General features: G+C 44.7%; 2 protein-coding genes and 1 pseudogene across 4 annotated transcripts; 2 read left to right on the top strand and 1 right to left on the bottom strand.

The window, feature by feature from the left end:
* Positions 1-34,340: 34,340 nt before the first annotated feature.
* ilf2 (interleukin enhancer binding factor 2) lies at positions 34,341-89,816 on the bottom strand. 2 transcript variants are annotated; one of them, XM_072282227.1, is made up of 15 exons: positions 89,692-89,816; positions 80,912-80,968; positions 80,778-80,820; positions 66,899-67,003; positions 63,975-64,052; positions 62,795-62,897; positions 58,958-59,023; positions 58,184-58,300; positions 54,519-54,597; positions 53,498-53,585; positions 45,498-45,559; positions 44,823-44,937; positions 41,317-41,407; positions 36,159-36,331; positions 34,341-34,503 (listed from the first exon to the last, which is right to left on the bottom strand). In XM_072282227.1, exons 1-14 carry the CDS (start codon positions 89,694-89,696, stop codon positions 36,183-36,185), a joined length of 1,158 nt encoding a protein of 385 aa, XP_072138328.1. In that variant the 5' UTR covers positions 89,697-89,816; the 3' UTR covers positions 34,341-34,503; positions 36,159-36,182. The 2 variants fall into 2 exon arrangements, with proteins under 2 accessions (XP_072138328.1, XP_072138338.1); XM_072282237.1 differs by having other exon boundaries at positions 36,177-36,331.
* Positions 89,817-93,383: 3,567 nt separating this feature from the next.
* Positions 93,384-109,548, top strand: pmvk (phosphomevalonate kinase). 2 transcript variants are annotated; one of them, XM_072276183.1, is made up of 5 exons: positions 93,384-93,483; positions 100,716-100,779; positions 107,706-107,858; positions 108,278-108,407; positions 109,197-109,548. In XM_072276183.1, the coding sequence occupies exons 1-5, from the start codon at positions 93,395-93,397 to the stop codon at positions 109,346-109,348; spliced, it is 588 nt and encodes a 195-aa protein (XP_072132284.1). In that variant the 5' UTR covers positions 93,384-93,394; the 3' UTR covers positions 109,349-109,548. The 2 variants fall into 2 exon arrangements, with proteins under 2 accessions (XP_072132284.1, XP_072132291.1); XM_072276190.1 differs by lacking the exon at positions 100,716-100,779 and having other exon boundaries at positions 93,435-93,483.
* On the top strand, positions 97,227-97,376 carry LOC140194324 (U4 spliceosomal RNA; annotated as a pseudogene).
* Positions 109,549-144,179: the final 34,631 nt, after the last annotated feature.

The following is a 144,179-nucleotide window of genomic DNA, read 5'->3' as shown; positions in this document are numbered from 1 at the left end:
TAGTCCCACCAACCTGCACCTGGACTGGATCATAGCCCTCCAACCCTCTCCCATCAAGGTACCTATTGAAACTTCTCTTAAACGCTGAAATCAAAATCGCTAGCACCACTTGCACTGGCAGCTCACTCTACACTCTCACCACCCTCTGAGTGAAGAAGTTTCCCCTCATGTTCCCCTAAAACATTTCACCTTCACCTTAACCATGACCTCCAGTTCTAGTCCCATCCAACCTCAATGGAAAAAGCCTGCTTGCATTTACCCTATCTATACCCCTCATAGTGTTGTATACCTCTATCAAATATCTCCTCAATCTTCTAAATTCTAGAGAATAAAGTTCTGATCTATTCATTCTTTCTTTATAACTTGGGTCCTCAAGTCCCAGCAACATCCTTGTAAATTTTCTCTACACTCTTTCAATCTTATTGACATCTTTCCTGTAGGTAGGTGACCAAAACTGAACACAATGCTCCAGATTAGGCCTCAACTTAACATCCCAACTCCTGTATTCAATACTTTGATCTATGAAGATCAATGTACCAAAAACTTCCTTTACAACCTTATCTATCTGTGATGACATTTTTCCACTTGGTCCAGATCCTGCTGCAAGCTTTGATAGTCTTCCTTGTTGTCCACTACACTCCCAATCTTGGAATCATCATATTATTATCCAGACTGTTGATATAGACGACAAGCAACAACGGACCCAGCACCGATCCCCGCGGCACTCCACAAGTCACGGGTCTTCAGTCAGAGAAGCAACCATCTACTACCACTCTCTGGCTTCTCCCACAAAGCTGTTTAATCCACCTTTCCACCTCATCTCGAATGCCAAGCGACTGAACTTTCTTGAACAACCTCCTACGCGGGACCTGGTCAAATACCTTACCTAAAGTCGACGTAGACAACATCCACTGCCTTGCCTTCATCAACTTTCCTGGTAACTTCCTCCAAAAACACTCTAAGATTGGTAAGACACAACCTACCATGCACAAAGCCATAATCAGTTCCTGTCTATCCAAATAGTCTATTTATCCCTGCCTATCCAAATAATCATATATCTGGTTCCTTAGAATACCTTTCCCTCTACTAATTTCAGGCTCACTAGCCTATGATTTCCTGTTTTTTTCTTGGAGCTTTTCTTCAATAGCTGAACAATATTAGCTATCCTCCAGTCCTCTGGTACCTCACCTGCTGCTAAGGATGATTTAAATGTCTCTGCTAGGGCCCCTGCAATTTCTGCACTTGACTCCCAAGGGTCGAGGGAACAGGTTGTCAGGCCCTGTGTACCTGCCCGCCCTGATTTGCCTCAAGACAGCAAATTGCTCTGTATCGGTACAGGGTCCATGACTTCACTGCTACTTTGCCTCACTTCTGTAGACTCTATGTCCATTTCCCAAGTAAGTACAGATTCAAAAGATCCAATTTGGATCTTTCCCATCACTTTTGGCTCCACTCATACATTACCATTCTGATCTTCCACAGGACTAATTTTGTTCTTTGCAATCCTTTTTCTCTGAACGTATCTGTAGAAAGCCTTAGTATTCCCTTTCACCTTGTCTGCTATAACAACCTTATGCCTTCTTTTAGCCCTCCTGATTTCTTTCTCAAGTATTCTCTTGCATTTCTTATACTCCTCAAGAACCTCAGTTGTTCCTACCTGCCTATTTTTGTTATGTACCTCCTTTTTCTTTTCTTAACCAGAGCCTCAATATTTCTTGAAAACCAAGTTCCCTAAACTTGTTATCCTTGCCTTTAATTCTGACAGGCACATACAAGCTTTGTGCTCTCAATATTTCACTTTTGAAGACCTCCCACTTACCAAGTACACCTTTGCCAGAAAACAGCCTGTCCTTATCCACATGCCAGATCCTTTCTGATATCATCAAAACTGGCCTTTCTCCAATTTTTAATCTCAATCCGAGGACCAGACTTATTCATTTCCAAAGTTATCTTGAGACTAATGACATTATGGTCACTAGATGCAAAATGTTCCCCTACACAAATTTCTGTTATCTGCCCTGTCTCTTTCCCTAGTAGGAGATCAAGTATCACACACTCTTTCATTGGGATTAAGGAAACCTTCCTGAACACATTTGACAAGCTTTATCCCGTCTGGTCCTTATGGGGAAAGTTAAAATCACCTACAATAACCAGCTTATGTTTCTTGCAACAGTCTGTGATCTCTCTACAAATTTGCTTCTCTATATCTTGGGTTTTAGACCACTCTCTAACTGTTGGGTGGTCTATAATTTAGCCCCATTAACCTTTCTTATTCCTCAATTTCACCATAAAGCCTCACTAGACAATTTCACCAGTCTGTCTGACATGAGCACTGCTGTAATATTTTCCCTGACTAGTAATGCACCCATCCCAATAACTCCACCCCTCTATCAGATCAAAAGCAATGGAACCCTAGAATATTGAGCTGCCAGTCCTGACCCTTCTGTAATCAAGTCCCACTAATGCTACAACATCATAATTCCATGTGTTGCTCCATGCCCCTGAGGTCTTCAGTCTTTCCTACAATACTCCTTGCAGTGAAGTATACTCAATTTAGAACATTAGTCCCACCATGATCAACCTTTTGATTCCTGACTTTGTCTGAGGTCTTAACAATGTCTATATAACCATATAACAACTACAGCATGGAAACAGGCCATCTCGGCCCTTCTAGTCCATGTTGAACTCTTACTCTCACCTGGTCCCACCAACCTGCACTCAGCCCATAACCCTCCATACCTTTCCTGTCCATATAGCTGTCCAGTTTAACTTTAAATGACAACATCGAACCTGCCTCAACCACTTCTGCTGGAAACTCGTTCCACACAGCTACCACTCTCTGAGTAAAGAAGTTCCCCCTCATATTACCCCTAAGCTTTTGTCCTCTAATTCTCAACTCAACTATGCACCTCCTTTTTTTTCTTAATAAGAACCTCAATATTTCACAACCTCTCCACTATCTGTTCTGGCAGCTGCAACTCTAGTTTAATGCCCCCCACCCCATCATCTCTGTCCAGTACTAGCAAATCTTCCCACTGGATAGTCCCCCCTCCAGTTTAGGTGCAAATCTGGAATAGATCCCAATGATCCAAAAATCTGACACCCTCCCTTGTAAACCTACTCCTTAGACATGTATAATTATCCTATTTCTGGCCTCACCAGCACATGGCACAGGTAGTAATTTAGATTAGATTAGATTATGAGGACACACAGTCCTCTTTTATTGTCATTTAGTAATGCATGCATTAAGAAATGATACAATATTCCTCTGATGTGATATCACAGAAACACAGGACAGGCCAAGACTGAAAAACTAACAAAACCCACATAATTATAACATATAGTTAAAACAGTGCAACAATACCATAACTTGATGAAGAACAGGCCATGGGCACAGTAAAAAAGTTCAAAGTCTCTCGAAAGTCCCACATCTCACGCAGACGGGAGAAGGAAGAAAACTCTCCCTGCCACGCCCGACCACAGTCTGACTCTGAGTCATCCGAAAACTTCGAGCCTCCAACCAGCCCTCCAACATCGAGTACCGAGCACCATCTCTGCTGAACGCTTCGACCCCAGCCTCGATCACCAGCAGCAGGCAAAGCCGGGAATTTTGGGGCCTTCCCTCTGGAGATTCTTGATCGCACAGTAGCAGTGGCAGCGAACCGGGCATTTCAGAAGTTTCTCCAGACGTTCCTCTGTGCTTCTCACGTCTGTCTCCATCAAATCAGAACTGTGCATGGCATCCTACTTACAAATACGATATCATAATCCTGAGATCATAAGTTTGGAGGTCCTGTCTTTTAACTTAGCACCTAACTCCCTGAACTCACTTTGTAGAACCTCGTCTCTCTTCCTACCCATGTCATTTAAGAGGGATTTAGATATGGCCCTTGTGGCTAAAGGGATCAGGGGGTATGGAGAGAAAGCAGGTACAGGGTTCTGAGTTGGATGATCAGCCATGATCATACTGAATGGCGGTGCAGGCTTGAAGGGCTGAATGGCCTACTCCTGCAACTATTTTCTATGTTTCTATTTGTACTTTAGTGGACCATGGCCTCTAGCTACTCACCCTCCCACTTAAGAATGCTAAGGACTCGCTCTGAGTTGTTCTGGACCCTGGCACCTCGGGGGGGGGGGGAGTAATGGGTGGACGTGTTGGTTCATTCTGTGTAGATGCAAATTTCTCTGGGGGTGGGGGAGCTGGATTTAAGCAGAGTTCAAAGTATTATCAATGTTTGTATGCCAGATTATTTAGCATGGGACAGGCCCTTCCAGCCCAAAAAGCCACACTGCCCAGCAACCCACCTGTTTAACCCGAGCCTAAGCACTGTCATGGTCCAGTCCGTGAGGTCCACATTCCGGTTCACGGTCCGGTCCGTGGACTCAGGACTCCGGGTCTTCCAGCTGTCCCTCATTTGGTTGAGTTAATCATAGGCACCTGATTCCCATCTTGGGGCTTGGAATATAAGTAACCTTGGGGTTGAGTGTGGGCTGCTGGTTTGTCTTGTCAATTCCCCTGGGAGCAACCTGCCGATGGAAGGCTAGAGCAGCCAATTGTCACCTTTAGGCTGCATTAGAAAACCATCACTTCATGGAGCCATGCTGTTGGTAGTCAGAGCTGTCTTTGCAGTATGGTTTCAGCTGTTTCCTGGGCCAGCTGAGTGGCTGCCAGCCACTCCGAGCTAGGTAGAGATCCGGCTGTTTCCATAGCCAGCTGAAGTTGCTGGCTGAACTGCAACTTGGAGCAACAGCGATGCAGAGAAGGAATTATCTGTTGTTCTTTGGCGTTTGTCTCTTCTTGTCCTCGCCTCTGTGGGGTAAGTCAGGCTGTTTTGCTGTTGCCCCGTGCGGGGACTTGTCTTGTCTTTACCTCTGTTGGGTAAGTCTGGCCGTTCTGCCATTACCCAACAGGTGGACATGTTCCACCTTGGTGTGGAGATAAAGTTGAGTCCCAGCTTATTTAAGGATAAGTCCCGGCTCTATGTCTATGTACTGTCCAGTCTCATGTTAGTGTTGTGTTAAAGATGAGTTCCTGCTTTTCGGTGGATAAGTCCTGGCTCTATGTTGATGTACAGTTCCCAGTCTGTCTCTGAGCTCCAGCCTCTGAGTTATCAGCCTCCACATTCCAAGAACACAAGCCTCGAGGGTCCCAAGGCAAGCTCCAAGAACACAAGCCTCGAGGACCCCAAGCCAAGCTCCAAGAACACAAGCCTGAAGTCCCCAGCCTGCAGCCAAGCCCACGACCCAAGGCCCCAGCCTGCAGCCAAGCCCACGACCCAAGGCCCCAGCCTGTGGCCAGGCTCAGGCCTCTAGACCCCAGCCATGTCCTGTCCTGAAGCCATGTCATGTCCTTGCCTGGTTCCGGGGTCCGAGCCCAAGGCAAGACCCAGGTTCTGGGTGCTTGTCCAGTCTCGGGCTCAGAGTTGAAGCCTTGTCTCCTAGTCCATGGTTTCTAGTCCTTGGTCCCACTTTCCCTAGCCCAAGTCTGTGTTCTTGTCCCTGCTCCTGGTCTGAATCCTGTCACGTCCCTACTCTGGTCAAGCCCTGTTCCTTGGACTTCAGTGTCTGTGTCTCGTATTTGGGTCCATTCCCAGCACCTCACTGTGACAAGCACAGGACAATTTACAATGACCAATCAACCTGCTAACCAGTGTGTCTTTGGAATGTGGGAGGAAACTGGAGCACCTGCGGGAGGCCCATGTGGCTCACGGCGAGAACATCCTATACTTAAAGACAGTGCCAGAATTGAACCCTGAACACAGGAACGCCCAGAGCTATAATAGTGTTGTGTTAAACCCCAAAGTATGTATACCACATACAACCACTAGGCTACCAGGGCACCCCAAAATATGTATACCATATATAGCCACTGTATTACTATGGCTCCCCGAAGTATGTATACCATATACAAACACTAGGCTACTGTGGTACCCTGAAGTATGTATACCATATACAACCTTGAGATTCTTTTTCTTACAGGCATCCACAGAAAAACAAAGAAATACGATAGAATCCACAAAAAAGCAAAGATTGACAAACATCCAATGAGCAAAAGAGGACAAATTGTGCAAATAATAAGGGAACAAATAACACTCGGAACATGATCTGCGGAGTCCCCGAAATGTGAAGTCAGTTCAGCGCTGAGCGAACAACTTTGGGACACTGGCAAAGCCAACACACAATTCATCGTCTTTTCTCAATCTTCTGAAGGCGTTGCCTCAAGTAGGCAGCACCTGTCAAGAAGGACTCCCAACATCCAGGACATGCCCCCTTCTCACTGCTACCATCAGGGAGGAGGTACAGCAGCCTGAAGACACACATTGAGTGATTCAGGAATAGCTCCTTCCCCTCCACCATCAGATTTCTGAAGGGACAATGAACCCATGTAGGACGTACTATCTCACTATTTTTCTTTTCTTTTTCAGCTCTCTTTTTGCACTACCTATTCAATATGTTTATTCAAATTTCTTATTGCAGCTTATAGTTTTCCTTTCATTCAGCAATGTACTGCTGCTGCAAAACTACACCTTCCACGACTTAAGCCTGATTTATACTTCTGCGTACGGGCTACACTGTAGCCTACGTCGTGGGCCTGATTTATACTTCTGCGCAGCTCTACGCCGTAATGAGCATGCGCTGTTGTGTCTGCATCGCTCTGCGATTCACTGCCAAAACGCTAGTTGGCGATGGGGTTTCTGTGTCACTGTGTTGAGTTTCTTCGTGAGAGACATTCAAATATTTTTGGATGTCGGCAGGTAGATTTGACGATTTGGTTCATCGTCTCCAACCATTTATTTCGCATCAGTGTACAGGCATGGCAGAGAAAAGCAACCGGAAATGTGTAGGAGGAAATGCGATGCTACCAAGCGGACCAATCACAGTTGTTGCAGTCTGCGTCGCCGCGACGCGTGAGTTACTTTTTTGGGCAGGTGCGCGTCACCCTACAGCGGTACGCGGTACCTACCATGTAGATTTGACGCAGAAGTATAAATCAGGCTTTAGGTATGTGATATATAAACCTGATTGTCTTCATGGTCAGGCACTGGCCTGAGTCACTGCAGTCTATGCTCCCATGACAGTGTTGTGGAGGGAGTTAATTTGAGTGCTTTTTGTGTTCGAGAGGAAGCTAGAGGTGGTGGCACTCACAACACGCTGGAGGAACTCAGCAGATCGGGCAGCATCTGTGGAAAAGATTGGTCGATGTTTCGGGCCGGAACCCTGCATCAGGACTCAAGGCAAGGGCACTACTGGCCTTGTCCTTCGGCAACTATAGCAGTAGTGATCACCGATCGAGGTTCAGTTCAGTAAGGAGCTTGTACGTTTTCCCTGTGACCATGTGGGTTTCCTCCAGGTGCTCCAGTTTCCTCCCACATTCCAAAGATGTACGTTAGGATTAGTAAGTTGTGGACGCCAGAAGCTTGGTGACAATTGCGATCTTCCCTCTGCAAAATCCTTGTACTGTCTTAATCATTGAGACAAGAATGACCCATTTCACAGTATGTTTCAATCTACGTGTGACAAATAAAGCTAACCGTTAATGTTGTTCGTGCAGGTTTTAGGGTGGTTGACTAAGTGCGGCACATTGTGCAGTTGGCACACATTGGAGTGAGGGTGTGTTTGGGGTGATACCAATCAATCCAGTTGCTTTGTCTGGGATGATGTCAGGCTCCTTGGGTGCCATCCAGCAGAGAGTCTTCCAACATGTTCCAACTTGTTCCTCTAGCTTTGAGTAATGAGAATGTGAGTGACTAGGCACAGAATTGCCAGCCTCCTAGGCTGGGTTTGTTTTCTTGGAGTCAGAAAGGCTGCAGAGGCAACCTGATACTGTATTTACTTATTTACTGCCTGTTAGGCTGCTGGCATTTAGGGCAGCAATGAAGGTCCTCCACCTCTATCTGTATAGGGTTCATCATTGTAACAATTGTTTGCTTTGTCCAGTCAGGGTTGTTAGTCCTCAGCTGAAACCCTGAACCTGGAGGACCGGTGGACTACTCTTAGTCTGGTCTCTACCCTTTGACCTGTTTGGCTTGGGTGACCCTACCAAGAGCCAAAGTACAGGGCACTGACTCCAGCCAACCTTTCTGTCTGGGTCATTGAGCCTCCAAACCCCATGACAAGGTTGTAGTCCACTTGGAACTTGACGAAGGCAGAAAAATTGGTGAACCGGTTTATTATTGTCACGCGTACCAAAGTTCAGTGAAAAACCTGTCCTACAGGCTGTCGGAAAAGCATTTTGACTGGCTGCATCACCATCTGGTACGGAGGAGCCAATGCAATGGATCGGAAAAAGCTGCAGAGGGTTGTAAACCCAGGCAGCTCCATCATGGACACTAGCTTCCCCACTATCATGGACATTTTCAATAGGTGATACCTCAAGAAGGTGGCATCCATCATGAAGGACCCTCACCATTCAGGACACGCCCTCTTCTCATCGCTACCATCAGGGAGGAGGTACAGAAACCTGAAGACACACACTCAATGTTTCAAGAACAGCTTCTTCCCCTCTGCCACCAGATTTCTGAATGGATCATGAACACTTCCACAAGTTTTGTTTTCTTTTTGTGCTTTTATTTATTATATATGGAGGTACTTACTTACTGCTCATTACACCGCTGGTGTTTAGGGCAGCAACGAAGGTCCTCCCTCTCTGGCGGTGTTCAGGGCTTCTTTCATCATGTCTGTAGCCTCCGCTCGGTTTTCACCACTGTCAGCCGTGCAAGTCCGAAGTGGAGACTCAGGAATACCGTCATGCTCAGATGTAGAAAGACTCTTCGTTGCCATTTCCATAACAATTTTGTTTTACCAGTCAGGGTTGTTAGCCCTGAGCTGAACCCCCATACCTGGGGGACCCCTGTCCTAGCCAACATAGCTCTCCGGGTCATTGAGGCACGCCAGCCTCCAAACCCAATGACAAGGCTGTGGTCCTCTTAGGGGAGAGAATGGAGGTAACACAAGGGAAAACGATAACAGAATGATCAATGAAGTGATGGTTAGGGAGAAAATGCCGTGCAAGCAAATAATAAAGTCAAGGTTACAACAAAGTAGACTGCGAGGTCGAGAGTCCGTCTAATTTACATACTAGAGAAACAGTCAATTAGGGAGGCAGCATTATGAAGAGAATATCCAGGATACACAGTATATTAAAAAAAAAAAAAAAAAAAAAAAAAAATTTAGAAGGCAAATATTTAGGATGAGAAGTGATCTGAAGAAGAATATTTTCATCCCAAGGTTCGCTGGAATCTAGAATACAATTTGTCGATAAAACTTGGGGCAAGGGTCATTGGGGACGTGCTGAATTTCCTTGACCTCCTGCAGAACTAGAGGAACTGGTGAACTTCCTTGGCCATAGCGTCTATGTGGTTGGACCAGGACAAGGAGTTCCACATGAGTTGATGTTTCTACAGAGAACTGGGTAAGTTTTCAGGCTTATGGATGAAGGGAAGGAGGACTATAATTTCGTTAGCTCCAGAGAAGAGTTGGCATCATCATCATGACTTTCTATAACATTGTTCTGGGATGGAACTGGACTCTCTGACAGCGGTGTCTGAAAAGAGGATGCTGTCCAAGTTGCATGCCATCTTGGACAATGTCTCCCATCCAATACGTAATGTACTGGGTGGGCACAGGAGTACATTCAGCCAGAGACTCATTCCACCGAGATGCAACACAGAGTGTCATAGGAAGTCATTCCTGCCTGTGGCCATCAAACTTTACAACTCCTCCCTTGGAGGGTCAGACACCCAGAGCCAATAGGCTGGTCCTGGACTTATTTCCTGGCATAATTTACATATTACTATTTAACTATTTATGATTCTATTGCTATTTATTATTTATGGTGCAACTGTAATGAAATCCAATTTCCCCCGGGATCAATAAAGTCTGACTATTTATGTCAATAAACCTGAGATGTGATAGGTTGAGAGACACTGCCATCTGGTGGGCTAATGTGATACTGTGAATCCCTCTGATGATTTGAAATTACATCGCAAACAACAGGAATTCTGCAGATGCTGACAAAGGGTCTCGGCCCGAAATGTCGACTGTACCTCTTCCTAGAGATGCTGCCTGGCCTGCTGCGTTCACCAGCAACTTTGATGTGTGTTGCTTGAAATTACATCGCTCTTGTTTACAATTGTCCTGTTCCCAGAGGTTACCAATCACGCAGGAACCTAGAGGGCTGGGCAAGATTGTCCTTCTGGTCACTGCCACGAGGGTGAACTCAGAAGAAGCAAAACAGGACATTAAAAGGATATGTTTCAATGGTGAAGATTTGCCAGCAGTTCAAAGGAGAAGGCAGCTGGGTTGTTGAGGTGGCATGATAGCCTAACACTTTACAGTACCATCTGTAAGATCGGGGTTCAATTCCGGACTGTGTCGAGAGAGTTGGTAGATTCTCCCCGCGACTGCGTGGGTTTCCCCCAGGCGCTCTGGGTTTCTCCCACGTTCTTAGGACACAAGCGGTTAGGGTTAATAAACTGTGCACATGCTATGTTGGCTCTGGAAGTGTGGTGACACTTGTGGGCTGAACCTGGCACATTGTAGGTTCTGTTCGTCACTGACACATTTATTGCATCTTTCAATGTACATGTGACAAACACAGCTCAACGTTCAACACAGTCATACCCTCAGTTGTAATCAACAAGCTCCAAAAGCTGGGCTCTGCATCTGCATCCTTGACTTCCTCACCAGGAGACCACAGTCTGTGTGGATCAGAAATAACATTTCCTCCTCATTGACAATCAAAACTGGCGCACCTGTACACCCACAACTACGTAGCTAGGCACAGCTCTAATGCCGTCTATAAATTTGCAAATGACAGAATTATTGTTGGCAGAATTTCAGATGGTGACAGGAGGCACACAGGAGTGAGATAGATAGAAACATAGAAAATAGATGCAGGAGTAGGCCATTCGGCCCTTCGAGCCTGCACCGCCATTCAGTATGATCATGGCTGATCATCCAACTCAGAACCCTGTACCAGCCTTCCCTCCATACCCACCGATCCCTTTAGCCACAAGGGCCATATCTAACTCCCTCTTAAATATAGCCAATGAACTGGCCTCAACTGTTTCCTGTGGCAGAGAATTCCACAGATTCACCACTCTCTGTGTGAAGAAGCTTTTCCTAATCTCGGTCCTAAAAGGCTTCCCCTTTATCCTCAAACTGTGACCCCTCGTTCTGGACTTCCCCAACATCGGGAACAATCTTCCTGCATCTAGCCTGTCCAATCCCTTTAGAATTTCATACATTTCAGATCAGCTGGTTGAGTTGTGTCACAGCACCAACCTTACACTCAATGTCAGTAAGACCAAGGGAATGATTTGTGGACTTCAGGAAGGACAAGTCAAGGGAACAGACACTAGTCCTCATCCGGGGATCAGAAGCGTAAAGGGTAGAATCACAAACGCTAGAAAATCTACGGATGCTGGAAATCTAGAGCAACCCACACAAAATCTGAAGGAGCTCAGCAGACTGGGCAGCATCGATGGAAAAGTGGAAACAGTCAACATCAAGACTGATGAAGGGTCTCAGCCCAAAACGTCAACTGTTTACTTTTTTCCCCATAGATGCTACCTGACCTGCTGAGTTCCTCCAGCATCTTGTGTGTGTTAAATGGAAAAAGTAAGCAGTTTCAAGTACTTGGGTTTCCACATCTCTGAGGGTCAATCCTGAGCCTAACATATCGATGCAGCTACAAAGAAGGCACAACAGCAGCTATATTTCATTAGGACTTTGAGGACAATTGCTATATCATCAAAGACCCTCACAAATTTCTACAGATGTACCTAGGAGGATACATCGTCTGGATTGGAGGGGCCATTGCACGGGATCAGAAAAAGCTGCAGAAAGTGGTAAACTCAACCAGCTCCATCATGGGCACTAACCTCCCCAGCACCCAGGACATCTTCAAAAGGCGATGCCACAAAAAGGCAGCATCGATCATTAAGGGCTCCCACCACCCTGCACATGCCCTCTTCTCATTGCTACCATCAAGGAAGAGGTGCAGGAGTCTGAAGACCACACTCAACATTTCAGGAACAGCTTCTTCCCCTCCATCATCAAATTTCTGAACGGACAATGAATCGATGAATATTGCCTCAGTATTTTTCCCCTCTGTTTATGCACTAGTTATTTATTTTGTTTTATAAAACTGTACTTATTGTAAATTATAGTTTTTATTACTTATGTATTGTAATGTACTGCTACTGCAAAAACAACACATTTCATGACATATGCTGATGATACTATAATTCTGATTCTAATATTTATCTCTTTTCAAAGTAAATCAAAGTTCAAAGTAAATTTATTATGGAAGTGCTTATACTATATCACCATGTACTGCCCTGAGATTCATTTTCTTGTGGGCTTTCACAGTAAGTACAAAGAAACACAATAGAATCAATGAAAAGCTACACACAACAAAGACAGATAAACTACCAATGTGCAAAAGACAACAAACTGTGCAAATAAAAAAAGAGAATAATAATAATTTTTTTTCGAGTTTTCTGAGGAAGTTACCAGAAGATTTGATGAAGGCAATGCAGTGGATGATGCCTCCATGGACTTCAGCCAGGTTTTTGACAAGGTTGCACATGGGAGATTGGTTGGCGTTCAACAAGAGGTAATAAATTGGATTAGATATTGGCGTCACAGAAGAAGCCAGAGAATGGCAGTGGATGGTTGTCTTTCTGACTGGAGGCCTGTGGCTAGTGGCGCACTGCAGGGATCAGCGCTGGGTTCATTGCTGCTTGTCATCTTTATCAACAATGTGGATGATAATGTGGTAAACTGGATCAGCAAGTTTGTGGATGACACCAAGATTTGGGTGTGAGGAAGATTATCAAACCTTGCAGCAGGATCTAGAGCAACTGGAAAAATTGGCTAAAAGATGGCAGATGGAATTTAACACAGCCAAGTGTGAGGGAAGGCACTGAGGAGTATGGTCAAACAGAGGGAGCTGGGAATACAGATCTATAATTCCTTGAAAGTGGTGTCACAGGTAGATAAGGTTGTAATGGGAGCCTTTGGCACATACAGTAGGCCTTCACAAATGAATGTATTGAGCACAGGAATAGGTGCTATGTTAAGGCCTAACTTGAAGTATTGTGTGCAGCTTGGTCACCTACCTACAGGAAAGATGTAAATAAGATTGAAAGAATGCGGAGAAAATTGACAAGGGTGTTGCCAGGACTGGATGTTCTGAGCTATAGGGAAAGATTGAATATAGGCTCCCATTTTGTCACAATGGTTCTCTCAAGTGATGCTATGTCTTAGTTTGAAAAAAATTATAAGTCGAACCTTTGAACCTATCTTTGATTTTGAGAAAAGATGGGGTTTATTTGCTCGTTACTATCATTTGAGTTAATTGATAGATTTCCTCCACGGTCTAATTGTAAATTTTTGGTACGTTTTTTTTTCTTGCTGGCGGTTTGATGTTTATCTTCAGAAGCTTTTTGTATGATGCATGGCTCCGGGTTGAACACCTAATGGGTTTTTTCCTCACTTCTCTTTGCTTTAGTGGGGGTTTTTCCCCTTTTTTTTAAAAAATTTTTTCAATCTTTAACACAATGTTTTTTTTCTTGAGACATTGTATGTGTTGCCTACTTCGATGTACTCTTGTTAATTTTGGATAATAATAAAAAGATTTAAAAAGAAAGATTGAATAGGTTAGGACTTTATGCCCTGGAACATAGAAGGTTAAGGGTAGATTAGATAGAAGTGTATAAAATTATGAGTGACATAGATAGGGTAAATGCAAGCATGCATTTTCCACTGAGGTTGAATGAGACTACAACTAGAGGCCATGGGTTAAGGGTGAAAGGTGATATGTTTAAGGTGAACACGTGGGGGGCCTTCACTCAAAGAGTGGTGAGGGTGTGATCGAGCTGCTAGAGCAAGTAATGGATGCGGGGTTGACTTCAACATTTAAGAGAAATTTGGATGGGTACATGGATGAGAGTGGTATGGAGGAATGATACTGAGAACATGAGTTGTAGAGTCCTTGAAAGTGAGCCTGTAGGTTTGTGAAATCATTTTCAGTGCTGAGGTGAGTGAAGTTAACCACACTGGTTCAGGAGACTGTTGGTTGTAGGGTAATGTTCCTGAAACTGCTGGTGAGGGATCTAAGGCTCCTTTACCTCCTGCCTGATGGTAAGAGTGAGCGACTGATCAGAGCAGGACCCAGAATGCTGAATCCGCTCCCCGCCTGCACCGAACAGACAGGATGTCACAGACCAGACCCGGTGGAGGTGCAGAGAGAGAAGCCAGCAGTGAACAACGGACTCTGGGAGGGATTCTGTTCACCCGTGAAAGTTAAGACAAGCTGGTGTTGATCTAGTTGTGGAGATGAGCCCACTGGGGAAGTCACAGGCCCGATGTCTGCGAGCCCACAAGTCCACTGGAGGCTTGGAGGAGGTTTTGTATGGAGCATTGGTGCGTGTGTACGTGTATGCGTATACAATGGGGGCGTGCTTTGCTGCTGTTGTTTTTGTTGCTTGTTGTGTTCTGTTCTGCGAAGCATGTGGCCATGCTGTGTTGGTACTGGAACCTGTGGTCACACTTGCAGGCGGCCCCCAACACATCATTAGGTTGTGTAGGTTTCTAACGCAAAAGTCATATTTCTCTGCATGTTTCCATGTACACGAGATAAATTAATGAATCTGAATTTGACATTGGGATGTAGAGAAATCAGCTATGATCTTAGTGAAGGTGAGCTCCTTCTCGTACTGAACCAAAAGACAGCAGCAACCTCAGGGATGTCGTAATCGGGCAAAGACCATGAAGCAATTTCCAATATTATGGTGAACACTTGTAATCTGAAGTTTTGCTGGGCCAAAGTTCAAGGTAAATATATTGTTGAATTAGACACACGAGGGGTGATTGATAAGTTCATGGCCTAAGGTGGAAGGAGTCAATTTTAGAAAACCCAGCACATTTATTTTTCAACATAGTCCCCTCCTATATTTACACACTTAGTCCAGTGGTCGTGGAGCAAACGGATCTTGGACCTCCAGAAAGTGCCCACAGATGGGTGATTGATAAGTTCGTTGCCTAAGGTAGAAGGAGATGAGTTATACAGCTCTCGTTACATGCACATGCAGTTCAACTCTGAGTGATTATGCAGAAAGTCTGAAGTTAATAACTCATCAGTTAATAAATCATCAGGGGTGATTGATAAGTTTGTGGCCTAAGGTAGAAGGAGGTGGACTTCAAACTTTCTGCGTAATCACTCAGAGTTGAACTGCATGTGCATGTAACGAGAGCTGTATAACTCATGTCCTTCTACCTTAGGCAACAAACTTATCAATCACCCATCTGTGGGCACTTTCTGGAGGTCCAAGATCCGTATGCTCCACGACCGCTGGACTGAGTGGGTAAATGGAGGAGGGGACTATGTTGAAAAATAAATATGAAAGGTTTTCTAAAATTGACTCCTTCTACCTTTGGCCATGAACATATCAATCACCCTTCATATATCACCATGTTTTACCCTGAGATTCATTTGCTTCTGGGCACTGACAGTAAATGGGAGAAACCGTAATGGAATGACTGAAAAACCGCGCACAACGGAGATGGACAACTGTGCAAAAAAAACCAACAAACTGTGCAACCACAAAAAGAATAAAATTAATAATAATTAAGCAATATTCAGGACATGAGTTGTCGGCCCTTAAAAGTGAGTCCGTAGGTTATGGATTCAGTTCAGAGTTGTGCTGAGTGAAGTTATTCCCTCTGGTTCAGTAGTCTGATGGTTGAGGGGTTACAACTGTTTGTGGATTTGAGGCTCCGGCACCTCCTTCCTGATGGCAGCAACGAGAAGGGAGCATGGTCTGGATGGTGGGGTTTGTTGATGGTGACTGCTGCTTTCCTGCAACACAGCACTTCTTATAAATGTGCTCGATGTGTGGAGGGCTTTACCTAGGATAGACTGGACTGTATCCACTGCTTTTTGTAGGCTTTTCTACTCAAGGGCTTTGGTGTTTCCATACCAGGCTGTCACACAGTAAGTCAATAGACTCTCAACTACACATCTACAGAAATTTGTCAAAGTTTTGGATGTCATGCCAAATATTTGTACAATCCTAAGGAAGCAGAGGTGCTGCCGTGCTCTCTTCATAAATGCACTGACGCGCTAGACCCAGGACAGATCCGCTGAAATGACAGCACCAAGGAATTTAAAGTTACTGACCCTCTCCACCTCTGTTCCTCTGATGAAGTCTGGCTCACGGAAATCCAGTTTCCTCCTTCTGTTGTCAATAATCAGCTCTTTGGTTTTGCTGACAGAGTGAGAAGTTGTTAATGTGGCACCACTCAGACAGGTTCTCAATCTCTCTCCTATATGATGATTTGCTGCCATCTTTGAGTCAGCCCACAACAGCGGTGCTGTCAACTGTCAGCAAACTTAAGTATGGCATTGGATCTGTGCTTAGCCTCATAGTCGTAAGTATAAAGCGAGTATAGCAGGGGCTAAGCACACAGCCTGTGGTGCATCTGTGCTGTTGGAGATCATGGAGATGTGGTTGCCAATCCAAACTGACTGGGGTCCACAAGTAAGGAAATAGAGGATCTAGTTGCACAAGGAGGCACTGAGACCAAGGTCTTGAGGCTTAGTGGCCTGAGGGAATGATAGTATTGAGCTGTAGTCAATGGAGAATATCCTGACGCACGCATCTTCACTGTCCAGGTGTTTCAGAGCTGAGAGGACAGCCTGTGAAATGGCACCTGCTGTTGGCCTGAGGCCAGGAGCCACTGATGATCAGCAGAATGGCCAATAATGAGGTCTCCTGAAGATCGACAGGACGGCATCTGGGATCCCACTCTGTGGGATAGACGTTGTCCAATAAACGCTGTAGTTTGCACAAACACTGGGAAATGTCCTGTGCTCGTGACCCGAGGTGGTTGCAATCATGTTGAATTTTATGTTCAGTTCGAGAGGGAGAACTACAAAAGTATAAGAACAAGCACTGTTAGGCTGGGTAACATAGAAACATAGAAAATAGGTGGAGTAGGCCATTCGGCCCTTCGAGCCCCCACCGCCTTTCAGTATGATCATGGCTGATCATCCAACTCAGAACCCTGTACCAGCCTTCCCTCCAAACCCCCTGATCCCTTTAGCCACAAGGGCCATATCTAACTCCCTCTTAAATATAGCCAATGAACTGGTCTCAACTGTTTCCTGTGGCAGAGAATTCCACAGATTCACCACTCTCTGTGTGAAGAAGTTTTTCCTCATCTCAGTCCTAAAAGGCTTCCCCCTTATCCTCAAACTGTGACCTCTCGTTCTGGACTTCCCCAACATCGGGAACAATCTTCCTGCATCTAGCCTGTCCAATCCCTTTAGGATTTTATACGTTTCAATAAGATCCCCCCTCAGTCTTCTAAATTCCAACGAGTATAAGCCTCATCATCGTGCCCCAGGCTGTGAGACTTCTAAACACCCTGCTACCACCCAGTACAACAGCATCATTAACAGTCTACTGTTGTATGCTATATGTCATATACAGTATGCGCTTTATCTCAACTTGTACAGCCACAGAATACCTTTTTTTACAATCTTTTAACATTATTGTCTTAATATTATTTTATGTGATATATCTTCTGTGTTTTATACCTCGGTCCCTGAGGAATGTTGTTTCGTTTAGCTGTATACAGCTGTACAGTTGAATGACAATAAACTTGAGTGGTTGATGTTCCAGGCTGAGGTCCTTTATCAAGAGACCTTTTCTGCACCCTTTCCAGTTTAGCCACGTCTTTCCTGTAACAGGCTGTCCAAAACTGTACACAATACTCCAAGTATGGCTTCAGCAGCAACTTGTGCCTATAACTCCAAGGCAGCTTAGTCTCAGAGGAACATTGTTTTGTTTAGCCGTATACATAAATGATAATAAACTTGAACTTTAAGAAACGACCCAAGCTTGGCATTTTGGAAGGATATGGGCCAAAGGTCCTGAGCACATTTCTATAGCTAGGGTGCCTAAAATGTTTGCACAGTAGTGTATGTCCAAAGTTCAAAGTAAATTTATAATTAAAGTACATATATGTCACCAAATAAGATTAATTCTCTTGCGGGCATACTCAATACATCCATAATAGAATAATAACCATAATAGAATTAATAAAAGACTGCACCAATATTGGTAAACCCAAAATGTTTTCCAATATTAACAAATACTTTAAGACTCACAGATATTGCTGTTTCAAGGGCACATAAAGTGAGGATGGAGATGGATGTCTTTCCACCCTTTATGTGAGGAACAAGAAGTCAAATCAAATCAAAATTAACCCACGCAGTAAATATGAGAAGACAGCTTACATTGGACACACATATATATAGCTTGTATGCCTGAGGTGTGCACAGTATTGTGCACGCAACTATGAAGAGCATGGTTAGAGTTATCTGGCAGACATATTGAGGGACATACTGGAGGAACTCAGCCAGTCAGGCGGTATCTGTGGAAAGAGAAACTAGTTAATTGAGAAATGCAGTGATAGGCATTTAGGGGAGGCTTTGAGAACACATGTAATTATGACCAAAAGTATTACCATCCGCTGTTAATTAATATCAAACTTGCACTGAAAAAATTGTCATTGGCAGGTGACAAGAAAAAGAGTGCAGAAAAGATTTATGGGAATTTTAACCAAAACTTGAGGGACTGAACTATATAGACTTAGAGGAAGCTAGAACTTAATTTCTTTAAATGTAGGAGAATGAAAGGTAACCTTACAAAGAAGTATAAAATAAGGAGGGGTATGGACACTGTTTCCCCCCAGGGCTGGGAAATCAAGGCTTAAGGGAGAGATTTAATAGGAACTTCAGCAGCAACCCCCCCCCCCCCCCCAATAACACACAGTCTGAATAAGGAATGAGCTGTCAGAGCAAGTTGTTTCGACAGGTACAAAAAACAGTTGTACGGGTACATTAAGAGGAAATGTTTGGAAGGATATGGGCCAAATGAGCAGCTTGGTTAGCATAGACCAGCTGGGCCAAAGGTTCTGCTTCTGTGCTGAATGACTCTACAAAACAGAGATAGCAAAGGACAATTTAAAGTAGCAATAAGGTAAAACGGAGTACGAGGCAAACCTAACTCTTGATATCAAAGCCCCTTCAACCGTTAGGCTCCTGAGCCAGCTTGAATACCCTCACTCACCTGAACACTGAACTGACTCCACTACCAATGGATTCACTTTCAAGGATTCTACAACTCAGGATCTCAGTATTATTTATCTATCTATTTTTGTATTTGCACGTTTGTCTTTTGCACATTGGTTGTTTGTCAGTATCTGTGTGTAATTTTTCATTGATTCTATTGAATTTCTTTGTTCTACTGTGAATTCCTATTAATCTGTTAATATTATGTTATAGACACTGTGTACATATATCTACTGATGCTTCTGGCCACATCTTCAGTGATGTTCCTGGAATCATCGGGTGTTTCGGGTCTTTCAACATCATACAACCTCCTCCAGGTGACCCAGCCAGGGCTGATCAGACCCTAGCTTGTGTCCAGATGGCTAGCTACTTATGACCCAATGGCTCCCCTCTTTTGAGCCACAGCCATCTTGAGGCCCTCTCTGCCGCATCGGTGGTACTGCGGATGGCTCTCCTCTTCCTCTCTCCCTCGATGCCCAAAATGCTGAAGGCTCTAACTAAGGAACAGGCTGCGAATCTCCTACAACCAACCTCCACTGGGAGACACCTCACTCTCCATCCAGCCTGCTGACAGTTGCTGACCAGTCCTGCGTACTTGGAGAGCTTCCTTTCAAAGGCCTCTTCCAAGCTATCTTCCCATGGGACTGTCAGCTCCAGCAGCACCACTTGCTTAGTAGACTCAGACACTAGGACAATGTCTGGTCACAGGGTGGTGGCTGCGGTATGGTTGGGGAACTTCAGCTGCCCTTCGAGGTCCACCAACAGCTGTCAGACCCTTGCAGAGGTCAGAATGCCTGCAGATGTTCGTTTGGCAGGTATTGGCTGCTCCCCAGCTCTGACAAAGGCAATGGTCTGCTTGGAGGGTCGGGACCACTTCGCCCACTCAACTCCTGCGCTGACGGCTTCAGCGATGGTCTTCAGGACCTGATCATGCCTCCACCTGTACCGTCCCTCACCAAGTGCCCTTGCACAGCCGCTGAGGATGTGCTCCAGGGTTCCTCGCTTGGTGCACAGTGGGCACGCAGATGACTCTGCCTTGCCCCATGTGTGCAGGTTTGATGGGCTTGGAAGCACATCGTACACTGCCTGGATGAGAAATTGGATGTGGTGAAGCATCCAAAAGGAATGATCCTGAAGGAAATTATACTGTCACAGTAGCATTACAAGTGCACAGATATACAGAATTAGAAGAGAAGTAAGAAGAATAAATAAAAATTAAGTTACCTTAAACTGTATAATGGGGGGGAGGGGTCATCACTTCCCTGGCTATAGGTTGACTCAATATAGACCCTTATAGCTAAGTGTAGGAATGACCTCATATAGCGCTCTTTGGAGAAATGCAGTTGTCTTAGCCTACTACTGAAAGTGCTCCTCTGTTCTGCCAAGGTGGCATGCAGAGGGTGAGAAACATTGTCCAGAATTGCCAGGATTTATAATACTAGAAAGCAAATCTCAGGGTAGTATATGGTGACAAACTGGTATACGTACTTTGACAATAAATTTACTTTGAACTCTGAAGAGATATTTTACAGCCATTTTAACAAATGTAGTGACATACTGTAAGAATTGGATAATATGAGTTCATGGAATTAGTAATGGAAAATAAGCATGTAATTTAGATCAGACATCACAGCAACAGATGGTTTATATGTTTTCGCAAAAGAAGGTGTAAATAACACTGCAGGATAGCTGTCAATTGAGATCGGGCTCCACAAATTTATTGGGAATTTCTTTTGAAACAGTTCTGTGCTGTAGATAAAGAAAAAAAGGGGGCGTATATGTTTTAAATTTAGAGTTCCTAAGGAGATGTGTCAAGGTTGAGGAGAGGAAAACCACGATCAGAAATTGGTGTGGTTAGAAGCTGGTATACCAAAAACATTAGGCATAATTTTACTGGCATAGTCATAGAGTGACTGAGGCATTACAACACAGAAATGGGCCATTCACCCCATCTAGTCTGTACCAAACTGTTATTCTGCCTAGTCCCATCAATCTGTATCTGGAACATAGCCCTCCCTACTCCTTCCATCTGTGTATTTATCCAAACCTCTCTTAAATGTGCCAAACAAATCCATTCTTTTGGCAGCTTTTGTGTTACTCTGAGTGAAGTTCCCCATCAGGTTCCCCTTAAATATTTCACCTTTTACACTTAGTCCATGACCTCCAGTGCTAGTGTCACCCAGTCTCAGTGGTAAAAGCCTGTCTGCATTTACTCTATGATTATAACCCTCACAATTTTGTATATCTCTATCAAATCTTGCTTCATTCTCCTACGCTCCAGGGAATAAAATCCTAACCTATTCAACCTTTCCCTATAAATCAGGGAAACCATGAGGTCCCAGCAACATCCTCTGCATACCTTTAACCTTATTAATATCTTCCCTCTATGTAGGTTAGCAGACACATTATCAATTTACGTAAGTGGCTTGAAAGAACTGAAAGACTGGGAAAGTGTGGTTGGTGCTGGATCCCAATTTGCCCTGCAATTTGAGAGGGAGAAGCTGAAGTCAGGTGTATCAGTATTACAATGGAGTAAAGGAAATTGTAGAGACACGAGATGGCTGAAGTTGATTGGGAGGGGACATTATCAGGGATGACAGCAGAACAGGAATGGTTGGAGTTTCTGGGAGAAATTTGAAAGGTGCGGGATAGACATACCCTGAAGAAGTAAGGCAGGATTATGTAACTGGCTGACAAGGAAGTCAAAAAGAACATAAAAGCAAAAGAGAGGGCATATAAAAGAGGAAAAATTAGAGAGAAGTTAGAGGATTGGGAAATTTTTAAAAACCAACATGAACACAACTTTTAAAAAGCCATACGGAGGGAAAAGATGAAATATGCAGGTAAGGTAGCTAATTATATCAAAGAGGACAAGGATACCAAACGTTATTTCAGATACATTAAGGATAAAAGAGAGGTGATAGTTGATATCGGACTGCTGGAAAATGACACTGGAGAGGTGCAATGGGGGGCAAGGAAATAAGTATTTTCCATCCACTGTGGAAGGCACTGGCAATATGCTAGAGATTCAAGTGTGTCAGGGAGCAGAAGTCAATGCAATTGCCATGACTAGGGAGAAGGTGTTTGGAAAGGTCTGAAGATAGATAAGCCACCTGGACCAGATGGACTATACACCAGGTTTCTGAACGAGCAGCAGAAGAGATTGTGGAGGCATTAGTAATGATGTTGTAAGAATCAATTGATTCTGGCATGGTTCTGGAGCACTGGAAAATTGCAGATGTCACTCCACTATTCAAGAAGGGAGGGAAGCATAAGAAAGGAACTACTGGACAGTTGGCCTGACCTCAGTGGTTGGGAAGATGCTGGGAGTGGAGTGTTAAGGATTAGGTCTCAGGGTACTTGAAGCACATCATAAAATAAGCCAAAGTCAGCATGGTTTCCTGAAGGGAAAATCTTGCCTCACAAATCTGTTGGAATTCTTTGAAAAAATAACAATCAGGATAAACAAAGGAGAATCAGTGGATGTTCTGCACTTGGATTTTCAGAAGGCCTTTGACGAGTGCCATACATGAAGCTGCTTAACAAGGTAAGAGCCTACATTATTATACGAAAGATACTTGCATGAATAGAAGATTGCCTGACCGGCAGGAAGTAAAGAACAGGAATAAAGGGAGCCTTTTCTGGTTGGCTGCTGGTGCCTAGTGGTGTTCCACAGGAGTTGATGTTGGGATTGCTTCTTTTTATGTTATATGTCAATAATTTGGAAGATGGAATCGATAGCTTTTTGGCCAAGTCTGCAGACAATACAAAGATAGGTGGAGGGGAAGAGGTAGGAAGACTGCAGGAAGACCTAGACAGAATGGGCAAAGAAGTGGCAGATGGAATACAGTGTTGGGAAGTGTGTGGTCATATACTTTGGTAGAAGAAACAAAAGCTTAGACTATTTTCTAAATGGGCAGAGAATTCAAAAATTGAAGGTGCAAGGGGACTTGGGAGTCCTTGTGCAGGGTTCCCTAATGGTTAACCTGCAGGTTGAGTTGGTGGTGAGGAAGGCAAATGCAATGTTAGCATTCATTTCGAGAGGAATGGAATATACAAGCTAAGGCTTTATAAGGCAGCAGTGAGAAAAATGAGGGGGATCTCATTGAAACCTGTCGATTAATGAGGAATTTCTTTAGCCAGAGGGTGGCGAATCAGTGGACTTTGTTGTCACAGGCAGTTTTGGAGGCCAGGTCACTGGGTGTATTTAAGGCGGAGGCTGTAGGTTCTTGATTAGTCAGAGTGCGAAAGGTTACGGGGAGAAGACAGAATTGTGATGAGAGGGAAAATGGATCAACCATGATAAAATGGTGGAGAAGGCACGAGGGGCTGAAGGCCTAATTCTGCTCTTATCTCTTATGGTTTTATACAGAGTACAGGTGAAAACACGTCTGTAGTATTGTGCACAATACCTGATCTCTTTATTTAAGCAACAAATTAGATGTGCTGGGAACAGTTGAGAAGCAGTTTAATGGGCTAATGGTTGTCTTATCAGGAACATTCGGACAGTGTTTCTACTTGCTGGGCAGTGTAGCTTGTGGGCTGGAAGGGTCTGATACACGCTCTAAATAAAAGATGGATTCAGAGCTGTGAGAGACAGCTTGACAAAATTGTACAAGATTCTGATGCATCCTGCCAGTGTGGTTTTTGTGAATCTAGAACTGAGTTACTGTTTAAAACAGTTCACCCATTTAAGACCAAGATGAGACAAAAGTACTTCCTTGGAGGGTTGAATGTCTTTGGAATTCTAATCCTCAAATGGTGGTGGAAGGAGATCTTTTGGATATTATTAAGGAAAATCTTAGTATTTTTAAGAAAAAAGGCTAGGCAAGAATGTGGAGAAGAGATTACAGTTATGATTTTGAATGTCAGAACAAATTTGAAGGGCTGTGTCAACTCTACCTCCTCCTAAAATGCATGTGTATGGTCAGATTAAGGTGCTCAATATATTAAAAGGAATGTCTAGGACAGAGAGTATCACCTGTTGGGAGAAATCAGGACAAAAAGGCTGTAACCTTAACAAGTACTGTGCTACTACATTGTCCCAATCATATTATTGACGTAAACTGTATGTTCCTGGCCATATTGTTGATCCTCATCGCATACCACACCAAGCTCCTAGACTAGTTCTTTCAAGGTATGACATTTATTATTTTTATTTAGAGATAGAGAATGTGAAACAGGCCCTTCCAGCCCAATGAGCTGCACTTCCCAGTAACCCATCCACTTAACCCTTGCCTAACCATGGGACAATTTACAATGACCAATTAACCTACTAACCTGTATGCTTTTGGATTGTGGGAAGAAACCGCAGCACCTGGAGGAAACTCTCATGTGCACAGGAAGAATGTACAAGCCTCTTACGGACAGAGCTGGAACTGAATTCCAATGCCCGGAGCTGTATTAGCATCACGCTAGCCGCTAAGCTACCATGACAGCCTCAGTAAAATGTATGTATGTATCTGGAGTGTGTGTGTAATTTTATATATTTTGTATTTTTACACATACACACAAACTTTATAGTTGCTGGGGTGTATAGGGTGGCCTCCAGCGAGGGGAACCACCTCTGGTGAAGGGGCTTGTTGTGTCCATTCTGGGGCAGCTCACTCACCTTTGGTCCCCACCGGTCATTCGGCTCTCACCTGTGTCTCCAAGTAGCCGTTTGCTTGTGATGAGGCCACACTCCAGTACATTGCTTCGGCATACGGGCTAAACCGGGTGACAGTAGCCAGCGGTCTCATACCCTGGTGAGATAGCGACATCCCTGTCCTAGCGTGCAAAGTCAGCTCTGGCAGACAGCAGATGAGATCTACAGTGAGATCAGTGGAGCTAGGGCAAGGCACAGAAAACATGATGGTCATCCAGTGTAACCAAGGAAGACCGATTTGTGCCGCTTGTTAATGCCACTGGACCTGGACTTTCGAGAATTGCCCAAGTGGAATGGCTTTTCCACTTTAAAAACTCTCCTCCACAGGTTTGCTGCCATCGTTAGACACAACAGACAGCCACCATTGTTGCTCTGTTTAATGCTTAGCTCGTCAAACAATTGATAATTTCAATTGGAAATGATCAATAATTGTAAGTTGAGTATTACCGTGAGGTGTCTACAGATGTCCAAGAGGAGCAATTCTGAAACACTGAATTCCCAAAAATTCTGCGCTCCCATTCAGTACCACATATCACAGCAGAATCTAATAATTTTTCCAAAAAAAAAAGCACCTGTCTCAGGCAATCTGGAAATAACAATACTCAATCTGGGATCTACTGAGTCTTGTCCAGCAGCTACTTTCATTTAAACTGTACAAAGAGAGAGATGGGTAACTGTTTTACAGATAACCAGCATGAGTTCAGCTCTGCAGAGCATCTAGTGTGGTCCTTTGAATTATCTGTCACCCACAGCTGTTCTGATGCTCTATCGCTGAATCAGATGCATGTAGGTTGAACTTAAAACTTAAAACTCACACAAAACACCCAATTTGCTTTTTTTTTCTTGCAAAGATTTATTAAATGAATCTGTACAGTGAGTTAAGAATGCCATGTTAAAATTACATGCAAGGAATAAACATTCAGTGTTGACTTCAGGAGGGTTGAGAGCTGCAAGTACCCAAGAGTGAATAATCCTGGGTACTTGCAGCTCCTGGTCCTGGTGTGTAAAGAGTTAAATGTGATTCCTGCCTGGTATATGCTAAAGTAAAATGGAAGTCTTTAAGACAAAATAGTGTTAGATTGGAGAAAGATTGTTTTGAGAAAGTACAAGAGAACCAGTCCACAGCAACGTTTAGAGAAAGTCAAGGAAGTACAAGTCTACAGCCGTAACAGTGGAAACTGGTGAAAAACATGATTGTCTGGGCAGAAGATCATAAGAAAAGGGAACAGCTAGTACCACCAAGTATTAAAAAGTAATAAAGGGGATTGGAAGGGTATAAAAAGGGGCAACCAGAGGGGATAAATTAACTTGCCCCATCACTGAACTGTGATGTAAAACAGCTGGAAAACTGATGTAAACCCTTCCATTGAATAATTGGTAGAACCTCTACCAGACATTTTCTGTAGTTGCTGATCAGACTAGCACAACGGTGAGGAGGAAATTTAGACCATCCCTCCATACAAAACTATTTCAGTGCATTAATGTTTCTGGGACACCTTGCATGAAAAGCCCTCTTCAGGTTATGCCACAGCACCTCAATTGGGTTAAGGTCTGGACTCTGACTTGGTCATTCTTTTTAAACTATTCTGTTGTTGGTTTACTCTTGTGTTTCAGATCATTGTCTTGATGCATCAACCAGCTTCTATTAAGCTTCAGGTGACAGATAGCTACCCTGACATTCTGCTGTAAAATGTCTTGATACAATTTTGAATTCATTGTTCCCTCAACGATCGCAAGCTGTCCAGGCCCTGAGACAGCAAAGCAGCCCCAGATCATGATGCTCCTTCCACCATGCTTCACAGCTGGGATGAGGTTTTGGTATTGGTGTGCAGTGTCCTTTTTCCTCCAAACATAGCAATGTGCATTCCATCCATGAACACCATACTTGTTCAATTTTTTTTCTTATAGTGAACACATGAACAGAGACTTTAGCAAGTTCTTAGGATTTCTGAAGGACTTCTTGGGTTCTTTTTCAATTCTTTCAGCATTGCATGTCATGTTCTTGGTGTGATCTTTGCAGGATGCCCACTCCTGGGGAGAGTAGCAACAGTACTGAATTTTCTCCATTTGTAGACAAGTTCTCTTACTGTGGACTGATAAACACTCAGGCCTTTAGAAATGCTTTTCCAGCCTCTTCCAGCTTCATGCATTTCTACAATTCTTCTTCTAAGGTCCTCTGAAAGTTGATTTGATCAAGGCATGGTGTACATACATAGATCTTTTTTCAGAAGAGCAGGCTCTGGGGTAATGCCTTCTACAAAAGCTATTTGGAGTCGGGAGTTCCAGTCAATGAGATAAGATTGGAGTTGTGTGTTGTAGCTGCCCTATGAAAAACCACACACAGTCAGGTTTTCGTACTTTTTTTGAACCTAGACTGTGATTGTTTAAATGATGTACTCAGTTTTGATGAGAAGTGGTACAATTGTTTGTGTGTTATTGGTTTGGGCAGATTGTGTTTGTCTATTGTGATTCAGATGAAGATCAGAACACATTTTATGAGTAATTAATGCAGAAAACCAGGTAACTGCAAAGGGTTCACAAACTTCTTGCAACTGTATGGAGGGGGAGAGAAGGGGGGGGGAAGAAGAGGGGGGAGGGAGGGGAGGGGGAGAAAGGAAAAATAACAGACTACATGTAAGGTAGTTAGATCTGTAGCTCCCCTCTGACATTGCAGATATTGGCTTGTTAGTGGGTGATAAGGGTTTTTTGATTTCTGTACTGCTAATACTGTAGACTTTTGTTTTTCTTTGTTACATTTGTGCACATTCTAATAGTGTTTTCTTGTGACTTGAATACATGTGCAGTGTCTTCTTTGCTTGTGAATGCACATATGAATACACTGAGCTGAATGAGAAAAGAACACTAAAATAATTTTAAAATAATTTTCATTACATGGTCCAGCCATATTGATGCCATGGCCAAGAAAGCTCACCAACACCTCTACTTCCTCAGGAGGCTGAAGGGATTTGGCAAATCCCTTGACACTTACCAATTCTTATCGATGTACCATAGAAAAGCATCCTATCTGGATGCATAATGGCTTGGTACAGCAACTGCTCTGCCCGTAACTACAAGAAACGGTGGAGAGTTGTGGACACAGCTCAGCAAACCACAGGAATCAACCTCCCCTCTCTGGACTCTATATACACTTCTCATTGCCTCAGTAAACCAGCCAGCATTATCAATGAACCCAGGCATCCTTTCTCTTGTCTCTTCTTCCCCTTTCCATCAGGTAAAAGACACAAAAGCCTAAAAGCACAAGGGACAGCTCATTATGATGTTGATTACTTACCTGCACTGTAGCTGTTAACACTTTACTCTGCATTCAGTTAATTTTACCTCGTTCAGTCACAGTGCACTGTTTAATCCTGTGATCTGTATGAACAGTAGGCAAGACAAGCTTTTCACTGTACCTCAGTATATGTGACAGTAGTAAACTAATTTCAGCTCCAGAGGCTTAAAATTCAACTCATGCATTCAGCCACAAAAATCTTACAGCCTACGATCAGGTGTCCCCCCTGAGTATGCCCCATGCATCACTTGCACTCAAGACATGGACATGCCAACCATTTTTAAAAACAAATACATTGTGCTTTCCGGGTCATATTACGATCGAGGAACGTGTTTGCAGACTGGATATTGAACTTTTTACTGTTGGACTTCGGCCACATTCCACCGAGATACAACACTGGGCAGCACGGGAGGTTGTTCCTGCCTGTGGCCATCGAACTTTGCAGCTCCTCCCATGGAGGGTCAGTCACCCTGAGCTAATAGACTGGTCCTGGACTTATTTTCCATCTGGCATAGTTTGCATTTTGTTGTTTGATTGTTTGTGGTTTTTGTATTGCTATATTTATGCTCTATTCTTGGTTGGTGTGGCTGTAATGAAACCCAATTTCCCTCGGGACCAAAAAAGTATATCTATCTATCTCTATCTTTGTTGGGTATAAGTAGACCAAGCTGCTGTCTGGAATCACTGTTGTTTTCATATCCATGGTTTACTGAACGCAACCAGAGAACACTTGCCAAGTAACAATGAAGTAAGTAGCAGCAAGTTGCACCTCTGCTCAGGATAAAGAGAAGCTTGTGAATCATCTGCCTTTTCTAGCTCTTTAGCTTCCCAGTGATCATACCTCACAAGGGCACAGCTGAAGCAATGGTTGCAATGTATTCTGAAATGAGTGTGGTGGGCAGCGAGAGCAATAAAAAATGTGGAGATTCAGGAGATCACAGCAGATGTTACAGCTGCTCTCATTTCACATCTACATTCAGCTGGTGGTTGACCTCCAGAACTACTCTAAGAACAATCTAATCCTTTCTTCCTACACAGCCCTCCATTTTATCCAAGTACATGTCCCTGATAAGGAGGGGAGAAGATGGCAGCGCGATGCAGCTGCTCCAAAATGATATTGTATTTGTAAGTAGGTACCGTGCACAATCCTGATTTGATGGAGACAGACGTGAGAAGCACAGAGGAACATCTGGAGAAACTTCTGAAATGCCCACTTTGCTGCCGCTGCTACTGTGTGGTCGAGAATCTCTGGAGGGGAAGGCCCCAAATCCTCGGCTTTGCCTATCGCCTGTTGCTGGGGCTGGGGTCGAAGCGCTCGGCAGAGACGGTGCTCAGTGTCGGAGGGCTGGTCGGAGGCTCGAAGTTTTCAGACGGACTCAAGAGTCGGCTGTGGTCAGGTGCTTCCAGGGTGCTGCATCGGCAAGTTTGCAGCGCTGGAGGTTCATGGCAGGGAGTTTTTCTTCCTTCTACCATCTGCATGAGATGATGGGACTTTCGAGAGACTTTGAGACTTTTTTTTACCATGCCCATGGTCTGTTCTTTATCAAATTACGGTATTGCTTTGCACTGTTGTAACTATATGTTATAACTATGTCATTTTTGTCAGTTTTTTTAGTCTTGGCTTGTCTTGTGTTTCTGTAATATCATTCTGGAGGAACATTGTATCATTTCTTAATGCATGCATTACTAAATGACAATAAAAGAGGACTGCGTGTCCTCATAATCTAATCACCCTGGCAGTGCATTCCATGCACCCATCACACTCTTTTAAAGATACAGTATTTCTGTTTTTGCACATTTTTAAATTATCTATTCAAGTAACTGATCATCTTGTTTATTTACTATGTTTAATTTAATATATTTTTATTATTTTTCTCTCTGCTAGATTATGTATTGTATTGAACTGCTGCTGCTAAGTTAACAAATTTCACGTCACATGCCGGTGATAATAAACCTGATTCTGATTCCCACTACCCATGACATGTCCCCTATACTTTCCTCCAATCATCTTAAAATTATGCCCCCTCGTATTAGCTGTTTCTGCCCTGAGAAACAGTCTTCGGCTATCTTCTCGATCTATGCCCTCTTATCATCTTGCACACCTCTGTCAAGTCACCTCTCATCCTTCTTCACTCCAAAGAGAAAAGCCTTGGCTCAGTTAACCTATCCTCATAAAAATACTCTTGAATCCAGTCAGCATTCTGGTAAATCTCCTCTGCACCCTTTTCTAAAGCTTCCACATCCTTCCTATAATGAGGCAACCAGAACTGAACACTATATTCAAGTGTGGTCTAACCAGGGTTTTATAGAGCTGCAACGTTACCTCGTGGCTCTTGAACTCAATGCCCTAATGAAGGACATACGCAAAATGTCTTAACAACTTGCGCAACGTTCAACATAGCCCTAGAATTAAAATTTCAGTCCCCTCCTTAGTCTCACTCAAGTCTTATCCAAGCTCCATTTGAGGAAGATAAAATAAAGATCAATCACACATCAAACAGTAATTGTCAGAAGACATTTCTTGATTTCACCAATCTTCTTTACAGACAGGCTTTAGCTTGGTTAACCTATCGTTATAAAACACACTCTCTAATCCAGTCAGCATCCTGGTAAATCTCCTCTGCACCCTTTCTAAAGCTTCCACATCTTTCCTAGAATGAGGTCACATGGGAGGGGGGGCAGCTTTGACATCTTTGCTAATTGAAAGCTCAACTGATCATTTTTTTGCCACACACCAGAGCAATTGATTAACTTCTACAGAGAATGACAGACCAAGTGGCTTTATTTTAATAGGTGCTTGTTGAAGAAGGGTGGAGAGAGAAAAGAAAAAATCTAACAGGCTGCAACAGGAGTAAGGAAGTGGAGTGGAAGAGTAAGAAAGTCATGTTGCAATTGTGCAGGGCTTCATGAAGCATGTCAAGTTCCTTACGCAGGGAAGGATACAAATGCCTTTGACACTGAATTAGTTCCTTGGAGTAGAAGGATGGGCACTGCCTGAGAAGGATGAGCTCTGAGTGTAGTGAATTGTATTAAAATTCTTGATAACATCTTGCAGGATAGATGCTGCATGCTCCTGGCTGGAAGCAGGTTATCAGGTCAGTTATTCAGGACAGACACTTCTTTGGTGAAAGTTCTGACTTCTTTGTGACAGAGGGGTGTTGTTGAGTATGTTTAAAGCTGCACTTATTCGTTCTTCAATACAAAGATTATCAAGGGATATTACAATCAGACAGAAGAGTAGAACCGAATACAGGATCAGGCATCACTTGATAGCCGAGTGGACACAATGACCGCTTCCTGTTTATAATGTAATTTAAGGTCCTGGTATTTACATTTCCTGGCAGGGACTAAGACCACAGTAGCACAGCCAGCACACAATGCCTCCCTGGGGGGAGGGGGGGGGGCTTGGAGGCTGATAGTTGATGAAAACTGAAAAGATAATTAAATATTTTGAGCAACTAAACTGAGGCTGTAAATATTGGAAGAATCAGAAACAGGTTTAATATCACTGACGTAAACCATGAAATTTGTTGTTTTGGGACAACAGTACAAGGCATTACATGAAATATACTTTAATTTTTTTAGATGGACATACTGTGCAGAATAGGCCTTTCCAGCCCTTCAAGCCACCCCACCCACCCCTAGCCTAATCATGGGACAATTTACAATGACAAATTAATCTACCCAGTAAGTCTTTTGGACAATGGGAGGAAACAAGGGCACTTGGGATAAACCCACACATTCCACTGGGAGTTGGGATTATGTACAGAGATGCTGGAATTGAACTTCAACGCCTGAGCTGTGATAGCATTGTGCTGCTACGCTACTGTGGCACCCAATTATAAGAGAGAAAAAAATATACAGTACTGTGCCAAAGTCTTTGACACCCTAGACTTTGTATATAAACTTTATTTTAGATGTTTATTTTTTTGTCTTCTGCATTAGTGTGATAGTAGAAAGAGCAAATTTTAGATTTTCAAACATACATTTTCCAAAAAATTAAATGTTAGGGAAAGTTTTGCATCTCATTAAAATAATATTAAATAAAAGACCACTGAAACTTACTTTGTAGGCATGATTAAACAAAGATAACAAAAAGGATGATAATGATCGATGACATAATGAACCTGATTAACTGAAACAGAAATGGGTGTAGAAGGAACCAAACTAAAAGGTAACAAGGTACAAGGTGGTCATCTTTCATCAGCAAAGTCTCTCCCAAGCAGAAATTTTGCAGTAGACAGGGGTTTCAAGATGTGCTGTATAAGCTCTTCTGAAGAAACTCAAAGAAACAAGCAAAGTTGAGAACCAGAAATGCTCAGCCATGGAAACTGAGTGCAGCAGATGAGAGATACATCAAACTGACGTCCCTTCTAAATCGGAAGAATCCAGCACTGCATTCAGTTCTGAACTTACAAAAACTACTGGAACCCCGGAACACCCTTCCACAGTCCAGAGAAGTCTTGTCAGAAGTGGCCTTCATGGAATAGTTGCTGCCAAAAAGTCATTCCTCCAGTGGAAACAAAGCCAAGAGACTCAACTAGGCACAAAAACACAAAGACTGGGGCACGTACAATGGCAGCAAGTACTCCGGACCAACAAGTCAAAATTCGACATTTTTGGCTCAAACAGGGGCAGTTTGTCTGTAGAAGAGCTGGAGAATGCTACATGGATGAATGTGTGTCGCCAACAGTGAAGCATGGCAGACATTCTTTGCAGGTTGGGGCTGCATTTCTGCAAACGGAGCTAGTCAGAATTAATGGGATCCTCAATGCTGAAAAGTACAAGCAGATTCTCATCCAACGTGCAAAACCACCAGGGACAATGACCCCAAGCACACAGCCAAGGTCATAAAGAACTATCTTCAGTGAAAAGAAGAACAAGTTCTGCCACAGATGGTATGCCCTCCGAGGAGCCCTGATTTCAGGAGTACATTCAGCCAGCGACTCATTCCACCGAGAGGCAACAGAGCATCATAGGAAGTCACTCCTACCTGTGGCCATCAAACTTTACAACTCCTCCCTTGGAGGGTCAGACACCCTGAGCCAATAAGCTTGTCCTGGAGTTATTTCCTGGTATAATTTACATATTACTATTTAATTATTTATGGTGCAACTGTAATGAAAACCAATTTCCCCCGGGATCAATAAAGTATGACTATGACTATAACATCAAGGTTGTCTGGGAGACAGAAGCAACAGAGGCAGCCAAGGTTTGCAGAAGAACTGTTTGCCAGGATGCTTGAAACAGCCTACTAGTCGATTTTCTTATAAAACTGCATGACAGTATACCTAAGAGAATTGATGCAGTTTTAAAGAAGAAAGAAGAAAGTCAGACCAAGTATTGATTTGATTTAGGTTTGTAGTCTTTATAGTTTTTTTTTGATATTTAGAAACTTTTCATCTCATTATTTTCAATAGCATCTTCGCTGTACAGAATTACATGTGCCTAAAAGACTTTTGCACAGTACTGTATGTATTTTATTTATATTTATAAGTAGTGCACAAAAGAGAGCAAAAATAATGAGGTAGTGTTCTTGGGTTCATTGTCCATTCAGAAGTCTGACGGCGGAGGGGAAGAAGCTGGTCCTAAAATGTTGAGTGCTGTGTTTTCGGGCTCTTGTACCTCCTCCCTGATGGATGCAATGGAAAGAGGGCATGTCTTGGATGCTGGGGGTCCTTAATGACGGAGGAACACCTAACAATACTATTTTTTGTCAAGGAGAACAATGCTGGAAAGCTTCTGCAGATATTGTCTGTTCCAGCTCACGAAAGATTTTAGTTCTGCCCATCACTACTTTCCCCAGTCAGAGTAACGTCAGGTCAACAGAAATGCAAACTTAGTTCTGTTTTTACTCCTTCCCCAAAATTAGATTCCTGCCTGATGCCTTCCCAGGAATCTATTAATCTCCATTTAAACCCTACCATAACCCTTGATTAGATTCTAGCTATGAGTCACTCACAGAAATTTGTTCTATCGTGTAATATCTTACTTAGGAGTTCAGCTTACAGTTCCACCCTGTGCATGCACTGTACAGTAACAGGCAAGACAACCTTCCAAGCAGCAGGTCTCCGAAGAAATGATATTCTCAATGAGAGTGCCTTTAAAATTTTCATCATAGCTGCAGATTGTAACAATTGGTAAACAATGCAACAATAACGAACCCTTTCAATGCAGTGATTTAATTCACTGTGACTGTTCACTGCTCCACTACAAAACACTTCCACCATTTCAGTGATAGATCAAAAAACTAAAATTAAAGAAAAACTTTATTGCAATTAAAACAAACTACAAAAATAACACAATAAACTGGGCAAAACATTACAAAAAGGAAAGTTCGGACAGGCAGTCTGATCCAGTGCCAAGTCTGGTGGATGCGTTGTCTGACAGATTTTGCAGTTCCTGGACATTGATCTGAAAAAGAGAACGGGGAACAGAAAAGGAGAAAACAGGAGAAAGCTTTAAGTCTGTGTTCGTGGGGGCATGTGAATCTTAAGTTTGATGCAGGTGGGTAGCAGACATGGCCAGCTATATTTGTCCACAGAAACTAATTTTACCAGTTGGCCAGTATTGTATCTCTATCTTAAGTCAGTCAAATAGCTCCATGTTCAGTGAACAGAAGTTTGTATGAGCCAACATACACAAAATGCTGGAGGAACTCAGCAGGCTGGGCAACATCTTCAGCCCGAAACGTCAACTGTACTTTTTCCAAAGATGCTACCTGGCCTGCTGAGTTCCTCCAATATTTTGTGTGTGTTGCTTGGATCTCCAGCACCTATAGATTTTCTCTTGTTTGTGAGAAGTTTGTATGAGCTTATGTTGAATTCTTCAACCCTGTCCGACCTGAAGAGTGATATTTACATATCAAAATTTATTCAAGGCAGGAATGCTAACCCAGGCACTGGGAAAATTCTCCATTTTTGACAGTGCGGTGAAATCTCTGAAAGATTATGTGAACAGGCAGAAGGGTCAGTTTAATGCTCCCTCTATAAGATACACTGGCGATGTATCCCATCTTTATGTTGTAATATATGATGCCAATTTCTTAAATTTTATTAAGCAATATATATGCCAATCATCAAAGTTAAGGAGAATTCTTCAAACTCCCAAGACCTCATGAGTTTAGCTAAAGATGGTCAAAAAAATACAAAGAGTACTCCTCTTGGTCCACCACTCTCAATTAAAAACGCTATCCTAAATGCATGTGCTATGACTTGTTGCCTTACCATCTTAATCATGTCAACTAGTATAGCTCAACCATTATTCTGCTTTAGATAAAGACAATGGTAATGCGAGTGCTTAAAATATTACTCATGAGTGTTGAAACCACTTTTTTAAATAATACGTTTTATAAGATTTGTACTTTTTAACAAATATGTATTTTCGCACTCACTGGCAGAGAGCGGTATAGCAGGCAAACTAACAGTTTACCACCTTTCTCATTCTTCACTGGCTAAGTATTAGCACATGACCCACGTGATATAATTGTTTTAATTACGTAGCCTATTAACTAATTTATCTCTAAGGAATTTCTTTATCTTATCTGTATTTTCAGGAGTGCCATCTTTATTCTCTTGTCTTAGCGTTAATTCCCCTCTTAGCATTGCTTCTCAGCTCCTTATTTAGTTTGCTTATCATTTGTATGTTGGTTTGTACTCTAAAATAAACTGAAATCTCGGAATGTTTACCATTTTTGACTCCCGGAAGAACCCTAAGGATCAGAAATTAAACAGAGATCCAACATGAACATTTAACAGCAATGAACAAAAAGGCATTCAAGGAACTGGAATGTAATGGGAGGTGTGCAATGCCATTCACTCAACTATGAGAAGCCTTTAGCAATGCAATTCTAACTCAGCACCATGTCCAGACAGGATCTCAAGCTGTATAACACGAGGGTGATGTACCCGTAGCTGCAGTGGGGTACGGGGCTGGGGGTGGGGGGTGGAGGGATGAGATGGGGACACAATCCGGGGATAAACTCAAGCCACTTTCCAGCAAAAATAATTCAATAAATGATCCCGGTGACAAGAGGGCTGATTGCAGAACGAATGTGGGATTACACCTACTACTAATAAATGACCGACATTCCTCTATTCTGTGGTTTCCATGTTCTCCTCCTCCTCCTCTGCTCCTTCCGTTGCCTCTTCCTCTCCCTCCTTCTTTTCAGGCGGCTTCTCGTAGGCCTTCTCCGATGGGGTCACAATCACTCCGTCCCAGGTGGACATTTCAACAGCCAAGTCTGGTGAACAAAAAAAAATGCGATCATCATTTCAATGACTCGTCGCCTTGGGGTCTTGGCCACAGATTGCAGATCCTACAGTGTGCAGTGGACCTGTTTCCATGCCCAATCTCGAAATGGAGGTGGTCAAGACTTGAGAGAATCCGTGTTGAGAGTACCACTCAAGCTAAATATATTGAATCTCTGGCCTCCAATGCTCCTGTCAACACAGCTGAGTGATAGCCAGCGGTTGAATAGGTTAGCACTTTATTACCCTGAGCGTAAGAAAATGAGGGGAGATTTGACACAGGTACATAAAATTATTAGGACTATAGATAGAGAAAAAGGCGGCTTTTTCTACAGGCTGAGACTAGAACTAGAGGTCATAAGCGTAAAAGGTGAAATACTCAAGGGACACCTGAGGGGCAACTTCTAAACTCAGACGGTGGTGAAAGTGGAAAAAGCTGCCAGCAGGAGGTCGTGGATGCGGATTTGATTTCAACGTTTAAGAGAAATTTGGACAGGTACATCAATGGGAGGGGTATGGAAAGCTATGGTCTGGATGTGGGTCGATGGAACAAGGCAGAATAGCTCTGCATGAACTAGATGGGCCAAAGCACCGGTTTCTGTGCTGTGGTGTTCTATGACTGGATAGCTACAACTCCCCTTTTTATAATGTGTCTCCACTATCTCTATGAGGAGACAAATTCAAACATTTGGCCACCTCTGGAGGCAATATTTTGAAGATACTTCACACATACTCGTTATTAATTTGCATAACTTCTCTGAAGGGCTTTCCTACCTACCATCCTGAACATTTGCACTGATTAATGGACCCAAGCTCATACCCTTAAAGTTTCAGAACCAAGTTCAACTGATCTTTGGATAAACAAGCTATTTGGGCGAGCAAGATCATACATTCCAGAATTAGTCTTCTGTAACTTAGAACATGGAAAAGAACGCACAGTACAGGCCCTTCAGCCCACACTGTTGTACCAAAGTTTTAACTTGCATTAAGGTCAATCTAACCCTCCCCTCCCACATAGCCCTCCATTTTTCTTTCAGCCATGTACCTATCTAAGATGTCCCTTACATACCTGCCTCTACCATGACCTCTGGCACCTACCACAGTCTGTGTAAAAAAAAATTCCCTCTGAAATCTCTCCTAAACTTTCTTTCAATCCCCTTAAAAGTACGCCCTGTCATATCAGCCATTTCTGCCCTGGGGAAACTGTCTCAGGCTCTCTGCTTAATCTATGCCTTTTATCATCTTGTCCACCTCTATAAAGTCACCTCTCATCCTCCTTTGCGCCAAAGAGAAATGCCCAGAGCTTGCTTAACCTATCCACATAAGAGATGCTCTCTAATCCAGGCAGCTTCCTGATAAATCTCTCCTGCGCCTTCACAAAAGCTTCCACATCCTTCCTAGAATGAGGCAACCAGAAATGAACCAGACTTGTGTTGAGAAGAAGCATGGCTACCGAGCAGCTTGAGCTTAGCCACTGCACGCTGAACTTAGAAAGCCTTGCACCATTCATTATTCACATTTGAAAAGTGGGCTACTTGAATAAAGTTAGCAATTTCATGGAATTATAAAGGAAGGGGGAAGGAAATGTCAGCATACCAACCCCTGAACATTGTCATCTATTTTAAATATATTCAGACTGAACACACGACGCTGGAAATCCAAAGCAACACACACACAAAATGCTGGAGGAACTCAGCAGGTCAAGCAACATCTATGGGAATGAATGAATAGTCGATGTTTCAGGCACAGACCCTTCTTCAGGACTGGGAAGGACGGGGGAAAGACACCATCATAAAAAAAGTGGGGTGAGGGGAAGGAGGACAAGCTAGGTGATAGGTGAAGCCGCAAGCAACAGAAATTCTGCAGATGCTGGAAATTCAAGCAACACACATCAAAGTTGCTGGTGGAACGCAGCAGGCTAGGCAGCATCTCTAGGAAGAGGTACAGTCGACGTTTCGGGACGAGACCCTTCGTCAGGACTAACTGAAGGAAGAGCTAGTAAGAGATTTGAAAATGGGAGGGGGAGGCGGAGATCCAAAATGATAGGAGAAGACAGGAGGGGGAGGGATGGAGCCAAGAGCTGGACAGGTAATTGGCAAAGGGGATATGAGAGGATCATGGGACAGGAGGTCCGGGGAGAAAGACAAGGTGGGGGGGGGGGGGGGACCCAGAGGATGGGCAAGGGGTATAGTCAGAGGGACAGAGGGAGAAAAAGGAGAGTGAGAGAAAGAATGTGTGTATATAAATAAATAACAGATGGGGTACGAGGCGGGGGTGGCGCTTTAGCGGAAGTTAGAGAAGTCAGTGTTTATGCCATCAGGTTGGAGGCTACCCAGACGGAATATAAAGTGTTGTTTCTCCAACCTGAGTGTGGCTTCATCTTTACAGTAGAGGAGGCCGTGGATAGACATGTCAGAATGGGAATGGGATGTGGAATTAAAATGTGTGGCCACCGGGAGATCCTGCTTTCTCTGGCGGACAGAGCGTAGGTGTTCAGCAAAGCGGTCTCCCAGTCTGCGTCGGGTCTCGCCAATATATAGAAGACCACATTGGGAGCACCGGACGCAGTATATCACCCCAGCCGACTCACAGGTGAAGTGTCGCCTCATCTGGAAGGACTGTTTGGGGCCCTGAATGGTAGTGAGGGAGGAAGTGTAAGGGCATGTTTAGCACTTGTTCCGCTTACAAGGATAAGTGCCAGGAGGGAGATCAGTGGGGAGGGATGGAGGAGACAAATGGACAAGGGAGCGATCCCTGCGGAAAGCAGAGAGGGTGGGGGAGTGAAAGATGTGCTTAGTGGTGGGATCCCGTTGGAGGTGGCGGAAGTTACGGAGAATAATATGTTGGACCCGGAGGCTGGTGGGGTGGTAGGTGAGGACCAGGGGAACCCTATTCCTAGTGGGGTGGTGGGAGGATGGAGTGAAAGCAGATGTGCGTGAAATGGGGGAGATGCGTTTGAGAGCAGAGTCGATGCTGGAGGAAGGGAAGCCCCTTTCTTTAAAAAAGGAAGACATCTCCCTCGTCCTGGAATGAAAAGCCTCATCCTGAGAGCAAATGCGGCGGAGACGGAGGAATAGGTGAAGCCAGGTGATTGGGAAAGGTAAAGTGCTGGAGAAGGAGAAATCGGAAGGGAGAAGAGAGTGGACCATTGGAGAAGGGGCACCGGGGTGGAGGTGACAGGCTGATGAGAAGAGTTAAAATACCAGTGGGGAATAGAAGAGAGAAGGGGGAGAGTAATCTGACAGATTACTCAGAAAGAGCTTTAAAAACCAGGATACAGTCTGAATCCCCAAGAGGGAGGCTGGTGAATTACTGGAATTGGCTAACTTTGCTCTAGATTTGCATTAATCCTGTGCATGTTTCTGTTACAAATCTGCACATCAGTTGAAGCAGACATCCACTGGGAGCAGACCTGCTTGCTGGTGGCTCAATATGTGCTGAAAAACAGCTCATTAAAAGCAGCCTGCCAGCCACTTGCAGTGACATCGCTTAAAAAGTTACACAATGGGAAAAACTCTATCGAAAAGAATTAACCTCCCACTCAAATCTGCTGATGACTGAGATTCCAGCAGGGAGGCCAAAGACACACGTGGAGGCAAGAAAGATTCTCTCATCTCTTCTCCTACGCTACCAATCTTTGAATTGTTTCTCAGTGATAAAGGACTGCGGATGTTGGTAATGTAAGATAAAAACTGAGAATGCAGCAAGTCAGGTAGCAACTGCGGAGAGCATCAATGCTGAGGTTTACAAGGCATTTGGAGAATCGTAAGCAGTCTTGAGCTCCTTATCTAAGGAAGGATGTGCTGGCATTGGAGGGTCCAGAGGAGGTTCACGAGAATTATTCTGGAAACATAAGGGTTAACGTACGAGGAGCGTTTGATGGCTCTGGGCCAGTACTCACTGGAGTTTAGAAGAATGAGGGCGGACTTTATTGAAACCTATTAAATATGGAAAGGCCTGGACAGAGTGGACATAGAGAGGATGTTTCCTACAGTGGGGGAGTCTAGGTCCACTAGCACAGGCTCAGAATAGAAGGTTGTCCCTTTAGATCAGAAATGAGGAGGAAATTCCATCAGCCAGAGGGTGGTGAATCTGTGCAATTCATTAACACAGACAGCTGTAGAGGCCAAGTCATTGGCTGTATTTAAAACGGAGGTCGATAGGTTCTTGAATATTGAGGGCATCAAGTTACTAGGAAAAGGCAGGGGAATGTGGTCGAGAGGGTTAATAAATCTGCCATGATGGAAGGGTAGAGCAGATACAGTGGATTAATTCTGCTCCTTTGTTTTACTAGTCTTATGGAAAGAAACAGATGCTACCTCACCTGCAATGTACAGTTGCAAGAAAAAGTTTCTGAACCTTTTGCAATTACCTAGTTTTCTGCATTAATTACTCAAAAATCTTCATCCAAGTCACAATAATACGCTTCTTATTATCATTTATAGCATTTTATTATGTACTGCAATGTACTGCTGCACAATATCAACAAATCTCAAGACATCTGCCAGTGATTTTCAACCAGATTTTGATTTTGGAATGCAGACAGCCCAGGCAAGAAAGATCTTTGAAGAGCACAGCTTCCTTTTGCATAATATGTTATCAGAACCACTTCAAGAATTTAAAGGAAGTATGCAAAACACACACATCATCCTTTGGGTAAAGAAACACTTCCTCATCTCTGTTCTCAGGGTAAATCCTTGTATTCTGAGGCTGCACTCTCTTGTCCTAGACTCCCACATATTGGAAACATCTTCTCCATGTCCACTCTATCTAAGACAAGATGTTAATACCTTACTGGCTGCATCAGTTACTCCAATACAGTGGCTCATTATTAAAGGAGGAAATGCACTTGCTAAAGAGGCAATTAATCCAAATTACTGGAGGTTTCGTGGAGGAGAACATCAAAAACGCTGCAGGGGGAGTCGAAGGGGAAGGGGGAAGAGGGAATGGAGAAGTAAGCCCATGGCATTAGACTTACTGCTAGCATCTCCTTCAAGTCCCAAGATCTTTCGATAACCTCCGTGTGACAGAATGCGGACCAGGGTCTGTGCTGTGAAACACACCATGTCCTAGAAGGAAAAGAAACAACACTTGGCTATTACAAGAAGTAACACACAAGACAAACTAATCTCACATTTATATCGTGCACTGAACACATATTCCAAATGTACTTACTATTGCTCGTTTTATGTTTGAATATTTAGAGATACAGGACGAGCCCAGGCTGCCCAATCACACCCACGCAACTGATTAGCCTACTAACCCGTACGTCTCTGCAACGTGGGAGGAAACCGGAGCACCCGGAGGAAACCCGGATGGTCACAGAGAGGATGTACAGACAGGGATGAAACTGAACCCCAGATGTTGGCACTAATAGTGTTACACTACTGTGCCAGGCAAAATCTCACCATCTCCTTTGGTTCCACACACTGACAGCCACACTGATCTTTAACTGAACCAATCTTTATTTTTTTCTATCTTACAGATAAAACACAGTTACGGGCCCTTCTGACCAATGAGTCTGTGCCACCCAATTACACCACTGTGACCAATTAACCTATTAACATGTAAGTGCTTTGAAAGCGGGAGGAAACCGGATGAAATTCACGAGTTCACAGGGAGAGTATTCCGTATTCTATTGTAATACAGATAAATGCACTAATATCCCATGAGGAGCAATGAGGTAAATAATTAGGTGACGTCTTGCTTATAAATGTGATGCTGTATGCAGGATCAAATTTGTTCAGGAGTCTAGGAATTTTCTGCCATTCCCCAGAGAAAGGACAAAACTCAAAGCTCTTTATCTGCATGCATATAACATTCATAACAAGTTAGCAGCACAAATAGAGTTAAACTGGTATAACATAACAGCTATTAAACAGATGTGGTTGAAGATTGACCAAAGTTAGTAATTAAATAGTTCTGTGTATTAAACTTTCAGAGAAAGACAAAATGGAAAAGGAGGAGTAAAATGTAAAAGGTGGGGCAAGATCAACTCAAAATTAAGGAAAACTAGCTTGGAGCATTTTGCGGTCTCTGAAAAGATTCCAAGTAGCATTGAGCATGAACTTCGAGGCAAAGAAACAAGACAGGGTCACAAGCTGATGTTCAACTCCATTTCGCCAATTAAAGCTTCCATTATTTGCTGATTAACGTGATGAGGAAGATTGAAGAAGTGAATGAGGAGGGCGAGTGGCAATGGCCTTTTGATTGCTGGTGGGATTGCTCTGCTGCCGAAGAGGAAGCTTGTGTGGCCAACTGCTGTCCCTGAAGTCTCTCTCTTTCGATAGTGCTGGTGAACGTTACCACGATTTCTGCTTATGGATTTTGGACTCTGAACTTTTTTTTCCAGTCTTATGGTTTTAATATTCTGTGTTTTTGCCATTCTTTCTCACTGTTTTGTGTGGGGATTTGGGGGACTGGTGATCGTGTTGGTGGGTTTGCTTTTCCTCCTTGAACTGACTTCTATGCCTTTTCTTGGTTTTGCGGCTACCTGGAGAAGAAGTATCTCAGAGTTGTATACTGCATACATACTTTGATAATAAACGAACCTTTGAGATAACTTCAAGGGGCAGAGAACGTTGGCGGGGACTGAAAGGGTAAGCTTGATCTGAGAGTAGAGCGTGTAGAGATTTAACAAGATGTTACCTGGATTGGAGAGCATGTTATACAAGGCTAGGTTAAGGGAGCTATGGCTTTTCTTTCTGGAACAAAGGAGGATGAGAGGCAATTTGATAGAGGTGTAACAAGATGATACGAGGCATAATTCAAGTAGACAGCCAAAGACTTTTCCCCAGGTTAGAAATGGCTAAGACGAGGAGCAAAATTTTAAGGTAATTGGAGGAGAGTACAGGCAGGATGTCAGAGGTGTTTTGGTTTGCTTGATTTTTTTTTAAAAACAGAGTGGTGGGTGCATGGAACGCCAAATGGCATTCAAGAGACTTCTAGATAGGATGATAGAAAAATGGAGGGTGCGAGAGGGAAGGGTGACATTGATCTTAAGGGTACATGTCAGAAAGTCAGCACAACATCGTGGGCCGAAGGACCTGCACTGCATTGTATGTTCTATGTTGCATGTACTGTAGGCTTACATAGGAATGGTAGAGTAGAACACAGTTTAACTTGGGAAGTTAAAGCGACCTGTAACAATTGTAAAATGGTAGTCATGGATGACTATATACACAATGGAGCCCTAAGAATGTAATAGACTGAGGAGTGATCTTATAGAGGGGTACAAAATCATGAGGGGGCATAGACAGGGAGAACTCTCACAGTCCTTTTCCCAGGTTTGGGGAAATCAAGAGCTAGAAGGCACTGTTCTAAGTTGTGAGGGGAAAAGATTTAACAGGAACCTGAAGCACTACTTTCTGATCCAGGTTGTCTGTATATTGAACACCTGCCTAGTGTGGTGACAGAAGCAGAGACATTACGGACATTAGACAGGCACAGGGTTGATAGAAAAATTGACGATTATGTGGCGGGGGGGGGAGGAAGAGTTAGGTTGATCTTAAGAGTAGATTAAAAGGTCAGCACAACTTGGTGGGGCGAAAGGCCTTACTGTGCTGTAGTGTTCTATGCTTGGACAGGTACTTAAATAGGAAAGGTTTGGGCCGGTGTGTCAAGTGATGGGGAAATGGGGCTGGCTTAGATGGGAAATCTTGGTCAACGTGGAGCAGTTGGACCAAAGGGCCGTTTCTGTGCTGTGTGACACGATAACTAGCATCACTTAGTTAAGCCGTGTACGTGCCTGGTGAAATGGACTCAAAGTTCTGAAGCCACAATTCTTTATCAGTTATCAAAAAAGAGTTACGAATCTGACAATGCAAGTAGCTAGAAGGATGGGAAAGATCAAACTGCATGAAATCATACAGGCACTTGGACGTTCATAAAATATTCATTAAAGATGACTGGCAAGTTGATTAGATGCCTAAAAGGTGCATATGGGGCTACATGATTTTACAGACTTACTCAATGCTGAATGCAAAATAAAAACTGAGTCAAGCCCCAGTAGGAATCAGAATCAGGTTTATTATCAGTTACATCGTGAAGTATGTTGTTTTGCAGCAGCAGTACCATGCAAGACATAAAAAAAATCATTGTTAGTTACAATAAGTAACACAAAAATAAATAAGTAGTGCAGTAAGAGAGCAAAAAGTGAGGTGCAGTAAACATTACAACTGACTGCCAAATGTACTGCCAGTGGAGACTGGAGCGCAGTGTTTAAATGGGCCTTAGTAAAGAGATCAAAGGAAGAAATTTGTAAAGCTGTGAAAAAGCACAGGGGTGGGCCAAGTTAACTTCTCTCATATATTGTGTTAGTGTCGATGATGGGCAGAATAAACTGCCTTCACACTCTGTGATTCTATAAGATGTTAAAAAGCACAAACGTTAGGGATAAGGGAATTTCATTTAAGTTGAAGGAGCAGGCAAAAGGAACGTGCTGAACCTCTGAGGCCATGACCTTCCCAAGTTCTGGTAGCTTACCTGTTGCTCGAGGGTCATCACGGTGTGGACACGGAAGTTTCCACTTTCACATGGATCTGTAATTCCTACCGATCCAGGCAGGAATAAACCTGCTGCCAGGAGCTGTAAGCAGCGTCTGTGGGAATCCGGGAGACAAGTCATTCCTCTGCACACTATCCCCGTGAATGAGGTTACCACTGCCTCCAAGACTAGGACAATTCAGAGCAACCCTATCCAATACTAATTGGAGATTCCAGCCCTGTGGCCTTCATGCACCAATAAAATACAGCACAATACAAGCATCTTGGCCAACTATGTTGTTACGACCTTTTAACCTATTTCAAGATCAATCTAAACCTTCCCTTCTACATAGCCCTCCATTTTTCTTTCATCCATGTAAGTCTCTTAAATGCCCCTAATATAGTTCACCTTTAAATAAATTTTATTAAAGTAATTTCATTAAATTTCTATCCCAGCCACCCCTCATCACATCACTTCACTACCTTTAACACACAGCCACACCACTAAAAAAAATATCGCAGTATAGCTCTTCCCTGAGAACTTTATCCCGCTGGAAACCATCCCCGGAGAATTCAATACACAGCACTGGGCCCTAAATGTTATATTGAAGCGAGTTAAAGATTCTGTATCATCAACCCAACACCACTCCATCCCACAAAATGCCCTTGCGCATACCTGAAGGCGATATTGAGGGCCAACGGCTGTCTGGATGGGTTGTTCATTACAGCAGAGTGACCCTGCAAAAGATTTTGAGTCTCTGATTACAAAACATATCTTAAAACTAAGCATCCCAGCATGCTGGGGTTGGGAGTGCTATGGTGCAGTGGGCTGGTGCTGAAAAATATACAGCCAGTCCCTCGAGTCTCCCCAAAGATAGATGGATGCAAGGACGTCGCTCTCTGACTAAAAGTTAAACATTGATGAAATGTCTCAACACCAAAACCAGTAAACATTTGTATTTATACAAGTGGCACAGTAATGCAACAGTCAACGTAATATTGGTGACCCAGGTTCAGTTCCCTCCACTGTTTGTAAGGAGTTTGTATGTTCTCCCCATGATCACATGGGTTTATTCTGAGTGCTCTGGTTTCCTTCTCCATTCCAAAGACTTGTAGGTTAGTAGGTTAATTGGTCACATGGGTATAATAGGGTGGGGCAGGCTCATTGGGCAGAAGGGCATGTTACGGTGTTGGATAGGTGGATAAATAAATAAGCAAACATAGCACAAACAAATAAGATGAACAGCCAGGACTAAGTCTATCAGAGAACTTAGAAGAAACCTCTCTGCAGAGAGTGGGAAAACTGTGGAACTTGGTAGGGTTGCCTCCAAGGTGAAGCTGGGTAAACAGATGAAAGAAAGGAAAAGAATGACAGTGATGGGGTTTGATGCCAGAATCTCATGTGCAGTACAAACGCCTGCAAGGATCAACAGGAGCAACAAGCCTGTCTCTGCAATTAGACTTGTGTAACTGTGTGTAACATACATTCCCAAGTGGAGTACCGGGAATCACAGCCCCGTCTCACACAATTGTGTTTAAACTGGATATTGCTGACAGGCAGAATAAAACATGATCACAAAAGTCAACAAGATTTAATAGGCACAGACTACTGCAGGGAGTGGGGAGAAACAAATTGGAAATGGGAACTGTGCAAAGAAAACAATAGGTGGAAATTTTGTTGCTCCAAGGGGGAAATATGTGACAGGGAGCACAGTGTAACTGGCAGAATTTGAGAGTGATGGGGAATTTATTTTAATTGTGTCATTTTGGTACCACACTGGAGAATTTCCTTTCTCCCTTCATTCTTCTAGCAATGATTCTGAATCCGTGTATTTCATTTTTAATGAGCAAATCAGATTATCTGCACTCTCACCATTCCCAGATTCCCATTTGACCTTCCAGTGAAACAAAAACGTCCCTTAAAGGGAGTACAGTATTTGATCATCCTTGTCAATGGTTCCAGTAATTTAGACTGTTTTGGCCTAACCCCCCCGCTAAATTTAATGTTACTTGCAAGGGCATGCAGATACACGCTGCTTTCAGCAGCCTGTAAAAAGGCAAATTAGATCCTAGAACGTTGAGGTAACATCACTGGACACACCTGTGGATAGCATTAAATTTAGCCGTTAGTTAGACCAAAACAATACAAATTACTGGAATAATTGAAAAGGATTAGCAGTTACTTCCAGAATACCATTAAAGCAGTGTTTCTGTTTCAAACAATCAGAATCAGGTTTTTTATCTCTTTTGTAATTTTTTGTTGTGCAGCAATACAGAGCAAGAGATAAAAAAAATTAATTTGTTATGATAAAAGAATTAAGTAGTGCAATAGTTCAGAAATCTGAAGGTGGTGGGGAACAAGCTGTTCCTAAAATGTTTAGTGTGTGTTCAGACTTCAGTAGCTCCTCCCTGACGGTAGAATGGGTATTTAGAATGGGAATTGGATGAAAATCCTGAGGGTGCTGATAGTCAAATTTGTTTAGATTTTAAAAATTACATGGATTTAGAATATTACTAAAAAAATGAAGGGAGAAGAGTGAAGTACCTAAATGAAATGGCCATTGATGCAAATGGTGAAGCCACCATCAAGGAAATAGGATTGAAATGTAACTCCGATAATATGAAGGTCAACACCGATGGGCTGATTGACTGGCACTGTATTGATGTGCCATGCCAGGAAGGGCACATCTACTTTTTTATCTTCTTCTTTTATAAGTAAAATTAGCCAGAATTTACACGTCTGATCATGAGCCAAAGGCTCTCTGTTCGAATGTGTGTTTAGGCGCACAAGGCAAGAATCAGACTAGAGATATACCTAACAGATAAAAAGCCTTCTCACTATTGAAACGCCCACACTAAGGTATTTACCATAGTAACATCCTGGATGCAGTCAATAACTACTGAGCAAAATGCAAAACCAGTTCAAATACTGAAAATCTGAAGGCTGTTCCGGGGCTGAATGTGATCATGTGTTGCTTGGCACATGGGAGGGAGTGAAGTGGTTGAGTTCTCTCACCACTCATCTGCACAGTTGTACCTGGATCTCTCAGCAGCACCACTGAGCTCATTATCATGTCAGTATTTACAGTACTTTCTATTTCTCGATGACCAACGGGATTACATTCATTTGCTGGGCATCACAACGCAAGGAAAGGCTGACACAAGGCAGCAAAGTGTCACCTTGCCTGTCACTAAGTGTGATCTGAAATTACTTGGAATTCCGTAAACCTTTCAATCTAAGAACCAGACCAGCATTGGTCTCCCACTAAAAATATTGTCTGCCTGTCCACCCCCACACCCCCAAAACCCACAGGTACCAATGAAAAGGTTCTGCTTAGGGAGTTCAGGGAGTTAGCTGCTAAGCTAAAGGGCAAGACATCCAGGGTTGAGATCTCAGGATTGCTCCCTGTGCCATATGCTAGTGAGGCCAGAACTAGGAAGATTATACAGTTTAATATATGGCTAAGGAGTTGGTGTAGGAGGGAGGGCATCATTGGGCTCTCTTCCAGGGAAAATGGGAGCTGTACAGAAGGGACAGTTTGCATCTGAACTGGGAGAGGGACTAACATCCTAACAGGAAGGTTTGTTAATGTTGCACAGCGGAGTTTAGAGTTGCAGGGGGATGAGAACCAGAGTGTCAGAACAGTTAGTGGAGATGTTGTGAAGGCAGATGTTGGTAAGACCTCAGACAAAGTTGGGAATCAAAAGATTGAGCATGGTGCGACTTGTGTCCTGAACTGCCTATATTTCAATGCAAGCAGTATTGTAGGAAAGGCAGATAATAGTGCTGAACATGAGATAGCTTGGTTTACAAACAGAGACAATGTGTAGGAGGAAAGGCTGTTGATTGGGCAAAATTGCAGTCAACAGGATGAGTTGCAACGTAAGAGGTGGACAAAATCGAAAAGGATGAATACGGGACTGAAGGTGTTATATTTGAATGTGCGCAGTATATGGAATAAGGTAGATGAACTTGCAGCACAGTTGCAGATTGGCAGGTATGATGTTGTAGGCATCGCTGAAACATGGCTGAAAGAAGATTATAGCTGGGAGCTTAGACTGGAAAATTGCAAGGATACACATTGTATTGAAAGGACAGGCAGGAAGACAGAGGGGACAGCGTTGCTATGATGGTAAAAAAAAATGAAATCAAATCATTAGAAAGAGCTGACATAGGGTTGGAAGGTGTTGAATCATTGTGAATTGAGCTAAGGAGCTGCAAGAGTACAAAGACCCTAATGGGATTTGTCTACAGATCCCCAAATAGTAGCAAAGATGTGGCCTACAAATTACAGTGGGAGATAGACAATGCATGCTAAAAGGGCAATGTTACAATGGTCACGGGGGACTTCAATATACAGGTAGATTGGGAAAAACCAGGTTGGTGCTGGATTCCAGAAGGGCAAATTTCTACAGTGCCTACGAAATGGCTTTTTAGAGCAGCTTGTGGTTGAGCTGGGTGTTGTGCAAAGAACCAGGATTGATTGAGAGAGCTTCAGGTAAAAGAATCCTTGGAGCAAGTGATCATAATATGATCAAATCCACCCTGAAATTTGAGGAGGAGGAGCTGAAGTCAACTGTATCAGTATCACAGTGGAGTAAAGGGAATTGCAGAGGCACGAGCGGAGCTGGAAAAGAACACGGACAGAGATGACGTACAGCAGCAATGGCTGGAATTTCTGGAAGAAATTCGGAAAACACAGGATATATACATCTCAAAGAGGAAGAAGTATTCTAAAGAGAAGACGACACAACCGTGGCTAACAAAAAAAGTCAAAGCCAACATAAAAGCCAAAGGGAGGGCATATAATAAATCAAAAATTAGTGGGAAGTTGGAGGATTGAGAAACTTTTAAAAGCCAACAGAAGGCAATTAAAAAAATCATTAAAAAGGTAAAGAGGGAACATGACAGTAAGCTAGCCAATAATATTAAAGAGGATACCAGAAGTTTCTTAACATAAAGTGTAAAAGAGAGGCAAGAGTGGATATCAGACAACTGGAAAACAATGCTGGAGAGATAGTCATGGTGCACAATGAACTGAATAAGTATTTTGTGCCAGTCTTCACTGTGGAAGACACTAACAATATGGTGGAAGTTCCAGAAGTCAGGGGTCATGAGGTGTGTGAAGTTACCATAACGAGAGAGGAGGTTCTTGCGGAAACTGAAAGGTCTGAAGGTAGATAAGTCACCTGGACCAGATGGTGTACCAGGGTTCTGAAAGAGGTGGCTGAAGAGATCGTGGAGGCATTAGAAATGGTCTTTCAAAAAGCACAAGATTCTGAAATGGTTCCAGAAGACTGGAAAATTGCAAATTTCACTCCACTCTTCAAGAAGGAGAAAGGCAGAAGAAAAGAAACTACAGGTCAGTTAGTCTGACCTCGGTGCTTGGAGTCGATTATTAAGGATGAGGTCTCAGGATACTTGAAAGTAGGTGATAAAAATAGGCCGTAGTCAGCATGGTTTCCTCAAGGGAAAATCTTGCCTGACAAATCTGTTGAAATTCTTTGAAGAAATAACAAGCAGGATAGAGAAAGAATAGGTTGGCGTTGTGTATTTGGATTTTCAGAGGGCCTTTGACAAGGTGCCACATGAGGCTGCTTAACAAATTACAGCCCACTGTATTAGAGGAAAGATTCTAGCATGGAAAAAGCAATGGCTGATTGGCAGGAGGCAAAGAGTAAGAATAAGGAGAGCCTTTTCTGATTGACTATGGTGACTAGTGGTGTTCTATAAGGGGCTGAGTTGGGACTGATTCTTTTTATGTTATATGTCAATGATGGAATTGATGGCTTGTTGCAAATTTGCAGATGATAGGTGGAGGGGCAGGAAGTTTTGAGGAAGCGGAGAAGCCACAGAAGGACTCAGACAGATTACACAAATGGGTGAAAAAAATAGCAGATGAAATACAGTGTCGGGTATGCGCTTTGATACAAGAAATGAAAGGGTTGACTATTTGCTAAATGTAAAGACAATACAAAACACTGAGATGCAAATGGACTTGGGAGTCCTTATGCAGGATTCCTTAAAGGTTGAGTCTGTGGTGAGGAAAACAAATGCAATGTTAGGATTCATTTCAAGAGGACTAGAATATAAAAGTAAGGATGTAATGTCGAGACTTTATAAAGCACTGGTGAGGCCTCACTTGGAGTATTGTGAGGAGTTTTGAAACCTCATTGAAACATATTGAATGGTAATAGAATGGATGTGGAAAGGATGCTTCCTGTGGTGGGAGCCTCAGAATAGAGGGGTGTCCTTTCAGAACAGGGACGAAGGGGAATTTCTTTAGCCAGAGAGTGATGAATCTGTGTAATTCTTTGCCACAGGCAGCTGTGGAGGCCAAGTCCCTTTAAAGCAGAGGTTGATGGATTCTTGATTGATCAGGGTATGTAGAGACACAGGGAGAAGGCAGGAGATTGGGCTGAGAAGAAAATTAGATCGGCCATGAAAAGACTCGATGGGCCAAATGGCCTAATTCTGCTCCTCTATCCCATAGTCTTATGGAAAATAAAAGCCCAAGCATCTGAGCATAATTGTGATGGCAGAGAAAAAAAAAATCATGATCTTTGTTGATATGGCCACATCTTTATTCCTGTCAGAGTACGAGGAATTCAAGTTCATTGTCATTTCAACTGTATACATGTATACCTGCAAATAGAACAATATTCCTCCAGACCAAGGTGCACCACACAGTGTATATAACTCACACACAACACAAAGTAATATTAACACAAATAAATTAACAAGTAAGCTATATTCCAGAAGACTGACATTTAGCATAAGGTGCATTTACAACACAGGTCAAAAAGTAAACAGTATAACACTACTGGCGCTTCCTACATGGTGAGACCTGGGTGGTGGCAGTGAGTTCAGTAGACTCTGGGAGAAGAAACTGTTTCCCATCCTAACAGTCCTGTCCTAATGCTATGGTACGTCCTGCCTGACGATAAGGGGCCAAAGAGATTGTTGGACAGATGAGAGAGATCATTGACAATGCTAAGGGCCCTGCATACATGTTGGATGGATTGAAGAGAGACATTGATCCTCTCAGCAGACAGCAACAGTTCTGCAGAGTTACAATACAAGACAGATCATGCAATTGCTTCACCCTAGGGAACAGATTGTTCAGCTCACCATAATGCCAGTTTAAACTAATCCCATCTGTCTGTACATGACCTAGTTCTCTGTTCCTTGTCTAAATGCCTCTTAAATATTGATATAATATCTGTCCAGTGTGTTCCAGTAAAAAAAAATACTTGTTCCACAAATGTTAAAACTGTCCCCTTCTCCCCCTAAACTCACGTCCTCCAGCATTTGACATTTTCACCCTGGGATAAAGTTCTGACTATGCCTCTCAATTTTATATACTTTTGTGAAATATTCCCTCAGCCTCACCAGAGGAAACAATGCAAGTTTGTCCAATGTCTCCCTACAGAAAATACACTCCAATCTAAGCTACATCCTGGTGAACCTATTTTGCCCTCATTCCAAAGACTCCACATCCTTCCTAATGAGCTGATGCACACAGAGATAATAGACGCCACATTCAACCAGACTGTTCATTCCAACCAGACCATGCTAACATCCATGGTCTACTAAGATACATCTTGTCTTTACTCATCTAATTCTATCAGCCCCCTGAGATTAAAGATTAGCTTGATTTCTCACATATACATGGAAACGTACAACAGTGAAATGCAACTTTTTTCATCAACTACCAACGTAGCCCTGGGATATGCTGGGAGCAGCTCGTAAGTGTTGCCATGCTTCCAGCACCAATAAAGCATACCCACAACTAACTCACTCCAACCTGTATGTCTTTGGACTGTGGGAGGAAACTGGGGCACCTGGAAGAAACCACACGGTAATAGAGAGAATGTACAAAGTCCTTACAGTGGCAGGGAACGAACCCCGACTGGTGATCACTGGAACTGTAAAATGGCTGCACTAACCGCTACGCCACTCTTTTCTCTTCTCCATCATATATGGCTCCTGAATTGCACCTGTACAACCTGCTTACTCAATCCCTTTGGTACCAGGTTTCACATTCCCACCACCCTCTGGGCAAGTTCTTTTTGAATTACTTCCAAGAACACAAATTAGTTTACTCAACGGTGGTACCTCTCCCCAGCCAAAGCTCCACTTGATTCCGAAAAACAGACAGTTAACTAAGATTCATGGCACTAACACTATCAGTATGCAGCCTCTACTCCCGAAAGGCACTCACACACACAGCAAACACACAGACAGGTACACAGGACTTACTGAATTACAATCAAGTGAGGTATGCCTACCAACTTTCACTTCCCTAATCCTAAAGTACTGGGGTTAACTATTATGAACACTAGAAATTCTGAGGATGCTAGAAATCCAGAATAATACACACAAAATGCTGGAGGAACTCAGCAGGTCAGGTAGCATCTATGATAATGAATAAACAGTTGACTTTTCAAGCTGAGACCCTTCATCAGGAATGACATTTAAGAACACCATTTAGTTTACTAATTATTGTTATGTATAGTTTACTGGCTATTGTTATGCATAGGCTGCAGTCAACAAACACCTCACTGCACATAGTTAGAATGGAAGAGCAACCTCCCCAGTCCATGTGGCCTCATTCTCTAACTTGATCAGCTCAGTGAGCAGTCACAGTCCTCCTGTGAGGTAATAATACGTACCAGTAGATCAATGATCCAAGGCGTTAAAGGTTCAAATCCAGGAAAGCGACACCTCAGATCTTTCATCAGCCGAATCAGCACCTTAACTCTGAGAACAAAGCGTGAGAAGTGTTATCCTAACCATGTTCAAGTTGTCTGCCTTTGTGAAATGTCATTCAATTCACAGAGCCTCAGGGCTAAATGGATTAAGTTACTTTAATATATCCAATATAAAATAAAGGCAATTTTCATTTCGACAGCAATACTAGTTGTGAAAGAAACTATAACTGAATATTTTTTCCCCTCTGAACACAAACCCTTTAGTTTAAAGTTTAGAGCTCCCAGTAATATTGTTACTGCAAGGACTCACCCACGACCTAATGACAGAGATTGGATTTGTTTGCCAGGATTGAGCAGGGACTTGTAATAAAAAAAACATCTTGTAAATGAGTCACTGGATTGACCTATTGTAAGGAAACTGAGGGCAATGGTCTTTTTTACAAGGACATGCCTAGGTTAGACTCATTGTTCTGGGTGCAGTGTCTGGTTTTAACAAGACAGCAGTCCCAGAGCTAAAACTTGGGAAAGCATTAAAAATAGATACAGCATCAAGTCGCCAGGTACAAAAACAGGGACCAGAAGTTTTCAGTTAAATAACTGTGCAATTTATCTGTCAATGTTCAGCAGGAGTAGAGGGGGCTTGGCTTGACATTTAAAATTGTGCTGCACTCACCCTGGGAGCACTTGTTCAAATAGCATAGGGAGATTTAATCTAGTAAACCTCCTGCTGATTCTTGGGGGGATTTTGAGCTACTGATGTCTGCTCTTCTCTGACTGACTTCTCTTTTTTTCACTGAACAATTAGAAGATAGCATAATTATTTACACCAGTGACAATGTTGAGCTCAAGTTTTCAAAGATCTACAACATTCAGTGAGCTGTTAAGTATCCAGTGCAGATTCAAAGAATGTGATGCAGAGAATACTGGATTAAGTCAGTGCACATAGTCTTTTCCCAAGAGGAGCAAACAAACGGTAACTTACGTGGACTGAGAGGAATTCTCCTCAAACCAACGAGCATGACGGATTGCTGCCAAAGCACTCTGCAGGACTTTGATATCCACTGGAAGGGAGGGGAATGATATCATCAACAGACAACAGAGAACCAGACTTGCATGCTATTCAGAGAAGTGGTTTTTCAAATCCCAATATTAACAGCTCATGCACCACCTTTTGACAGATCAGATTAGCAGACTGTCAACACGATCAACTCTGCCATTTAAAAGTGAATCCGTTTAGTACTTGTAAGGGTACAGACTGAACTGCCTAATCTCTTCTGCATTTCCTCCATAAAATGTCATCAAGCAGTTGGTACAGGAGGCCGAAGACACACATACCATTTTAGGAACCGCTTCTTCCCCTCTGCCATCAGATTTCTGAATGGACAAAAGCCCATGCACACTACCTCACTATTTTTTTTGCATTACTTAGTTAATTTATATATATTTAATTATTGCAATTTATAGTATTTATTATGTATTGTGCTGTACTGCAGCTGCAGAGCAACAAATTTCACAACACATGCCAGTGCTGTTTCTGATTCCAGATCATGGACTGATCCCCTTTTACATTCTGAATGCAGCTAAAAGATTTCCAGTGACAACCACTGGGGCACTCATGTGCCAGCAGTATCCATTAGGGTACCTTACACTATTGGAGGTGGGGCTTGTCATATTTTTTCCCAATTCATAGTCATACTTTATTGATCCTGGGGGAAATTGGTTTTCGTTACAGTTGCACCATAAATAAATAGTAATAAAACCATAATTAGTTAAATAGTAATATAAATTATGCCAGGAAATGAGTCCATGGCCAGCCTATTGGCTCAGGGTGTCTGACCCTCCAAGGGAGGAGTTGTAAAGTTTGATGGCCACAGGCAGGAATGACTTCCTATGACAGTCTGTGTTGCATCTCAGTGGAATGAGTCTCTGGCTGAATGTACTCCTGTGCCCAACCACTCCATTATGTAGTGGATGGGAGACATTGTCCAAGATGGCATGCAACTCAGACAGCATCCTCTTTTCAGACACCACCGTCAGAGGGTCCAGTTCCATCCCCACAACATCACTCACCCAATAACAACGACACAAGGAGGCCAGTCACGATTGTGGGGATGTGTGCTACGAATTAACGGCCAGTTGGGAATGACAACCAGAGCACTGCTACACTGAGGTGCTGATCCAGTTTGGACTATCCACTGCAAGTGACGTCCACTCTGGAAGGCAGCCAAGTTGTCTGAGACTGCAGAGCATGTGGACTATGCAGACTGAAATTCTGTATTTTATTAGGAGTCCGATGAAATTTAATGTCACCAAAGACTCACAAATTTCTACAGGTGTAGCATGGAGATCATTCTGACGGATTGCATCACCAAGGGCATGCTCTCTTCTCATTGCTACTATCAAGGAGGTGATGCAGGAGCCTGAAGACACACACTCCAACATTTCAGGAGCAGCTCCTTCCCTCTACATCAGATTTCTGAATGGACAATGAACCCATGACCACTATCTCAGTAATTTCCTTTCTCTCTTTTTGCACTACTTCTTCAATTTGATTTCATATATACAGTTGCAAGAAAAAGTTTGTGAACCCTAGTTTTCTCCATTAATTACTCATAAAATATGGTCTGATCTTCATCTAAATCACAGTAACAGACGAACACAATCTGCCTAAATAGCACACAAATAATTGTACTTCTCATGACTTTATTGAACATGTTGCTTAGTCATTCACTAAACACATTGTTTAGTTTTCCAGTCCAAGCTGGAAAAAGTATGTGAAACCTTGTATTTAATAACTGGTAGAAACTTCTTTAGCAGCAATAACCTCCACCAAACATTTCCTGCAGCTGCTGATCAGACTTGCACAATGGTGAGGAGGAATCTTAGACCATTCCACTAGACAAAACTGTTTCAGTTCATCAATACTTCTAGGATATCTTAAATGACCAGCCCTCTTCAGGGTCAGGCCACAGCATCTCAATTGGGTTAAGGTCTGGACTCTGACTTGGCCATTCCAAAACAAGATTTTTCTTCTTTTTAAACCATTCTGTTGTTGATTTACTCTTGTGTTTTGGATCATTGTCTTGTTGCAACACCCTTATTAAACTTCAGGTGTTGGACTGCTACCCTGACATTCTCCATAAAATGTCCTGATATGATTTTGAATTCATTGTTCCTTCAACAACTGCAAGCTGCCCAGGCCCTGAAGCAGTAAAGGAGCGCCAAACCACAACGCTCCTTCCACTATGCTTTACAGTTGAGGTGAGCTTTTGGTGTTGGTGTGCAAGTGGTTTTTTGCAAACTTGAGACATGCAGCAATATTTTTTTTTGGAGAGCAGTGTTTTCCTTCCATGAACACCATTCTTGATCAGTGTTTTTCTTAAAGTCTGTGTTCATGTGTCCACTATAAGTTCTAGAGATTTATGCAGTTGTGTTGTTACCCTTGGGTTCTTTTTCACCACCTCCACCATTGCACGTTGTGCTCTTGATGTGGTCTTTGCAGGACATCCACTCCTAGGGAGAGTAGCAAATGTACTGAATTTCCTCCATTTGTAGACAATTTCTCTTACCGTGGACTGATGAACACTCAGGTCTTTAGAAATGCTTTTGTAGCCTTTTTCAGCTTCATGTATCTCTACAATTCTTTTTCTAAGGTCCTTTGAAAGTTGTTTTGATTGAGGCATGGTGCACATAAACAGATCTTTCTTGAGAAGCGCAGGCTCTGTCAATAACCTGACTTTGGGTGTTTTTTTATAGGTCAAAGTACCTCTACAACCCACACCTCCAATCTCATCTCATTGATTGAAACATCTTTTGTAGAAGGCATTACCCTAGAGGTTCACATACTTTTTTGAACTTAGACTGTGATTGCTTAAATGGTGTACTCAGTATTGATAAGGAGTAGTACAATTGTGTATTATTAGTTTAGGCAGACTGTGTTTGTCTATTATTGTGACTTAGATGAAGTTCAGAACACATTTTATGAATAATTAATGCAGAAAACCAGGTTATTACAAAGGGTTCACAAACTTTTTCTTGCAGCTGTGTTGTAATTTATAGCTAGTTTAGTGGTGGCACAACACAAACAACCTTGCACTCAATGTCAGTTAAGACTAGGGAATTTAATGTAAACTTCAGGAGGGGAAAATTGAGGGAACGCAAACTGGTCCTCATCAAGGGGTCAGCAGTGAAAAGGATGAGCAGTTTCAAGTTGCTGGGAATCAACATTTCTGAAGATCTATCCTGTGCCCAACATTTAGACGTGATCACGAAGCAGGCATGCCAGCGGCTATGCTTCATTAGGAGTTTGAGAAGATTTGGTATGTCACCAAGAACTCTTGCAAGTTTCTACAGATGTACCACGGAGAGCATCACCATCTGATACGAAGCAGCCAAAGCACAGAATAAGAAAAGGCTGCAGAGTTGTAAACTAGCCTCTGCACCTTCAAAGACATCTTGGGACTACCATCATTAAGGAGCCTCACCACCTAGGACATGCCCTCTTCTCACTACTACCAGAAGGGAGGAGAAACAGGAGCTGGAAGACACATACATGCAAACCTTCAGGAACAGATTTTTGAACCGTTCATGAACCCATGAATTTCATGACATATCAGTGATAATAAATCTTGATTTTGAAATACTTACAGTGCAGCTCTGGATCCAGTTTGCGCAGGTTGGGTGGTACTGTAGTGATGAGAATTTTAACTGTGGCTTCTGGTGAACTGATCTCAAAACCAGTATCGTTTGTGATCATGGTGAGCGCTAGAAGTGAACAAAGATGTTAGGTTGGATGCAGTAACACCAAGCCCTTCCTACTTAAACAGCTGTCTTCCTGACAACATCTCCTTCTAAAGTTCCCATTATTCACAAGCACCTTTATCCATATTTGTGCACCATAGTAGCAAAGTGATTAGCATAATGCTATTACAGCTCAGGGCGTCAAGAGTTCAGAGTTCAATTCTGGCTTTCCCTATAAGAAGCTTGTACGTTCTCCCTGTGAATGTGTCGGCTTCCTCCAGGTGCCAAAGACATAGTGGTTAGTTGGTTAACTGGTCATTGTAAATTGTCCTTGATTGGCCAGGGTTAAATAGCTGGGTTGCTGGGCAGTGTGGGTTGCTGGGCCGGAAGGGCCTGTCTGCATTGTACCGCTAAATACAAAAAACAAATTAAATAAAAATAAAAAGTTTCATTGATATACATTGGTGATAATCACCTAATTCTGATGATTTAATTGTACAGACGACAGCTGATCTAACGAGGGTGATTACTGGCAGCTCCGGCCACCAACGTTTAAACCTAAAGCATGATTTTTCCTGCCTTTCTGCAGACAAAGTCAATGAACCCCAAAAAGGCATGTAAAGGCCAAAAAAAAAACACAAAAAAGTACTAAGTGCCCAAAGAATTCAGTCTGGCACTCACTTTCAGATGGATCCTGAGTCCGGAGTGTGTCAACCACTTTGTTACCCAAGGCAGCGACAGCTTCCACTGCAAGACGAGAGAGAAACACAAGAATAAATTGGGGCTGAAGCAGAGACTGAAGTACAAATTACAAAGTGAGCAACAAGTTGGACAATCTTTCATCTCAAGATGAAACAAGCGTTAATATTATCGATGCAGATCGATGAGCACCATCTTGTGTTGGATCTTATTTTATTTAGATATAGCAGGGAGTAGGCCCTTCTGGTCCTTTGAGTCACAGTGCCCCAGCAATACCACTCCCCACCCCCCCCCCACCCCAATTTAACCCTAACTTAATCACAGGGCAATTTACAATGCCCAATTAACCTAACCAGTTCATCTCTGGACTGTGGAAGGAAAACCCATGCATTCCATAGGGAGGACAAACAGAGACTCCTTACAGAGGATGCCAGAACTGAATTCTGACAGCCCAAGCTGTTAATAGTGGCGCTCTGACCTCTAGGCTATTCTGCCATCCAGTCCTGGAAGGCTTACATAGAGTCATCAAGAACTACAGCACAAAAAGATCCCTTCAAACAATTCAGTCTATGCCGACTAAGTTTTCTGTCTAGGCCCATCTGTCTGCACCTGGACCATAGCCATCCATGCACCTCTCATTCACAAACCTATCCAAACTTCACTTAAATGGTACAAATGAATCTGCATCCACCACTTTTGCAGGCAGCTCGTTCCACACTCTCACCACCCGCTGAGTGAAAAGCTTCCCTCAGGTTTCCCTTAAATATTTCACCTTTTACCCGAAGCCTACTATCTCTAGTCCAACCTTGAGGGAAAAAAACATGCCTGCATTTACCCCATCTCTATCCCTCATAATTTTGTATACCTCCAAGATCTCCCCTCATTCTCCTACACTCCAGGGAATAATATCATAAGCTATTCAACCTCTCCCCATAACTCAAGTTTCTATAACCAGTTCTACTTACGAAAATTCATATACTTTGCATTGAGCATTGCAAACAGTAATGCTCTCTGTTTGCAAAGAAATCTAGTTTTGGTCAGAAGGTATAACAGCCTCGGAGAGATATCTGGGTGCTATTACAGTTCAGCGTGTTAAGAGTTTGGGATGCAATTTTGTCTTGTCTCTCTTTCTCTTCACCATTTACACCTTGGACTTCAACTACTGCACAGAGTCTTGTCATCTCCAGAAGTTTTCTGATGATTCTGCCATAGTTGGATGCATCAGCAAGGGAGATGAGGCGGAGTACAGGGCTACGGTAGGAAACTTTGTCACATGGTGTGAGCAGAATTATCTGCAGCTTAATGTGAAAAAGACTAAGGTGCTGGTGGTAGACCTGAGGAGAGCCAAGGTACTGGTGACCCCTGTTTCCATCCAGGGGGCCAGTGTGGACATGGTGGAGGATTACAAATACCTGGGGATACGAATTGACAATAAACTGGACTGGTTGAAGAACACTGAGGCTGTCTACAAGAAGGGTCAGAGCCGTCTGTATTTCCTGAGGAGACTGAGGTCCTTGAACATCTGCCAGACGATGCTGAGGATGTTCTATGAGTCTGTGGTGGCCAGTGCGATCATGTTTGCTGTCGAGTGCTGGGGCAGCAGGCTGAGGGTAGCAGACACCAACAGAATCAACAAACTCATTTGTATTCCAGTGATGTTGTGGGGATGGAACTGGACTCTCTGACGGTGGTGTCTGAAAAGAGGATGCTATCTAAGTTGCATGCCATCTTGGACAATGTCTCCCATCCACTACATAATGGACTGGTTGGGCACAGGAGTACATTCAGCCAGAGACTCATTCCACCGAGATGCAACACAGAGTGTCATAGGAAGTCATTCCTGCCTGTGGCCATCAAACTTTACAACTCCTCCCTTGGAGGGTCAGACACCCTGAGCCAATAGGCTGGTCCTGGACTTATTTCCTGGCATAATTTACATATTGCTATTTAACTATTTATGGTTTTATTACTATTTATTATATATGGTGCAACTGTAACAAAAACCAATTTGCCCCGAGATCAATAAAGTATGACTATGACTAATTCCGATGTCATCTATAAGGAGTCTGTACGTCCTCCCTGTGGAACGTGTGGGTTTTCTCCGGGTGCTCCAGTTTCCTCCCACAGTTCAAAGATGTACTGGTTGGTAGGTTAATTGGTCATTGTAAATTGTGCCATGATTAGGCTAGGGTTAAATAGGTGGGTTGCTGGGACGGTACGGTCAAAGGGCTGGAAGGGCCTATTCCAAACTGTACCTCTAGGAAAAAATAAAAGACAGCATGAATGATCCCAAATGTGAGTGAATGAGCCAAGAAGGCAGGCAGTTAATTAAACAGATTGTGCACATCTTGAAGGTTACATGTCACAGATAGATGTGGTAAATGTGAATTACGTCAAATGGGATTAATAACAGAATCAGGGGGCTCAAACACACAATGTATTCGGTGCTTCAAATGTTACACAGAGCAATTAACTTCAGCAAGCAAGGTCAAGAGAACTAAAATTCTGGGGTTATTTTGAAGTTAATTGTCACAACAGCAGAAATATTATGACAGACTGATAGCCCCAAAGCAGTACGTTGTTATTCTCATCCCTGACTGACTTAGATAACATCTCAGCAAGCTGAATTAGATAAGTATATTAAGAGCTTAAACATTTTGCAACCTTTCTACTTTATCAAAGACTATGCCGGAAAATAGACAGAGTCACTGTGACAAAGAAGTCACCTACTTTAATCAGCAGAGTATCAGCGATAGGGGGCAATGTTACGACAAAACACAAAGACTAGTCATCAATTACTTCAGAAATACAAGAAGCTCTGCCAGTGCTGGAAATTCAGAGCAACACACATACAAAGTGCTGGAGAAACTCAGCAGGACAGAGGCAGCATCTATGGAAATGAATAAACAGTCGATATTTCTGACTGAGACCCTTCACCAGGACTAGGAATTATTTCAGTAAGGAACACTGGACCACAAATGAGCATGCAGTTTAAAAGACAAAACAAATATTTCTCCAAATATAGAACACCGTAAGTTCGTTGCTTTGACAGCATCGTCCTCGAAAAAAAGCTTTGAAGGTTTTCAGTATATTTAGAAGGTTTCTTGTTCTCAATATTTATTGTTTATTTATTATCATCATCATCAAGGACCCCGACCACCCAGGACATGCTCTCTTCTTGCTGTTGCCATCAGGAAGAAAGTACAGGAACCTCAGGACTCGCACCACCAGGTTTAGGAACAGTTATTACCCTTCAACCATGAGGTTCCTGGACCAGAGGGGATCACTTCACTCAACTTCACTTGCCCCATCATTGAAATGTTCCCACAACCTATGGGCTCAATTTTAAGAACTCTTCATTTCATGTCCTCGATATTTAATGCTTATTAATTATTAGTTTTTTTTTGTTATCTTTTGTACACTGGCTGAATGCCCAAATTGGTGCAGTCTATCTATTATGGTTATTATCCTATTGGAGATTTACTGAGTATGCCTGCAAGAAAATTAAGTTCAGGATTGTATATGGTTATGTGTTTGTACTTTGATAATAAATTTACTTTGAACTATTATTATATATATTTTCTCTTTCGCATTTGCAGTGTGTTTCCTTTTGCACATTGATTGCCTGTCCTGTTGGGTGCAGTCTTTCACTGATTCTACGGTGTTTCTTGGAGTTACTGTGAATGCCCGCAAGAAACCTAATCTCTGAGTTGAATATGGTGACATGTGCTTTGATAATAAATTTACTTTGAACTCATTTATCTATCAAAGACAGATGGATAATCGGTGAAACCCTCCGGGTTTGCTTACGATACTTACAGGTTGGCAATATCTTTAGAATAACAACAAGGTCAGCGACATTGTGGCCCATCATCATTGTCCCCTTCTTGTACGAGCCAACTTGACGCACTTCCTCAATTTGCTTTGACGAATGGGGGGGAAAAAAGACAAGTTTAAAATTTGTTCACAGCAGAACAGGGGACCTTTTTTTTTTTTTGGAGGCTTGCGTGCCTCAATGACCCGCAGATCTATGTTGTCTGGAGTCAGGGCTTTATGCTTCGGCTCTTGGTATGGTCATTCAATCCAAACAGAACAAAGGTTAGAGGCCAAACTAAGAGTGGTCCACCGCTCCTCCAGGTCCAGGGGTTCAGCTCAGGCCTAGGTCAATCAAAACTGTTATGGAAACAGCAATGAAGAATTCTTTTACATACGAAGGTATTCCTGGGTCTTGCATAACTGACCATAGTGAAAATCAAGAGGAAGCCCTGAGCACCAACTGCCAAGACCAAGACCAAAATTAGTTTTGAACAGACAGATGGAGGACCTTCATTACTACCCTAAAACGTCAGTAGTGTAACAGGCAGGAGGAGGAAGGAGAGGCTCAGCAGAACACAAGGGAAATTGCTCTCTATTCTTTCTCTGTGATCTGTAGGGATTAGGTTCCATTCTGGGTGCAAGGCCCATGGTGACAATTAGCCATTCTTGGATGTGGATCTTGGCATACAAGAGTCTCCAACAAACATTTATGCATTACTGCAGATCTGCCCTGGTTGAAGTTCATGAACTTATAGTGAATCCTACCGTTCGGATCGGGACCCTTGCCTCTAACAATAAATCAATCCATAAAGGATCAACCATAGGCTAAATGAGATAGCTGTCATTCTTAAATGATCCAGCAGGCAGTTTGAAGAGGGAACTGTATTGGCGCCCTTCTCCAAAAAGAAAAATCTATTCAATGCAGACAAACAAAAAAATGACTCTGCCAAGGTAGCCTGACGAAGAAAATCAATCCAGTCATAAATCATTTAATCAATGAACCTCCATACACATTAGGTTAACTATGAGCCCAACATATCTGTTCCAAAAGTATAGTGAGGCTACTGATATCAAAAAACGTGACACATATGAATAGTATAAATCCAAAGTTAACGACGGTAACAACAGCACAAGGTTTGCAGCTCCTCCACAGGAGTTTGTAATTGGACATTGCCAAACCTACCACTTCAAAGTTGCCTGGAGCCACAATCAGATTATCGATGACATTGTTAATCTTTGTAACCAGGGAAAGTATAGAAGCCTAGGGAAAAAAAATATTCTTAGTATTAGTATTACACCATAAAATTAAACAAAGTCTCGGTATACAATTCCCCATTTATAAAGGAGGCAAATTTCCCGTCACAACCCTGACGGCATGGGATTCCGCAATTTCGGTGGGGGGGGGGGGGGAGAGAACAAACAAAAGACACAGAGTTCAGGAGGAAGTCAGCAGCTCAAGCAGAATCTACATATCGAGCCGAGACCCTTCTTCAGGGGTATTCTTGGATTTTCAAAAGGCCTTTGAAAAGGTGCCACACATGAGGCTGCTTAACAAAATAAGAGCCCTTGGTATTACAGGAAAGGTACTAGCATGAACAGACAGACAGACAGACTGGCAGGAGGTAAAGAGTGGGAATAAAAGGGGCTTTTTCTGGTTGGCTGCCAGTGACTACTGGTGCTCCAAAGGGGTCAGTGTTGGGACCGCTTCTTTTCATGTTATATGACAATAATTTGGATGATTGAATTGATGGCTTTGTGGCCAAGTTTGCGGACAATACAAAGATAGGTGGAGGAGCAGATAGTGTTGAGGAAGCATAAAGTCTCCTGAAAGTCTTAGATTGGGAAAGAAGTGGCAGATAGAATATAATGTAGGGAAGTTACATTAAACACGAGGAATTCTGCAGATGCTGGAAATTCAAGCAACATGCATCAAAGTTGCTGGTGAACAACTTTACATTATACACTTTGATAGAAGGAATAAAGACAGAGACCATTTTTTAACAAGGAGAACATTTAAAAAATCAGAGGTGCCTAATGCAGGATTCCCTAAAGGTTAGCCTGCAGGTTCAGTCGATGGCAAGAAAGGCAAATGCAATGTTTGCATTCACTTTGAAAGGACTAGAATACAAGAGCAAGGATGTAATGCTAAGGCTTTATAAAGCATTGGTCAGACCACACTTGGGAGTACTGTGAGCAACTTTGGGCCCCTTATCTAAAAAAAATGTGCTGGCTCTGGAGTGGGTCCGGGTGAAGTTCATGAGAATGATTCTGGGAAGGAGAGGCTTGTTTGCTTAATATATGAGGAGTGTTTGATGGTTCTGGGCCTGTACTCACTGGAATTTAAAAGAATGAGGGGGAAATCCAATTGAAACCTATCGAATACTGAACAGCTCAGATAGAGCAAATGTGGGGAGGGTGTATAGTAGGGGAATCTAGGACCAGAAGGCACAGCTTCAGAATTGAGGGACATCTATTTAGAACAGAGCTGAGAAGGAATTTCTTTAGTCAGACGATAGTGAATCTGTGGAATTCACTACTACAGACAGCATGGAAGCCAAGTCAAGGGTATGCTTAAAAGAGAAGATTGATAGGTTCGTAATTAGTCAGAATGTCAAAGGTTACAGGGTGAAGGAAGGAAATTAGGATTGAGAGGGACAATAAATAAGCCATGATGGAATGGTGGAGCAGACTCGAAGGGCTGAATGGCTTGATTCTGCTCCTCTGTCTTGTGGGCTTATGGGAAAAAATGTTTCTTGACATCAGAAACATATCAGTCAACTCAGTACCATTTGTTCTCAGTCAGTGATTTATTAAAGTGCATGGTATGCGTTGTTCAAGTAATGAGGGACACACACATTGAGTCGCTCTTACTTCATCTTGAAGAGAGCAGGCCCATGAATTTTGCTGCCAAGCTGCTGCTTAAGAAGAGTTGCTACCTCTCTGTGCAGCGTCAGTGTATTAGAGACAAATTCAGCGGTCCCCTTGCACAATGGTGGAGAGAAGTTAGACTCTACTAGAATCAACATGGCTGAATTGCGATTCATACTCAATTAATTCTCTTATGCAGTGGGACAAGAGTTACAGTTAGAATAGGGTGGAGATAGGTTGGTGTTCTGGGGGTTTCAAAGCAGGGTGAGGATAGACTGGGTCAAGTTACCAGCTCTATACTTTCCTCTCATGATCCTAGCTGGGAACAGCACATAAAGCTCAGCTGATAAACACACAGCTGATAAATCTGTCACTGCAATATTTAAACACAGAGATGCAGCAGCTGGGATGGTAAGGAATCATTTGTTACATGCTGTGTTGTATGAAGTGGGCAATCATGGTCTTTGACCATGATTGTTCTTGGTAAGTTTTTCTGCAGAGGTGGTTTGCCATTATGTTCTAGGCAGTGCCTTTACAAGACGGGTGACCCCAACTATTATCAATACTCTTCAGAGACTGTCTGCTTGGTGTTAGCGGTCGCATAACCAAGACTTGTGATATGCACTAGCTGCTCATATGACCATTCACCACATGACCCTGATCTTGGGGGCAGGGGTGCCAAGGAGGTGCTAGACCTTGCTCAGGGGTGACCTGCAGCCTTACACCTCATTTGGTAAGAGACGTATCATGTATCTCCATCCCACCAGGAATACCTGATCTAAAAGAATATAATCAGGGGCATAGAACATAAGCACAATATAGGCCCCTTTAACCTAATCCATGATCAATCCCACATAGACCTCCATTTTTTTCTTTCTTTTGACCATGTGCCTAAGAGTTTCTTAAATGTCCTTAATGTACCTGCCTCTACACAACCCCTGATATTGCATTCCACACACTCACCATTCTGTGTAAAAAAAAGACTACCTCTGTTATCGCCTCCATATTTTCCTCTCGAGAGGTGGTGGATTTGGGAAAGGCAGTGGGGGAGAAAAATGTTTAGTACTACTGTAAATTGCTCAAGTTGACTCTACAAATGTGCAGAGAAGCAGCAAACATGCATCAAATGCAGTGCAGTGGAATTTCTGAACAGGATGAGCGGGGAAAAAAAAGCTGCACGTGGCCGATAAAACAACCCGAAAGCTTTGCACAACTCCTGAAAAGTAATTCAGCGTTTACCTGTTCAGCTGGAGTAGGAGACAGATCCTGGTTTCGCTTCAGTAATGCCTCACTCAGAGCAGTTTCATCAGGAGCTGGTTTCACCCGGGGGAAAGCCATCTCACACTGTGAAGGGATGCAGGATAATGAATTTGAAGAGAAAATCTTAGGCATAAAAATGAAGCAAACAACTATTTTATTCTTCACTGAAAACCATCAAAAATTCCCTAATCAATACCAAAGCAGCACAGTGCAACAATAAAAATCTTTAAAACATTACTAAAAGTTCTCACTGCAAGTAGCATGGCTCTCACAGATGATCGGAATCACCTGTCACATCAAAATTCAACTGAATAAACTGCCTTTGTAAGGAAACTTGAGGCAAGAGAGAAGAGTGAAACTGACACAGAAAATGCCTCTGTTAGAGACAGTGACTGTAACGGGTTGTTAAAAAATGTCAATAAGAACATAAGGTTTTGGAAACACTTAACATTTAGAACAGATGACAGTGCAGCACAATGCAAGGCCTTTCAGCCCGCAGTGTTTACGTATTTATGTATTTATTTTATTTAGGGACAGAGTGCGGTACAAGACCTTCTGGCCCAATGAGCTATACTGCCTAGTAACGCATTGATTAAGCCCTAGCCTAATCACAGAATAATTTACAATAGCCAATTAAACCACTAACCAGTAGGTCTTTGGATTGTGGGACAATCCAGAGGACCCAGAAGAAATCCATGCATACAAGGGAAGAACGTGCAAACTTTCAGCAGAGGATGTTCGAACCCCACTTCCCTACCGTGTGAACCAACCTACACTAGAAACAATCTCACCCTTCCCTCTTACCCAACCATAGCCCTCATTTTCCTCACACCCATCTGATGAGTTACCATTCCAGGTCAAAGACCCTTTGTCAGAAATGATCTACTGAGCATTCCTAATGCTTTCTACTTTTATTTCAGATTTCCATCATCTAAGATTTTTTTTTATTTTCATAAAGATATGACAGATTTACTGAATTAATCATTTGCCTATGTGTCTGCTTTTGTTTCTTCTTGAGGAGAATAAAGGGAGTAAGTTCATGGAGGAAAGAATTTGATTTAATATTAGGGTGTACCAAAACAGAGATTTTCGCAATGTAATAATCAGTGACTTGGATCAGAGTTATGCAAACAAGTACAGACATGAAACCGTAACTAAAACTTGAAGTTTGGAGTTGAATGTCATAAAGGCAGGTGGATTAATGGGATGGAGAAAATCTGGTTGAGTTAACTGTCATGAAATGCAAGTTAATCCACTTTGAATCCAAAGCTAATTAGATGTTTAATAAAAGCTTTAAAACTTTTATGGACAGGAAACTGAAGCTCAGTTACCATGCCGTGCACAGTTGAACAGTCTGTCAATAGAGCATTTAGGATATGCGGGGGGGGGGGGGGGGGGAGAGAGAAAGGGAGAGAAAGGGAGAGAAAGGGAGAAAGAGAGAAAGAGAGAGAGAGAGAAAGAGAGAGAGAGAGAGAGAGAGAGAGAGAGAGAGAGAGAACACAACGAGGCTGATTGGTATCCTTAAATCCATACGTCAAGCAATAAGCATCATCAAAAGTAAAAGAGGTAAAAGAGAAATGATTAAGGAATGGAGTAACCAGCAGTATCAGAATCGGGTTTAATATCACTGACATATGTTGTGACATTTGTTGTTTGCGGTAGCAGTATTGTGCAATACAAAAAACAAAAATACAATATATATTTAAATTAAATAAGCAGTGCAAAAAACTGAAAAGTAGAGAGGTAGTATTCATGGACTGTTCTGTATCTGATGGCAGAGGAGAAGAAGCTGTTCCTAAAACATTGAGTGTGTGTCTTCAAGCTCCTGTATCTCCTTGTATTTGGTAACAATGAGAAGAACGCATGTCCTGGATGCTAGGAAGGCTAGTGCCCATGATAAAGCTGGCTGAGTGTGCAAATTTCTGCAGCTTTTTTTTCCAATCCTGTGCAGTGGCCCCTCCATACTAGATGGTGATACAGCCAGACAGAATACTCTCCATGGTACATCTGTAGAAATTTGCAAGAGTCTTTTGTAATATACTAAATCTCCTCAAACTCTCAATGGAATTTGCAAGATCAGTTACAAGATGGCACTGATAAGTAGACAGGGCTCATCAGCCGTGGTTAGCAGCTCATCTAGAAGGAAAACTCTAATCTCAACCTCCACTGCCTTGTGAGAAAGGTTTCGGGAATAAACTCTGAGGAAAAATCCAGAGCTGGAGTCCCTAAGGTAGTCTTATGTTGAGTTCACTGCTGACTGGCAACTCCTGTGACACTGCTGGTGCCAAACTATCAGTCTCTGCCCTTCCTTTGGATTCATCAGCCACGTAGAGAGTGGGGAGCCCGTCGTATGGGCAACAGCTTGCTCTCCATATTGTAGTGCCCTGTCTTGCGCATCACGCAGACAGCTGGGATACAACATCCACGGTCAATCTCGACCAACGGCAGGCCTCATATATATTCCACCAGATTAGGTTGCCAGGAATTTCTCCATTTCACTTCGTTGATCAATGGGTGGCAAGGTAGAGATATATCTCAACCAAAGGAGGTGTAGGCACTCCTTCCCTCCACTAGCCTACAGGTCACCCTTGGGCAAGGTCTAGCATCTGCTCAGTTTCCCCTCCCCTCTCCCCGATCAGGCTCATGTGAAGCCATTGGAACAGGTGGTGGATGGTTGTACGAGTATCCGCAGTGCATATCACGACTCCCGGTTATGCGACCACTGACGCCAGGCAGATAGTCTCTGAAGAGCATTGATAATGGCTGAGGTCACCTATCTTGTAAAGACACTGCTCAGAAGAAGACAATGGCAAGCAACTCCTGCAGAAAAATTTGCCAAGAACTATCATGGTCAAAGACCATGTCCGCCCACGTCATACGACACAACACATAATGATGATAAGGATGATTCTGTCAAGAAAGATGACAAACAGCCAAGCAGGAATGGCTGGATCACTAGTGAAGAGGTACTGGAAAAACTCTGATAACCCTGGGTCCAGTAATTTGAATGACAGCTGCAAAAAAATACATTCAAATGGCCAACAGAGTGGAGGCCCTTATCTCAGGGAAGCAGGAAAATGTTGAGCTTTCAGTGTACTGAGCTTTGGTCAGTTTCTTTCATTCCTGTGGAAGGACTGACAGCTTTGGCCAACAAATAAAATTCCAATTTGTCACACTGATACCTGGATTAGAACATAAATAGCCCAAATCAGATTGTCTTATTCAAGCTAAACTATCAGAACATAAGCAGACTCTGTACCTCTTTAAGCCAAATGTCATTTAGAAATCCTGGATTAATTTAGGGCAATCACTTAGATTTGATGAGGGAAATGCTGGAATGGGGTTTAGAATTTTTTTTTGATGTTTAAATTTCATATGCTTGCTTGTATTGTTATATATATTTTACACACACATACATATACACACACCTTTGTTCAAGAAGCTTTCCAGTGATTACAGTATAGTTGCTTCTAGAAACTTAGTTTTTTAGTAGCTGGTGGGACGCCATTTGATTATGGCTATTTTATATGTTATTTGTTATCACTGGAATTTGTGTTACCTCTAGTCTGGTATGAGACGACTACAACTACTTTCTAGTCTGGTCTTGTCCTCTCGGTGTTTCTTCTTTGTTCTTAGTAAAACAATCATAAGCAATGAGCTTTATGTCTCATTACTGAAATTCAGAGAACTGTTAATCACAAGAGCACCAGGATCCAACAGAAGTTTGTATCTTACTGAATATCTCTATTTTGGAGAGGGTGGAATTATTTTGATGAAGCTGACATGGATTTTACTAAGCCATTCGACATGATCCCAGACTCATATCAGACAAAGTAAAGGGCAGTACATAAAAAATGTTGAAAATACTCTGCTAGTGAGGGAGTATCTATGGAAAGCCGAAACATTATCTTTCTAAGGACTGTTAACCTAGTCTCTGTCAATGCTGTCAGATCTACTCAGTACTTCCAGCATTTTCTTCTTATATTTCAGATACTATAGAATTCAAAATTGTTTCAGTGGCAGGTAATGGTTGATCAGTATTTTAGTAAAAGAGAGGCCGTTTTCCCCAGTTGGATTTTGAAGGAGTCAGTATTCAGTTGCTTGCTTTTTCTGGCATACATCAATGATTTAGTCTATAGGGAGCATGATTAAAATGGTCACCAGAGGCAAAAACTGCCCGCCTGGTTGCAAGACCATAAACTTAGGAAATTTTTCAGTACAGATGGTTGCATTACATCGACATCAGCCAAAAAACAGCTATCCAAACTAACCTCAAATTAAAGGGGAAAGCTACAGCTTGCTCGATCCTATTAATGAACAGATCAGGTGAGCAGATAAGGAGATGAGAAACTGTATAAAACAGCAGCTAGGTCACAGATAGGATTTTGTATGTAGTCCCATTCATGTCATGGGAAAGATATGATTGAACTGAAAGGGCAGCAGATTACTTTCCCTTTGGCCAAGGGTGACTTGATGCAGGGTGATGGTATTGGTCAGATCATATTTGGAGTATTCTAACAGTCTTGAACATAGAAACCTACAGCACATTACAGGCCCTTCAGACCACAATGTAGTGCCGACCATGTAATCTACTCTAGAAACTGCCTAGAATTACCCTACTGCATGGCCCTCTATTTTTCAAAGCTCCATGTACCTATCTAAGAGGCTCTTAAAAGAGCCTATTGCACCCCCTCCACCACTGTTGCTGGCACTGCATTCCACGCACCTACCACTCTCTGTGTGAAAAACTTAACCCTGGCATCCCTCTATACCTACTTCCAAGCACCTTAAAACTAAGCCCCTTCATGTTAAGCATTTCAGCCCTGGGAAAAAGCCTCTGACTATCTACACGATCAATGCCTCTCATCATCTTACACACCTCCATCAGGTTACCTCTCATCCTCTCTTGTTCCAAGGAGAAAAGGCCAAGTTCACTCAACCTATTCTCATAAGGAACACCCTCTAATCCAGGCAGCATCCTTATAAATCTCCTCTGCACTCTTTCTATAGTATCCACATCCTTCCTGTAGTGAGGTGACTAGAACTGAACACAGCACTCCAAGTGGGCTCTGACCAAGGTCTTATCTCGCTGTAATATTTTCTCACGGCTCTTGAGCTCAATCCCATGATTGATGAATGCCAACATACCTTATGCCTTCTTAACAACACTGTCAATCTGTGCAGCAGCTTTGAGTATCTTATGGACACGGACCACAAGATCTCTCTGATCCTCCACACTGCCAAGAGTCTTACCATTAATACTTTATTATGTCTTCAAATTTGACGTACCAAAATGAACCACCTCACACTTATCAGGGTTGAACTCCATCTGCCACTTCTCAGCCCAGTTCTGCATCCTATCAATGTCCCGCTGTAATCTCTGACAAACCTCCAGACTATCCACAACATCCTCATGCCTTTGTGTCATCTGCAAACTTACTAACCCACCCCTGTACTTCCTCATCCATGTCATTTATAAAAATCACAAAGAGGGGTCCCAGAAGAGACCTAAGAGATCTCTGTGGAACACCACTGGTCACTGTCCTCCATGCAGATTACAAACTATCTACAACCACCCTTTGCCTTCTGTGGGCATGCCAATTCAGGATCCCATGCCTTACTTTCTGAATGAGCCCTGCATGGGGAACCTTATCAAATGCCTTACTGAAATCCATATACGCTATATCCACTGCTTTACCTTCAATGTGTTTTGTTACATCCTCAAAGAATTCAATCAGGCTCGCAAGACACTACCTGCCCTTGACAAAGCCTTACTGAGTGTCCCTGATCATATTATGTCTTATGAGACCTTTATCTAAGCAAAGAGATGCTGACATTGGAGAAGGTCCAGAGGAGGTTCACAAGAATGATCCCAGGAATAAAGGAGCACGTACAAGGAGCATTTGACTGCTCTCGGCCTGTACTTGCAGGGGCTTAGAAGAATAACAGGATGGGGGTGTCTTCGAAACCTAATGAATATTGAAGGATCTGGAGTGGAGAAGATGTCTCCTATAGCAGGAGAGTCTAGGACTTGAGGGCACAGCCTCAGAGTGCAAGGACATTCCTTTAGAAAGGAGATGAGGAGGAATTTCTTTAGCCAGAGGGAGGTGAATATGTGGAATTCACTGCCATAGACAACTGTGGAGGCCAAGTCATTGGGTATATTTAAAGCAGAGGTTGACATGTTTTTGATTAGTCAGGGCGTCAAAGGTTACAAGAAGGCAGGAGAAAGGGGTTGAGAGGGATGATAGTGGTGGAGCAGACTCCACAAATGGCCTTAATTCTACTCCTGTATCTTATATGTTATGAAGAGTCAATGTGCGATTTGCGGGCTCTGCCATATGCACAGCAGGTGCTGACTAACACAGTGGGTGATTTGGGATTCTCTGTGCTCCTTCCACTGTATGCAAATACCCTGTTGTAGAAACCCCAGGCAATTAATGTCTTCCTGAATACTCTGACCAGCGGCCAGGATCAGCAAAGTATGTGCTTCCAAGGTGACTGAGAAGAACTTAGGAGTTTTTTTTCCAAAAGGTCAAAGTTTAAAGATCAAATTAAAATCATTATCAGAGTACATATATGTCACAACATACTACCCTGTGATTTATTTTCTTGTGGGCATTTACAATAGAACAAGGAAATTCAATAGAATCAATGAAAAGGTATACACAAAGGCTGACAAAATCAGTCCTGTATTACTGGCAACTTCTACCCAAGACAAAGCTCAGAGCTGAGTGGAGACTGATGCATTCATTAAAATTGCTTATGATTGAGCGAAGTAATATTAGCCTGAGAAAGGAGGCAGACAATAATTCACCCATGCTCCCAATCAATTTGGAGGATTTAGCAGAGACTATATACAGTCCATATACAGAAGGACAGTATCAGTCATGAGCTTGATGCTGGGTTTGACGTTTTCTTCCTCAGCAGAAGGCTATGCTGCCACAATGGAGGGAGCAACGTGTTTTCTTATCAATGCCAGCCTTTGCTGAGCTTTCCAGACTTAGCTTCTCAGCTTTCTCACTATAAATTGTAATTGCTTTTGGGGGTGGGGGGGCTGGTGGAGGAAGATTTTTGTACCAAGGCCAGCAGGCTGGTAAACTTCAGATACAGTCAGACTGGAGGATTTAGTTATGAGGAATAACTGACTAGGCTGGAAGAGCTTTCTTCAGAAGAGACTGAAAGGGTCCAAGGAGTAACTAGTAACCTTTCAACTTCCCTTTGAAAGGTAGTAGGTAGAGGACATAGATCTAAGGTAATTTGTAGATGGATCAGAGGGAGTTGGAAAAAAAATTATTTTTCACCCAGAAGGTGGCTGCTTCTAAAGAACTTAGTCGACAATAGTGAAGAAGGCAGAAACCCTAATCCTATTTAAATATAGGCAAAGAGCTGGAATGCAGGATTGGGTCAATTTTTTCCTGGCCATCTTGGGCCAATGAACTCAGATTGTATTCAAAATGCATTTGATCATAAAAGATGTCAATGTTCATATTGTACCATTCAATGAGATTGTGGCTGATATGTAACCCAACTCTGGAAACTTGTGTTTTTCCTCAAGCTCTTTACCACCTCAGGATATCAATCTCAGAAAATTAATATCTGACTCAGGACTGATTGCCGCTTAGAGTTCCACCATGCTCTGGAATTAAAAGTGATCTTGAGTGGCCTGTCTATTTTTTTGTTGTTGTGTTTCCCCTCACCCAGGATTCCTAAATCAACAATTCATTAAAATAAAGACTTTGATCACAGACCACATACCCAAAATCCAAGGAAAAGAATTCTACTTTACACAGTCCTTCCTCATACCTTAAGACTTGTAGTCATAGAGTACTGCAGCACAGGAAAAAAAGCCCTTCATCCCATCTAGTCCATGCCAGGCTGTGATTCTGCCTAGTCCCATTGACCTAGACTAAGCTGTCCATAACCCTCCCATCCGTGGACTCATTCAAACTTCTCTTAAATGTTGAGGTCAAACCTACATCATCACTTCCACTGGCAGCTCGTTCCACACTCTCACCACCCTCTGAGTGAAGATATCCCTCATGTCACTGTTTGCCCTTAACCTAGGAGTCCAGATTGTCATTCCTTCCCAAATGAAGAAATTGTTCCTAAGATACACCGTCTTTTAACATAAAAGCCTAACTTTTCATGAGTGATATTAACAGCACTGTGTAATTAAGTTAATTCAATGACAAAATGATTCAACGGAAAATTTATTTCCTTAAAGAATTAGAGCTAGGCCATCAAAGGTTAGATGAATACATGCTTATTCATAAGAACACATAAACAAGGGTAGCTGTTACATCAGCTTTTAAACATACTCCACCACTCTTGGCTCAGCACCAGTTTCTTGCACTCTACCCACACTCCCTGATTCTTTGCCAGAACAGCAGAACTAAGGTTCTCTCACCCAGAATGCAAGACTGAAGTTGATATATTTTTAAATTGGGTTAAGAGGAAGAAATGTTAACAATGGAGATGATGCCTGACAAACAGCGATCCTGATGAATGGAAGAACAGGCACAAGCATCTGAAAGAGATACTCTGTTCCTACACAAAATACTGGAGGAACTCAGCAGGTTATGCATCATCAGTAGAGGGGAATAAACTGTCAACGCTTCGGGCCGAGATCTTTCTGAATCTCAGTCCAGAACATCAACTGTTTATTCCTCTCCGTAGATGCTGTCTGACCTGCTTCCAGCATTTTGTGTGGTAACTCTGGATTTCCTGCATTTGCACACCCCTGTTTTTTTTCTGTTCCTATGCTTGATTTCCTCTGGAAAAGTAAAATGGTGATGCAGATAGAAATCTGTGAAAACTACCAAAGCTCTATATCCTCTCCTTTATCTCTTTGCCCTTCCTCATGTTTCAGACATTTGGTTTCAGATAGGAATAGCATCTCCCAATGCTCTTGTACATCCATGTTCAGACTTCAGGGGTAAATACCCATGAATATTCACCCTTATCTAAGATAATTAAAAAGTAATCATCCACGGGCTGAATGATTTGTTCAAAAAAATAATTTAACCACAAGCAAGCGTAACTCCAACATAAAAGCAGCCTCTATCGCTAATAAAAAAAAGCAAAAGACTGAGCAACAAGATGATTCACCAGGGTCAAGATCTTTTCGATTATCTCACAAGATACATTACCATAGCACATTATAATACATCAAAACATTTCAAATGTGCTTCATGTTAATTATATCAATTTTGAAATTCACTGAACACTGAATGACATAATGGCTTAAACTGTTTATTCACATTAATTGACAGCGCAAAAACTTCCAACCTATTTCCGGATGGGGTCATTAATTTTTCACTGCCTTTCTGAACAATGGAACAGAAAACACAGCCTTGGCTTAGTGTCTCACTGGAGACTTCTTGATCAAAAAGCAGCACCATATTGAAACACCAATCACCACTACTTTATTATTTCTTGTCAGTCACCTTCTATAGACGTGTAGTGGAAAGTGTATTGACTGGCTACAAAAGGTAGTGGATTTGGTCCAGTACATCACAGGTAAAGCTCTTCCAACCATTGAGCACATCTACATGAAATGTTGTCATGGGAGAGAACCCAAAGATCCTCACCACCTAGGCCATGCTCATTTCTCACTGCTGCCATCGGGTAAAAGGTACAAGTACCTCAGGCATTGGACGACCAGGTTCAAGAACAGTTACTACCCCTCGACCATCAAGCTCTTGAACAAAGGGGGACAACTAAATTCTCTATTGTGATATTCCCACAGCCAATGATCTCACTTTAAGAACTCGTTATCTTGTTATTTTGTGCTTTCATTATTTATTGCTATTTATATTTATTTGCATTTGCACAGTTTGTTGTCTTCAATGCTTTACTGGATCTTTCATTGATCCTGCTATAGCTACTAGTCTATATATTTGCTGAGTATGCCCACAGGAAAAAGATTCTCAGGGTTGTATGTGGTGACATACGTGTACTCGGATATATAAAACTTGCTCCTTTGCCTGGTGTCACGTTATGGACATACAATCAATGTATATAAGCGATCTTATGTATTTATATTTATTGTATTTTATTATTGCTTTATCTTACTGAATTTCTTTTGCGCTGCATCAGACCCAGAGTAACAAATATTTTGTCCTCTGTTACACTTGTGTAGTGGAAACAGCATTAAACTACCTTGAACCTTGTGTACAAAGCTCAGAATTATACACATAAAATGCTGGAGGAACTCAGCAGGTCAGACAGCATCTATGGAAATAAATAAACAGTTGACATTTTGGGCCGAGACCCTTCATCAGGACTGGAAAAGAGGGAAGAAACCAGAACAAGAAGGTGAGGGTGGGAAGGGGATGGAATGCCTGCTAGCAGGTGAAAGAAAAGGCCATGGACTGACATGTCGGAAGAATACCACTGCTGCTGGATAAAGCTAATTCCCAATAACATACTACTGTGTTAGCTGCAGCTAAATCAGAATCTGTAGTTTGCAGTTTGCTCTTGACAGACAAGGGGAAAAAAGTCTAAGGCGACAAAGCCCATGCTCTGCCTGAAGTGACATTTTGAAATGAGATATTGAAGTGGACTCTAGTTCAGATTAATTTACTGTCACATGCACCAGAGAATAATAAAATTGTTTGCTAAAGTAAACGATATACAAGGTAATAATAAACACAATACAGCAAGAAGTGCAAAACGGAATAGTGTGAAAATAGCAGTACAAAAGAAACACTTGAGTGTACATGAAATGAAGAATCAATCAAACAGCAGAACAGTCCAATCCAGTAGACACCAAAATCAATATAACACCAAAGCATCACACACATGAAATTACCCTCTACATTTTTACAGAATCCCCACTAACAGTGCCTATGAGAAGTATTCACCACACCCCCTTCCCCCGGAAGTTTTCAAGCTTTATTGTTTTAAAACATTGAATCACAGTGGATTTAATTTGGCATTTTTTTTTACACTGATCAATAGAAAAAGACTCATGTGTGTCTAAAGTGAAAACAAATTTCTACAAAGTGATCTAAATTAATTACTAACATAAACACAAAATAATTGACTATACAAGTATTCATGCCCTTCAAGTCAGTATTTAGTAGATGCACCTTTGGCAGCAGTTATAGCCTCGAGTCTGTGGGGATAGGTCTTCATCAGCTTTGCACATCTCGAAACTGCAATTTTTCCCCTATTCTTCTTTAAAAACTGCTCAAGCTCTGTCAGATTGCATGGGGATCGTGAGTGAACAGCCCTTCAAGTCCAGTCACAAATTCTCAACTGGACTGAAGGTCTGGACTCTGACCTGGCCACTCCAAGACATTCACGGTGCAGCTTTGGCTTTATGCCTGGGGTTATTGTCTTGCTGGTAAACAAATCTTCTCCCAAGATACAGCTCTCTTGCAGACTGCATCAGGTTTTCCTCCGGAATTTTCCTGTATATTGCTGCATTCATTTTACCCTCTACCTTCACAAGCCTCCCAGGGTCCGCTGCAGTAAAGCATCCCCACAGCATGATGCAGCCACCACCATGCTTCCAGGTAGGGATAGTGTGTTTTTGATAATGTGTAGTGTTTGGCTTATGCCAAACCTAGTGTTTAGTCTGATGGCCAAAAAGCTCAATTGTTGTTTCATAAGACCATAGAACCTTCTTCCAGCTGACTTCATGCCCTATGTCAAAATCTAGCCAAGACTTAGAACCATAGAACATTACAGCACAGAAACAGGCCTTTTGGCCCTTCTTGGCTGTGCCGAACCATATTTCTGCCTAGTCCCACTGACCTGCACCTGGACCATATCCTTCCATACACCTCTCATCCACGTACCTGTCCAAGCTTTTCTTAAATGTTAAAAGTGAGCCCACATTTACCACTTTATCTGGCAGCTCATTCCACACTCCCACCACTCTCTGTGCGAAGAAGCACCCCACCCCCCCAATGTTCCCTTTAAGCTTTTCCCCCTTCACCCTTAACCCATGTCCTCTGGTTTTTTTCTCCCCTTGCCTCAGTGGAAAAAGCCTGCTTGCGTTCACTCTATCTATACCCATCATAATTTTATCAAATCTCCCCTCATTCTTCTACACTCCAGGGAATAAAGTCCTAACTTATTCAACCTTTCTCTGTTACTCAGTTTCTCAAGTCCCGGCAACATCCTTGTAAACCTTCTCTGCACTCTTTCAACCTTATTAATATCCTTCCTGTAATTTGGTGACCAAAACTCCACACAATACTCCAAATTCGGCCTCACCAACGCCTTATACAACCTCATCATAACATTCCAACTCTTATACTCAATACTTTGATTTATAAAGGCCAATGTACCAAAAGCTCTCTTTACGACTCTACCTACTTGTGACACCACTTTTAGGGAATTTTGTATCTGTATTTCCAGATCCCTCTGTTCTACTGCACTCCTCAGTGCCCTACCATTTACCTTGTACGTTCTACCTTGGTTTGTCCTTCCAAAGTGCAATACCTCGCACTTGTCTGTATTAAACTCCATCTGCCATTTTTCAGCCCATTTTTTCAGCTGGTCCAAATCCCTCTGCAGGCTTTGAAAACCTTCCTCACTGTCCACTACACCTCCAATCTTTGTATCATCAGCAAATTTGCTGATCCAGCTTACCACATTATCATCCAGATCATTGGTATAGACGACAAACAAAATGAGCCCAGCACTGATCCCTGTGGTGCACCACTAGTCACAGGCCTCCACTCAGAGAAGCAATCCTCCGCTAGTTCAAGTTCAACAGTGCGTGACAGGGAATGAGGAAAGGTGCAGCTGACTCATAGCGTTTCATATCGCCAAATCATAGAGTTTCCGCGCGGCCCGATAACACATGCTCACGGCCCGGTGGTTAGGGACCACTGGTCTAGAGCAGGGGTTCCAAACCTTTTTTTAATGCCATGAACCCTTACCGTTAGCCAAGAGGTCCATGGGCCCCAGGTTAGGAACCCCTAGTCTAGAAAGTGCAAAACCCGCTTCTGATTATTATCTCAGTGGCCTGCTGTTTCCATAAAATGAGAGTACTGAAAGCAAGGCAAGCATCTATTGCTTACCTCGTGACTGTGCACGGTCTGGATGCTGGGCCCCCCACCACCCAGGTCGTGGTCTCTGCTCACTACTGCCATCAGGAAGGTCCTCAGCAGACTTAGGACTCTCACTACCAGGTTCAGGACCAGTTATTACCCAAAACCATCTGGCTCTTGATCACCCCAACACTGAACAGAATACAATCTATGGACTTGCTTTCAGAAACTCTTCATTCATGATCATAATATTTATTGCTAAATTACGTTTTTTTCTTTTTGTATTTGCAGTTTGTTGTCTTTTGCACATTGGTTGCTCGTGTCTGCCAAGTGCAGTTTTTCATTATCTTGTTTCTTTATATTTACTGTGATTGTCCTGAAGAAAATGAATCTCAGGGTTGTATATGGTGACATATATGTACTTTGATAATTAAATTTACTTTGAACTTTGATTGTGCTTGAACTGAGGCGATTTCTGGGTAGCGATGAGTATCATGGGTCTAGGGTACCATGGTAAGAATAACAGATATCTTTTAGAGGTGCATTTTAATTATAATTTAAAACATTAATGATATTAGTTTTTAATTCCAGATTTATTACCCAATCTGTGACTCCTGTGGCGGCACTTGCATTGTAGCATTTTAACTTAACCAGTGTGTTACTACGCCTTGTGGCATACTGAAATAACATGACTGCACTTGTGTGTAATCCATCCAAGATATTAAGCATCAACTCAAAGCAAAAGTACACAGAATGGTAATCAGAATAGGTAATGAAGCAAGATTGTTGCTCATGGAATCCAATGCCCAGTAAAACACTTTCAAGAGAGATGACTTACGACTTACCACATAGAAGTCAAACGGGATGTGAGGGACGAAAGGTCTGAACCTGTTCATGTCAGAGAGAAACAAATTTTCAAATTAATAAAAATCTGGATTTCAATGCAGAGAATCTTGAACTAATTTCTAATGGCACGTACCCCCCAACTGGGCCACCCCTTGCGCCAAAACGTCCACGGCCACGTCCTCTGTCACCTCTGCAATAGAAAGCAAAATGAACGCGTGGTTAAAATAAATACAAGCTCTACGGGACAGCAAAGAAGTAATCATGAGGAAGCAGCATTAAGGTGGTCTGTGAAGTAGGTGGTCCAAGTTCCTGACCCCTTCGATTTCGCCAACACTAAAAATATAAAGCAAGCCAACTCCTGGATTCAAATGCATCTGTTGTTCAGTCACAAATAGAAACATTATGAAGCTACTGTAACCTAGCAGGCAGCAACTATTTGCATAATCAACATAATCCTTCAGTCTCAAATCTTTTGCGATTTAATTCGAGATCAAATAAAACCATTAATAAATCCATACTGTGCTGGGGCTGGCCCTTCCCATCAGTGCTGCTCTCCAGTATTTGTTCCTGTGAAGGCAAGCTGGATTGTCTGGAGCTGACCCAGTTCGAGATGAGGAACTGCTGGGTGCTTGTTCTTACAGAAATGTGGCTCCAGGACAAGATCCCATGCACCATCAGTCTTCAGCCATGCCACTCAGGGACTTGTGCTACTATTATTTTGTGACTGTATGCAATATAGCAACTAGTTTTCTGATGACTCTGCCATAGTTGGATGCATCAGCAAGGGAGATGAGGCTGAGTACAGGGCTACGGTAGGAAACTTTGTCACATGGTGTGGGCAGAATTATCTGCAGCTTAATGTGAAAAAGACTAAGGAGCTGGTGGTAGATGAGGACAGTTAAGGTACCAGTGACCCCTGTTTTCATCCAGGGGGTCAGTGTGGACATGGTGGAGGGTTACAAATACCTGGGGATACGAATTGACAATAAACTGGACTGGTTGAAGAACACTGAGGCTGTCTACAAGAAGGGTCAGAGCCGTCTCTATTTCCTGAGGAGACTGAGGTCCTTTAACATCTGCCGGACGATGCTGAGGATGTTCTACGGGTCTGCGATGGCCAGTGCCATCATGTTTGCTGTTGTGTGCTGGGGCAGCAGGCTGAGGGTAGCAGACACCAACAGAATCAACAAACTCATCTGTCAGGCCAGTGATGTTGTGGGGATGGAACTGGACTCGCTGACGGTGGTGTCTGAAAAGAGAATGCTGTCCAAGTTGCATGCCATCTTGGACAATGTCTCCCATCCACTACATAATGTACTGGGTGGGCACAGGAGTACATTCAGCCAGAGACTCATCCACCGAGATGCAGCACAGAGCGTCATAGGAAGTCATTCCTGCCTGTGGCCATCAAACTTTACAACTCCTCCCTTGGAGGGTCAGACACCCTGAGCCAATAGGCTGGTCCTGGACTTATTTTATAATTTACTGGCATAATTTACATATTACTATTTAATTATTTATGGTTTTATTACTATTTATTATTTATGGAGCAACTGTAACGAAAACCAATTTCTCCCGGGACCAATAAAGTATGACGATGACTACGTGCTGTGTGACTGTATGCACTGTGCTTTGCACCTTGGCCCTGAAGGAACACTGTTTCCTTTAGCTGCATGCGTCAGGTTGAATGACAATTAAACTTAAACATGAATTTGAAGGCAAGATTTGTAAAGTTTGCAGACCAATCTTATTATTCATAATGGTTAAAAAAAAACTGAAGTCAAGGATTTATTGACCAATTTTCTCTACATTTATAACCACAATTCTAGTGTACATTATAACTAATATCTTTTCAGATTAACCTACTCATTTCCTGAAGGCATATTTTCTAAAATAACCTTTTGCATTCACCCAAGTTATTGCAGCACAGCGATTGTCCACAATATTTGACTATGAAAGGCATCACAAATAAATGAGGCATGATATTGGATATGAGCCTGTCCCACTGGGGATCAGAAGATAATGGATGGAAATAGGAATGCAGAGTGATATTAACCCCTCAGCTCCCACTCTACATCCAAACTCCAATTGATCTCGACATTGAATACAGGCTGCAATTAAGAACTGTGAGCTTCTGTTTGAAAGTGGATATCTCAATTTCACACAGTAATTGCTAACTAATCAATTATAGGAATTTTTTAATTCTTACACAAATGCATTTTTAAACAGCAGAGGGATTTATAATCCTCATTACATCCACCTTTCCAATATATCACCGATATTTTGTAAAAATGAACACAGAAATACACTGAATTTTTCAGCTACTTTCTCATTCAGCACCCAGGGAGGGATAGTACTTCTGGTGAAAGGGGCAGCTCACTCACCACAGTTCCCACCTGTGGCTCCAAGTCACTATTTGCATGTGACAGTAGCTATACCCTGGTACACTGCTCCAACAAGAGGTAGGGGTCACTGGCGGGCCTCATACCCTGGTGAGACCCTGTCCTAGCATTTGAAATCAGCTCCAGTGGACTGGGCGGATGAGATCAACAGTGAGATCCAACAGCCAGGAAGGTGGTTCTCCCAACACTTTATAGGGAGCAGAGGGAATGACAAGGTACAGAAATCGTGGTTATTGGCTATAACTAAGGTAACCAAGGAAGATAACCCTTGGCTATTATTCGTACCATTGGACCTAGACTTCCGAGGTCCAAGAGAGTGGAGCTGCCCCAATGCAACAGCTTTTCCACTTTAAAAGCTCTCTCGTACAGGTCTCATTGTCATTGTCGACTACGACAGATGACCACCAAACCAACCACTAGGAAACAATACATGATTTTATTAGGAAGTCATTTTCTTGTTCCTCAATATAACCCATCCTACTCATTTCTGCCAATGTTATAATCCTTTCCCTTTGACCTAGCACAACATCTTACTGTTAGGATTTACATTACATCTTACTGTTAGGATTTTTTTTAAAGATAAAAACTGGGCTTTGTCAGATATATATCAAAACATACGGTGAACTGCGTCATTTGCAAATCAAATCAAGGATTATGCTTCTGGCAGCAACATACCACATCCACAACTCACTAAACCCCACAGTACAGTTGCAAGAAAGTTTGTGAACCCTTTACAATTACCTGGTTTTCTGCATTAACTACTCATAAAATGTGGTCCAATCTTCATCTAAGTCACAATAATAGACAACGTGGGAGGAAACTGGAGCGCAATGTGGTCACGGGGAGAATGTACAAAGTCTGGAATTGACCCCCAATCTTACAGTTGGCACTGTGAGGTGTTGCACTAACCAGTACACTACCGTGCCAGGGCGTTTTTTGCATTAGAGATACATATAATTTTTGTGAACTGTATATTAGCATTAACTCTGTCAGGGACAGTCCTGAGAGTTCCAGCCTGCAAAAAGAAGGGAGTTGAGCATGGGACTAGCAACCACATCCTGTAAAAACCCGGAACTACAGACAATCCAAAGACCTCATCCCTGGGAGAAGATGGGCTACACCTGGGGACAACTTGAAAGACTGGCCCAGGACACAGGACTTTGGCAAGCTGCTGTTGGTAGCCTATGGCACAGTAGGGATTATAGCCTTAAGTAGGGAGTTTATTAACATATCTTCTATCTTTCCCAATCTACCATAGTCAACACAAGTTTCATACCTTCATAAGATTGTTTGTTTAAAAGTTGGATTTCAGATTCAATTAAATTATTTCCACCATAATGCAAAATTCAATAATATTATGGCCATTGCTCCTTTAAAGTGCTTGAAATGCCCAATTATCATTTAATCCTGTCTAGAACAAAACAGCCTGCTTGGTTCCTCAGGAATATGCTTGGTTCCACAGCATATTCGAGACCAGCATTTCTAATGCATTCCATGAATTCATCCATACTTTTAATATTTATTCGGTTCACACATGAAAGTCCCTCAAGTTTATTTATTAACCTTGTTATGTGTACCTCCAAGAGGACCACAACCTTGTTGTTGGGGGCGGGGGGGGGGTGGGGGAGGCTTCTTGTGCCTCAGTGACCCAGAGAGCTATGTTGGCTATAGTCAGAGCTTTATGCTTTGGCTCATGGTAGGGTCACCCATACCAAATATGTCAAAGGGTAGAGGCCAGAGTAAGAGTGGTCCACCAGTCCTCCAGCTTCGGGGCTTCAGTTCAGGGATAACAACCCTGACTGGTCAAACAAAATTATTATGAAAACAGCAATGAAAAATCCTTCTACATCTGAGTGTGATGGTATTCCTGAATCTCCATTCAGGACAGTAGTAAAAACAAGAGAGGAAGCTACTGACATAATGAAGGAAGCCCTGAACAGCACCAGAGATGGAGGGCCTCCATTGCTGTTCTAAGCACCAGTGGCACAGTGGCAATAAGTTGTTATATGTACCTTTATTTTTCTAATTTACATCATTGCCATTACTACCTGAGAGCCTAAACAATTCTACAAATGTTCGCCTTGGTCAAATTGATTCTGCTTTACAATCATCTGAGCAAAGATACTTCTTCCCGTTGTTCAAAGTCAAGACTATTCTACCTCTTTGTCTAATTTGCCCATCAGTTTCACATTGTATCCTGGAATATACTCAGTGATCATTTTATTAGATCCACCTGTACACCTGCTCATTAATTCAAATATCTAATCACCCAATCATGTGGCAGCAACTCAATGAATAAAAGCATGCCAACATAGTTCAGTTGTTGTTTAGACCAAACATCAGAATGGGAAAAAAATGCAAACTAAGTGACTTTGACTGCAATGATAGTTGGTGCCAGATAGGGTGGCTTGAGTATCTCAGAAACTGCTAATCTTTTGGGTTTTTCCATGCACATTTTCCAGAGTTTACAGAGAATAGTGTGGAAAAACAAAAACATCCAGTGAGCAGTGGCAGTTCTGTGGGAGAAAATGTCTCATTATGAGAGGTCAGAGGAGAATGGTTAGACTAGTTCAAGCTGAAAGGAAGGTGACAATAACTCGTATCCACATGTTATAACAGTAGTGTGCAGATGACCATCTGTGAAGGCACATGTCAAATCTTGAAGTGGTTGTGCTATAACAGCAGAATACCACAAACATACACTCAGTGGCCACTGTATTAGGTGTAAGAGTACCTAAAGTAACCAGAGTGTACAGTTTCCAAAAGTGGTCATTTTGCAATCACAGCTTCATAATAGCTACTAGATCAAAACTATTATTTTCTATTTGTGCCATTAATTCCCCTGTAACACACACACAATGCTGGAGGAACTCAGGCAGGTCAGGCAGCATCTATAGAGAGGAATAAACATCAGCGTTTTGGGCCAAGACCCCTCTTCAGGCCTGGAAAGGAAGGTGGAAGATGCCCCGAAAAAAAATGTGGGGAGAACCGAAAGGAGTACAAGCTAGCAGGTGAAGCCATGTGTGTGGGAAAAGTTAAAGGGCTGGAGGAGAAAGAATCTGGTAAGATAGGAGCAAAGTCAAGTTTCCTGGAAGGATATGTAGCTGTGGTAGTGAATCTGGGTGAATACATGGTCAAAGAGTCAGAGGACAGCAGAAATCACAGAGGGGGAGCAGTGAGAGAGGGTTATACTAAATTCCTGTCAAAGAGAAGGTTTATACTTCATCAGGGTAGGCATACCTCGAAGTGACTTCACAATGGAGCAGCAGATCATGAACACAGGGGTTTCTGCAGATGCTGGAAATCCAGAGCAACACACACAAAATGTCGCATGTATCTTATTATAAATGTGTACAATTAGATAAAGATACTCTCAGATATAGGGATGACCAGAGTTGGTCTAAGATCTACTGTATCTTTAAAAGGAGATGGACCATGTAATTTAGGGAAGGAATTCTAGAGATTATAGCTGTCACTGCAAAGATTCCCACGGTTTTCACTAATGGAAGAGATTCAAACAGCTTTCACAAGTAGGAAAGTCTTGAACAAGGGGACATTACAACAGGACATAAGGTGGGTCATTTAAAACAGGTGCACAAAAATTTCTTCTGGTAAAGGGTGACAAATCTCTGGAATTCCAGGTACTAGCAGGAGGTGGGTAACGAATTATTAGAATGGAGGTGGATAAATATTTAATAGATCAAGGAATTAAGAGGTAAGAAAAAAAGGAGCAGATTTCAAGTCTGTTTCATTGTCAACATATCATGGGTAAAAATATAACATAGTACAGGTCCCTCAGCCCATGAGTTGTGCCAACCTTTTAACCTACCAAGATCAATCTAACCCTTCTCTCCTATATAACTCTCCATCTTCCTACCTAAGGGTTTCTTAAATACTCCTAATACTCTACCAGCACCCCGGCAGGTTGTTCCACACACTCACCACTCTGTGTTGAAAACATACCCCTGACTCCACCACCCGTATTTTTCTCCAATCACCTTAGAATTTGCTGGGAGGAACAAAATGGTTGCTATTTTCATAAAACCTGAAACATTTTTCATTGCTCCAGGTTCCCACTACAGCACCATTTCCACAAAAGACGGACCTGCCCAGATCATCAAGCATAAACAAGAGAAAATCTGCAGATGCAGGAAATCCAAGCAACACACACAAAATGCTGAAGGAGCTCAGCATGTCAGGCAGCATCTATGGAAACAAGAGTACAGTCAACGTTTCAGGCTGAAGGCTGTTTTATACTTGTGCGTACGGGCTACGCCGTTGGCCTGATTTATACTTTTGCGTACCCCTACGTCGTAGCGAGCATGCGTAGTTGTGTCTGCGTCGCTCTGCAATTCACCGCCAAAACGCTAGTTGGCGGTGGGGTTTCTATGCCACTGTGTTGAGTTTCTTCGAGGGAGACATGGACGAGGAAATGCATTTCAAATATTTTCGGATGTTGGCAGGTAGATTTGACAATTTGGTTCATCATCTCCAACCATTTATTTTGCATCAGTGTACAGGCATGGCGGAGAAAAGCAACCAGAAATGCGGTTCTGCCAAGCGGACCAATCACAGCTGTTGCAGTCTACGTCGCCACGAAGCATGAGTTACATTTTTGGGGAGGTGCACGTCACAGGGTACGGGATAGCCACGGCGTACATTTGACGCACAAGTATAAATCAGCCTCGAGACCCTTCATCAGGACTGGAGAAAAAAAAGTCAGAGTAAGAAGGTGGGGTAGGGGAGGAAGAAACGCAAGGTGATAGGTGAAACTGGGAGAGGCTGAAGTAAAGAGATGGGAAGTTGATGGGTGAAAGAGATACAGGGCTGGAAAAGGAAGAATCTAATAGGAGAGAACAGAAGAATATGGAAGAAAAGGGGGAGGGAGGTGATGGGCAGGTAAGGAGACAAGGTGAGGGGGGGATTACTGGATATTCGAGAAATCAATGTTTATGCCGTCAGTTTGGAGGCTACCCAAATGGAATACAGGGTGTTGCTCCTCCAACCTGAGTGTGGCCTCATTGTGACAGTAGAGGCGGCCATGAACTGACATGTCGAAATGAGAAATGGAATTAAAATGGGTAGCCACTGGGAGACCCTGTTTTTTCTGGCGAACAGAGCATAGGTGCTGGATGAAACGGTCTCCCCGATATACAGAAGGCCACACCAGATGTACTGGATACAATAGATGACTCCAACAGACTCACAGGTGAAGTGTTACCTCACTTGGAAGGATTGTTTGGGGCCCTGAATGGTGGCGAGGGAGGAGGGGTAGGGGCACTTGTTCCACTTGAGGAGGGAGATCAGTGGGGAGGAACAAATGGTCAAGAAGTGGGGAGGATGGAGGAAAAGACGGGCTTGGTAGTGGGATCCTGCTGGAAATGGCAGAAGTTACAGAGAATTATGCAAACAAAAGGAATTCTGCAGATGCTGGAAATTCAAGCAACACACATCAAAGTTGCTGGTGAACGCAGCAGGCCAGGCGGCGTCTCTAGGAAGAGGTACAGTCGACGTTTCAGGCCGAGACCCTTCATCAGGACGTGTCCTCTTCATAGAGATGCTGCCTGGCCTGCTGCGTTCACCAGCAACTTTGATGTGTGTTACAGAGAATTATGTGCTGGATACAGAGGCTGGTGGGGTGGTAGGTGAGACACCCATTTCTCCACTCACCCTCACCCATTTTATTAGCCCCTCATTACCATCAACAATTCCGAGATTGAACGGTTAAGGAGCAAAGCTAGGTACAGGAAAAATAAATGATCTAACCTCCTGTTGAATGTTAGATGGATGTATTAAGGGTAAGGGTGCACAGGGTGAGACAAATGTGACTGATGGGAGAGAACAAGTCATGGCTTCAGTTCCATTTTCCTATCTGTTCCACGCAGTCCTTCAGTCGCCTAAAAACTACAATTCATTACATTGATCTCGAATATATTAAACCATTCAACCTCCAATAATCACTGGGGTAAAGCCGTTCAAATTGTTGGAAAGCCGCCTCAAACTTTGGATCACACATAGGAGGGAGGTAGATGAAGAGGTGAGAGATCGAGACGGGGGGGTGGGGTGGGATGGGAAGAGGGTCCGGTTTGGATTGAGAGGGGATAATGGAACGAGTGGGGGGGATAGGCACATGAATAGATAAGGGATGCGAATGGAAAGGAAGGAGGGAAAGCAGGTGGACAGGAACGAAGCGTGGGGAGCGTGAGGTGCCGCCGCCGATCCGCATGGAACCATCTCACCAGCTCCGGGCACAAATTACATGTCATCATGCAAAGGGGGCATCATACAGGAAAGAGTTTCAATTGACTGGAAAGGGTAAAGATGGCGTTAAACCAGCAGAGGGCCGACCTCGCGGGACAGAGGGCTGCCGGAGATGTTTAACTTCAATGGCCGGCTCCGAGGCCTCGGGCCTCCACTACACTCGCCGCTGTACCTCGTTTATTTCTCCCAGGAATTCAATTGAAACACCTACATCGCCTTTTTTTTTCTCCCGACATTTCAATGTTTTTACCTCATTTTTGCTTCGTATTTATTATTTTCCCACGGGTTGAAACTTGCAGAACAAAGACGAGCTCCAACTGCCGCCCGGGATGCGATGCGCGAACACTGTGCTCCTACGCTTCATGCGATTGGCCGACGTGCCGACCGGCGTCCAATAACAATTCGGCTTACTCTGAGAGCCGGGATGAGAGGAGCGGGGGACGGTCTGCCGCGACGTCACTGACGTCACAGGCCATCGGTGTTCTCCCATTGGTTCTCAAATTATGAATTGGTGACTCGAGAATGAATGGATGCCGAATGTATGAATGAACTTCTTCACCCCCAGGAGTAAACACTGCACGTTAAACAAAAATAAGATTTAACATTTCTCAGCGCCTTTTACTTCTCTTTCCGGATGCTTCAAAGTGCTTGATACCAATTGAAGTTTTTTTTAAACCGGTCCCGCCTAAGGCTTTAGGTCCGAAACGTCGGCTGGCCTGCTGAGTTCCTCCAGCATTTTATGTGCGCTGCTCGGATTTCTAGAGTTTGCTGATTTTCTCTTGTTTTTGTTTTATATAAAGTGTTGCTCTTTGTAAGGTACTTGAACCTGGGGGAAAGGGCTAGACGGGTCGACGTGCCTGCTCTGTCTTGTAGTGCTGTTTGACCCTAGGAAAGTACAAGCACACAAAGCTGTCAGTAGTGCCATCTTTCAAATATCTGGGGAGCATTCTCTCTGAGGATAGCAGCATTGACAACAACATCCAGAGCCACATTAAACAGGCATCAGCTGCCTTTGGGAGACTTCGGCGTAGAGTCTTTCAGAACAGGCGCCTTCGTCCCTCCACGAAGGTCGCCGTATACCAAGCGGTCTGTGTCACCACCGTCCTTTATAGCTGTGAAGCTTGGGTAACCTACAGCCGTCACATCAAGTCCTTGGAGCACTTCCACATAAGCTGCCTCCAGCACATCCTGGGAATTACCTGGCGTGAGCGGGTGCCTCACACTGAAATACTTGTAAAGAGCAACTGCAGGAGTATTGAGGCCGTGATCACCCAGCGTCAGCTGCAGTGACTGGGGCACGTGATAAGGATGCCCCCATGTCGGCTACCCCGCAGAGTGTTATACGGCCAGCTACATCATGGTCGACGCTCAGCTGGAGGGCCGAAGAAGCGCTATAAGGATCAGATGAAGAATTCTTTAAGGAAGTGCAAGATCAGACCCGAGGACCTGGAGGAGGTTGCTGCTGACCGTACCACTTGGCGACAGCTGTGTAGGGACGGGGTTTGTATCCTGGAGATGGAAAGAACAACCAGAAGACAGCAGAAGAGAGCCAGGAGAAATGCAGCCATGGTTGCCACTACTACTACATATACATGTCCCACCTGCAATAGAGCTTGTGGGTCCAGGATAGGACTGTATAGTCATCAAAGATCTCACCGTTAAAGGGGTGGACGTCGTCATCGGATTTCGATGGACAACTGAAGAAGAATACAGTAAATGGCAGGACCTTAAGAGCTCTGCTGTTCAGAGGAGGTGTAAGTCCATAGCTCCCTGAACGTAGCAACACAAGTCGATAGGCGGTGTGGTGGATAGGATGGTGTTCCGCAGGGGGTCTGCTACTTTTCACGCTATGTCAATCGATGGCTTTGTCGGCAAGGATGGGGATGATACAAAGGCAGGTGAAAGGGCAGACAGATTTGATGAAGCAGGAATTTGGAAAGATTAGTTTCACTGCTGTCATAAGCAATTTTGGGAGATTTGTCACCAAAGCTCGACCAAATTTCATACTGTACCTTGGAGAGCACTCTGACTGGTTGCATCGCCTCCTGGCATGGAGCTTCCAACTCACGGGATGGAAGGATGCTGCAGAGGGTTGTAGACTCGGCCATTTCCAACACAGGCACAAGCCTCCCCACCACCAAGGATACCTTCAAGATCTGCTGCCTCAAGAAGGCAGCATCTATCATTAAGCACCATCACCATCTGGGGCCATCTTCTTATTACCAATGGGGTGGGGGGAGGCACAGGAGCATGAAGACGCACACTCAGCATCTTAGGAACAGCTTCACCATCTTTGAACATTCTATAAAACTATAAACACTACCTCACTATTCCCCTTTTGTGCATTTATTATTCTATTATTATAGTAATTTTTATGTCTTGGTCTGTACTGCTGCCACAAAAACACAATATATGTCGGCACTGTTTCCTCTAAGCTACACGACTACACTGTAGCTGAAATGCTCCCTTACTCACATGTTGCCATACAGCTGGAAATTTCTTTTATGTTGTGTTTTATTAAAGTGCCACACAGTTCTTAGGCCATATAAAATTTCCTGCTCAGAGCAATGGTTGGTCCATGCAGCTGTTAAAAAAGTTAGTGGGAACATTGTAAGTCAGTGATAATAAACCTGATTCCAATACCACCCCTTGCCTTTTTATAGCGTGTTTGCAGACAACTGGACACTAGTGGAGAGCAGTCGTAGTTGTGTGATGGAAATGTTGTAGCCAATGCATGCATTAAAAGCTTCCACAAACAGCAATGCCCAATTATCTCAGAAAAAGAGTCAAGAGTCAAATTTATTGTCAGATGCGCAATCCCATGCATGCACAGGCACACATCACAAGAAAAGCATAAATACTACAAGATTGTGCAAGAAGAACTCTATTAGAACAAAAACATCATTAAGTCCATTACAGAGCAAAGTGCTCATCTATCTTATGACAATAAGACAGCTTTTAGATTGTACTACATATATTAAGATCTTATCTTCTCCGTGGATTGTCACCTCGTCGTGGTGGAGAAGCTTGTGTGGTCCTGTGATCCCGAGAGTGATGCCGTCTGGAGCTATGCTCCTGGTAGGGTCACCCATGGCGGTAAGGTCGAGGGTGAGGTCCCTGACAAAGAACAATCCAACCAAGACCTCAGCGGTGGAACAGGCGGACAAAGTTACTTCGAACTCAACAGCTGTGAAGGCTGCAACAAATCCATCAGCTCCAATCGTCATGGTCTCCATGCCGTTGGAATCAGTTGGTTGATTTGTGAAGTACCGTGTGCTTCTTGGAGTGCAACATCAGGTACACGTTAAACAAATACACGCACAGGCGTCTTCACTCTGTGGGCCACTTCTTCAGAACGAAGACTATCATCCTTGACCTCGAGGGATAGCCACGACGACGACGATTTTCAAAGAGGAGGTGAAAATTTAAAAAACACAGTATCTTCGAATGAACACCAAACTATTTCCATATTTTAGCACTGCTCACAGCATTTAATATAAATTTAGATACATTCAAGATCTACATGAAGGGGTATATGTGTTAAGAAGAAGAATTTAGAGAGATATAGACTGAGAGTTTGGGAATGGGATTAAGTTTGAATATTAATTTTGCTGACATGGACACGGCCCTTTCCCGTGCTGCACAACGCAATGGCACAAGCGGAACGAATATTACGCCCCTCCAGCAGATGAGTTGCCCGGATCATTTAGCGGTGGACTCATCACTGCGGACTGTACCACCGGGAGAAAAGGGATGAATTGATTTTTCAGATGAACGTTTCGGACTCTGACCCCGGGTCTGGCCGCTAACTCTCCACGTCTCTGGTTGTTTATCCCCTACGTATTGAGTATAAGCTGGGAATTGTGCGGAGAGACTTCAGAGTTGGGAGCCGGTGGTGAGGTGCTCATCAGTCACACCCTCCCTGGGACGAGGTGCCGGGGTCCCAGTCCGCGATGACGGCGCCGGCGCCGGCGCTGGTGCTGCTCTTCAGCGGGAAGCGAAAGTCGGGCAAGGATTTTGTCACCGACTCCATCCAGAGCAGGTCAGCGGGGCGAGCGGCATTGGCAGCTGTCGGCCCGGCCCGGCCCGGCACCGGCACCGGCCGCCCCCGCAGTGCGAGCCGGGCATCAGTCTCGAGTAACGCCGAGGTTGGGGTGGGGGTGAATGTCCAAGGGAGGTGGGGTGGGGTGAAGGTGGTTAGTAATAAAGAAAAGAAGGGGATGGCGAGACGTGCTAGACTGAGGGAGGGGTGCAAGATGTAAGCTGTACCTGGGCCAGAGTTGGGAGGCATTGATAGGTGGATGACAGATGCAGGGTGAAAACAAATATGGATAGACCGTAGACTGTAAGACAATGGAGCAGAACTTTGCCATTTGGCCCGTCGAGTCTGCTCGGCCATTCAATCATGGCTAATCTTTCTTTTCCCCTACCCCAGCTACATTCCTTGGCCTTCTCCCCGTAACCTTTGTTGTTCTGGCCAATCAAGAACCTATCAATCTCTGGCTTAAATACACCCATCGACCTGGCCTCCACAGATGACTGTGGCAATAAATTCCACAAATTCGCCACTCTCTAGCTAAAGACATTTCTTTGCAATTCTGTTTTAAATAGATGCTCCTCTGTCCTGAGGCTCTTGTCCTAGACTCCCCAACAACGGGAAACATCCATTGCATTTGCCTTCCTCACCACCGACTCGACCTGCAAGTTAACCTTTAGTGTGTTTTGCACGAGGACTCCCAAATCTCTTTGCATCTCAGAGTTTTGGTTTTTCTTCCCATTTAGAAAATAGTCTGCACATTTATTTCTACTACCAAAGTGCATGACCATGCAGTTTCCAATATTGAATTTCATTTGCCACTTCCTTGCCCATTCTGCTAATCTGTTTAAGTCCTTCTGCAGCCTTCTTGTTTCCTCAACACTACCTCCCTCTCCACCAATCTTTGTATCATCTGCAAACTTAGGAACAAAGCCGACTATTCCAACATCTAAATCATTGATATACAGCGTAAGAAGAAGCAGTCCCAACACCGACCCCTGCGGAACACCACTAGTCAGTGGCAGCCAACCAGAAAAGGATCCTTCTCCTATCTCCTACCAATCAGCCAATGCTCTAACCATGTCAGTAACTTTCCTGTGATACCATGGGCTCTTAACTTGGTAAGCAGCCTCATGTGTGACACCTTGTCAAAGGCCTTCTGAAAGTCCAGATATCCAACATCCCCTTTATTCTACTTGTCTCCTCAAAGAACTCCTAACAGGTTTGTCAGGCAAGATTTTTCCCTTGAGGAAACCATACTGACATTGTCCTATCATGGCCCATGTCACCAAGTGCTCCATAACCTCATCCTTAACAACTGACTCCCAACATCTTCCCAACCACTGAGGTCAGTCTAACTGGTCTATAATTTCCTTTCTGCTGCCTCCCTCCTTTCTTAAAGAGTGGAGTGACATTTGCAATTTCCCAGTCCTCCGGAACCATGCCAGAGGCCAATGATTCTTGAAAGACCATCTCTAATGCCTCCACAGTCTCTACCGCTACCCTAGGGTGCACTTCATCTGGTCTGGGTGACTTGTGTACCCTTAGATCTTTCAACTTCCTGAGCACCTTCTCCCTTGTGATAGTAACTGCATGCACTTCCCTACCCTCACACCCATCAACACCTAGCACACTGCTAGTGTCTTCCACCGTGAAGACTGATGCAAAATACTCAATTAGTTCATCTGCCATCTCCTTGTCACCTGTAATTTCTCTGGCCATGTTTCCTAGTGGTCCTATATCCACTCTCATCTCTTGTTTATTTTTTTATATACTTGAAAAAGTTTTTTCTATCCACCTTTATATTGTTTGCTAGCTTGCTTTCATAGTTCAACTCCCTCTCAATGATTCTTTTAGTTGCTTTCTGTCGGTTTCGAAAGGCTTTCCAATCCTCGACCTTCCTGCTAATTTTCGTTTTGCTGTATGCCCTCCCTTTTGCTTTAACATTAGCTTGACTTCCTTTGTCAGCCATGGTTGTAGTATTTTGCCATTTGAGTATTTCTTTGTTTTTGGAGTACTGTACATCTATCCTTCATCTTCCTCATTTTTCCCAGAAACTTAAGCCATTGCTGCTCTGCTGTCATCCCTGCCAGCATCTCCTTCCAATTTACTTTGGCCAACTCTTCTCTCATACCTCTGTAATTTCCTTTACTTCACTGAAATACAGCTGCGTCAGACTTTTTCCCTATCAAATCTCAAGTTGAATTTTGTCATATTGTGATCGCTAGCTCCTAAGGGTTACTGTACCTTAAGCTTCTTAATTGCCTCTGGTTCATTACATAACACCCAATCTATTATAGGTGATCCCCTAGTAGGTTCAACGACAATCTGCTATAAAAAGCCATCTCACGAGCATCCAACAAATTCACGCTCTTAAGATCCATTACTAACCTGATTTTCCCAATTGACCTGCATGTTAAAATCTCCCATGACTATCATGACATTGTTCTTTTGACATGCCTCTTCTATTTCCTATTGTAATCTGTAGTCCACATCTCAGCTATTGTTTGGAGGCTTGTATATAACTGTTGCAGGTTCTTAGCTCAACCCACAAGGATTCAACATCTTCCAATCCCATATCACATCTTTCGAATGATTTGATGCAGTTCTTTACCAGCAAAGCCATGCCTACCTTCCTATACCTCTGATGCAACGTGTAACCTTGGACATTCAGCTCCCAACTATAACCATCCTTCAGCCACCATTCTGTGATGGCCACAGCATCACACCTGATAATCTGTAAAAGTGCAACAAGATCACCCTCCTTATTTCATTGAGATATTACACTTTGAGTACTGTATTTGCTACTCCTTTTGATTCTGCATCCCTAGTGCACTGATACTCACCCTGCTGACTGCAATTTTGTCCTACACCTGCCTGCCCTTCCTGACAGTCTGCACACTGTCACTGTCTTTGGTTTTTTACCATTTGTCCTATCCTGACCCCCTTGCCAAATTAGCTTAAATCCTCCCCACCCGCTCTGACAAACCTGTTCGTGAGAATATTGGTCCCCCTCGGGTTCAGGTGCAACCCGTCACTTTTGAACAGGTGATACTTCCCCCAGAAGAGATCCCAATGATCAAAGAACCTGAAGCCCTTTCCCCTGCACCAGCTTCTCAGCCACACATTTATCTGTCAGATCATCCTGTTTCTACCCTCACTGGCATGTTGCACAGGTAGCAATCCAGAAATCACTACCTTGGAGGTCCGACTTCTCTCTCCTCTTTTCTACTGCTCTCTAAATTCTCTCTTCGGGGCCTCTGTGCTTTTCTTTCCTATGTCATTGGTACATCTGGCTGCTGTCCCTTTCCCTCCAGAATGCGAGACTCAATCTGAGACGTCTGTGACCCTGGCACCTAGGAGGCAACATACCGTCCGGGTGTCTCGTTCACATCCACAGAATGTCCTGTCTGTTCCCCTGACTATTAAGTCCCTCATCACTACTGTTCTTGTCTTCTCGCTCTTCCGCACCGCAGACCCATACTCAGTGCCAGTTACATGGTCTCTGTGGCATTCCCCTGGGAGGTCATCCCCCACAACTGTGTCCAAAACAGTATATTTATTATTGAGAGGAATGGTCACAGGGGTGCTCTGCACTAACTGCCTATTCACTGTCCCATTTCTTCTCCTGTCAGTCACCCAGCTACCTGCCTCCTGCAACTCAGGGGTGACTGCTTCCCTGTGACTTTGATCGATGATCTCCTGACTCTCCCATAGAAGCTGAAAGTCATCTAGCTGCTACTCCAGATCCCTTTGCGCAGTGGCAGTATCATAGCCGATGAGGTTTACCCAAGGCGCAGTGATTGCTTATTGAAAATTTTTCCCTAACACTGTCTTCGAGGAGCTGCAGCCGGATGCGCTTCACGCAGACGTAGTTGCCTGGGAGACTCTGGGTCTCCCAGGGCCCCAGCATCTGGCATGAAGAACACACAACAGCCATTCAAACTGCACTAAGTACCCCTGACACAGTAAGAAAAAAGGGAAACTTAACAGAAACTTGCCCAGAGCCAACACCTCTCTGAGTTGAAACCTCCTTTGAGCCAAAGCCTGATAGTCCTGCTCTCTCACCACTGGCCCACTCCCAACAATGGCTGCTCCGCTTGTCCCCTCTGGACCTTTGTTTACTCCTCTCCGCGCTGCTCCCGCCACGGATCGGGCTGCTGGAATGACACCGGCCACCTGCAAAGCTCTCCTTTCAAACAAGCGCTGCCAACCTGCAGGAAACCTCCTCGTAGTGCTCTGCCCCTACCGCTGAGAGGCAGATGGAGTGATGAGGGACAGGAGGGAGCTGCTGCTGGGAGGTACAAGAATCCTGGTAGCCAATCTATCTTGGTGCATGTGCCCATAATTACCAAGACCAAAGCACTTTAACTTCCATGCTGGAGATTCAGTAGGCTGCAGGTGTTGGGATCTGGAGCAACTAAGGACATAAGAGACAGGAGTTAGCCATCTAGCTCGTCAGGCTGCCTTCTCCATTCAACTAAGACCATGGCTGATCTGGCCATGAACTCATCTCGACCTTCCTATCTGCCTCTTCCCCAATAAACCTCATTTCCCCTACAGTGCAAAACTCTTTCTAACTGTGTCTTAAAATGTGTTTAATGAGGTAGCTTCTACTTCTTCCCTGGGCAGAATTCTAAGGTTCAATACTCGCTGGGGGGGTGGGGGGAGCAGTTTCTCCTCATCTGTCTTAAATCTATTCCCTGAATCGTGAAGCTTTGTCCCTAGGTCTAGTCTCACCTAGTAATGGAAACAATCTTCCTGCCTCTGCGGCAAGAAAGGAGTTGTCAGCATTTCAATCCAAATCTTCCCACAGATGCTGTTGACCCGTTGTGTTCCTCCAGCAGTCGATGTCTTGGCCGAGTCCCTTCATCAGAACTGGAAATGAAGAGGACAGAAACAAGAAATAAGGTGTTGGAGAGAGGGGGTGACAGAGTAACCAGAATGGAGAGTGGGAAAAGAGAGAAGGGGCGTAATTACTGGAAGTTGATGTACATGCCATCAGGTTGGAGGCTATCCAGATGGAATATGAGATGTTGCTCCTCCAACATGAGTGTGGACTCATCGTGGCAGTAGAAGACAGACGCGTCAGAATGGAAAATTAAATTGAAATGGTTTGCCACCAAGGAGATCCTACTTTTTTGCGCGGGCAGAGCACAAGTACTGAAGAAGGGTCTCAGCCTGAAATGTCAGCTATTTATTCCCCTTTGTAGATGCTGCCTGGCCCGTATTCTGGTTGCTCCACTATAGGAAGGATGTTGAGGCTTTGGAGAGGGTGCAGAAGAGGTTTTGCCAGGATGCTGCCTGGTTTAGAGGGACAAATTTGGATTGTTTTCTTTGGAGCTGTGGAGGCTGAGGGAAGTAGATTATGAGAGGCACAGACAGCGTGGACAAGGAATTTCTGCCTCCCGGGGTAGAAATGTCTAAGGTGAAAGGGGGTAGGTTCAAAGGGGATGTGAGGAGTAAGTTTTTTTACTTGGGTGGATGCCTGGTGTGGTGGTGAAAGCAAATACGTTAGAGGCTTTTAAGAAGGGATTAGATAGGCAGATGAATGTGAGGAAGATGGAGTGATATGGACATTCAGTAGCAGGGATTCGTGTTTGGGTGTTTTTGATTTGCTTTTGGGTGGAAGGGCTGATCATATGCTGAGTTCCTCCAGCATTTTGTGTTGATTGTGGAGTCATACAGCACGGAAACAGACCCTTTGTCCCGACTCACCCATGTTGTAAAAGAGGGGCACAAAGGACGACCGATTCTGGAATCGGAAGCAACAAACTATCCACTGGAAGAGCTCAGCGAGTCAAGCAGCATCTGCGGGAGAAATTCCCCCTCTCCCACAGATGCTGCATGACCTCCTGAGTTCTTCCAGCATTTTGTAATCTGTGGAAGATGTCTGCAGAAACGTCAATTCAATGGAGAAGGTACTTAAATCGGTCTTGTTATAGAAAGGGAGGCGGTACCGAGGCATCTCTGCCCTACCATCAGCAGGCAACCTACTTGCAAGTATCCTTGTCAACCGACTCTTTCACTGTCTGAAGAAGTACTCCCCGAGTCACGGTGTGGTTTCTGCCCAACTACAGATACCACGGGCGTGATCTTCACAGCACACCAATTATAGGAATAGTGCCCTAAACAAAGGCAACCTCTTTCATCATTTGACTATGGAAAACTTTATTTAATGTTTGAATCTAGGCTATTTAAAAAAAAATTCTTATTTATTTCTTCAGAATCAGCAAGTAAAATTTTAGAGCCTGGGTGGCTTGCTATGGACAACAGTACTTTATAAAAGCCAGATTTATTTGTCACATATTCATTGAAACATACACTGAAATGTTCCGCTTGCATTTGGGCTTGTGCTGGAGACAGCCCGCAAGTGTCACCATGCTTCTGGCACCAAGGTAGCATGCCCACGGCCCACTAACCCTAACCCATGTGGAAGGAACACAGAGCACCCGGAGGAAACCCACGCAGTCACGGGGAGAGCGTACAAACTCCTTACAGACATTAGCGGGAATTGAACCCCGATCTTCTGAAGGCTGGCACTGTGCTAACTGCGATGCTTCCTTCCCTGATGGATATAGTGAGACAGGGGGTCTTTCTGCCAATCCAGTGGCCTGTTAAGATTCATAGAGGACAGAAACATGCTCACTGTGTCCATGTTATGTGTCGGAGGGCGACAGCTAGCCTGAGAGGAGTATGTTAAATTGTGAGAGGACAAATAGTCCTTCACCCCAGCGGGACGACTCCAAGTTATGAAGCAGTGATTCCAAATGTCGCCGAAGTTCTTCTCCTAGTACGCGGTCTTCTTTGGGCATATACGCTCTATTCCACTGGCCCCCGACCTTCTCCCGCCCCTGTCCCCTCCCTCCCTGCTTTGGCAGCCCCCTACCTCGCCCCTCTCTTGCCCGAGTGAAAGATAGCCTAAACCAACAGATGTTTACTTGTAGATGCTGCATGACTTTGAGTTCCCCCAGCACTTGGTGTGCATTGTTCAAGATTCCCAGCATCTGCAGAATCTCTTGTGTCTCATTTAACCTTGCTTGTTTTCAGCCAGTATACACTTGATTCCTCCCCCCCACCTCCCGAGGAAACATCACGCCTCCTTGTGCCTACTGTGGGCAAGTTATTGTGTTTGCAGTTCGCTGCTGTTATTGATGTGTGTGTGTGTGTGTGTGTGTGTGTGTGTGTGTTATTAAGTGTAGTAGTGTAGTAAATATCCCTCTCTGTGCTTTGTGTAGGTTGGGTGCTGAGAACTGTACCATTCTGAGACTATCGGCTCCCATTAAGGAGCAGTATGCCAAGGTAGGCACGTAAGGCTTCACCGAGAGCGGGGCGGAGGGTTTTGCATTTTCACTCTCTTGTCTCTATCTTTCAAATTAATGCCTCCATCTTCTCCACGCCTTCACCTTGCTCAGCCACTCCGATGATCTGACCCCCAACTGTTTAGAAGCCCTCCTGGCTCAGTAGTCTTTTTAACTCTTAAGCTGGGCAGTCGAGGGCATCTTCAAGAGGTGGTGCCTCAAGAAGCTGGCATCTACCACTCCAGGCTCTCACCAGCCCAGAATGTGCCCTCCTTTCATCACCACCATCCGGGAGGAGGTACAGGAGTCTGAAGACCCACACCCAACAATTCAGGAGCAGCTTCTTCCCCTCCACCATCAGATTTCTGAATTGTCCAATCACTACCTCGTTATTGACTTTGTTATTTATGGTAACTATTGGTATTGGTTTGTTTGTTTATTTTATTGAGATACAGTGGGAGAAGGCCCTTCCGGCCTTTCGAACTGTAAGGCACAGCAATTCCCCAGTTTAATCCTAGCCTAATACAGTTTAGAGTGACTAGCTAACCTACCAAATGATGTGTCTTTAGACTGGGGGGGGTCATGCAAACTCCTTACTAGCTGCGGCAGGAACTGAACCAGGGTCGCCCGTACCCGAAAACATTGTGCTAACATCTACACAATCTTTACTATTTGCTACACGTGCCAAGGTGCAGTGAAAAGTTTGTCTTGCATTCTGTTCATACAGATCAGATCGTCACACAGTGCTTGAGGGGTAAAACAATAACAATGTGGAATAAAGTATAGCAGCTACAGAGAAAGTGCAGATCAAATAGACGATAAAGTGCAAAATCATAACGAGGTCAAGAGTCCATCTTGTCGTACTGGGGGATTGTTCAATAATTTATAATAAAATCAGTATTAGTTTATTATAGTCACGTGTATACTGAAAAGCTTGTCTTGCACACTGTTCACACAGATCAGATCATTCCACAGCGCATTGAGGCAGAATTAGGTAAAACAACAGACTGCAGAATAAAGTATAACAGCTACAGAGAAAGTGCAGCGCAGGTAAATGATGAAGTGCAAGACCGTAATGGGGTAGATTGTGAGGCCAAGAGTCCATCTTATCATGCAGGAGGTCCCTTCAAGAGTCTGATAACACTGGGGCAGAAGCTGGCCTTGAGCCTGGTGGTGCTTGCTTTCAGGCGTTTGTACCTTCTGCCCGATGGGAGAAGAGAGATTGTCTGGGGTGGGTGAGGTACTGGCCGCTTTACTGAGGCAGTGAGATGTGTAGACGAGTCCATGGAAGGAGAAACTGGTTCCTGTGATGTGCTGAGCTCTCTGCAGTTTCTTGGAAGTTATAGTTGCTATAGCAAGCAGTGTCAGAATCCCTGGCATATGTTGTGAAATTTGTTGTTTTGGTGCAGCAGCCATCAAACTTTACGACTCCTCCCTTGGAGGGTCAGACATCCTGAGCTAATAGGCTGGTCCTGAACTTAGTTCCTGGCATAATTTACATATTGCTATTTAACTATTTATGGTTCTATTACTATTTATTATTTATGGAGCAACTGCAACAAAAACCAATTTCCCCCGGGATCAATAAAGTATGACTATGACTACTGTGCAATCAAAAGTCAAAGTCTGTCACGAGCCTTGTGGCCCATCAGGCCGGTGCTTATGCCGGTTTCTGTGGTGTGAAGCGACTGAGAGTACGAGAGTCCCCCCCGGATAGGATGCCAGTCTATCGCGAGGTTAACCCCCAGCATTTGCCGGTACCCATTTTCATCTGGGTGGACTGGAGCAGTGTGTGGTTAAGTGCCTTGCTCAAAGACACAACACGCTGCCTTGGCCGAGACTCGAACCAGCGACCTTCAGATCATGAGCCCAACGCCCTAACCACTCAGCCGCCCGCCACACTGTGCAACACATACATAATCATAATATACTTAATATTTATATTTTAAATTTTAAGAGTCAGTAAGTAGTGCAAAAAGAGAGCAAAGACAAAAGATGATGTACATGGGTTCAGAAATCTGACGGCAGAGGGGAAGAAGCTGTTCCTAAGATGTTGAGTGTGTGTCCTCTGGCTGCTGTACCTCATCCATGATGGTAGTAATGAGAAGAGGGCACGCCCCAGGTGGTGAAGGTCCCCGGTGATGCATGCTGCCTTCTTGAAGCAACACCTCTTGAAGATGCCCTTGATGGTGGAAAGGCTACTGTCCATGATGGTGCTGGCTAAGTTTACAGCCCCCTGCGGGTTTTCCTGAATCCTGTGCAGTGGTGCCTCCGTACCAAACGGTGTTGTGCCTGTAATGGAGTGGGCTGAGTTTACAACCGCCTGCAGCCTCTTTCTGTCCTGCACATTGGAGCCTCCACACCAGTCAGACAGAATGCCCACCCTTTTGTAACCACAATGGTGGTTGAGAAATGTGATTGAAATAGTCGCACTCCCCCTGCTATGAGGGAGGAGCTGGCTAAAGTTCAATGGAACATTACCCTAGCAGGGATGACAGTGGAACAGCAATGGCAAGTGTTTCTGGGAATAATGCGGAAGATGCAGGATCAGTTCATTCCAAAGAGGAAGAAAGATCCTAAGAGGAGTAAGGGGAGGCCGTGGCTGACAAGGGAAGTAATGGACAGTATAAAAATAAAGGAGAAGTATAACATAGCAAAGGCGAGTGGGAAGCCGGAGGATTGGGAAACTTTTAAAGAGCAACAGAAGGTAACTAAAAAGGCAATACGCGGAGAAAAAATGAGGTACGAAGGTAAACTAGCCAAGAATATAAAGGAGGACAGTAAAGCTTCTTTAGGTATGTGAAAAGGAAAAAAAAAATAGTTAAGATCAAAATTGGGCCCTTGAAGACAGAAGCGGGTGAATTTATTATGGGGAACAAGGAAATAGCAGGCGAGTTGAACAGGTACTTTGGATTTGTCTTCACTAGGGAAGACACAAACAATCTCCCAGATATAGTAGTGGCCAAAGGACCTAGAGTAATGGATGAATTGAAGGAAATTTATATTAGGCAGGAAATGGTGTTGGATAGGCTGTTGGGTCTGAAGGCTGATAAGTCCCCGGGACCTGATGGTCTGCATCCCAGGGTACTTAAGGAGGTGGCTTTCGAAATCGTGGACACATTGGTAATCATTTTCCAATGTCCTATAGATTCAAGATCAGTTCCTGTGGATTGGAGGGTGGCTAATGTTGTCCCTCTCTTCAAGAAGGGAGGAAGAGAGAAAACAGGGAATTATAGACCGGTTAGCCTGACGTTGGTGGTGGGAAAGATGCTGGAGTCAATTATAAAAGATGAAATTACGACACATCGGGATAACAGTAACAGGATCGGTCCGAGTCAGCATGGATTTACAAAGGGGAAATCGTGCTTGACTAATCTTCTCGAATTTTTTGAGGATGTAACTGTGAAAATGGACAAGAGAGAGCCAGTGGATGTAGTGTACTTGGACTTTCAGAAGGCCTTTGATAAAGTCCCACATTGGAGATTAGTGGGCAAAATTAGGGCACATGGTACTGGGGGCAGAGTACTGGCATGGATTGAAAATTGGCTGGCTGACAGAAAACAAAGAGTAGCGATTAACGGGTCCCTTTCGGAATGGCAGGCGGTGACCAGTGGGGTACTGCAGGGTTCAGTGTTGGGACCGCAGCTGTTTGCAATATATATATTAATGATTTAGATGAGGGAATTAAAAGTAACATTAGCAAATTTGCCAATGACACAAAGCTGGGTGGCAGTGTGAAATGTGAGGGGGATGTTATGAGAATGCAGGGTGACTTGGACAGGCTGGGTAAGTGGGTAGATGCATGGCAGATGCAGTTTAATGTGGATAAATGTGAGGTTATCCACTTTGGTGGTAAGAACGGGAAGGCAGATTATTATCTAAATAGAGTCAAGTTAGGAAAAGGGGAAGCACGAGATCTAGGTGTTCTTGTACATCAGTCACTGAAAGCAAGCATGCAAGTACAGCAGGCAGTGAAAAAAGCTAATGGCATGCTGGCCTTTATAACAAGGAGAATTGAGTATAAGAGCAAAGAGGTCCTTCTGCACCTGTACAGGGCTCTGGTGAGACCACACCTGGAGTACTGTGTGCAGTTTTGGTCTCCAAATTTGAGGAAGGACATTCTTGCTATTGAGGGAGTGCAGCGTAGGTTCACAAGGTTAATTCCCGGGATGATGGGACTGTCATATGTCGAAAGATTGGAGTGACTGGGCTTGTATACTCTGGAATTTAGAAGGCTGAGAGGGGATCTTATTGAAACATATAAGATTATTAAGGGATTGGACACGCTGGAGGCAGGAAGCATGTTCCCGCTGATGGGTGAGTCCAGAACCTGAGGCCACAGTTTAAGAATAAGGGGTAGGCCATTTAGAACAGAGTTGAGGAAAAACTTTTTCACCCAGAGAGTGGTGGATATATGGAATGCTCTGCCCCGGAAGGCTGTGGAGGCCAAGTCTCTGGATGCTTTCAAGAAAGAGATGGATAGAGCTCTTAAAGATAGCGGAATCAAAGGTTATGGGGATAAGGCAGGAACTGGGTAGTGATGGTGGATTATCAGCCATGATCACAGTGAATGGCGGTGCTGGCTTGAAGGGCTGAATGGCCTACTCCTGCACCTATTGTCTGTAAACTCCAGGGCGAGCAAAAGAGAGGGAGGTTCGTGCAAATTGTATCCAGGGTTGGGGAGCCATGAACTAGAGGGCACAGGTTTAACAGGGACCTGGGGAAACTTCCTTTTCCAACCAAAGGGTGGTCTGCAAATGGAGAGAGACTGTGTCTGTTCATTCTATCTGCCTGTGCTGCTGGAGCAGAGATCTGTGTCTACCCCTGCTCACAGAAACGGGAGCAGTGTTCCTGAAACACTTACTAATTCCTCATAATCCACGGGGCAGAAGCACCACCAAATCGGAGAATTCGGAATTGTTGCATCCTGAGGCTTTGCATCAGGGGTTCTTTGGAAGTCAAGAGTAAGGCATAAAAGTTATTGCTAGCAGTTTTATTAAGAGTTACAAGAACAATGATCAAACAGAGAAAGATGAAGGGAAAACTAGTTAGAGGTCTCAAGCTCAGACCAGAGATGACACAAATACCAGTGATAACGATTAACCTGTGAAATAGACAGATTCGAGTGGCCTGAAAGCAAAAAAGTTTCTAGAAAAATGTAGGAGCAGCTATACTTTAATTGCTAGAAAATGCGTATAGCTGATTATATAAAAATACAAGTAAGCATAGGAACGTTCAAACTACAAGAACAATAACAATTCTACATCCCAATCTAACAATGCTGAACTTTAACAACACTGGCCAGTCTCAGTGACGCTATTGTCTTAAATATAAGAAAACTACAGAAAAAATGCTAATTCTACACCTGAATTGACTCTGACTCTAGCCAGCGGGGCACCTAATTCAGATTAGTTAAAGATTAGCTTTGTCACATGTACATTGCAATATACAGTGAAAAGCATCATTTGTGTCAAACCAAATTAGTGAGGATTGTGCAGGCCAGTTGGTAGAATCTGAATTCGAATCACCTTATTTCAAGTATGTGAAACATCCCAGAACTGATCGTGGTTCGGTGCCAAGCATAAAACACAGGACAACAACAAAACAGACAACACAATAGCAACCAGGACAATTTACTGATTGTGGTTCGGTGCCAAGCATAGAACACAGGACAATACCAAAACAGTCAACACAATAGCAACCAACAATTTACGAGGGGTGATTGGTAAGTTTATGGCCTAAGGTAGAAGGAGCCAATTTTAGAAAACCTAGCACATATGTTTTTCAACATAGTCCCCTCCTACATTTACACACTTGGTCCAGTGGTCGTGGTGCATACAGATCCCTTCTTAGTAGAAGTCGGTGTCTTGGACCTCCAGAAAGTGGTCCACAGCAGGGGTGATTGATAAGTTCGTGACCTAAGGTAGAAGGACATGAGTTATTACCTTCAAACTTTCTGCATAATCACTCAGAGCTGAAATGCACATGCATGTACTGACAGCTGCATAACTCACCTCTTTGTACCTTAGGGCACGAACTTATCAATCACCCCTGCTGTAGACCACTTTCTGGAGGTCCAAGACGCCGACTTCTACAAAGAAGGGATCCGTCTGCTCCACGACCACTGGACTAAGTGTGTACATGTAGGAGGGGACTATGTTGAAAAATAAATGTGCAAGGTTTTCTAAAATTGATTCCATCTACCTTAGGCCACGAACTTCTCAACCACCCCTCGTACAGGGCAATAGTGCAAACAGCCATGAGCAGAATGGTCACGTGCCCAAATGTTAATGGTCAAACTTAAATGCGAACAGACTTATTAATTATCAACAGAACAAGGAGAGTAGGAGCTTCCAGTGCCAGCATAGCGTGCCCACAACTCACTAACCCTAACCTGTGCGTCTTTGGGATGTGGGGGGAAACTGGAACACCTAGAGCAAACCCACAGGGGGAACTGACTGTACAAATCCCTTGCAGACCGTGGCGGGAGTTGAACGCTGATCTTGCAGCAAGTGGTGTAAAGCTTGTACTAACTGCTATGCTGTTGTCATTCCTGGGCTGTTCATGAAGCACCTCAACCAGAAGAGACATCGGCTTTCATCTGAGACCTCAAACAGTCAGGACGTTGTTCCATGGTGATTTCAGAAGACTTTTGCTCTTCAGGACAGCTGTCTGGGTTGTAATGAAACCAAACCAACCTCTTTTGTTTTTTAAATTTGTATTTAGAGGTTGAGGCCCTTCCAGCCCAGCAAGCCAGCGCCGACCAATTCGCCTACAACCCGCAAATCTTCGGAATGTGGGAGAACACTGCAAAGTCTTTACAGGCAGTGGTGGGAATTGAACCGGGGTCGCTGACGCTGTCGTACCATTATGCTAACCCCTGTTTGAGTGGCTGCACAATTTATCATCGCGCTGTCCTTCACTCAGGAACACGGATTGGACCTCAACCAGTTACTGGGCCCCAGTGAGTACAAGGAGCGGTACCGAGCGGAGATGATCTGCTGGGGAGAGGAGCAGCGCGTTCGAGACCCAGGGTACTTCTGTCGCTTAATTGTAAGGGACGTGAAGTCGCCTGTCTGGGTAAGGAAACCTCCGCTTGATCTGCAAACCCTGAGGGTTCCACTGGGTGAGGCACTTTGTGTCTGCGTAAAAGGCTTTGTGTGGCAGTGCAACTATAATTTAGTGTGTGTCTATCTTTCTGTCTGGCAGTGTGAGAGGAAAGGGATTGTGTGTTGAGAGAGACAGATTTTGTGTGTTTGCATGAGTCTGTGAGAGAGACACATGTCTGTGAGAAGGACTCTGCTTGTGTGGGTACATGTGACTGTCCGTGTACATGTATATTTATGTGCATGCTTATGCAGGCGTGTGTATGTATGTGTGTAAGGAGTGCTGCACAAGAAATGACAGCCTCCAGAATTCGGCGTGGCTGTGGTGTGTTAGGACACTGCCCCCTGCCCCGCTCCACAGTGACCCTCACGGCCTCTCTTCTCTCCTCATAGATCATCAGTGATGCCCGCCGGCACTCGGACCTGGAGTGGTTCCGGACACACTACGGCAGCACTGTGCAGGCGGTGCGAGTGGTGGCCTCGCAAGAGACACGACAACAGAGGGGCTGGACATTCACCGCGGGTAAAAGAGGAGACCATGGCCATGTCGTACTCCCACTCACGGTCGGGGCTCAGATCCTCTCCAGTCACCTGGCTCTTTGGAGAACCAGCTGTACACTTGGGAGCACTCAGGGCATGGTGTTAGTGCTGGTTTTAAGAGATCCTAATCCTATCTTCCCACCCTGGGTGGGACGTGGGGAGGGTCTCTGGTGAGTGGGTCTCTACAGTGAGTGATTGGGATGTGGAGTGGGTCACTGTTCTCAAAATACATGGCTGGTACTTCTTAAATCTAAAATATGGGTGTATCAAAGCTCATGCCCTATGCCCCTCCCCGTCTCTGCCACGCCCTCTGGCCCTACGCCCCTCCCATTCCCTATAATCCCTTCCAGCCCTACATCCCTCCCTGTCTCTGTAACTCCCTCAGTCCCTACACCCCCTCCATCTTTGCAACCCCTCCAGCCTGAAACCCTTCCCATCTCTGTAACCCCCTCCAGTTGGTACACCCATCCCGGCCTCTGTGACCCACTCCAGCTGCCCTCCTCATCTCTGGGACATCCGCCTTCTTCATCCCTGCACCCCTCCATGTCTCTTTAACCCCTGCGGCCCCTACACTCCTCTCTGTCTCTGGCTGCCCTCCCAATGCACTGCCTCCTCAGCCATGCCTTCAACTCCAGAATCCCCTCTCCCTGAGCCTCTCTGCTTCCCCCCACCCCAACCCCCCCCAGCCGTGGGTGGTGTTTGACATCATTATTCTCTGGTGACAACAAGACCCCTACCAGTTCTCACCTCCCTCTCCTTCTACCTTGGGCAGGTGTGGATGACCGGGAATCGGAGTGTGGACTGGACAATGGGGTCCACTGGGACTGGGTCCTGAACAACGACGGGACGTCCCAGGAGCTGGAGACGCAGCTACAGCCTCTGCTGGAGTTTATCCGAAACCGTCTGGCCCAGGCAGGGCACTGAGGGCAGGAGACCAGGCCGTCCCGTCGCCGTTGTATCTGGCGTTGATGGAGCTGCACCCACAGTGGCCTGTGCGGAGGGAGCCACTCTCTGATAGGAGAGAGCCCCCAAAGCTGTGAAATATGTGGGAAAGACGTGAGGGGATGTTGCCTGAATCAGATGCGAGAGAATTGTGGTGGCCGGAGGGGGTCACAACGACAGGGAGGGGTGTAGGGCTGGAGGGGGTCACAGAGACAGGGAGGGGTGTAGGGAATGGAGGGGTTACAGAGACAGGGGGGGGTGTAGGGGATGGAGGGGTTACAGAGACAGGAGTGTAGGGGACGGAGGGGGTTACAGAGACGGAGGAGTGTAGGGACTGGAGGGGGTTATAGAGACGGAGGGGTGTAGGGGCTGGAGGGGTTACAGAGACAGGGAGGGGTGTAGGAACTGGAGGGGTTACAGAGACAGAGGGGTGTAGGGACTGGAGGGGTTACAGAGACAGAGGGGTGTAGGGACTGGAGAGGTTACAGAGACGGAGGGGTGTAGGGCTGGAGGAGGTCACAGAGACAGGGAGGGGTGTAGGGACTGGAGGGGTTACAGAGACGGAGGGGTGTAGGGACTGGAGGGGTTACAGAGACAGGGAGGGGTGTAGGGGCTGGAGGGGTTACAGAGACAGGGAGGGGTGTAGGGGCTGGAGGGGTTACAGAGACGGAGGGGTGTAGGGGCTGGAGGGGGTTACAGAGACAGGGAGGGGTGTAGGGGCAGGAAGGGGCCTCGGGGCAGGAAGGGGCCTCTGGAACAGTGAAGTGTGTAGTTGTAGGGGGATATCACAGAGACAAGGAGGGTGTAGGGGCCAGAGAGGGTTACACAGAGCGATTTAGGGGAGAGAGGGTGTATCACAAATGTAGGGCCCAGGGAGGGATGTAAGGACCAGAGGAGCTCACAGAGATTGGGAGGAGTATAGGGACCAGAGGGAGTTGCAGAGATGGGAAGGGGTTTATGCAGACTAGGAGGGGTATATGAGCTGATGGGGTTACAGAGATGGGGAGGGGGTTGCAGAGTGGTGGGGCTAAGAGGGTTACAGAGACACAAAGGTTTTCAGGGGCCAGGGGAGGTTACAGAGAGGTTCAGCAGGTTTTTTTTCTTGGAGCATGGCATACTGAGGGGTGGCCTGGTAGAGATGTACAAGATGGTGAGGGGATTAGGGTGAATGCACATAGTCTTTGCTGGGGAACGCAGAGCTAGAAGGCATAGGTGTAAGCTGAAAGGGGAGAGGTTTAATAGGAATCCGAGGGGTAACTGTTTCGCCCAGAGTGTGGATCATACTGTATATGGAACAAGGTGCCAGAGGAAGTGGTCAAGGCAAGTACAATGATGATATTTAAAAGGCAGTTGGACAAGTGCGTGGCCAAGAATCAGCACAAGGGAGGATCGCTAAGGGTGACCAGGTAGATGTAATATATGCAGATTCATGCAGGAAAGATGTAGAGGGATATTGACCAAACGCAGGTAAATGGGACTAGATGAGATGGGCACTTTGGTCAGCATGGATGAGTAGGGCTGAAGGGTCTGTTTGTATGTAATGTGAATCTGTGTGACAGATGTAGATCGGGAGAGAGGTCAGGTCGCCACCTGGGGCGATGTCCTTGTTGCCTAGTGGTTCCCAGGTGGTCATTTCCTCAGTAAGAGCCTGATGAACAATCCTCCCACCCACCTCCGAATTCAGCAGACCTTCCTCTCTGGCTGGGGACACGGGCACAGGCACCCATTGGTTAAAGGTGCCCTTCGCCGTCCTCGAGCTGCCCTCCTTTCAGAGAGGAGGATGTCTGACTGCTCAAGCATCCCACCCGATGTTGGTGTACGGGGACCAGGTGGAGGGTTAGTAGTGGCACCTAGCACAGGCTGGGATCATCAAGTCGTACTGCAGGGAAACAGGCGATAGGTCACCCCCTCAGTACTAATCCCAACCACCCCCAGCACTTGGTTCATTGCCTTCTCGCAAATGCTTGTCCGGACACCTCTTCAACACCCAGTGACCCTGCCCCACCACTCTCTCGGGCAGTGTGTTCCAGCTACTCACCCTCTCTGGGTGAAGAAGATCCCTTCCAGATCCCATTTAAATCTCTTCCCTTTTCACCTAGATCTGTGTCCTAAACTCTTTGACACAGCACCAGGGAGAAATGCGGAGGGTGAGAAGGTATAATATTTGTAGAGACACAGGCCATTCAGCCCAGGTTATCTATACTGGCCACTGACCTGTATTCCCCAGCACTTGGTCCACACCTTTCTCTACCTGGGGGGTTCAAATGCTCGTCCAGTCACATCTTCAACTGTGTCAGTGAATTTGCTTCCAGTGCTTTCTCTGACAGTGCGTTCTGGCTACTCAGCACTCTCTGGCTGAAGAAAGTCCCTGTTATATCCCCTCTGAATCTCCTCCCCCTCCTGTAAATCCATGACCTTGAGTATTATCTACCTCCATTCTGGGGACAGTTTCATGCAGTCTACCTTCTCTACGAACATGAGATTCTACGAAATCCAGAGCAATGTACTGTAAATGCTGGAGGAACTCTGCAGGTCAGGCAGCACCTATAGAAGGGAATAAGTAGTCGACATTTTGGGCTGAGACTGGAAGGCCATGATAACTTGATCAACGAGAACAGCAGAAGTCACGGGGAGCAGTGAGAGAGGGACTCGCTGAACTCCCATCGGAGAGAAGTTTTAAACGATTTCAGGGCAGGCATCCCTCGAAGAGGGGCAGCAAATCATAAGCACAATTCAGGCTTCTTCCCCCTTCCTTTCCAGTCCTGATGAAGGGTCTCAGTCTGAAATGTCACCTGTTTAATCCCTTCCATGGATGCTCCCTGAAATGCTGTGTTCCTTCAGAATGTAGTGTGAGATGCTCAAGATTTCCAGCAACTGCAGAATCTCTTGCATTTGTTAGCCGCCTTGGAGGGGCTGTGGAGTCGAGACAGACGATGGCCGTATGAAGGAGCAGGCAGGAGTGAGAGGAGATGCTTTCAGGACCTGGCCGGGCTGGTGGGGATGGGTCTGTTGCCTGGGTTCAGGTGTGTTCATTTAACTGCCCCCGCCAGCCAGCTCCCTCCCCTCCATCGTGTGTCTGGGTGACAGTGCAGTGGGAGGGGAGAGGGGAGGAGAGGAAGATTGCCAGCACTGACTCTGCACTGATCACTGATGAGGCCACAATGAAGCTCAAAGCTCATCAATAAAAGTAACGCCTGAGGCAAAATCTGCTCTGTGCTGTTTCTGAGTACTTTGTCTCCTTGTAAGAAGATTGTTTGTTCCCTGCGTCTAATGCTGTGTGTTGCTTTCAGTCTGTGATGAGATGGAGCTTCACTCTGTGCCTGACTCCAGCACTGTGTGATGGGATGGTGTAGAGGGAGCTTCACTCTGTGTCTGACCCCGGGAGTGTGTGATGGGACAGTATGGAGGGAGCTTCACTCTGTGTCTGACGCTGGATGTGTGATGGGACAGTGTAGAGGGAGCTTCACTCTGTGTCTGACCCCGGGAGTGTGTGATGGGACAGTATGGAGGGAGTTTCACTCTATGTCTGACCTCGGGAGTGTGTGATGGGACACTGTGGAGGGAGCTTCACTCTGTGTCTGACCCTGGGAGTGTGTGATGAGACGGTGCGGAGGGAGCTTCGCTCTGTGTCTGACCCTGGGAGAGTGTGAGGAGATGGTGTAGAGGGAGCCTCACTCTGTGTCTGACCCCGGGAGTGTGTGATGGGACAGTGTAGAGGGAGCTTCACCCTGTGTCTGACCCCGGGAGTGTGTGATGGGACAGTGTAGAGGGAGTTTCACTCTGTGTCTGACCCCGGGAGTGTGTAATGGGACGGTGTAGAGGGAGCTTCACTCTGTGTCTGACTCCGGGAGTGTGTGTTGGGACTATGTAGGGGGAGCTTCACTCTATATTACAACCTCACTCACCCAGCCCTGCGAGATTAAACCGTGGAGGCATTTGTCTTGCTCCCTTTTGGCCAGTGTTTCCAGTAGGTGGCAGCAGAGGCTCACAGTGGTAGTGCAAGAGGAGCGCTGATACCGGGTCTGATCCCCAAGTGCGTGGAGCTCCGGGGAGGAGACCTCCGCCACCAGACTGTCGGAGGGACACGCATAGCCAGTGACCCTCCATGGAGTGGAACTTGCTTTCATTTCTAGCAGAATACAAAGTTAATGGCAGGATTCTTAGCAATGTGGATGAACACAGGAAGTTTGTGGTCCACGTTCATTGATTCATCAAAGTTGAGAGATTGCTAAGAAGCTCTATGGTGTGTTGGCTTTCTTTAGTCAGAGGATTGAGTTCAAGAGCTGCGTGGTGATGTTGCAGCTCTTTAAAACTCTGCTTAGACCACATGTTCCGTTCTGGTCACCTGATTATAGGAAGGCTGTGGAAGCTTTAGAGAGGGTTCAGATGATATTTACCAGGATGCTGCCTAGATTGGAGAGCATGTCTGAGAAGGAAAGGTTAAACTCTTCTCTTCGGAGTGAAGGACAATGAAAGCGCACTTGATAGGTATACAAGGGGCACAGACCGAGTGGGGAGCCAGCGCCTTTGCCCCCTAGGGTGGAAGTGGGTAATACGAGGGGGCATAACAAAGTGATTGGAGTGAAGTTTTTTTTTGTGGGGGGGGGTATGTCAGGTAGTTTTCTTTTCCCAGAATGGTGGGTGTGTGGAACGCACTACCATGGCTGGTGATCCAGGCAAGTATATTAGGGTCTCTTAGACAGGCACATGGATGATAGGAAAATGGAGGGCTGGTTTAGCGGGAGGCATTAGATTGATCTCAGAGTAGGTTCAAAGGTCGGCATGCCCACAGCCCGATAACCCGTAGGTCTTCGGAATGTGGGAGGAAACTGCAGTGCCTGGAGGAGCCATGCAGTCACGGGGGAGAGAGTACGAATTCTCACAGGCCGAGATGGAAATTGAACGCTGATCGGTAGACACATTGCTGTAAGGCGGTAACGCTCAGGTTTTGGGACACACCTCGTTATGGATCACTTGTCCCTCTCCAGACTCCTTTGGTACACGGAGGTGGCTAATTGTGCCATCCTTGGTTTCTAAGGACCTCAGTATTCCGATGTCTGCAGACCTTTTGAGAAGTGGCAAAGACTGGAATTCAGGAGCGCGGCATATCCGTGGGCTTGGAAGCGCCTACATCTACCGGTCCCTCTGATCAAACCAGTTCTGGGTGGTTCCAGGTGGAGAGGCCTGGGGACCCTTCGCAGTGTCTGGTCGCACTGATTCTTCAGCAGCTGGGACACCGTGGACACCAGCAGGGGGGCAGCACCTGTTGCTGGAGTCATACAGCCTGGAAACTGGCCTTTCAGCCCATCAAGTTCATGCCAGCCATCAACCATCCTATTTCACCCTCCACACATTTCGCCCTCCCCAGATTCTACCCCTTGCCCACACAATAAGGGGGTAATTTACAGCCACAGATTAACCAGGTGTTTGGGATGTGGCTGGGGAAACGTGCATTCAAAGGGAGAATGTGAAGCCTCTACCCACCTCACAGACAGTGGTAGAGGTTGGGATCGATCTCGGGCCGCTGAGATGGACCAGGGCAGGAAAGAGCTTGCGTGCGGGAGTTTGTCCTCTCATGGCAGACATTATGTAAACTGATGGAGCCGGTCCCTGCGAAGGTCAGTGTCAAACGAGACCTAGTCGCTGGAGATGATCATCACAGATGATATCAGATGCCTCAACACCTCCTTCCACCTCCTGTGGCGATTGAGGTGAGTGAGGCTTCCTACCGGAGCACCATCGAGAGCCTCCTGAAGAAGTGTATCGTCGTTCGGTATGGGATAACCACAAGACCCAATAATGTATTGTGAGGACTGCTTAGATCAGCGGTTCCCAACCACCGGGCCGTAGAGCATGAGCTAACGGGCCGGGAGGAAACGATATGATTTGGTGATATGAGTCAGTTGCACCTTTCCTCATTCCCTGTCACAGCCCACTGTTGAGCCTGAACACACGCGAGGTCATTACCCGCGCGTCGTCCGTGTCAGCGCGGGAAGGAGATCAACTCCTCGAGCTTGCAAATGACTGTGGGCTGAAAAGTATGTTTGACATAATATCTCTGCCGGCATTCCGGATCAAAGTCAAAGCTAAATATCCTGAGATAGTCACGAAAGCACTGAAAATGTTGTTTCCATTTCCAACATATCTCTGCAATGAATGCAACGAAAACTAAATTGCGGGATAGACTGGACATAAGGAACCCCCTTCGAGTATCGCTGTCTCCCATCACCCCTCGATAGGACCGTCTTGTTGCAGGAAAACAAGCCCAGGGCTCCCACTGATTCAGCGATATTGGTGTGCTCCAATGATTTTATATGTTCATATGGGAAAAATACGTGCTGTGTGTTTAATATCCAAATGTTACTTAAAACGTTATGATGCTATTGACTTATAAGTGACTTATATAACCATATAAAAATTACATCACGGAAACAGACCATCTCTGCCCTTCTAGTCCGTGCTGAATGCTACTCTTACCTAGTCCCACCGACCTGCACTCAGCCAATAACCCTCCATTCCTTTCCTGTCCATATATCTATCCAATTTTTCTTTAAATGATAATATCGAACCTGCCTCTACCACTTCTACTGGAAGTTCGTTCAACACTTACTTCAAGCTCCACTGTCCTCCCCTGATAATTGACTTATCACTATATTCATGCGAGGAAAATATGCGCTGTGTGTTTAATATTAAATTCGTTAGATAAACCCTTTTAGAAACGAAATTGAGTGTATTAGCCACTTATCACCTATATTCCGGTCGTGATTAATACTACCCCTCACCGCCGAACAGAATCGCCAAAAACCGGGGGGGGGGGGGGGGGAAAAAATCGGCACGTACACGCATGCGCACTGGTGCCCGCGCAAGACTTCATGGTCATGGTAGTCTTTCTCGGGGTAAACACGAAGTATTTGACTGCTACTCTTGTCCGTTGGCAACCCTACCCCCGCCCCCCCCCCCGGGGTCGGCCGGTCCGCAAGAATATTGTCAATAATTAACCGGTCCACAGTGCAAAAAAGGTTGGGGACCCTTGGCTTAGAGAATCATCGGATTGCTTTCTCTTCCCCACCCCCCACACCATCCAGGACATAGACCGACATCCGCTGAGCCCTCAGCATTGTCAAGGAACCCTCCCATCCATCCCACAATCTCTTATACCTCCCACTGTCAGGCAGCAGGAACCGCAGTACTGTGTAGGAACAAGGACTATTAGACAAGGTGACAGCTTCTTCTCCCAGGCTGAAAGACCTCTGAACACCCTACTAGCACCCAGAACACATTACTTATGACAGCTCTAATAGCCTTGTACTGTTGTATGTTTAACAATGTCATATATGCACTTTATGTCAACTTGTACAGCTGCAGAAGTTTTTTATCTGTTACTGTTATTGTGCTAATGTTATTTTATGTGCTGTATGTGATTTTGCTCCCTCTTTTTTTTTTGGCTGTTAGGCCGCTGGCATTTAGGGCAGCAATCTCTGGCAGTGTTCACAGCTTCTTCATTGTGTCAGTAGCTTCCGCTCGGATTTCACCGCTGTCGGCCTTGCCAGTCCCAGGTGGAGACTCAGGAATACTGTCACACTCGTGTGTAGGAGGGTTCTTCGATGCTGTTTCTGTAACAGTTTTGTTTTGCCAGTCTGGGTTGTTAGCCCTGAGATGAACCCCCAAACCTGGAGAACTGATGGGCCACTCTTAGTCTGGCCTCTACCCTTTGACCTGTTTGGCATGAGTGACCCTAGCAAAAGCCAGAACACAAGGCCCTGACTCCAGCCAGAATTCAAAATCAGAATCGGTTTTAATATCAGTGGTGCATGTAGTTAAATTTGTTGTTATGGGGCGTCAGTGCGATGGAATACATAGTAATAAAGAGTGTAAATTACAGTAAGGTGTGTGTGTGTGTATATATTTTTAAAAGCTAAATTAACTAAGTAGTGCAGGCCTTTATTTCCTGCGGAGCATCAAGAAAGCTCAGCTCTGTGTCAGGATACTGATGGACTTTTACCTCTGTACATATTCACCAACTGCATCTCAATGTGGTATGGCAATTGTCCCGTATTGGACCGCAAAGCACTCCAGTGTGTGGTGAAAACTGCCTAGCGGATTATCGCCCACCATTGAGAACATCTACCATAAACGCTGCCTGGGCAGGGCGAAAAGTATCATCAAGGATGCATCTCACCCTAACCATGGACTTTTTACTCTCCTCCCATCCGGTACGCGCTACAGGGGCCTCCGCTCCCGCACCAGCAGGCACAGGAAGAGCTTCTTCCCTGAGGCTGTGACACTGCTGAACCTCACATCACAGCGCTAAGCAGTATTGCACCCATATCGAACTGTCTCAGTACTTCTATATTTGTGTGCTGTAGCACTTCTTTTATTCGCAGTTATTTTGTAAACAACACTATGCTTTGCATTTCTGGTCAGATGCTAAATGCACTTCATTGGCTTCGTATCTGTGCTCGGCACAATGACAATAAAGTTGAATCTAATCTAATCTGAAAGAGGGGGGAAAGGTAGTGAGGTAGTGTTCATGGGTTCAATATTCATTCAGAAATCTGATAGCAGAGGGAAAGAAGTTATTCCTGAGTCGTTGAGTGTGTTCCTTCAGGCTCTCGTATCTCCTCCCCAAATTCCTTGGTGTTGTTGGTTTTTGATGCAAACGATACGTTTCTCAGTATGCTTTGATGCGATAACTATCTGAATCTGAACGATCTGATGGGATTATGTGCAAATAAAAGCTTTTCACTGTACCTTCGTACATAGTACAATAGTAAATAAATAAGAATACCATCCCAAACACAAGGAATTCTGCAGAAGCTGGAAATGCAGAGCAACACACACACAAAATGCTGGAGGATTACAGGCAACATCAATTTCTGCTTTGAGCCCATCACCCTGACTGGGGCATAAGCCTCCAACAGCAGCTTGCCAGAGTCCTCTTCCTCGGCGAAGACCCTTCCTCTCCTCGGAATGAGGTCTTTCGAGCTACTGTTGGCATTTCTGTAGTTTATAGAATTTATTTATTGAGTTACAGCATGGATTAGGCCTTTACAGCCTTCAAGTCGCTCCACCTAGCAATCCCCAATTTAATTCTAGCCTGATCACAGGACAGCTTACAATGACCAATTAACCTACTAACTGGTACGTCTTTGGACTGTGGAAGGAAACTGGAGCACCCGGAGGAAACCCACGCTCACGGGGAGAACGTATGAACTCCTCATAGGTAGCGATGGGACTTGAACCCATGTCACCTGCACTGTAAACTGTTCTGCTAACCACTACACTACCGTGTCACGAGTGGGCTCCGGGTTTTTATGGGATGGGGTTGCTTGCCCCGTGCGCAACCACCCTCCTATTATAGCTGGATTTAGGACCGCCGATTGCGGAGTCAGGCAGCCTCCATGGAGTGAAACAAACAGCTGGCATTTCGAGCAGAGACCCTTCATTGGGACTCTTCCTCCTCAGAAGCTGACCGACCTGCTGAGCTCCTCCAGCCGTTTGCATGACACTCCAGACTCCAGGTCTCTTCGGACACCAATCCTCCTCCCAACCTGTAAGATCCCATTTGTTCCCTGACCCCACACTGCCTTTAATTCTGACAAATCCCATCAGGTGACCAAGATGGAACATGGCTCAACACCTGGCCAATCAGAGGCAGGGACCTCAGTTGAGTTGAGGTGGGCAGGGTGGAGATGTTAGCTGATAAGGCACTGTGTGTGCGTGTGTGCGGGGGTGTGTGTGTGTGAGAGAGAGAGAGATTTCCATCAACATCTGCAAGCATTTGAGCACAAAACAGCTGACGTTCAGCAAAAAATATCCTCACAGCTGGCAAGATCGCCACTGCGAAGGTTATAGACTCTTGGAGACTTCAATCAGGATTTTGGCTTTGTCTGATCTCCCTTGTGCCAATTTCTTCCGACTGACCTGATTGCTATTTTCTAGCTTATTATTTTTTTTTGAAAAAGCCCCCAATCTCAGATATTTGTGCAGCAAAGCTTCAGTTTGGAAATAAATCTTTCTGTATGCTGTCCTGTCCAAGGCTCTCAGCCCTGGTACAGCACCGGTCAGACACGGAGTGAAACTCCCTCTACACCGTCCCATCACACACTCCCGGGGTCAAACACAGAGTGAAGCTCCCTCTACACCGTCCCATCACACACTCTCGGGGTCAGACACAGAGTGAAACTGCCTCTACACTGTCCCATCACACACTCCCAGGGTCAGACACAGAGTGAAGCACCCTCTACACCGTCCCATCACACACTCCCAGGGTCAGACACAGAGTGAAACTCCCTCCACACCGTCCCATCACACACTCTCGGGGTCAGACACAGAGTGAAACTCCCTCTACACCGTCCCATCACACACTCCCGGGGTCAGACACAGAGTGAAACTCCCTCTACACTGTCCCATCACACACTCCCGGGGTCAGACACAGAGTGAAACTCCCTCCACACTGTCCCATCACACACTCCTGGGGTCACACACAGAGTGAAACTCCCTCTACACTGTCCCATCACACACTCCCGGGGTCAGACACAGAGTGAAACTCCCTCCACACTGTCCCATCACACACTCCTGGGGTCACACACAGAGTGAAACTCCCTCTACACTGTCCCATCACACACTCCTGGGGTCACACACAGAGTGAAGCTCGTTCTACACCATCCCATCACACACGACCGGGGTCAGACACAGAATGAAGTTCCCTCTACACCGTCCCATCACACACTCCCGGACTCAGACACAAAGTGAAGCTCCCTCTACACTGTCCCATCATACACTCCCGGGGTCAGACACAGAGTGAAGCTCCCTCTACACTGTCCCATCACACACACCCAGGGTCAGGCCTGGATGGTGAAGCTCCCTCCACATTGTCCCATCAGACACTCCCCGGATCAGACACAGAGTGAAACTCCCTCTACACCATCCCATCACACATTCCTGGGATCATTCTTGTGAACCCCCTGTGGACTCTCTCCAATGTTTTCCTAGATATGAGGCCCAAAGCTGCTCACAACACTCCAAATGGAGTGTGACCAACATCTTACAAAATCCTCAGCAGCGTCGTTCTTCCCAGCAGTGAAGAACCATCACTGTGACAAACGATTGTGCGAAATCCGTCTCCAGGTGATAATTGGATAGCACATCGCTGGGCCGTCTGAGACTCACTCCTTCTGGTGGGGGTGTGGCGGCAGGTGGGGGAGAGACTCCAAGGTGGCGAAGGGACTCACATTCAGCAACAGGCGTCCCTGACAGTCATTTCAGCCTCGTCTGTGCGCGGGGAGCCAAGCCCAGCGACCACTCTCGGTCTGTTCCTGTCTGCCTTGCAGGTTTCTATCGAACTTACAGCAATGTGGCCGCCACTCCCCCACCCCGCTGCCTGTGGCTGGGAGAAAAAGCAGACTCTCCTCACTTGCAGAGCAGGTTCAAGCCCCGTTTCCGACATTGGAGTGCTTGCGACTGGGCTCCTTCAACACTGCAGTGTCGAGGAGGGGACGGTGAGGAGGGAGCGCTGCGCTAGAGTACGAGGGAGCTCCGCATTGTGCGAAGGGTGGTGAGGAGGGAGCACATTGCCGTGGGAGGGTCAGCGGGGCGGAATTGGCTGCTTGGGCGGGGGGGTGGGGGTGTAGTGTTTTTGAATTATATATAGTTTATGTGTATAATATGTATATTGTATGTATGTGTGTATATAATGTAATATTTTGTATTGTAATATAGAGTAAATTTTATGTACTTTGCACATAAAACAACAAATTTCTCAACATATGTTAATAACAGATCTGATTCTGGTTGAAAGATTCAGAGTATATTTGCTATCAAAGTACGGTATACAGTACATAATCCTAAAATTCGTCCTCCCACAGACAGACGCGGAATAAAGGAAACCATGGAACCCATTCAAAGAAAACATCAAACCCCAACGCGCAAAAAAAATTTCCGCAAATGGCAAAAGAAACAAGCGAAAAACGCAGAATGCAAAACATCAAATCATGAAGGCGTCGAAGGAGTCCGGGCATATCAGTTCAGTGCAATCCAAAGCTGTTTCTCGCTATCTCCAGGCCACACCGCTAATCCACTCCGATTAAAATTGCGCAAAAGAAAAGGAACAACCAGAAATCAGAAACACATCATAACACGGACTACAGAGTCCAACCCACAAACCGCGTCGATTAAACCTTGCCCGAGACCCATGGACTGCGGCAGCTTCAAGCAAAAGGGAGAGGCCGCCACCTTCCTCCGGGAGTAGCGGGCGAGAGGAGGAGGAGAGAGACCCAGCCGGACAGTCGCTGAACTCTCATAGTCACAGTCATACTTTATTGATCCCGGGGTTCCCCTGGCTTCCATCTCATTCTCGTTGATTTCAATCTTCCTGGCAGAATTGGCAAGAAACATAGAAACATAGAAAATAGGTGCAGGAGTAGGCCATTCGGCCCTTTGAGCCTGCACCGCCATTCATGGTTGATCATCCAACTCGGAACCCTGTACCAGCCTTCCCTCCAAACCCCATGAGCCCTTCAGCCACAAGGGCCATATCTAACTCTCTCTTAAATATAGTCAATGAACTGACCTCAACTGTTTCCTGTGGCAGAGAATTCCACAGATTCACCACTCTCCCTGTGAAGAAATTTTTCCTCATCTCAGTCCTAAAAGGCTTCCCCTTTATCCTTAAACTGTGACCCCTCGGTCTGGACTTCCCCAACAACAATCTTCCTGCATCTAGCCTGTCCAATCCCTTTAGAATTTTATACGTTTCAATCAGATCCCCCCTCAATCTTCTAAATTCCAGCGAGTATAAGCCTAGTCGATCCAGTCTTTCATCATATGAAAGTCCTCCCATCCCAGGAATCAATCTGGTGAGCCTTCTTTGTACTCCCTCCATGGCAAGAAATGGAGACAATCATCAGCTTGTGCCCTGCCTCCAGGCTTCTTGATCCCCACTCCCCCTATTTTTCTAAACTCCAGTGAGTACAGGCCTTGAGCTCCTCATACATTATCCTTTCATTTGCATGAAACTCCCTTGGACCAGCTCTGATCACTTCTTAGATATGGGGCCCAAAGCTACTCATGATACTCTAGGTGAAGTTTGACCAGTGCCTTTGACATACCAAATCTTCTCAAACTCAAAGCCTTCTTCATGATAGGATAGGCTGCAGGATAGGTCGGAGCTCAGTGTTTGGGCACGGTCACTGTGGTGGAGCCTTTCGAAGAGTAAACAGGAATTAGAATTTCTCCGGATGGAGGGATGCCTTGCTCTTGTATGGGATGACCCTGTGCACCTGTTCCCACAAGATATCTAGTCCAGCAGCCCTGCTCATACAGGTCCCAGAGTAACCGAAGCCAGAGGAGGTTCCAGTGCCAGGTCAGAGAGAGATCCCAAGCAGTTAGAGTGCCAGAGGATGTCTCAGAGACGGGGGCGGGGTGGTCTGGGGGCCTGAGGGGGTTTCAGAGACAGGGAGGAGTGTCGGGGTGGAGGAAGTCAGTCCAGGAAAGATGTAGGAGCTGGAGGGAGTTACAGAGATGGAGAGGGGTGCTGGGGCTGGAGGGGGTCAGAGAGATGGGGAGGGATGTAGGGGGTGGGAGGAGGTCACAGCAACTGGGAAGGGTGTAGGGGCTGGGGTGGGTTACAGAGATGGGGAGGGATGTAGGGGCTGGAGGGGGTCACAGCAACTGGGAAGGGTGTAGGGGCTGGGGTGGGTTACAGAGATGGGGAGGGGTGCTGGGGCTGGAGGGGGTCAGAGAGATGGGGAGGGATGTAGGGGGCGGGAGGGGGTCACAGCAACTGGGAAGAGTGTAGGGGCTGGGGTAGGTTACAGAGATGGGGAGGGGTGCTGGGGCTGGAGGGGGTCAGAGAGATGGGGAGGGATGTAGGGGGCGGGAGGGGGTCACAGCAACTGGGAAGGTATAGGGGCTGGAGGGGGTTACAGAGATGGGGAGGGATGTAGGGGCTGGAGGGGGTCACAGCAACTGGGAAGGGTGTAGGGGCTGGGGTGGGTTACAGAGATGAGGAGGGGTGCTGGGGCTGGAGGGGGTCAGAGAGATGGGGAGGGATGTAGGGGGTGGGAGGGGGTCACAGCAACTGGGAAGGGTGTAGGGGCTGGGGTGGGTTACAGAGATGGGGAGGGATGTAGGGGCTGGAGGGGGTCACAGCAACTGGGAAGGGTGTAGGGGCTGGGGTGGGTTACAGAGATGAGGAGGGGTGCTGGGGCTGGAGGGGGTCAGAGAGATGGGGAGGGATGTAGGGGGTGGGAGGGGGTCACAGCAACTGGGAAGGGTGTAGGGGCTGGGGTGGGTTACAGAGATGGGGAGGGATGTAGGGGCTGGAGGGAGTCACAGCAACTGGGAAGGGTATAGGGGCTGGGGTGGGTTACAGAGATGGGGAGGGGTGCTGGGGCTGGAGGGGGTCAGAGAGATGGGGAGGGATGTAGGGGGTGGGAGGGGGTCACAGCAACTGGGAAGGGTGTAGGGGCTGGGGTAGGTTACAGAGATGGGGAGGGGTGCTGGGGCTGGAGGGGGTCAGAGAGATGGGGAGGGATGTAGGGGGCGGGAGGGGGTCACAGCAACTGGGAAGGTGTAGGGGCTGGAGGGGTTTACAGAGATGGGGAGGGATGTAGGGGCTGGAGGGGGTCACAGCAACTGGGAAGGATGTAGGGGCTGGGGTGGGTTACAGAGATGGGGAGGGGTGTAGGGGCTGGGGTGGGTTACAGAGATGGGGAGGGATGTAGGGGAGGGAGGGTGTTACAGAGATGGGGAGGGGTGTAGAGGCCGGAGGGGTTCACAGAGAGTGGGAGAGGTGTAGGTACTGGAGGAGGGGGGGGGGTCACAGAGACTGGAAGGGTTGTAGGGGCTGGAGGGGGTTATACAGATGATTAGGGGTTAGGGGTTGGAGGGAGCAATGAGAACAGTGCGCTTTAACCATGTGGGGCTCTCTAATCTCTAGCACATGCATTCATTTCAATCACTATGAATCCATTTAAGATTTCCGGAGTTCTTGCAGATGCACTGAGCAAAAACAAGAGGCAAATAGGACTGTTTGATTCTGTCACTGGGTCTGAGGAATGAAAGGGCTGGTGTAATATGGCTGGGGTGGGGGAGGGAGGTCCTGTTTGTACTGAGGGGGGTGTTTCAGCCTCTCTAGAGGTAGGGCTGCTGCCAGCCCAGGAGACCAAGCAACACTGCATTTAAAACAGCCGCAGCATTCCTGACAGATTTAGCACCGTTTGACTCATTTACACAATTCCCAGGAATGCACCCAGCCGAGGAGAACTCCCTGGGCCCACACACTGCCAGAATGGGGGATACCAACACCTCCCAGGGGAGGTCATGTTGTCCTTCAAGGAGGGGACATCTCTGACCTGTCTCACCCATTGTCCCCCTCAATCTCATTGGCACCTCATCTACCTCAACGCCATCTCCTCCCCATACCCCTCTCTCCCTCCTACCCAGATCCCTCACTCCCCCCTCTCCAGCTTCTTTCCAACTGTGATCAGACTGCTGAACGGATCCTGACCCGGATCTGGGTCGTACCCTCCAAATATCCAGACCTGCCTCTCGGTTTTTTTGCACTACCTTACTTTCCATTTTTCTATTTTCTATTTATGATTTATAATTAAAATTTTTAATATTTACTATTGATTTGTAATCCAGGGAGCGGGAAGTGCAGAATAAAATATCACTGTGATGATTATACGTTCTAGTATCAATTGTTTGGCGACAATAAAGTATAAAGTATGTTCCTCACTCCTCCTCCCTCCTCCCTATACTCTTCACTCCTTCATCCCCATATCCCTCCTCACCGCCCCTCCACAGCGTGGTGCTCCCTCCTCAGCAACTCTCCCGCAATCTAAGCTCCCTCCCTGCCCCTCCCACGTTGCTGCTCTCCCTCGATACACTGGGGGTTTTAGCTACAACCCTGTGCTTGTGGAGTATGAAGCCATCAGCTTCTGACTGAGAGGAACAGTGCATGGACAGAAAGGCTTCTGGGCCCCTTCGCACACCCTCCATTTCAGCAAAGGATTTCTGATCTGGCCTTGACCTCCCCCCCCAACCCCCCGGGTGGACTGAGGCCTTTGTGGTCCCTGGAGCAGAGACATGGTGAGCTCACGTCTCACCTGTTCCTTACATCAGATTCACAGTCAGGTTTATTCCCACTGACATAAACCACAAGATTAGGTGTTTTCTGGCAGCAGTGCAGTGGAAGACATAAAGATCACTCTATGTCATTCTAGTGGATGCGAGAGGAGAAGATGGCAGCGCGACGCAGCTCGCAGCGGCCACTCCAGTCGATATTTGTTATCTGTCAAGTAGGGTGCCGTGCACAATCCTGATTTGATGGAGACAGACGTGAGAGCACGGAGGAACATCTGGTAAAACTTCTGAAATGCCTGCTTCGCCGCCACTGCTACTGTGTGATCCAGAATCTCTGGAGGGGAAGGCCCCGAGTCCTTGGCTTTGCTTGTTGTTCGGCGGCCGGGACGGGGTCAAAGTGCTCGGTAGAGATGGTGCTCGGTGCTCAGTTTCGGAAGGCTGGTCGGAGGCTTGACGTTTTCGGATGGACTCAGAGTCGGCTGCGGTCGGGTGCTTCCAATGCATCGGCGAGTTTGCAGCGCTTGGAGGTTCACGGCAGGGAGAGTTTCTCCCTTCTGCCGTCTGCGTGAGATGATGGGGCTATCGGGACTTTGAGACTTTTTTTTTTACCGTGCCCATGGCCTGCTCTTTATCAAATTACGGTATTGCTTTGCACTGTTGTAACTATATGTTATAATTATGTGGTTTTTGTCAGTTTTAGTCTTGGTTTGTCCTGTGTTTCTGTGATATCATACTGGAGGAACATTGTATCATTTTTTAATGCATGCATTTCTAAATGACAATAAACGAGGACTGAGTGTCCTCATAATCTAATGTTACAATAAATATTTAAATAAATAACGCAAAAGAGTATCAATGGGTGTTCATGCCCCATTCAGAAATCTGACGACAGAGGGGAAGAAGTTGTTCTAAGTGACTCTTAAACAGGCTTGTCATATCTGTCTCCAACTTCACCCCTGGCAGTACGTTCCAGGCACCCATCATCCAATGTAAAAAAGACCTTGCCCCAGACATCTCCTTCAAACTTAAACCCCTCTCATCTGAAATGCTTGTCTTCTGGTATTAGATTCTTCAACCCTGAGAAAAAGATACTGGATATTTAGTCTATCTCTATCTTTCATAATCTTATGCCCTCTTCTCATTGCAACCATCAGGGAGGGGGGACAGAAGCCTGAAGGCACACACTCAGTGATTCAGGAACAGCTTCTTCCCCTCCGCCATCTGATTTCTGAATGGACATTGAACCCATGAACACTACCTCACTACTTTCTTATTTTCTATTTTTGAACTACTTATTTAAACTGTTTAATATGTTTACTGTTATTCAGTGTTTATTTCTATTATTATGAATTTCATCGTACTGCTGTTGTAAAGTTAACAAATTTCACAACATATGCTGGAAATATTAAACCTGGTTCTGGTTCTGAACCTCTATCAGGTATCCCCTCAGACTCCAGAGAAACAATCCCTGTTCGTCCAGCCCCTCCTTGTAAAACATACCCTCTAATCCAGGCAGCAACCTGCTGAACCACCTCTGCGCCCTCTTCAAAGCGCCTATGTTCTTGCTGTAGCAGGGTGACCAGAACTGAATGCAAATGGAAGTCTTGTGGATTATTTTTGCGCTTGTGTAAATTAGGCTATTTTAAAGATTTATTTGGTGGGGGAACATGTCGCGTCCTTTTCAGGGCGGTTAGTCCACCTTTGGTCCCCACTTGGCACTCAGCTCTCACCTGTGGCTCCCCGTAGCTGTTAGCATGCGACAGCGGCCAACACCCCTGGCAACGGCTTCGACAAGCCGGCTAAACCAGGTGAGGGTAGCCGATGGCTCTCAAACCCTCGGTGTGATAGGGAGTTGTCTGTCCCAGCATGTGAAGACAGACTCCGGCGGATTGAGCGGATGAGACCAATGGAAGGTCCAACGGTCAAGAAGGCGGACTCTGCAAGCGTCGTGGAACGTGTAGAGCAAAACAAGACACAGCAGATGTCCTGGTCATCCACTGCACCTAGTCCCATCTCCAGCCGTCTGGACTCTGTCTTGCCACTGGATCCAGATGGGAATTGGGAACAGAGAGTGAGGCTGACACTGCGCAACTCTCCCTCACTTAAATCCAAATCATGAGCTAGTCTTGACACCATCATAATGGTGTCGAGGTCCTCATCGACGTCAATGATGGACGAACAACATTTTAAAGATAAACATTTTTAAGATTATGGTGAGAAGGCGGGGCAGTGGGACTAAATAAGATAAAATGGATCAGCTCATGATAAAATGGCGGAGCAGACTCGATGGGCCGAATGGCCTACTTCTGCTCCTTTGTCTTATGGTCTAAGATTAGTTTTATTCCTCACATGTGCATCGAGACATACAGTGACATGTGCCACTAACAAGAGAAAGTCTGCAGATGCTGGAAATCCGAGCAACACATACAAAATGCTGGAGGAATTCAGCAGGTAAAAAGTATGCTAAAAAGTACCAGTTGACGTTTCAGGCTGAAAGCCTTCGGCAGGACTGGAGAAATAAAGCTGAGGAGCGGATTTAAAAGGTGGGGGGCGGGGGGGCATGTGTGTCAGCAACCAACACTGTCCGAGGATGTGCTGGGGCCAGCCCGCAAGTGTCGCCACTCTTCCAGTGCCAACATAGTCTGCCCAAAACTTAGTAACGCTGACCCTAACTGTGTGGCTTTGGAATGTGGAAGGTAACCGGAGCACCTGGAAGAAACCCACACAGTCGTGGGGAGAACGTGTAAGCTCCTTACGGACAGTGGCAGGGATCAAAACTCGATCAGAGATTGCTGGCATTGTAAACTGATTCCGCTAACCACTGTACTGAGCAAAACGACGCACTTTATTTGTCATACATACATTGAAATATACAGTGAAAATCATCAGAAGTGGATATTTCTGTTAACTTATGTACTGTGCAAAAAGATACCAACTGTCTCCTCTGTCTACGCCTCTCATAATTTTATGAATCTCAATCAGTCTCCGCTGCTGCAGAAGAAGCAACCCTTGTGTGTCCATGGAAGTGGATTTTAAAGGCTCTGAGGATTTTGGTGACCCTTGGGAAAGGGCAAAGCATAAAACCCTCTCGAAATCTGGCCATCTGCTTGGATAAACCGATTTTAATGCGCGCTCACATGTCATATTGCTACATCCTGATGAACAATTCTTTGACATCCAAAATAGAAAGCTCAGGATTAAGATCATCGCTGTTTGTGAAACCAATATGATATTCCCTTGATGAGTTTAAATCAACAGAGAACCGGGGAACACGGCGCATTGTTAAAGGGTTGAAACATCTCGGCAATCTCCATCCATCAACGCTCTGGGATTAATGGACATTTCAAAGGCAATTTGATAAATTGGTTTATTGTTGCCACAAGTGCTGAGGTAACCGTTTAGCATGCAATCCACACAGATCATTTCATCTGCAGTTTAGGATAGTACAGAGGGGGAAAAAGAAACAACAGCAGAATGCAGAATAGAGTGTTACAGTTACAGAGAAAGTGCAATGTAGGAAGGCAATAGCTGCAAGGAAGGACCATAACGAGTTAGAGTCTGAGGTCAAGGGTCCATCTTACCATGCTAGGGGATTGTTCAATAGTCTTGTAACAGTGGGATAAAAATCCTTGAGCCTGGTGGTGCATGGTTTCAGGCCTTTGCACCAACTGCCCGGTCTGAGGGGAGGAGAAGAGGGAATGGAGTTAAAACAACAGATTCTGAAACAGGCTCAGATGGAAAAGCATGGGATGAGGAGGACACAAAGGGAGATACGGATAGGTTAAATGAATGACCAAACGTTACGGTGGAAGACTATAATGTGTGGATCAGAAAAACATGTTGTTGTCAGTTTTTGTCCGTGTATAGTTTTTCATAAATTCAATTGTAGAAACATAGAAGAAGCATAGAAAACCTAAAGCACAATACAGGCCCTTCGGCCCACAAAGCTGTACCGAACCTGTCCTTACTTTAGAAATTACTAGGGTTACCCATAGCCCTCTATTTTTCTAAGCTCCATGTACCTATCCAGGAGTCTCTTAAAAGACCCTATCGTATCCACCTCCACCACCGTTGCTGGCAGCCCATTCCACGCACTCAGCACTCTGTGTAAAAAACTTACCCCTAATATCTCCTCTGTATCTATTTCCAAGCACCTTAAAACTGTGCCCTCTTGTGTTAGCTATTTCAGCCCTGGGGAAAAGCCTCTGACTATCCATACGATCAATGCCTCTCATCATCTTATACACCTCTATCCTCCATCGCTCCAAGGAGAAAAGGCTGAGTTCACAACCTATTCTCATAATTCATGCTCCCCAATCCAGGCAACATCCTTGTAAATCTCCTCTGCACCCTTCCTATGGTTTCCGCATCCTTCCTATAGTGAGGCAACCAGAACTGAGCACAGTACTCCAAGTGGGGTCTGACCAGGATCCTACATAGCTCCAATATTACCTCTCAGCTGCTAAACACAATCCTACGATTGATGAAGGCCAATGCACCGTATGCCTTCTTAACCACAGAGTCAACCTACGTAACACTTTTGAGTGTCCTATGGACTCAGACCCCAAGATCCCTCTGATCCTCCACACTGCCACGAGTCTGACCATTAATATTATATTTTGCCATCATATTTGACCTACCAAAATGAACCACTTCACACTTACCTGGGTTGAACTCAATCTGCCACTTCTCAGCCAGTTTTGTATCCTATCAATGTCCCGCTGTAATCTCTGACAGCCCTCCACACTATCCACAACACCCTCAACCTTTGTGACATCAGCAAATTTACTAACCTATCCCTCCACTTCCTCATCCCGGTCATTTATAAAAATCACGAAGAGGAGGGGTCCCAGAACAGATCCCTGAGGCACTCCACTAGTTACCGATCTCCATGCAGAATATGAATATGACCTGTCTCCAACCACTCTTTGCCTTCTGTGGGCAAGTCATTTCTGGATCCACAAAGGAATATGCCCTTGGATCCCATGCCTCCTTACTTTCTCAATAAGCCTTGCATGGGGTACCTTATCAAATGCCTTGGTGAAATCCATATACACTACATCTACTGCTCTACCTTCATCAATGTGTTTAGCCACATCCTCAAGAAATTCAATCAGGCTCATAAGGCACGAACTGCCTTTGACAAAGCCATGCTGACTATTCCTAACCATATTATGCCTCTCCAAATGTTCATAAATCCTGCCTCTCAGGACCTTCTCCATCAACTTACCAACCACTGAAGTAAGACTCACTGGTCTATAATTTCCTGGCTATCTCTACTCCCTTTCTTGAATAAGGGAACAACATCCGCAATCTTCCAATCCTCCGGAACCTCTCCCATCCTCATTGATGATACAAGGATCATCGCCAGAGGCTCAGCAATCTCCTCCCTCACCTCCCACAGTAGCCCGGGATACATCTTGTCCGGTCCCAGTGACTTACCTAACCTGATGCTTTCCAAAAGTTCCAGCACATCCTCTTTCTTATTATCTATATGCTCAAGCTTTTCAGTCATCCCTACAATCGCCAAGATCCTTTTCCATAGTGAATACTGAAGCAAAGTACTCATTAAGTACCTCTGCTATCTCCTCTGGTTCCACACATATTTTTCCACTGTCACACTTGATTAGTCCTATTAGTCCCATTCTCTCATGTCTTATCCTCTTGCTCTTCACATATTTGTAGAATGCCTTGGGGTTTTCCTTAATCCTGCCCGCCAAGGCCTTCTCATGGCCCCTTCTGGCTCTCCTAATTTCATTCTTAAACTCCTTCCTGCCAGCCTTATAATTTTCTAGATCTCTATCATTACTTAGTTTTTTGAACCTTTCGTCAGCTTTTCTTGACTAGATTTATACACCTTTGTACACCATGGTACTTGTACCCTACCATCCTTTCCCTGTCTCATTGGAACGTACCTATGTAGAACTCCACACAAATATCCCCTGAACATTTGCCACATTTCTGCCATACATTTCCCTAAGAACATCTGTTCCCAATTTATTCTTCCAAGTTCCTGCCTGATAGCTTCATATTTCCCCTTACTCCAATTAAACATTTCCCTAACTTGTCTGTACCTATCCCTCTCCAATGCTATGGTAAAGGAGATAGAATTGTGATCACTATCTCCAAAATGCTCTCCCACTGAGAGATCTGACACCTGACCAGGTTCATTTCCCAATACCAGATCAAGTACAGCCTCTCCTCTTGTAAGCTTATCGACATATTGTGTCAAGAAACCTTCCTGAACATACTTAACAAACTCCACCCCATCTAAACCCTTTGCTCTAGGGAGAGTCCAATCAATATTTGGGAAATTAAAATCTCCCACCATGACAACCCAGTTATTATTACACTTTTTCAGAATCTGTCTCCCTATCTGCTCCTCAATGTCCCTGTTACTATCGGGTGGTCTATAAATAGATAGATAGATAGATAAATATACTTTATTAATCCCGAGGGAAATTGGGTTTCGTTACAGCAGCACCAACCAAGAGTAGAGCATAAATATAGCAATACAAAAACCACAAACAATCAAACAGCAAAATACAAACTATTAAAACACCCAATAGAGTTATTGACCCCTTCCTGTTCCTAATTTCCACCCACCGAGACTCTGTAGACATTCCCTCCATGACCTCCTCCTTTTCTGCAGTCATGACACTATCTCTGATCAGCAATGCCATGTCCCCACCTCTTTTGCCTTCTTTCCTGTCCTTTCTGAAACATCTAAAGCCTGGCACTCAAAGTAACTATTCCTGCCCTTGAAACATCCAAGTCTCTGTAATGGCCACAACACCATAGCTCCAAGTACTGATCCACGCTCTAAGCTCATCCGCTTTGTTCATAATACTCCTTGTATTAAAATAGACACATCCTAAACTATCAGTCTGAGCGCATCCTTTCTTTATCATCTGCCTATCCTCCCTCTCACATTGTCTCCAAGCTTTCTCTATTTGTGAGCCAAACGCCTCTTCCTCCATCTCTTCAGTTTGGTTCCTACCCCCCAGCAATGTTAGTTTAAACTCTCCCCAATAGCTTTAGCAAACCTCCCTGCCAGGATATTGGTCCCCCTTGGATTCAAGTGCAACCCGTCGTTTTTACACAGATCACGCCTGCCCCAAAAGGGGTCCCAATGATCCAGAAATCTGAATCCCTGTCCCCTGCTCCAATCCCTCAGCCACGCATTTATCCTCCACCTCACTCTATTCCAATACTCACTGTTGGGTGGCACAAGCAGTAATCCCAAGATTACTACCTTTGTGGTCCTGCTTCTCAACTTCCTTCCGAACTCCCTGTAGTCTATTTTCAGGACCTCCTCCCTTTTCCTGCCTATGTCGTTGGTACCAATATGTACCACGACCTCTGGCTGTTCTCCTTCCCACTTCAGGATATCATGGATGTGATCAGAAACGTCCCGGACCCTGGCACCTGGGAGGCAAACTACCATCCGTGCTTCTTTTCTGCGTCCACAGAATCGTCTGTCTGACCCCTTAACTATAGAGTCCCCTATCACTGCTGCCATCCTCTTCCTTTCCCTACCCCTCTGAGCCACAGGGCCAGACTCTGTGCCAGAGGCATGGCCACTGTTGCTTCCCCCAGGTAGGCCGTCCCCCCCAACAGTACTCAAACAGGAGTACTTATTATCAAGGGGTACAGCCACAGGGGTACTCTCTAGCCTCTGACTCTTGCCCTTCCTTTTCCTGACTGTTACCCACTTATCTGTCTTCCGAGGCCCCAGTATGACTACTTGCCTATAGCTCCTCTCTATCATCTCTTCACTCTCCCTGACCAGACGAAGGTCATCAAGCTGCATCTCCAGTTCCCTAACGCGGTCCCTTAGGAGCTGCAGCTTGATGCACCTAGCACAGATGTGGCCGTCCTGGAGGCTGGGAGTCTCCCGGACTTCCCACATCTGACACCCAGTACAGAACACCGGCCTCACAGACATACTTTCTGTCTGTATTCTACACAGGCAACCTATCACCTAAGCCCCGTTGAGTCAAAGCCCTCCTACTCTGTCTCCCTCTACTCCAACACCCGCTCTGTAAAGCTGTCTCCTTTTAAACTCTTCTCGCTGTTCTAACTGGCTGATGTCCACATGCTTGCGTAGTCGTGCCTCGATCAAAGATTGTATACTTTATTTTTTCTGTAAATGCTTGCAAGAAAATGAATCTCAAGGTCGTATATGGTAACATGCAGTATACTGTATGTACTTTGATAATAAATTTACATCGAACTTTGACTATAAGACCATAATACCTATGAGAATTAGGCCATTGAGTCTGCTCCGTTATTCCATAATGGCCGATTTACTTTCCCTCTCAACTCCATTTTCCCGCCTTCACTATGTAACCATTGATGCCCTGACTAATCAAGAAGCTATAAAGCTCTCCCTTAAATACACCCAATAACTTGGCCTCCATGGCCACCTGAGGCAATGAATTCCTCATATTCTCCACCCTCTGGCTAAAAGCGTTTTTCCTCATCGCTGTTCTAAATGGATGTCCCTCAATTCTGAGGCTGTGCCCTCTGGTCCCAGACTTCTCTACATTGACTCTATCCAGACCTTTCAGTTTTCAATAGGTTTCAATGAAATCCTTCCTCAATCTTCTCATCTCCAGAAAGTACAGTCCCAGAGGCATCAAACGCCCCTCATGTGCTAACCCTTTCATTCTTTCATTCCTTTTTTTTATACTTTATTTTCAAAATTTTCAAAAAAAAAAGAAATCGACAAGAAGATACCATCTCAGACACATATAAAAATGAAATAAGCAAAAAAAAAGAGACATAACATTAGAGGAATGCCTTTTGTACAAAGTGCTCAAAAAATACTAAACATTAAATCTCAAATGAGGGCCGTGAGAAATCAGCTGGGGCTAAATTGTTCATCTGCCCCCAGCCTCGTCCAGGTAGGCAAGAAATGGATCTCAGATAGCCGAAAATTTTTTAATTGAATTGGTTCTCTAGAACCTAAGTTTCTCCATCTGTATGACTGAGTTCATATCAGCCATCCATCTCCGAAAGGAAGGGAGAGAAGGTGATTTCCATTCATTCCAAAGATCATTCTCATGAACGCCCTCCGAACCTTCTCCAATGTCAGCACAGCCTTACTTTGCTAAGGGGCCCAAGACTGCTCTCAATACTCCAACTGCAGTCAGATCAATGCCTCGTAAAGCCTCAGCATTGCGTCCTTGCTTTCATATTTTAGTCCTCTTGAAATGATTGCTAACATTGCATTTGCCTTCTTCACCACCAACTCAACATGCAAGTTAACCTTTAGGAATCCTGCACAAGGACTCCCAAGGCCCTCTGCACCTCAGATTTTTGAATTACGTCTCCATTTACAAAATAATCTCTGCCTTTAATCCTCCCGCCAAAGTGCATGACCGTGAACTTCCCTACATTAAATTCCATCTGCCACTTCTTTGCTCATTTCCCAATCTGTCCAAATCCTTCTGCAGACGCCCTGCTGTTTCTCACCTTACCTGCCCCTCCACCTATCTTCATATCATCCACAAACTTGGCCACAATCCTTCACCCAAATCAATGGCACACAGTATGATGTAGAAAGAATCGGTCCCAACACCAACACCTGCGGCATACCACTAGTCACTGGCAGCCAGCCAGAGAAGGTCCCCTTTATTCCTATTCTTTGACTCCTGCCAATCAGCCAATCTTCAAATCATGCTAGAATCTTTCCTGCAACACCATGGGCTATAACCTGTTAAGCAGCCTCATACACACCACCTCGTCAAAGGCCTTCTGAAAATCCAAATAAAGAACATAAACAGGCTCTCTTTTGTCTATCCTGTCTGTTACTTCCTCAAATAATTCCAAAAGATTTGTCAGGCAAGATTTCCCCTTTAGAAAACCAAGCTGACTTTGGCCTGTCATATACCTCCAAGTACTCCAAAACCTCATGCTTAATAATGGACTCCAACATCCTTCCAAACACTGAAGTCAGGCTAACTAGCCTATAATTCTCTTTCCTCTGCCTCCCTCCATTCTTAAAGAGTGGAATGACATTTACAATGATTCTGACATTTCAGAATCTAGTGATTCTTGACAGATCATTACTAATGCTTCCACAATCTTTTCAGCTATCTCCTTCAGAACCATGAGGTGTAGAATTTGGACCAGGTGACTTATCTACCCTTAGACTTCTCAGCTTCCAAAGCACCTACTCCTTCATAATAGCAATGACATTAAATTCTGCCCCAGACACTCACGAATTTTTGACATACTGCTAGTGTCTTCCACAATGAAGACTGACACAAAATAGTTATCAAAGTTCTTCTGTCATTTCCTTGTCCTCCAGCTACCCCTCCAGCGTCTCTTTCCAGCGGTCCAATATCCACTCTCGCCTCTCTTTTACTCCTTACATATAATGAAAAAAAATTTTTTCCTCTTTTATATCTTTGGCCAGTTTACCATCATATTTTATCTTTCCTCACTTTATGGCTCCTTTGGTTGCCTTCTGTTGGTTTTTAAAAACTTCCCAATCTTCTAATCTCCCACTAATTTTTGTTATGTTATATCCCCTCTCTTTTGTCTTTATGTTATTTTTGACTTTCCTCCTTTTAGAATACTTCTTCATCTTTGGGATGTATCTTTCTTGCACCTTTCGTATTTGCCCCAGAAACTCCAGCCATTGCCATTGTGCTGTCACCCCTGCTGGTGTCCCCTTCCAACCAACTCTGGCCAGTTCCTCTCTCATGCCTCTATAATCCTCTTTATTTTCACTGTCCATTACACCACTGGCATTTAGGGCAGCGATGAAGGTCCCTCATCTCTGTCTATCCCTGGTCATCTTCACTATTGTGCCCCAGGGTCCTCATTTCTGCCTCTACAGTATGGCATCAGACTGTCTTTGTAATTCCCTTTACTCCACTGTAACACTGATACATCTGATTTTAGATTCTCCTTCTCGAACTGCGGTGAATTCTATCATACTGTGATCATTAACTCATAAGGGTTCCTTTACCTTAAGCTTCCTAATCAAATCTGGGTCATTACATAACACCCAATCCAGAAATGTCATTCCCCTGGTGAGCTCAACCACGCAGGTATGGCTAAAATGTCATCCTTGGATGACATCCAAGGCATTCTACAAATTTTTGGCATCCTACAAATTCCTGCTCTTCGGATCCAGAACCAACCAGATTTTCCCAATGTACCTGCATATTGAAATCTCTCAAGATTATTACAACATTGTCTTTTTTACGTGCCTTTTCTATCTCCCATTGTAATTTGTAGCCCTGTATATAACTCCCATCAGGGTGACTTTACCCTTACAATTTCTTAATTCTATCCAAAAGGATTCTATATCTTCTGATCTGATATCACCTCTTTCTGAGGATCTTTTTTTTAACCAACATAGCCACCCCACTCCCTCTGCCTACCTGCCTGCCCTTTCGATACAATGAGTATTCTTGGATGTTAAACTCCCAACTATGATCTTCTTTCAGCCACAACTCAGTGTTGCCCACAATGTCATACCTGCCAGATTCTAACTGCTCTCCCAGAGCATCTACCTTAATAGACAATAGAAAATAGGTGCAGGAGTAGGCCACTCAGCCCCTTGAGCCAGCACCACCATTCACTGTCTCTACCAAACCCTTTTTTGAAAGCATCCAGAGAATTGGCCTCCACTGCCTTCTGAGGCAGAGCATTCCACAGTACCACAACCTTCTGTGTGAAAGAGTTTTTCCTCAACTCCGTTCTAAATGGCCTACCCCTCATTCTTAAACTGTGGCCTCTGGTTCTGGACTCCCCCAACATCGGGAACATGTTTCCTGCCCCTAGCATGTCCAATCCCTTAATAATCTTATATGTTTCAATCAGATCCCCTCTCATCCTCCTAAATTCCAGTGTATACAAGCCCAGTCACTCCAATCTTTCAACATATGACAGTCCCGCCATCCCGTGAATTAACCTCGTGAACCTATACTGCACTCCCTCAATAGCTAGAATGTCCTTCCTCAAATTTGGAGACCAAAACTGTACACAATACTCCAGGTGTGGTCTCACCAGGGCCCTGTACAACTGCAGAAGGACCTCTTTGCTTCCATTCTGTTTCCTTTCCTTATTCCATATAGCATGTGCATTCGAATATAACACTTTCAGTCCTGTATTCATCGCCCTTTTGGATTTTGGCCCCCTGTTACATGTTAACTCATCCTACTGATGGGAATTTTGCCCTATCATCAGTCTGTCCTTCCTCACAGTCTCACTGCACACTGCTTCTAATTGTGTGCCAATTGCCACATCCTCAGCCCTATCACTCTGGTTCCCACCCCCCCCAAATTAGTTTAAACCCTCACCAACTTGTACCATAACCTCTGGACCCAATCTGAGATCTCCCTGACACTGGCACCTGGGATCAACATACCATTTGGGATCTCTTTCACGACCACAGAATCTGCTTTTGTCTCCTCTAATTCTGGATTTCCCTTTCACTATTGCACTCCTCTTCTCTCCACCACCCCCTGTTTCCTTCTGAGCCACAGACCCTGACTTAGAGATCTGGTTGCTGTGGCTTCCTCCTGGTAGGTCATCCCGGCCAACAGTATCCAAAGCGGTATACTTATCATTGAGGGGAATGGCCGCAGGTGTTCTCTGCACTGGCTGCCTACTCTGTTCTCTCTCCTGACACTCACCCTAGTACCAGCCTTCGGCAACTTAAGGGTATCTCCTCCCCTCCTCAATCTCCCATAAGAGCTGAAGGCCATCGAGCTGCAGCTCCAGTTCCCTAACATGGGCTGTAAGGAGCTGCAGCTCGATTCACTTTGTGCAGATGTAGTTATCAGGGAGGCAGGAGGTCTCCCAAAGTTCCCACATCTCACAAGAGGAATAGACCATTCTCAGTGCCCTAGCTATGTACTAACAGAAAATAACTTATGAGAAACTTTCTTACCTACTTGGAACCTGAGCCTGTTCTCACCTAAGCCTATTGAGCCAAAGCCAGACCACTGTAGCAATGCTCCATTCCAACAATGGCCGCTCTGTTTACACTTAATTCCTTTTATTGGCCCCATGCTGATTGCTGCCCACCAAGAAAAGAGCCTAAAAGCACCAGAGTTCTTTTAAAACCTCTCTCTGCATCACCTATGAACAGCTTTCTCGTGCTGATTGCTGCCCACTAGAAAAAATCTTTGAACATTGAAACTCAGGTGGGACACATTGTTAGTTGCAGCAGGGAAGGGTTATGGATCGAAAGGCTGGATCCTTGTGTCTGATTACTTCCTGCTAAACCTCTCTTACCTGGGAGGCTCAGGAAATTCCGCGTGTCCACAATGCCCCTCAGAAAGCATCCTATCCAGATCCATCAGGGCTTGGTATGGCAACTACTCTGCTCATGACTGCTGGAAACTGCACATCATGGGAACCAGCCTCCCCTCCATGGACTTTGTCTACACTTCATGCTGCCTCAATAAACCAGTCTGCAGAATCAAAGACCTCTCTCATTTCCAGACATTCTTTCTCCTAATGGGCAGAAGATACAAAAGCCCGAAAGCATGTTCCTCCAGGCTCAAGGACAGCTTCTACCCCACTGTTATTGGACTCTAAATTGGACCTCTTGTACAATTAAGATGAACTCTTGATCTCCCACCGCCAAGAGGACCACAACCTTGTTATGGTTTGGAGGCTGGCGTGCCTCGATGACCCAGAGAGCTACGTTGGCTGGAGTCAGGGTTTCGTGCTTTGATTCTTGGTGGGGTCCCCCATGCCAAACAGGTCAAGAGGTAGGGCCCGGACTAAGAGTGTAAGAGTGGTCTACCCTTCCTCCAGGTTTATGGATTCAACTCAGGGCTATCTACTCTGACTGGTCAAACAAAACTGTTACAGAAACAGCAATGAAAAATCCTTCTCCATCCGAGTGCGACGGTATTCCTGAGTCTCCACCTGGAAGTTGCATGACTAATAGAAGTGAAAACCGAGCTACTGACAAAATGAAGGAAGCCCTGAACACTGGCAGAGTTGGAGGACCTTCACTGCTGCCCTCAATGCCAGCAGTGTAACAGGCAGTAGGTAGGCAGGCTTGATCTCACAATTTACCTTACTGTCTGCCGACACTGCACTTTCTCTCTAACACTACATTCACGAGTCATAGTCATACTTTATTGATCCCGGGGGAAATTGGTTTTTGTTACAGTTGCACCATAAATAATAAATAGTAATAGAACCATAAATAGTTAAATAGTAATTTGTAAATTATGCCAGTAAATTATGAAATAAGTCCAGGACCAGCCTATTGGCTCAGGGTGTCTGACCCTCCAAGGGAGGAGTTGTAAAGTTTGATGGCCACAGGCAGGAATGATTTCCTATGACGCTCTGTGTTGCATCTCGGTAGAATGAGTCTCTGGCTGAATGTACTCCTGTGCCCACCCAGTACATTATGTAGTGGATGGGAGACATTGTCCAAGATGGCATACAACTTGGACAGCATCCTCTTTTCAGACACCACCGTGAGAGAGTCCAGTTCCATCTCCATGACATCACTGGCCTTACGAATGAGTTTGTTGATTCTGTTGGTGTCTGTTACCCTCAGCCTGCTGCCCCAGCACACAACAGCAAACATGATAGCACTGGCCACCACAGACTCGTAGAACATCCTCAGCATCGTCCAGCAGATGTTAAAGGACCTACATTCTGTTACTGCTTTTCCCATTCTACTGGTGTACTGATCAGTTCCGTGGGTGTACTGATAAATTGCAATGATGGTCTGGATGGTATACCAAACAGAGCTGTTCACTGTACCTTGGTACGTGAGACAATAATAAACCAATTATCAGTTGAATGTGGATAAATGTGAGGTTATCCACTTTGGTGACAAGAACAGGAAGGCAGAAGTTAGCAAAAGGGGAAGTACAACGAGATCTAGGTGTCCTTGTTCATCAGTCACTGAAAGTAAGCATGCAGGTACAGCAGGCAGTGAAGAAAGCTAATGGCATGTTGGCCTTCATAACCAGGGGAATTGAGTATAGGAGCAAAGAGGTCCTTCTGCAGTTGTACAGGGCCCTGGTGAGACCACACCTGGAGCATTGTGTACAGTTTTGGTCTCCAAATTTGAGGAAGGACATTCTAGCTATTGAGGGAGTGCAGCGTAGGTTCATGAGGTTAATTCCCGGGATGGCAGGACTGTCATATGTTGAAAGATTGGAGCAACTGGGCTTGTATACACTGGAATTTAGAAGGATGAGAAGGGATCTGATTGAAACATATAAGATTATTAAGGGATTGGACACACTAGAGGCAGGAAACATGTTCCCGATGTTGGGGGAGTCCAGAACCAGAGGCCACAGTTTAAGAATAAGGGGTAGACCATTTAGAACGTAGTTGAGGAAAAACTTTTTCACCCATAGAGTTGTGGATCTGTGGAATGCTCTGCCTCAGAAGGCAGTGGAGGCCAATTCTCTGGATTCTTTCAAGAAAGAGTGAGATAGAGCTCTTAAAGATAGCAGAGTCAAGGGATATGGGGAGAAGGCAGGAAAAGGGTACTGATTGTGGATGATCAGCCATGATCACAGTGAATGGTGGTGCTGGCTCAAAGGGCTGAATGGCCTACTCCTGCACCTATTGTCTATTGTCTATTGAAGTTAGACATCTACCCATTGTTAATGCAGGTGCATCATATATTTTGATTTACAAAGACTCATGGAGTTTATTTTATTTTATGTAGAGATACAGAACAGAAATAGACTCTCCCGGACCAACAAGCCTACACCGCCTAATTACAGCCGTACTTCAGCCCAACGTGTGCATGCTGACCAAGATGCCTGTCTACATTAACTCCATTTCTAAGGTTATAGAGTCATAGAGCAACACAGCAAGAATACAGGCCCTTCGGCCCAACCACATCATGCTAACCAAGATGGTTATTGACACTAGGTCCATATTGTCTATCCATGAACCTGTCCAAGTATCTTTTAGAAGTTGTAATTGTACCCATCTCAACCACGCCCTCTGATAGTTTGTTCCACATCCCCACCGCTCTCTATGTAAAATCTTGTCCTTCAGGTTACCTTTAAGTCTTTCCCTCCTCACCCTAAACGCGTGCCTTCTCATTTTAGACCCACACCCCATCCTGTGGTTAAAAAAAATGGCTGTGGCCATCTCCAGCTGACCTATCGGGCATTGGGTACAGGAGTTGGGATGGTACGTTGAAGCTGTTGGCAAGGCCAGACTGGGAGTATTTTGTGCAGTTCTCTTCACCCACCTCCAGGAAATATAACTTGAAAGCATACAGAGAAAATTTACAAAGATCTTGCCAGGGCTTCAGGACCTTAGTTTTAGAGAAAGTTGAATTGATCAGGACTTTATTTCCTGGAGTGCAGTAGAATGAGGGGGGATCTTACAGAGGTAAACAAAATGATGTTGGCGCGTGGCCAAGTGGTTAAGGTGTTCGCCTAGTGATCTGAAGGTCGCTAGTTTGAGCCTTGGCTGAGGCAGTGTGTTGTGTCCTTGAGCAAGGCACTTAACTACATGTTGCTCTGTGACGACACCGATGCCAAGCTGTATGGGTCCTAATACCCCTCCCTTGGACAACATCGGTGGTGTGGAGAGGGGAGACTTGTAGCATGGACAACTGCCAGTCTTCCGTACAACCTTGCCCAGGCTTGCGCCCTGGAAACCTTGTAAGGCACAAATCCATGGTCTCACGAGACTAACGGATGTCTATTTAAAACAAAATGATGAAGGGTAAAGACAGGACAAACACTTGCAGGCTTTTCTCCTCAGGCTGCGTGAGACTAGAACTGGAGATTATAGGTTTAGTGTGAAAGGTGAAATATTTAAGGAGAACGTGTTTTGTTTTGTTGTGTTTTGCCAAATATGCCAACAATGCCAAACATTGTGGATATGTTATTTTGCTACCAGAACGTACGGTGACATTTGCAGGCTGCTCCAAGCACACTATTGGGTTGTTGGTCGTTTAATGGAAATGATTGTACGTTTCCATGTACGCGTGATTAAATTTGAAACCTGAATCTTGAGAATCTGAGGAGGAACTTCTTCACTCAGAGGGTAAACACAAAATAATCTGCAGATGCTGGGGTCAAAGCAACAGTCACAACGTCGACTGATCGTTTCCACGGATGCTGCCCGACCTGCTGAGTTCCTCCAGCGTGTTGTGAGTGTCACTGAGAGGGTGGTGAGAGTGTGAACCGGCTGCCAGCGGCTGGTTCAGTTGCAAGGGAAGTTCAGATGGTTGGGAGGGGTATGGAGTGGTGGGACTAGGAAGAAGGTGTGGAGTGGTGGGACTAGGAAGAAGACCAGGTCAACACGGACTCGACAGGCCAAAGGGCTTGTACCTGTGCAACTCTACCCCCCGCCCCGCCCCCACCTCCTACACTTGGTGCCGGGCATTGGCGTGGACGGAGTCAGTGAGCTGGTTAACACACACAGAACGCAGCAGGTCAGGCAGCATCTACGGAGGGGAATAAACAGGCTGAAACGTCGGCTGTTTATTCCACTCCACAGACGCTGTCTGACCTGCTGACGCCCTCCAGCATTGTGTGTGTGTGCATGTGTGTTTTGGATATGCAGCATCTGCAGAATCTCTTGTCTTTATTATCAATGTCCTGATCACTCCCTTGCTGACATTATACTTCATTCACGGAGTTTCCCACACCTCTCATAGACCGTAAGATCAGAATTAGGTCAATCGGCGCATCGTGTATGCTCCGCCATTCTATCATGGCTGATTTATTATCCCTTTCAACTTCATTCAGTGCCATCTCCCCGTAACCTTTGACGCCCTTACCGGTCAACAACTCATCTACCGATCTGCTTCAAATTTACCCAAAGACCTGGCCTCCGCAGCTCTCCACTGCAATGAGTTCCACAGATTCAACACCCGCTGGATGATAAAAAAAATTCCTCCTCATCTCTGATCTGAAGGGACCACCTCCCTCTGGTCCGAGACTCCCTCACGAAAAGAAACATCCTCTCTACATCCTCTCTGCATCCACTCTATGTAAACCTGTTAGTCCACGGAGGGGAATCTGGTTCCTGTGATGTGTTGAGCTGAAAGACTGAAATTACTATCTGGGTGAACGTGGGGAGAATGTTTCTGGCTGGGAAAAAAAGAATCCTTATCTTTACTCTAAAGGGATGTCCTTCTATTCTGAGGCTGTGCCCTCCGGTCTTGGACAGCCCGCCCCCTCCCCCTTCCCCTTTGATTCATTCCCTACTGCGTTACATAAGCAGCGAATGATGGGCGATCAATTAAGATGAAGTGCTTGGAGGATAATGGAAAACGATCAGTGTGATAGGGTCTGGGTGATATTAAGACTGCTTTACTCAGTGTACTGCGGATTGCTGTCCCGGAAATGATGGCTTTGTGGATGATGAAAGAGATAACAAGGATAGATTTATCCCCATTTCTGAGAAGTGAGAGCTCTTTTAACCAACAGGAGTTCCTGTTTACTTTGAGTAGATTAAAAAGGCACCAGTGCATAGAAAGAGCTGCTGTTTATAACCTAGACACCCAGAGTGGACCACTCACTGACTCACCGTCTGAATTATTTTCTACTCAGCATGATAGTAGCAACTCAGTAAACATGCCCTGTGCAGAGACACGCAGACTGAATACAGGGTGAAACTCCCCAAGTATAACCAATGCTCTCGAACGAAGCTCCCTCCACACAGTCCCATCACTCACTCCCGGGGTCAGACACAGAGTGAAGCTCCCTCCACACCATCCCATCACAAACTCCCGGGG

This window comes from Mobula birostris, chromosome 2 (genome assembly GCF_030028105.1).
Source record: "Mobula birostris isolate sMobBir1 chromosome 2, sMobBir1.hap1, whole genome shotgun sequence".
NCBI classification, from domain to species: Eukaryota; Metazoa; Chordata; class Chondrichthyes; order Myliobatiformes; family Myliobatidae; genus Mobula; species Mobula birostris.
This window is presented reverse-complemented; position numbering and strand designations above follow the sequence as displayed.

Coding starts and splice junctions, on each gene's coding strand:
- pmvk (XM_072276183.1), top strand. CDS start 93,395: ATGACGGCGCCGGCGCCGGCGCTGGTGCTGCTCTTCAGCGGGAAGCGA. Junction 107,859..108,277: donor ACGTGAAGTCGCCTGTCTGG/GTAAGGAAACCT, acceptor CTCTCCTCATAG/ATCATCAGTGATGCCCGCCG. Junction 108,408..109,196: donor GGGCTGGACATTCACCGCGG/GTAAAAGAGGAG, acceptor TACCTTGGGCAG/GTGTGGATGACCGGGAATCG.
- ilf2 (XM_072282227.1), bottom strand. Junction 80,821..80,911: donor AGGGGTGGCCCAGTTGGGGG/GTACGTGCCATT, acceptor TGACATGAACAG/GTTCAGACCTTTCGTCCCTC. Junction 41,408..44,822: donor TGATGACCCTCGAGCAACAG/GTAAGCTACCAG, acceptor TTTTCCTTCTAG/GACATGGTGTGTTTCACAGC.